Here is a 144,179-nt window from a genome sequence, read left to right on the forward strand (position 1 = left end):
TCATATAAATAAACAGTGGCGGAGCCAGGATTTATACATAAGGGGGCAGCTTATACGTAAGGCTAGGCCCAATTGAGTTTGGCTTATTAAGGAGTTTGGCCCAACTCAACAGGGGCAGCTGCCTCCCGCATGCTTCATGTAGCTTTGTGACTGTAAATAAATAAGGGTCACTTATATTTGCACCCCATGTTTTTATAATTGCACTAAGTCATCTTGTCTTTTATTATTTAACCCGCTGTCAAAGTTATTACTAGTCCCAAAAAACAGTCACAAGCCAATTGATAGAGAAAAGAGAAGTGAGTTAGTGTAATTATGAAAACATGGTAGTGGTAATATCAATTGCCTAAATAAATAATGATATAGTGTAGAATCACGTAATTTAAGGGATTTATAGCTTCAATGATGCAGAAGAAAAGATAAGGGTGATGGATGTTCTTGGAAAAATATAAGTTCGGATTATGTTATATGGGAGGGACAATATTTCAACTCCCATGAACACACGGCATAGAAGCTTAATAAACTCTATGTACTTTGGCCCAATTAATCTCTATGAGGCCCATGACATGAATGTTCAATCGCTGCCATTTATGTACATTATTGATTCACCCACCATGAGGCCCATGACATGAATGTTCAACCGCTGTACATTGACTCCATCGGATGGGAGAAGATGTGGAAAAGTCGCGTACTCACAAAAGACTCATAGTCCTCCCCAAAAAACTTATAGGCTCTTTTGGGAACAAATCGGCAAATCGCATCCATCGATGCTGTTCGTACACTTTTGTTTTAATATGGGCCGCCCGATCAGTTGATAGGTAGTTGAGAAGAGTAACAACCCAAGAGATGAGTGCGACTATCGAGAAAACAGTTTCATTTACTTAGTATCACACTTCATGATTAGAGGAATGCTAAATTGAAGGGTGTCCTTACAAACACAGGCAGCAAGTGCGCCCCCAATGGATCCACGTCACTGAAGTGGAATAATTATTCCATCGTGTTTATAATAGCACTGAAAATGTAAGCGTAAAACAATAAATAGAATTGATCACAGTCATTGATCCCAAAGATAGCTTAATGATTCTGCACTTATAATTATAAGAAGAATGTTAAACTGAAGGGCACCCAAGAAAAAATACCTACAAGAGTGCTCCCATTGGTCCAACTTGCCGAGGTGCATTTTATTGAGTTTTTTTATGATGCCCGATTGTGAGATTTTCAAGGGTAGGGTGTCAAAACCCTGCACACACGATTTTTCATCTAAGTGGGAAGTCAAAAAGGTGGTTTGACCAGATGGAAAATCAAGTGGGCATGGTTTTGACACCCTGCCCTTGAAAATCTCACCGTCGGGCATCATATAAAAACTCCATTTTATTATTCATTTAATTTAACATTTTTGTTTGCCATTATAGATGCACCATGCATGGACTCCGCCCGTAATGGTTTCATCATATTCAGTGAGCATTTCTCTTTAATCTTTATCCATTGCACTAGCATCTATTAAGAATTTGGGTTGAATGTCCTTAATTTTGTTAAATAAAAGGCATAAGGTCCCAAGAAAGAAATTGGGTTGTCCTTTTCTTCTCAATTGCCTGAAATCCAATCCAGGAGACTGAAGTCAATTGCCCTTGGTATGTTGGTTATTTACTTTACAAATTGAAACGCCCATCTGTTCAACACACATCACACACCAACTCACACACATCATTCACTTAATTAGACCTGGTAATCAACACAAAATAGAACTAGTCAGATTAGTTGCATGGGACTGATGAGGCATTATCATCCAAGTGCGTCCCATATAATCTCCATGGAAAAAAAAAGCAGGCATAGAGGGACGAAAAACACATCAACAACAATAAGAAGATGAGGAAAAACACACTCCAACTTAATACATTGAGGACCCACTCCCACATTAGTCGTCTTTTCTTATGTCCTCCCACCGGACATTCCAAAGGTGATATGTACATTGGCGACTCACATTGCAAGTAGCTAGTTTTTTTTTAGAATTTTTTCCATTAGAATTTTTTTTTTTTTTTGGAAAACAGGGCCTTTAGGGTATGCTATTGTGCTTCGCCCCCACTCCACTGTTTCAAGAAGGAATGCCACGTGTTCAAGATCCTAACCCTCCATCTAATCTAGATTAGGTCATCCAACTATATGGAACCCTAGATTGTTTCCATAGGATGATCCTAACCCTCTGATCTATAGAGGGATTGATCGGATGGTTAGAATCATCCTATGGAGACGATCTATGGGATATAGCCTATTTACATTGTAGCCCAACAAATGAATGGTTTGGATTAGTCCTATGAAGTGGGTTTCATTGTACTTTTTGACAAATATGGGACGTTGAGGGGCACTCTGAGTATAAATAATAGAAAATTTCTATTATTTGTCATCACAAAATAATAGAAAGGGATTTGCTAGGGTCCATTGCATGAAGGCATTTTTGTAGCTGGTTGTTGCATGTGAGAGCAGCCACGTAGGCTCACTGGTTCACTTTTCACTAGATTTTGTCTTATTAAATTCATATGAGGTGCAAAAATAATAGAAAAGAGAAGAAAAAGATTGAAAGGAGAGCCAAAAAAAGGAGGTTAGTTTGGTAATTGTGCAAGAGGCAAGGAGATGGAGATGAGAACGAGGGAGGATAAAGAAAAGACAAGGAATCCCGTCAGATCTGCAGACCTCCATGGAATGGCGTCCCGATCTTTCAACCACTTGTCCCAAAAATTAAACGGCTAGGATCATACATGTGTCCTCAATCTCTTCACGGTAAAACACAGCGTGAGCTAATAAGATAAGTTTATGTGGTGAATGATCAAGAAGAAGAAAAGACTACGGTTCTTACACGCTTATTCTTACACGCTTAGAAAAGACTACGGTTCTTACACGGCATAGAAGGACAGACGACTTTTTCACTATAAATCTACATCCACCATGACCGAAAAAACTCAAACACCACCAACAACAATGGCCTTGAAGAAATCTCTCTCCCTCTTCTCTTTACTTTTCTGCTTTCTCATGCTTTCTTGCCATTCAACAACGGCAAATTCAGTAGAAGCAGAGGCTCTCCTCGGCTGGAAAGCTAACCTCCTTAACCAAGCTCCTCTCAATTCATGGTCGCTTCACAATGCCACCAATAAAAGCCCATGCAATTGGAGGGGAATAGCATGTAACCACGAAGGAAGTGTCACTCAAATAAACCTAACAGGTGTAGGTTTACAAGGTAAGCTCTATAACTTCAAATTCTCTTCCTTTCCAAAACTTGCCAATCTTGATCTTAGCAACAACACACTCTCTGGAACAATTCCTTCCACATTAGGAAACTTGTCTAACATTGTCACGTTGTACCTCTACAACAATAATCTCTCTGGCAGCATCCCTGAAGAAATAGGATATTTGAAAAATATGGCTGATCTGGAAATGTCCGATAACATTCTAACAAGTTCCATTCCTTCAACAATAGTAAACTTGACCAACCTTGTCACGCTATACCTCTACAACAATAATCTCTCTGGCCCCATCCCTGAAAAAATAGGATATTTGAAAAATATGGCTGATCTGGGAATGTCCGATAACATTCTAACAGGTTCCATTCCTTCCGCAATAGGAAACTTGACCAACCTTGTCACGTTGTACCTCTACAACAATAATCTCTCTGGCACCATCCCTGAAGAAATAGGATATTTGAAAAATATGGCTGATCTGGAAATGTCCGATAACATTCTAACAGGTTCCATTCCTTCAACAATAGTAAACTTGACCAACCTTGTCACGTTGTACCTCAACAACAATAATCTCTTTGGCTCCATCCCTGAAGAAATAGGATATTTGAAAAATATGGCTGATCTGGGAATGTCCGATAACATTCTAACAGGTTCCATTCCTTCCGCAATAGGAAACTTGACCAACCTTGTCACGTTGAACCTCTACAACAATAAGTTTTCTGGTCCCATCCCTAAAGAAATAGGAAATTTGAAAAATATGGTTGAGTTGAGCATGTACTCTAACATTCTAACATGTTCCATTCCTTCCGCGATAGGAAACTTGACCAACCTTGTCACGCTGTATCTCTACAACAATAATCTCTCTGGCCCCATCCCTGAAGAAATAGGATATTTGAAAAATATGGCTGATCTGGGAATGTCCGATAACATTCTAACAGGTTCCATTCCTTCCGCAATAGGAAACTTGACCAACGTTACTCATTTGTACCTCGGTAAAAGTAGCCTCTCAGGCCCCATCCCTGTAGAAATAGGATATTTGAAAAATATGGCTGTTATGGAAATGTCCTATAACATTCTAACAGGTTCCATTCCTTCCGCAATAGGAAACTTAACCAACCTTGTCACGCTGTACCTCAACAACAATAATCTCTCTGGCCCCATTCCTGAAGAAATAAGATATTTGAAAAATATGGCTAATATGGCAATGTCCGATAACATTCTAATAGGTTCCATTCCTTCCACATTAGGAAACTTGACCAACCTTGTCACGATGTACCTCAACAGCAATAAGCTCTCTGGCCCCATCCCTGAAGAAATAGGATATTTGAAAAATATAATTGATCTGGAAATGTCCAATAATTGTCTTAATGGTGCAATTCCGCCCTCTTTGGGCAATCTTAAAAAGCTAGCCTTTTTTAACTCTATCTTACAATCAACTTTCGGGTCCCATCCCAAAAAGCTGGAGAAACTGGACGTCCTTAACCAGCCTTACTATCGAAGGAAACCAGCTCTCTGGAAATATGTCCGAAGACTTTGGAGTTTGTCCAAATCTAACATACATTGACTTGAGCTGCAACCATTTGTCTGGTGAACTCTCTCCAAGTTGGGGCAAGTGTAAAAATTTGACATCTTTAAAGCTCTCGGGGAACTTGATAACTGGTAAAATACCACTAGAGTTTGGACAGTTGATTCAACTAGAACTACTAGACCTTTCTTCAAACCTTTTGATTGGAGAGATTCCAAAGGATTTGGGGAGCTTGACAGCTTTATATAGCATGAGTTTAAATGGTAACCAACTTTCTGGTCAGATACCATCAGAAATGGGAAAGCTGTCCAATTTGGAGATCCTGGACCTATCAGCAAACAAACTTAGTGGATCAATACCAGAACAACTAGAAGATTGCTCGAAATTGCATTCTTTGAACTTAAGCAGAAATCATTTGAATGGAAGCATTCCATTTCAAGTTGGAAATCTAGCAGAGCTGCAAATTATGCTAGATCTTAGTTTTAACATGCTTACAGAAGAAATATCGCCCCAACTGCAAAAATTACACATGCTGGAAATCTTAAATCTCTCCCACAACAAGCTTTCTGGGTCAATTCCATCTTCTCTAGAAAATATGCTCAGCTTGACATCGATTGATTTATCATACAATAATTTGGTGGGTAGCCTTCCTAACAGCAAAGCCTTCCAACAAGGGACATTTCTCGGCAACAAAGGTTTATGCGGCAAAGCGCAAGGTTTGCAACCATGCAATTCCAAGCCAATAAACAATGGTGAAACAAAAAAGAGACACAACGTTATCATATTGATCATTCTTCCTCTTTTGAGCGCACTATTCCTTCTACTTCTAGTTTTTGGCATTTTTTCCTTTTTTTGCCTCAGAACAAGAAATGCAGAGGGACAAAGAAATGAAAGGAATAAAGACCTATTTTCGATATGGAATTGGGATGGGTGTATTTCTTATGAAGATATCATCGATGCAACAGAGGATTTTGATGACAGATACTGCATTGGGGAAGGCGGATATGGGAGAGTTTACAAAGCATATCTGCCAACAGGGCAAACAGTAGCTGTAAAAAAACTTCACAAATTGGAAGATGGCGAGCAAATTGATCAGAGAAGTTTTAGAAATGAGGTACGTGCATTAACAAAAATCCGTCACCGCAATGTTGTCAAGCTTTACGGGTTTTGCTCCCATCGTCGATGTATGTTTCTCATTTATGAGTACATAGAAAGAGGAAATTTGGCTAATATACTAAGCAGTGACGAAGGGGCGATGGAGTTGGATTGGGTGAAGAGGGTTAATATTATTAAAGCTGTGGCACATTCTTTATCATACATGCACCATGATTGCGACCCGCCAATAGTTCATCGAGATATCTCAAGCAAAAATGTTTTATTGGATTCAGAATTTGAGGCTCACGTATCTGATTTTGGTACTGCTAGAATTCTAATGCCGGATTCATCCAACTGGACAGAACTTGCAGGCACTCGTGGATATGTTGCTCCAGGTTAGTTCCTCCTATATTGTGCCTACTTTATTGTTGCGGTATAATTGTTTAGAAAATTGTCTTATTTATTGTTATGTCATTTGGCTCACATACGGAAGGACAAAATGTTTGCCAAGAAATTTTATGTCATTTGACTTCTTTTTCTTTTCTTTTCTTTTTTTTTGGCAGAGCTTGCTTACACAATGAGAGTGACGGAGAAATGCGATGTTTATAGCTTTGGGGTTTTAGCACTTGAAGTGATAATGGGAAGGCACCTTGGAGATATCATCTCTTCCTTGTTAACATCATCATCTGAAGTTGGCCAAAATCTACGGCTAAAGGATGTGTTAGACCCACGGCTCCCAAATCCTGAAGACCAAGTTGGAAATGAAGTTGTTCTGGCAGTGTCAATGGCACTCGCGTGCATAAATGCAAATCCACAAACTCGGCCACCCATGCAACACATCTCTGGAAAGTTCTCTGCTCGAACTCCATCTTTTCCAAAGCCATTCCGCACAATCGAAATGTCTCAACTGATGGAATTTCAAGTGTAAATGGGTTGGGTCTCTTCACCTACTCAGTTATATTGTATAGGTCAGTATTTCATATAGTTGATCAAAATAAGGGACGGACTAGGCTGATTGTCACCGCCGAGATCAAGTCTTGGGTCCCACTTGGAGACATGGTTTTGTACCTTCTGGTCCTATTGCTGTGTAAAATAACATGCTACATAGGCTTAAGATTGTTTTATAGAATTGATTTTTGAGGTAGAACCTACATATGTGAAGGCCCAACAAATGAATGGCTTGGATCATCAAACCATATGAGCTCCGATGTATTTAAAAAAAAAAACACCATTACATGCGATCACATATAAAATCTATACAATCTAGAGAAATTTACATTTATGGTATATTTGAAAATTTTATTTATAGGATATTTAATTAAAGAATTTACATTTATAAGGTTTTATATGGCCCTCATGTAGGTGGAAATATATGTGCCCTCATGCGGACACTGAGCTCCAGTGTATCTTCTTCACGTGGGAAGGATTCAACGAGCCTAATTGCAACCTACACTGGAGCTGGCTCTCCCTGTTAACTTACCAACTTCTCCAATAGCTCAAGCTGTTGAAGAAAGGCAGTATTTAATCTTTTATACTTTAACACTCCCCCTCACGTGTGGCCCCACTTTCTAGGGTTGGCCTACACGTGGCACATGTGGCCCCACTTTTGGATTTAACCATTGCATGTGGATTTTGCTATCAAGGAGATTTGAACCCAGGCATTTGCTTTGATACCATGTTAACTTACCAACTTCTCCAATAGCTCAAGCTGTTGAAGAAAGGCAGTATTTAATCTTTTATACTTTAACACTCCCATGTAAAGAAAAGGCTGGAATTTATCATTTCCCTTCATAAAAGCATGTACACTGGAGCTGACATGCCAGTTAAACTTTTGGCTAAATCATAATCTTTGATGACTAATTGGAATATATATCTTATAGATTATAGTTTTTACACTTAAAATCACTTTAGCACAACAGCCCATCCACAACACTTAAAATCAGTTCTTACATTACCACACGGTCACAACACATTTACACGTGCATTATCAAGAAAAAGTCTGGTGGGCAGCCTCCATCATATCGGACATCCGCCAGGCTATATGCTGAAAGAGCGGGCCATGTAACATAGGAGGGACTGAGGTGGACCTTCCCTCCTCTAGCAAGGGCTTAATTTTGGAGTTTTAATGGGATCCAGTGCATTTGTGCGGGTGTGATTGCACCTACTTCTTCCTTGGGTTAAAACCACAGGAGATGGAACACTGTGGTTAAAACCACAGTGCCTACATGGATGTCACGGAAGCTGCGGAGGGCGTAGATTTGGATCATGATGGTTGACGATTCGGAACGGAGGAAGGGATCCGAAACTCGGAATATGAATTTTTCATTCCATGTGGGGTCAGTGTGGGTCTACACGGGCGGAGAGTTTTCGGTCAGGGTGGAGCCATGCGACGGCGTACGTGCGCATGGCACGGGTGACCGGGGAGAGTTCTTTGGCAGAGATGATGCTGACTTCGAGGAGCTGGATGGGAATGAGAGGTTCAGACATGGTGTGGCTAGGTGGGTTGGGGTGGGGCCCCTCCCCTGTGGGCCCAACAATGAGGAGAGAGGAAGAGAACGGAGAGAGAGGTGGAGGGAGTAAAGGTGGTTTTAGTGGAGGGGGGTTATGGTTTTAACCGTGGTTAGGTTTTGAATGACAGGTGGGGTTTGTCTAATCTGGTGGCTGTATTACAGCTAGCTTTGTAAGAACATTAAACTAACCAGCCGTTAATAAATTACAAGAAAATATCAAAAAATACGTGCTAAATAGCCTTCCAACTGTGACATGGACTCAAGCTTAAGACTTTAATTATCTGTTTCTCATCAAGTTCAATACTTTTTTATTTACATTGAAAGAAAACTAGTCTTTATGGGTAAAAAGTAATGGAGCCCACATGTATACTAATCTCTAATCAAATAGTTAGGATACGATGAATGGTCCAATAACCAAAAACCAATTGAGCCCATCTATAGTAACAAGTCGAGTGCTACTATTGGCTCCACATAAAGTGCATAACGACCACTAAATAATTGCTCCACATACATACTAATCAATAATCTACTAGTAGTAATTAGAATGGCATAACAAAATCAACCCTAATATACTGGTTTCATGTGACTTGTGAACTGCGAACCTGAACCGGGTCTTAGCAAACTGATCAACCAGGTATCATAGTTCCTTTTTTTTTGTTAAGATACATTTTGTTTCTGAGACAAACCTCACATTTTTTATTCCATACAAGAACAGAAAATCTAAGGACCAAAAGCACTCTTATGGTGATATACTTCTGTTCATTACCAAGAATGAAGTCAAAAACTTCCTTGGCACCAAGACTATATGCAAGAACATTAATAAACAACAAAATAGATGAGAAAAAAAAAGAATAAAAAACCAAAAACAAGGATTCACATCCCAAAAAACAGGGGTGCTACTTGTCTAAACCAGCTTGTTAGGAATTAACAACACAGCAGAATAATGATGCAAAGACAAACAAAAGATTCATACACAGAACACACAGATTTACGTGGTTCACCCAACCAGTTTGGTTTGGGCTACGTCCGCGGCAGAGCGACAAGCCAACGAATCCACTATTCTGAAGAAGAGATTACAAACCCTCACACCTCTCTAGGGCATCTCCTGATATCACATCGTTTTTATATGGCGTTCTGAGACGCGTTACAATAAAGAGAAAAAATCGTAATTAATGAAAGTACGAAACAACCCCCAATTTGCCATTTCAAAAAAAAACGAAACAACCCCCAGTATAAAAATACCCTAAAAAATTCGGGTAGGAGGCTACCACCCCCGAACCCCCGCCTTCAAGCAGGGGGGGCTCCCACCCCCCGGCCCGCTCAGTGCCGAACGAGACCGCCGCAGTCGGGGGTAGAGTGTACAATACTTTCCAGATTAGACTGGGATCAGGCTTCACCAATAACAATCTCCCACTTGAAGACTGATATTTGCACTTCCACTGAATCGCTTCACTCCTCATGACTTATCACTCTCACATCCATCAATCATACATGAAGATCAATCAAAGTTGAGCAAAGGCCCAACTTTTCCCTGTCAATCACTTTTGTCAACATATATGCAGGATTTTTGCTGCCATCAATCTTATTAAAATTCAGTTGTCCATCCTCCAAAACTGACCGAATGAAGTGGTACCTCAACTGAATATGCTTAGTCCTCGAATGAAATGCTCAGTTCCTCACTGGTTGAATAGCACTTTGACTGTCACTCCACAGTATGTTGTTCTCTTGCTTTCTACCCAACTCTTTCATAAATCTCTGAAGCCAAATCATTTATTTGCTAGCCTCAGTAATAGCAACATATTCTGCTTCTGTTGATGAGAAAGCAACCGCTGCAGTCGGGGTAGAGTGTACAGTACTTTCCAGATTAGACTGAGATCAGGCTTCACTAGTAAAACAGCTAACCAGCCAAATGAGACTCCGCAAAATTATGGATAAATATTTCCTGAAAACAATAAAAATGTACTAATTGAGAAAGTACTGCACCTCAAAACTAGAGCTCTCCCTCAAGATATCAACTAAGAATCTAAGGCTTCGGATGGGTTCAGACCATTCCATGAAAATTGGTTCCCCAAGACACCCCTCTCTTGACGCAGACCCCGCTGGTGGAAACCATTTCCCCTTGGCTTGTTACTGTAGTCCCTGTCGTTGCCGTCTTGTCCGCTTCCCCGTCCAAAAGTTCGGGCACCAAAGCGGCCCCTAGGAGCCTCTGTTTGATAACCACCCCTGCCTCGACCCCTTCCTCCTGTCCAAACATTTTGAGTGCGGCAGATTTATGGAATCAGAGATGGGCAATGTGTCTCAAATAGTACATTTGTGAAAAATAAAGAGCACTTTTAGTAATTTCCCAGAGGCCGGAGTAACAAAAACAGACCATGTTAGAAAAAGGACTTTTTAAGTGCCCAAGACCCGGAAGGTATATAATAAATTCCAGAAAGGGGTTGGTATTACCTTGAACTAATTATCTAGCACATGTGGAGTGTCGCCTAAATTTCATAGGTTATGCACATACTTGAGAATGATTTTCATGTGGGAAAAAAATAACAAATCTAATGCCCGACCCAGGAAGATGCCCTCATTTCAAATATCCGCCCATGTAACTAAAATAGTCCGTAATCAGCTAGATGAGAAAATGACTTCGAAGAGTGCTATGGTCAGCTGATACAGGATTAGCACGAATACAGAAAAGCTACTTGCACAGTTGAAATTTGACATGGGTTTGTGTTGTATTTTTGAAATAGAAAGAACAAAACTTGGAAAATCCATGGCTAAGCTAAGAAAAGTTACCTGAAACAAGGTAAAATGTATCAAGAAAAGTATCCATTCAGGACGATTAAACCAAAAAAGCTTATTACTAGGTTCTATAACCGGAGCCTCTGTAATTACAGTGCACATACTTGAGAATGATTTTCACTAGACATATGTCGTGTTTTTTTCCACAAGTTTGTTGTTGGATATACAGTATGCATCACTAGAAAGATCTAATTCAGTATGTGGTCAACGATGGGAATAAAATAATTAATTACAAAAGTAAAAAAAGGGAATGAACAGTTTCAAGACCAGGTATGAAAACTTTCTACGTACCTGGTATAGCTTAGGCATATAGAGAAGTTTTGGACAAATCTCATATTTTGAAACAAGTGGACCACGAATTATATTTTCTAACAAAAAGGGGATCTAAAACATGTTGGAAATTTGTTTCCATTTAGGTGGCCCATAATTGATGCACCTAAGATTTGGGAAATCTTAGACTTTTGTAAAGTGGGTTTTTGGCTACTAAAGATAACTCTCATTAAGAATCCTAAATTAGAAAGAGTGTTAGTGTAATTGGGAAACCAAATCATTCCCTCAAGCATATATACGTGTGTTGCTTATTGGGAGCAATGCATACTTATAAATAGCACCCTCAACTTCATTAAAACTAATTAAAAATTCCCTCAAGCATATATACCATATATACGTGTGTTTCTTCTTATGTTTTCATAGGAAAGGAAAAAAAAAAGAGCAAACAAACAAACAAATTAAAAGAACTAAAATGCATGCCAATCAATAACACCCTCAATTTCATTAAACTATAAAAATGCCTTGCATCTTTTCATTATGGATCTCCTTTATTTTAATAGGAGAAAAGAAATTCCAAGAAAGAAACAAACACATTAAAATATTAATTTCTCTATATAATTTTATAACAAACATTACTACTATGTTATAACCATAGTTAGCAAAACGTGATAGGTCAAAAATAAGGTACGGGTAAATTTCGGGTTTAATACGGCATTGGTTCAAGAAAGCATAGTAAAAAAAAAGAAAAAAACAAACATTATCAAGGGTGTGAATCATCCTAGAGGGGGTGCAAATTTATCATCTCCCAAGATTTTTCCTTTTTCCAATTTGAAATAAACAATTTATTCTGACAAATTCGCCCCACTTTACTTGACTCTACGGGTTGTGGACTTACAACTAATTTGGAATAAACAATTTACTCTCTCTCTCTCTCTCTCTCTCTCTCTCTCTCTCTCTCTCTCTCTCTCGTCATCAAGAGTCATCTCCTTCCTTTTCGCTCTTATTAGAAATTAAGGTTTCTTGTTCATACTTTGCTTGATTTTCTCCCTCGGATTTCCAAAAAAAAAAAAAAACAGAAGAAAAAAAGAAGAAGAAGGTTCTTTTGCCCTTGAACCTCTTCTTCCTCTTCTTTGTATTTTAGTCTTGTGTAGTCATCACACAAGCTGGCTCCTTTGAAATCCCGTTCTCCCTTTCTCTGCAGATGGCATTTGGGGTGGAGGAGAAAACAAGAACGGCAGAAAAATAGTTTGAGAAGCAGACAGAGTTGACTAGAGAGATATTATTACTTAACAGAAATCCGTCACCGAAATGTTGTCAAGCTTTACGGGTTTTGTTCCGGACGATGCATGTTTCTCATCTATGAGTATATGGAAAGAGGAAATTTGGCTAATATACTAAGCAGTGAGGAAGGGGCAATGGAGCTCGATTGGGTGAAGAGGATTAATATTATTAAAGCTGTGGCAAATTCTGTATCATACATGCACCATGATTGCGACCCGCCAATAGTTCATCTAGATATCTCTTGCAAAAACGTTTTATTGGATTCAGAATTTGAGGATCATGTATCTGATTTTGGTACTGCTAGACTTCTGATGCCCAATTCATCCAATGGGAAAGAACTTGCAGGCACTTGTGGATATGTTGCTCCAGTTTAGTTCCTCATATATGGTGCCTACTTTATTGTTGCAGTATAATTGCTTTGAAAATTGCTCCTTATTTGGTTTTTATGTTATTTGGTTCACCCACCTAAGGTCAAAATGTTTTAGACCATTGTTGTGCTTGGCCCTACCTTAGCCAAGCACACCCATGGTGAGTCCTAAGACCTTGTTTGTTTTGGATTTTGAGAGCCGATTGTGTGTTCAAGACTGTCCAAGACTGATTCTTGGACTCACAATTAAACGTATATCTGAGTCCAATATTCCGTTCTGGGCTCACAATCTGTTCCCAAAATCCAAAACAAACCGGGTCTAACTCTTGCACAACCAAAACAAAACAAAAAAAAAAAACCATTTGGTTGCCGGAATTTTTTCGGTTCTTGGGATTTTGCGGAACAAAAAACTTCTTGGGATATTGCGGAAAAAAACTCCCTGGAAGAATCCCGGTAAAATAAAAATCCCATGTTTGGTTGACCGGACTATGGTGGGGAAAAAAAAATGCTTTGTTTGGTTGCTTGAACTGTTGGGAAGAAAAAAAATTCTTCCCAAAACTTATTTTTGGTTCCTGGGAGTATTTTTTTTTCTTTTCAGGGTAGCGTTTCGTGCGGGGTTATTTTAGTTCCTGGGATTATTTTGGGCCCAGCAACCAAACGTGGGTTTTCTGCAGAAATTCCACAAAAGTCCCAAGAATAAAAAACATTCCGGCAACCAAACGGGGAATTGGTGGAAATTTTTCTCTAAGTCATTTTAAGCAAGAGAATGAGTTGCTAGCCTCTCTTGTCATGGTCTGCTCATGTACTGCTTTCATTGACCTTAAGCAAGGATGTATTTGTTAATGTGAGAAAGGTTAAGGGGCTGTTCGGATCTAGGATAAACACTGTGGAAAAAACTTCCCTAAAATTTGACCTTTCCAAATTGCACCTAGCCTCTCTTGTCATGGCAGTGTCAGTGGCACTCGGGTGCACAAATGCAAATCCACAAACTCGGCCAACGATGCAACACATCTCTCGAAAGTTCTCAGCTCGAATTCCACCATTTTCAAAGCCATTCTACACAATTGAATTGTCACAACTGATGGAATTTCAAGTATAAATGGCTTGAGACTCTTTGCTTACTCCGTTGTATTGTATATATAGGTCAGTGTTTCATGTAGTTGATAGAAATAAGTGACGGACTAGGATGATGGTCACCGTCAAGATCAATTCTTGGGTCCCACACTCGGACATATATTTTTAATTTAGACCGTTGATCTTAATTTGTAGACCATCATGAGGCAACCCACATGGTTTTGGACCTTCATGTCTTATTGCTCAATTGAAAGATGAGTAAGATAACATGCTACAATAATTCCTCCAAGATTTTGTGTTTCTCTATTGTCCAAAAGACAAAAAAACAAGAAAAATTCTGTCATATTTGTGTTAGTTATGTTTTAGTTACGAAAACCCTTCTATAATTAGGGACTTGCTAGGGAATTTCTCGGGAAGCCATTTTGTGGCTCACTGTTTGGAGGGAATAGCCACCCAGTAGCACATTTTGTCTTATTCATTTAATTCGTCTGAGGTGGATTTTCTTTCTTGCAAAAGTGAACCGCCAAATGGCTTCCTAAGAATTGCCTAGCAAGTCCCTTTATAATTTATGGAAAACGCTACACAGGGTGCATCATGCAAAACCAGACATGAATTGGGCTGAAACGTAAGATCAAATTCTACCTATGTCGTCTGGATCCCGGTGATCCTAAATTGCAAACATAAAAGATTGAAAGTGAAGGGCACTTCTCTGTGGTGTGCAACTTGGGTCGATTTTAGAAATTTGGGTTTAGCTTTTACCATAAAATTGGGTCAGATTCGGGTTGATTTTAATTCATTTTTTTAGCAAAAGCTCAACCTGACCCAGGTTGAGCCCCAAAAGGGATAGTATTGTCCGATCAAAGTGAGTTCAACAGTAATGAGCTGGACATTGGTCGGCCCAGTACTCCAACGATCAAGGAGTGTGGTCAAATGGGTTGTGTCCCTTCCCCCAACGGTCAAGAGCCAAGGGGGTGCGATCCGCACCATAGATAGTTGATCTAACGATGACGAGGTTGGAGAGAGGTTTTACTCAAACCAACAGTCACCTCTAAGATCGATCAGGACCGTTCAATATCAAATGGGTGCGATCTAATGGTCAGATTTCAAACTTCTGGAAAGGTTTCCTATAGAGGTGTTTTTCACACAGAAAAGACACCAGGTGGTCTATAAAATGTGCAGAATTCGGTCATTTCATAACAGAAACGAATTAGCAATTCTGACAGACTTTAAACTCTCTTCTACACTCCTATCTGATCCCCAAGTATTTCTACATACTATTTTTCCTTTTATTTACTGTTCTAGATACTGTTCTTCTGCAGAAACAGTATCTAGAAATTTCTTTAATGCTTGAAATTTCGGAAGGGTATTTCGGGTTTGATTCCGCTAGTGCGAGGCGTCATCAAACATTAGTAGGGCTTCCCTACTAGGCTTCATTGTATCTTGGAAGCAATTCGTGGATCCCCTTTGCACACTACTGGTGGGGGCGAATCTTGTCTTAAGGAAAGTGATATCACGCCTTGAAGCAACAGTTTCTGTTTTCTATCACCAACAGTACCCTCAAATTCTTCAACATAAAGAAACTTCAAAAATTGGAAGATGGTGACCAAATTGATCAGAAAAGTTTCATAAATGAGGTACGTGAGTTAGCAGAAATCCGTCATCGTAACACTGTCAAGCTTTGCGGGTTTTGTTCCCATCGTCGATGTTTGTTTCTAGTTTATGAGTATATGGAAAGAAGAAATTTGGTTAATATCCTAAGCAGTGAGGAAGGGGCAATGGAGTTGGATTAGGTGAAGAGGGCAAATATTATTAAAGCTGTGGCACATTCTTTATCATACCTGCACCATGATTGTGACCCGCCAATAGTTCATCCAGATATCTCTAGCAAAAATGTTTTATTGGATTGGCTCATGTCTCTGATTTTGGTACTGCTAGACTTCTAATGCCCGATTTATCCAATTGGACAGAACTTGCAGGCACTCATGGATATGTTGCTCCAAGTTAGTTCCTCATATATTGTTCCTTCTTTATTATTGAAACATAGTTGTTTAGGAAATTACTTCTTATTTGGTTTTTATGCTATTGGGCTCACTCAACGAAGGACAGAATGTTTCAGACCATTGATGTGATTGGCGCCATATTAGAGATACAATATCCTGAGGCTCTATTTGTTGTGGATTTTGAGAGCCAATTGAGAGTCCAAAAAGGGTTATTCGGCTTAAAAGTAAACATATATTTGAGTCCAATAATCAGTTTTAGGCTCACAATCCTTTTTCAAAATCCAAAACAATCTGGGCTGAATTCTTGCACAACCAAAGCATAAAAGAACCATAAAATTGGTTGAAAATTTTCTTTTAAGTCCTTTTAAGCAAATGACTAGTGACTAGTAATTATCCAAAATTTTGGGTATTTCTTACTTGGAGACTTCAGTAATGGGAGGGCATTTTAGTAAATTTAATAACTTTTAAAATGTTTGATGAGGATATGAAGTACCATAATTTCTAGTGTTTTTATTTGGAATTTTTCAGCAAAATATTAGCCTATTTCTTTAAAATTTTGTACCTTTTGTCGGGAGTCGGCCATCTCCTGGCACATTTTCGCCGGATGAGGAGTTGCTAGCCAGCACTAACCTGATCCAAGGTCCCTACGAGCAACAAAAGTAAAACCCACGTCCAAACCTCTCTTGTCATAATGGTTTGCTCTTGTACTAGTTTCAATGCACCTTAAAGCAAGGATGCATTTGTCATGTTCAGAAGGTTAAGGGGCTGCTAGGTTCTATGATAAACAATATGGAAAAAACTTTCCGGAAAAATCGACTTTCCTAATGCTTGGATAACACATTTTCCAATAGAAATTGTTCTCCATTGACTCCATTTCTGTCGAGGTATGGCGTGCAACATATCTTAAGAAGGGCATAAAATTCATTTTAGGCCCATTTTTACATAGAAAGAAACAGAGTGATATTAAAAAAATTGCCCATTTTTTTGAGGCAAATTTTTTCCTGCTAGACCATGGAACTCTTTTCTCGATGGAATGCTTTTTCATGAAAATCTTTTTTTCCATAGAAACTTCATCCATGATAATGTTTGATGGCAGTGCTTGCCTACACAATGAGAGTGACCGAGAAATGCGATGTATATAGCTTTGGGGTTTTGGCACTTGAAGTCATAATGGGACCAAGTTGGAAATGAAGTTGTTCTGGCAGTGTCAATGGCACTCGCGTGCATAAATGCAAATCCTCAAATTCGGCCAACCATGCAACACATCTCTGGAAAGTTCTCTGCTCGAACGCCATCTTTTCCAAAGCCATTCCACACAATCGAATTGTCTCAACTGATGGAATTTCAGGTATAAATGAGTTGAGGCTCTTCATGTACTCAATTATATTGTATATTTAGGTGAGTGTTTCATGCAGTTGATAGAAATAAGAGACAAATTAGGCTGATAGTAACCGTGGATGTTTAATTGAGAAAGTTGTAGACCATCATGAGGCAACCCACATAGTTGTGGACCTTCAGGTCTCATTGCTCTGTATAAGATAACATGCTACAAAGTTGTGGACCTTCAGGTCTCATTGCTCTGTATAAGAAAAGTTGATGGAATTCAATTTCTTGGTCTTGTTTGGCTACAATGAATTTTTTTTCATGATAAACTAGCATCTCCAAGTGATAATGTACATGGTATGTAGAGGATGATATATAGAGTAATCATGTAGAAGGAAAGTAATGATCTAGAAGAAAAGTAATGAGGGGGCCCTCCAAATAGACTAATAGTTGGAAGTAAATAATATATTTGCCCCTTTTCATATGCAAATCACTGATATGCCAATCAATATTGATATTTTCTACATTGGCTATTTCATGAGATTGTAAAAAACTCAATCAGACAAGAGGTTATTTAATATGACACAACAATGATTTGTGTAGATATCCCAAGAATGGTTGAAATCTACTTAGAAAATGACCGAACAACAAAGAAAAAACCAAAATCAAATGGAGACTATCGAAAATTATAACAAGGATGCAACTCAGGAGAGGTTCAATCAGTGTCTAGAGGATGAAGATCAAGGTTTTCATAATCAGGAGTACAATATGCATCTCAAAGTAGAGAAGGAATGAGAAGATCTAACTAATAGAGTGGAATCCTACGAAGGAGATAATACTGAGGAAAATTAAGTCAACTAAGATCTTGTAGACATCTTTTTCTTGATGGTCAATCAAATTAATAAAATGCTGAAGATTTTAACAAGCACAATCATAATGATGACCTTAAAAGATCAGAAAAGAAAAGGGACGCTTTCTATGATGATCATGTAATAAAAGATAATGGATATAGGGTTTTGAGTCGGATCTTACTGACATTTCTAAAATCTCTAGACATAGGAATACAGGGTGCTTAAAAGTTAAAATAATAGGTACATCATAGGTTGTGAAAGCAATATTTTATGACAGCATAGGTTGTGACAGAACAAAGTCTGAGATCAAGTTTCCTCCAAGCATGAGGGGTTGTTGCGGGAGAATCATCATCCACGTGCAATATTTAAAAAAAAAACAGAGAAAGTGTGCTTATAATTTGACGAAGTATCTCAATTTTTAGGTAGGAGATTTTATAAATAGTTTTAAGCAGGTGTAATTTGGCTTTGTATTAAACTTCTCTTAAGTGAACGAAAGTGGGGGTCTATCGCTTTAGTTTTGTGAAAGGTTAAAAACTTAAAATAAATGAAAAACGGCAAGGCCTCTTTATTGATAACTGGTACAATATGAGTTAGTGAGTTGGGAGTAATTTATTCATTTTTCTAAGGAAATTTGGTCAAACGGTACCTCAAAATATCTGAAATAGTGAGATGGACCCCTTGAATTTCAAACTTGTCAAAGGTTCCATTTTACTTTTCCTGACAAGGTTTCTGACCAAAATACCCTTCCACCCTCAAAATACACGTAGGCATCTATAAATAAGCGAATCTTCAATGGGTTTGAGGCCCTCTGAAATGTGTTACATGCTCCTCGTCTTTACATTTATTGGCCCTCTGAAAAGGTGCCACACGGTCCTTGTGGGTTTACATTTATCCTGGCACTTATCACACACAAAAAGCAAAAAGCAAAAGGTGTTACACGGTTTATTTTTATTTTTTTGAAATGAAATATATTATGTTATAATTCGTCAGTCTAGGTGATGTTTTTGCTTGTGGAAATTGTTCGGCTACTTTGATGTCATTGTTTTTGGTTGTGGATTTCTTTATCACATGAAATGCTTCTGTATTTATGGGTAGGGGTTTCCATGGACCCAAGACAGCACAACGGTCCATTTAATTTAAATACATTTGGGATCTGTATCATATCGGAAACTACTTTTGATATATAGGATCTAGAGAACTAAGATAAATCAGACTTTATTATCACGACACAAACCTCCAAGACCACCCACCCGGTCCTGAGTTTCCAAAACCCGGGACCGGTCGTATCTTCACACGGGGAAGGTACTCTTCAAATGAAAGAAAACAAAATGAGTGCAATAAGTTCATTAAAATAAGGGTTTTGCTAACGTGCCATAAGCGCACTCCTTAAGCATCATTTAATTGCCCTTGGGATCTTGAGTTTACACGTATACTTTGAGATCCCAAGGGCAATTGATGCTTAACGCGTTGGCAAACCCCTGAAAATAATTTTGACCGAATAAGAAGGGGGTACAAGACTGCTTCAAAGAGGATTTCAGTGCGGCGCAATTTTAAACACATAATAGAACGTTCTATTATGTGTTTAAAATTGCGAAAAATTGGAGAGATAACAAGTGTTAACAACCAACTCATGGCATTTTATAACCCTTCTTGTTGCCTAAAGACAGCAAAGAGAAATGTGCTTATCAAAATGGAAAGTGGGTGTAAATACCAACAGTACGGGGGTTGTAAATATCAGCATCTAGACAGAATACTAGGATGTCGTGGTAGTCATTATGTCTGCTAATTACATGGTTGAAGAGATCTTCAAATCCTCACGCTTTCATCTAATCTTCCTCTATATTTCAAATGATTATCTGATAGAATTCTTGGCTCTATTACTTATCCTTATTCTCGGAGAGAGAGAGAGAGAGATTAGGGTTGCATTTGGTAAGGGACCCACACAAAACAAAAGTGGGTTCTCATCATTTCAGTAGTGGAGAAGTTGTTTCACCCATGCGGTACCAGATAGATGGTGGCAGCTAATTCAGCTGTCCCATTCTTTTTCCATGATAGGTATTTCATCTATCACTACTAGTTTACTACTGTTGAAGGGTCCAATTTGGTAATCCACCAAGTAGGAAATTAGATAATAAATGGGCCCCATTAGTGGAAACATGTGGGACCCTCTTTTGTTCATATTTGGACCATTCACTTCATGTATGAGTCCCCTTGTTTCCAACAGTAAACCCTGTAGTATCAACTTTGCTCCTTCACATTATTCTTTTGTAACAACTGGATGAGAGTCCCTTGTAGAGCAAAAAGAAGAAGAAGATCCCAACCATGTAGATGTGGGTCCCACTCCCATTGCGGTTTCACTACATTATTTGTTTTAAGTGCGAGATATTTTTTCTATGGTTGTTTGATATGGTGGCGCACTACTAGACTAATGGTCCTTATCACCGTATATGTGACATGTATAGTACAATGATGATGAATCATGCCCGTAGTGACTTCTGAATCCACCATAATCACAATCATATTTTTGAAGAATCAACTACGAAATACCATTTGCAATGTGTGTGTGAGAGAGAGAGAGATATTCTAGTTTTTGGTAGGGATGCAACTCGAGCCGGGTTTTAACCGACCCGCATCGACCCGACCCGAAAATAGCCTGGGTTGGGTTCAGGTTTCATGGGTTTCGGGTCGAGCCGGGTTGAGCATTCAAAAGCCCGCATGAATCTCGGGTCGAGCCGGGTTTGAAGGGGCCCGACCCGACCCATGAGAAATTTAAAATTACATAAAACCCATGAGAAATTTAAAATTACACAAAAATCATCTCCATCTTACTATTCTGATGAGGAATTATCAAGTAGGTCCCATCTATGATCATTTAAGTCCTATGAAGTGGAGATGATTTTGGAAATCTACAGAGCTCACGTCATTCTCTTCATTGTTACATGATCATCATGTATCTTCTAAAAAACTCACTTCAGTCCTATTTGTTCGAAGATCAAATCCGTTCATTTGTCCCCAATTGTCACTTTTCTGCAAAGAAAAAACACCTGTCAACTAGCTTTGAGGGATGGTCCATTGCATGAAGCCATTTTGTGGCTGGTTGTTGCATATGAGAGCAGCCACGTAGGCTCACTGGCTAGGGTCCATTGCAAGAGGCAAGGAGATGTAGATGAGAACGAGGGAGGATAAAGAAAAGACAAGGAATCCCGTCAGATCAGTCGCTTTGTTGAGAGAAACTTGGAATTTAGGGAAGTGATGACTCAGCTCTCTATTTCTTGAAACGGAGCGAGAACATGCCGTATGTCAAGAATGGCGTCCCGTTCTTTCAACCACTTGTCCCAAAAATTAAACGGCTAGGATCATACATGTGTCCTCAAGCTCTTCACGGTAAAACACAGCGTGAGCTAATAAGATAAGTTTATGTGGTGAATGATCAAGAAGAAGAAAAGACTACGGTTCTTACACGCTTAGAAAAATACGAGTGGGGCCTTCCCCTCAACGCACCGCATAGAAGGACACATAACTTTTTCACTATAAATCTACATCCAACATGACCGAAAAAACTCAAACACCACCAACAACCATGGCCTTGAAGAAATCTCTCTCCCTCTTCTCTTTACTTTTCTGCTTTCTCATCCTTTCTTGCCGTTCAACAACGGCAAATTCAGTAGAAGCAGAGGCTCTCCTCGGCTGGAAAGCTAGCCTCCTTAACCAAGCTCCTCTCAATTCATGGTCGCTTCACAATGCCACCAATAAAAGCCCATGCAATTGGAGGGGAATAGCATGTAACCACGAAGGAAGTGTCACTCAAATAAACCTAACAAGTGTAGGTTTGCAAGGTAAGCTCTATAACTTCAAATTCTCTTCCTTTCCAAAACTCGCCCATCTTGATCTTAGCAACAACGCACTATCTGGAACAATTCCTTCCACATTAGGAAACTTGTCTAACCTTGTCACGCTGTACCTCTACAACAATAATCTCTCTGGCCCCATCCCTGAAGAAATAGGATATTTGAAAAATATGGCTGATCTGGAAATGTCCTCTAACATTCTAACAGGTTCCATTCCTTCCGCAATAGGAAATTTGACCAACCTTGTCACGCTATACCTCTACAACAATAATCTCTCTGGCCCCATCCCTGAAGAAATAGGATATTTGAAAAATATGGCTGATCTGGAAATGTCCTCTAACATTCTAACAGGTTCCATTCCTTCCGCAATAGGAAATTTGACCAACCTTGTCACGCTGTACCTCTACAACAATAATCTCTCTGGCACCATCCCTGAAGAAATAGGATATTTGAAAAATATGGCTAATCTAGAAATGTCCTATAACATTCTAACAGGTTCCATTCCTTCGACCTTAGGAAACTTGACCACCCTTGTCACGTTGTACCTCTACAACAATAATCTCTCTGGCCCCATCCCTGAAGAAATAGGATATTTGAAAAATATGGCTGATCTAGAAATGTCTGATAACATTCTAACAGGTTCCATTCCTTCCGCAATAGGAAACTTGACCAACCTTGTCACGCTGTACCTCTACAACAATAATCTCTCTGGCCCCATCCCTGAAGAAATAGGATATTTGAAAAATATGGCTGATCTGAAAATGTCCTCTAACATTCTAACAGGTTCCATTCCTTCTGCAATAGGAAACTTGACCAACCTTGTGAGGTTTTTCCTCCACCATAATAAGCTCTCTGGCACCATCCCTAAAGAAATAGGATATTTGAAAAATATGGCTGATATGGAAATGTCCCATAACATTCTAACGGGCTCCATTCCTTCCACAATAGGAAACTTGACCAACCTTGTCACGCTGTACCTCCATACCAATAATCTCTCTGGCCCCATCCCTGAAGAAATAGGATATTTGAAAAATATGGCTGATCTAGAAATGTCCTATAACATTCTAACGGGTTCCATTCCTTCCACATTAGGAAACTTGACCAACCTTACCCATTTGTACTTAGGTAACAATAATCTCTCTGCCCCCATCCCCAAAGAAATTGGAGATTTGAAAAATATGGTTGACTTGAGCATGTACTCTAACATTCTAACAGGTTCCATTCCTTCCGCAATAGGAAACTTGACCAACCTTGTCACGCTGTACCTCTACAACAATAATCTCTCTGGCCCCATCCCTGAAGAAATAGGATATTTGAAAAATATGGCTCATCTGGAAATGTCCTCTAACATTCTAACAGGTTCCATTCCTTCCACAATAGGAAACTTGACCAACCTTGTCACGTTGAACCTCTACAACAATAAGCTCTCTGGTCCCATCCCTAAAGAAATAGGAAATTTGAAAATTTTGGTTAAACTATACATGTCCTCCAACCTTCTAATAGGCCCAATTCCATTCTCTTTAGGTGATCTTGAAAGGCTAGCCTATCTATCTGTATCTAACAATCAACTTTCGGGTCCCATCCCCAAAAGCTGGAGAAACTGCTCGTCTTTAACTAGAGTTAGTCTCAATGGAAACCAGCTCACTGGAAATATGTCAGAAGTCTTTGGAGTTTGTCCAAATCTAACATACATTGATTTGAGCCACAACCGTTTGTCTGGTGAACTCTCTCCAAGTTGGGGCAAATGTCAGAATTTGACAAGTTTGAAGTTCTTTGGGAACTTGATAACTGGTAAAATACCACCAGAGTTTGGGTAGTTGATTCACCTAGCACTACTAGACCTTTCCTCAAACCTTTTGAGAGGAGAGATTCCAAAGGATTTAGGGAACTTGACAGCTTTATATAACATGAGTTTAAATGGTAACCAACTTTCTGGTCAGATACCATCAGAAATCGGAAAACTGTCCAATTTGGAGATCCTAGACCTATCAGCAAACAATCTAACTGGATCAATACCAGAACAACTACAAGATTGCTCAAAATTGTATACTTTGAACTTAAGCAGAAATCATTTGAATGGAAGCATTCCATTTCAAGTTGGCAATCTAGTAGAGCTACAAATAATGCTAGATCTTAGTTATAACATGCTTACAGGAGAAATATCACCCCAACTGCAAAAATTACACATGCTGGAAATCTTAAATCTCTCCCACAACAAGCTTTCTGGGTCAATTCCATCTTCTCTAGAAAATATGCTCAGCTTGACATCGATTGATTTATCATACAATAATTTGGTGGGTAGCCTTCCTAACAACAAAGCCTTCCAACAAGGGACATTTGTCGGCAACAAAGGTTTATGCGGCAAAGCCCAAGGTTTGCAACCATGCAATTCCACGCCAATAAACAATGGTGAACCAAAAAAGAGACACAACGTTATCATATTGATCATTCTTCCTCTTTTGAGCGCACTATTCCTTCTACTTCTAGTTTTTGGCATTTCTTCCTTTTTTTGCCACAGAACAAGAAATGCAGAGGGACAAAGAAATGAAAGGAATAAAGACCTATTTTCAATATGGAATTGGGATGGGTGTATTTCTTATGAAGATATCATTGATGCAACAGAGGATTTTGATGACAGATACTGCATTGGGGAAGGCGGATATGGGAGAGTTTACAAAGCATATCTACCAACAGGGCAAACAGTAGCTGTGAAAAAACTTCACAAATTGGAAGATGGCGAGCAAATTGATCAGAGAAGCTTTAGAAATGAGGTACGTGCATTAACAGAAATCCGTCACCGCAATGTTGTCAGGCTTTACGGGTTTTGCTCCCACCGTCGATGTATGTTTCTCATTTATGAGTATATAGAAAGAGGAAATTTGGCTAATATACTAAGCAGTGACGAAGGGGCGATGGAGTTGGATTGGGTGAAGAGGGTTAATATTATTAAAGGTGTGGCACATTCTTTATCATACATGCACCATGATTGCGACCCGCCAATAGTTCATCTAGATATCTCAAGCAAAAAATGTTTTATTGGATTCAGAATTTGAGGCTCACGTATCTGATTTTGGTACTGCTAGAATTCTAATGCCGGATTCATCCAACTGGACAGAACTTGCAGGCACTCGTGGATATGTTGCTCCAGGTTAGTTCCTCCTGTATTGTGCCTACTTTATTGTTGCGGTATAATTGTCTAGAAAATTGTGTCTTATTTTGTTGTTATGTCATTTGGCACACTTACGGAAGGACAAAAAGTTTTAGACCATTGATGTGATTGGCCCCACCCTAGAGATACAATATCCTAAGTCTCTGTTTGTTTTGGATTTTGAAAACTGTGTGGTAGTCAAAAATTGGACTCAAAATTAAACGTACATTCCGTTTTTGGTCTCACAATCGGTTCTGGAAGTCCAAAATAAACAAGGCCTAAATGTTTGCCAAGATAAAATTGTTTCATGTTATTGTTTTTCCATAGAAATGTTTGCCAAGATCCAAACGTGTATTTTCGTCGTTTGGATAAAGAAACAGAACTACCGAAAACAATCATTCTGGTACGCTGTAATCTCACATGCCTAAGTTAGGTTTTCCCACCATTTGACCGGTCTCTCTCTCTCTCTCTCTCTCAGTCTCTCCACACACACACAACACGAACAGTTGGTGGGCCCAACAGAAACCGTTGGTGGAATGGTGGGCCCATTGCTGTAATCTCACATGCCTAATTTAAGACAGCTTTAAATTTTTGAAATTGTAAAAAGACTGGTTGTTGGGCCATTAGCCTAAGTTAATAATCTCTATAACTATTATTAATTAATATTCGCCAAATATTTGTCCTACCCCAACGTATTTATATATTAATAAAAAATTACATAAAACATGTAGGATTAACTACCAAATTAAAGAACCTGTTTTGAACGAATACAAACTTTTTGTAGGCCTTCTTTTTTATTTTCCCAAAAAATAAAATACTTTGAATGCGTAGAAAAGTGTTTTAATAACATGCGTGTTATTAAATACAATTAAGAGAATTTTAATTGTATTTTCCCAAAAAAATAAAATACAATTTTGTTTAACCTAGAAATTTTATGTCATTTGACTTCTTTTTCTTTTCTTTTCTTTTTTTTTTGTCTGGCAGAGCTTGCTTACACAATGAGAGTGACGGAGAAATGCGATGTATATAGCTTTGAGGTTTTAGCACTTGAAGTGATAATGGGAAGGCACCCTGGAGATATCATCTCCTCCTTGTTAACATCATCATCTGAAGTTGGCCAAAATCTACGGCTAAAGGATGTGTTAGACCCACAGCTCCCAAATCCCAAAGACCAAGTTGGAAATGAAGTTGTTCTGGCAGTGTCAATGACACTCGCGTGCATAAATGCAAATCCACAAACTCGGCCACCTATGCAACACATCTCTGGAAAGTTCTCTGCTTTTACTCCATCTTTCCCAAAGCCATTCCACACAATCGAAATGTCTCAACTGATGGAATTTCAAGTGTAAATGGGTTGGGTCTCTTCACCTACTCAGTTATATTGTATAGGTCAGTGTTTCTCATCAAGTTCAATAATTTTTTATTTACATTGAAAGAAAACTAGTCTTTATGGGTAAAAAGTAATGGAGCCGACATGTATGTTAGGGGTAAAATCGGTATATCCGGCACTGAACCTCAAACCCCTTCTCCATAATCTGGCACCGAACGTCGAACCCCTTCTCCATTATCCGGCACCGAACGTCGAACCCCTTCCCCATTACTCAACTGGGTCAACACAATCCCTGCAACAACGCTCGGTAATGAACTTCGATTGGACCTCCTTGATACTTCTCCCTTGAACGGTACCGAGCTACCCAGGGAACCAAACGCGATCGCGGAGATCTCGCCTCCAAACGGGAATTCCAGACGGCCGATACGCGTAAGGCGCGACTTTCGAATTTGAAACGTCCCGCCTAAATCACCATCCCCGATATTCGCCCATAATCATCGAAAACCGTATCTCCACGTGTTTATTCACCAGCTATCAAGCTCCACGTGGATTGAATCAAAGATAGGATTGATGTCTCCACGATCTTATTCTCCCACCATCACGCCCCACGTAGGCGAAATCAAAGGCACGATTGATATCTCCAAGATCGTGGATCTCCACCTCTATAAAAAGGGGACTACGCACTCAAGCAAAGGGACTCACCCTCTCTTCTTCTCGGGTCCGGTAACCTGACTAAGCTCTCTCCCATTCTCCGTCTATTGTCTGTGATTGCATGTTTCTCACTTGAGTGTCGAAGTGGCCGTCCGGAGCCACAACTTCGGGCCCGCTGACGCTTTTTCTGTGATCGCAGGATTATAAGTTCTGCGAAGTTAGTTCGTGCAGTCAGATTTTGGGCGTCATCAGATTGGCGCCATCCGTGGGACCGACATGCCAAAGTCAAAAGCTACCTCCCAACTCAATGATGGAATGGTTACGAGAAGCCAAGCCGGCCAACGAGACCACGAACCGCTAGAAGAGATGGAGGAGATGGTTACCTTCAGCGACACTCCAGTGACAATGATCGCCTTCATTCAACTCACGCAGCAAATTGGAAGTGTTGCGATCGCTCTACAACAAGTACTCCAAAGGATCCCTCTCCAACCGGTGGCACCACCTCCACCCGTGAATGCGCCGGACGAGAGACTTCGTCCCGTCGAGATTCCAGAAGGACAAGGATCCTCAGAAGGGCAAAATCCTCGGAGTCAGAGACCCCCTCATCACCAACAAGGGTCTGCTTCCATCACCAACCCACCACCCGACCATCGCCGTGTTGTTCGGTATCGAAGGGGCGACAACTCAAGAATGGAACCAACAAACCTTACCCATCGAAATGAGGGCCAGGTACCTCAGCAAATAAGGAGCCCAACGAAGACTGTCCAGGCAGGAGAAAACCCGGCCGCTATGGCAGTACTCCAGTGTCAGATAAGAGAACTTCAACAGCAAATGAAGACACCGTGTGATCCGGACCTCTTGGCAGAATGGGATAGCGAGATTGCTTCTCCGTTCACTCTGAGAGTCACCAACGCCGTCGTTACCACAAACTCGGACATGCCTCGGTTAGATCTCTACGACGGGTCATCGGACCCTCTTGAGTTTCTACGCACCTATCGCCGCGCGATGGTGATCAGAAATGCTTCCGATCCGACGATGTGCAAAGCCTTTTCCGCCTACCTGAAGAAAGATGCTAGCACTTGGTTCAGTCGATTGCGACCCAACTCCATCGATTCGTTCCACGAACTAGGAAATGAGTCTGTCGCTTACTTCATCAACAGTCGGCTCCGAAAGAAACCAGCTGACGCTCTCCTAACTCTACGACAGGGAAAGGATGAAACTCTGCGGAGATTTATCGGTCGGTTCCGAATGGAACTCCACCAAAATAACGAACCGAACTTCGATATGGTTCGCGCAGCGCTCCGCCATGCCATCCGAGATAGAGACATGAAAGTCGCGTTAAATGTGAACCCTCCCCGCGATATCCCAGACCTCATGGCTACGGCGGACAGGTACATCAATATGAGGAATCATTTGCCATGGAAAGGGAATTGGAAACCACTTGGGGTGCCGAAAAGCGAAAAGACAACTCTAGAACACCATCAAGTCATAAACAAGCAAGACACAGTGACCGTCAAAACCGTTGCGCACCAAATCCCCAGTTTAATAGGGTCGACTACACCCCCCAAACAACACTATCTCGAATATCCTGTACGAAATCCGTGGCAAAGAACCCATAAACTGGCCCAAAAAAATGAGAAACTCGGGAAAAGGTAAGGCCTCCAACTAGTACTGTCGTTTTCACCAAGACTATGGGCACACCACCGATAATTGTTACCACCTGAAGAATGAAATTGAAAGGCTCGCCGGACTGGGAAAGATCGACTGTCATCTCCAGAACCCCCCGAGGAGCCACCAGCGACCCCGATCCGAAGTTCATCGGCCTGACGAGCGTCATCGCTCACCGAACCACCAAGCAGAGACCAGTCGACACAGAGAGCAAGATCAGGAGGAAGCACCAAAAGTCATCAGAAATATCGACACCATTTATGGAGGCCCAGCGTCTAGAGGACCAACTGACGAAGGACGTGCCCTTTATGCAGGACAAGTCAACTCCATAAAAAATCCCGTAAAAAAGCCAAAGACTGGACCAAGTACCAATGCACCTATCACCTTCACCGAAGCAGATTCCGGAACCATAGATCGACATCATGATGACGCCGTGGTAGTTCGACTTAACATCGCCAACTGTAGCATGGGACGAATCTTGGTAGACACAGCGAGCTCAGTCAATGTCCTCCATCAGAACGCCTTCACTGAAATGGGCATCAACAATGATAGGGTGAAGCCTGTTAATTGGTCCATCTTCGGATTCTCCGGAGGGAAGTCAAGGTACGTGGCAAAATCAAACTCCCTGTAACATTCGGTACCCATCCGAACCAGCGGACCATCATGCAAACCTTCGTGATAGTTCATGTCTCTTCCTCCTACAATGGAATTATTGGGAGGCCAGCTTTAAACAAATTGGGGGTAGTGGTCTCCACTGCCCATTTGAAAATAAAGTTTCCTACCAAACTCGGCGTCGGGGAGGTTATCGGAGACCAAGAGAAAGCCCGCGAATGCTACGCCGCCCTGTTGAAAAAGAAAAAGGCCGCCAAAGAAACCTTCTCCATTGGCGGTACTGACCCACAAGTTGAAGTAAAGCAAGGAGAACCAGTTGAGGAACTCACGAAAATTCCTCTGTTCACCAGTACTGAAGATCAAACCGTCCAAATAGGTTCTCTCCTGTCAGGAAAGCTTAGAACCGAACTTGTCGATTTCTTAAAAACTAACTCGGATGTCTTCGCCTAGTCCGCCTCCGACATGCAGGGGATCCCCTCGGACGTTGCGGTCCATAAAACTAAATGTGGACCCAAGCTCCAAGCCAATCAAACAGAAAAAATGAAGCTTCGCCGCCGAAAGACAAAAGCACATCAGAGAAGAAATAGATAAGCTTCTAGACGCCAAGTTCGTCAGAGAGATTCGTTACCCGGAGTGGCTCGCCAACGTAGTAATGGTTAAGAAATCCAATGGCAAGTAGCGAATCTGCATTGATTGCACATACCTCAACAAAGCATGCCCCAAAGATTGTTACCCGCTACCGAGGATCGATCACCTCATCGACTCCACCGCTGGGCATGAGATGCTGAGTTTCATGGATGCCTTTTTCGGATACAACCAGATTCAGATGTACGGTCCCAATATTCCAAAAACCTCATTCGTCACCGACCAAGGATTGTTTTGTTACGAAGTCATGCCATTCGGCCTCAAGAACGCAGACACCACATATCAGCGACTGGTCAACAAAATATTTGCCGAGCAAATCGGGAGGAACATGGAAGTATACGTTGATGACATGCTCGTCAAAAGCGTCAAAGTGCCGGACCATATCGCCAATCTTGAAGAAGCATTCACTGGACTCCGACGAAACCGAATGAAGCTGAACCCCGCCAAATGCGCTTTCGGGGTTACCTCAGAAAAAGTTCCTAGGCTTCATGGTGTGGGACCCGATCCCGCGAGAGGGGTGGGGCGCGAGCCGCCGCGCTCTCTCTCTTGGTCTCTCGTACCCACGCGATTGGCGTGTGCATTTTAATGTTGATTTGAATTAATCTTTCCTGTGAACTTGGGATCACTAAGGCAATCCGAATTCCACACGAAAGAGGCTGACAGAGTCGCCACCTAGATGTGGGATCTAGGACCCGTAATTAACCAGAAATCTAGACTCGCTACCTGGTTACGAGAATGGAAGGTATGGGGAGTTATCCACCACATGCACCATTCTTGCCCGATAATCGGTCTTCGATTCCAAAAGCTAACTCTTTTAAATTTATTTTAAATGGCTCATTCAACTCTATGTTAATGTGCGAACTAAGTGACATGCATCCTATGATCTAATTTCAATGTGAATCCTAAATGTGTATCTTGATTTATTAATTTGTCTGGATTCAATCTAAGTGAAAGTTCTCCTAAAATTCTAATTTCATGGAAAGTCCTAAGTGATTTGATTAAGCATTTACAAGAAAATTAATATACAAAACACCACAATTTGTTTGTGGTGCCGACTCGCGGGTGGTATGCCATCAGACATCCAAGCTGCCTACGTACCCAAGCCTCACTGGGATCAGAGTCGACGTAGTTCGGTGCACCTAAGCTAAGTTACATATGCCTAACTCAACTAAGACACCGACCTAGACGGGATTGACTGTTTCAACAGTTTTAGGAGAAGTTATTTAATTCAAGTTGAAGATTTTATTATCTTAGGATTTCATCTAAGATGCTATATGATTCTCATCTAAATGCAAATGGTCCCTTAGACTAATGCAGGTTTGCCTTACATCCTAGTTTACTAGGCTTGTCCTAGGGAAAGATTGGGTGACTAGTGTAACTAGACCTATGGCACGGTTGCTATACATAGCAAGCGTCCGTGATGAGGCTGGACTCCTAACTCTAGGACTCCCTAAAACTTAGGACACAACACGACACGACACCATTGTTCCTAAATTGGGCTCTAAGGGTTCTTACGACGGAAACCATAATCCAATGGTTCCGAGAGACACGAGATGAATCGAGATGATGAATAGTGTGAGGGAATGGGAAAGATAGAGAAAGGTGCGACTGAACTTGGGAGTGCCAAATTGCCTACGTACCCCGTGATGGGGATCAAGCCACACGTAGTTCCACTGGGGAGGTTACTTGGATTTTGGAAAACAGAATTGGTATTTGGATCAGGAATCGGGTTTGTATTTGAGCATTGGACTTGAGATTCAGAAACATTGATTTATCAATGGGATTTTGGAATTGGGAATTTGCATCAAAGAATTGAGCATATAGGAATCATCAAGGGTTTGAATTTTGGGAATTCAAAATGGGCGGGCTTATGAGATTCGGCCAAATGGATTCAGACATGCGACTCGGATTGTGTTGGGATATTACTTGGTTGGATTGGGTTAATGGTTAGGGTCAAGTGAGTCGGGTCTAAGTTAGGAGCAAACCCGAGACTAGCCATGGTCTAACTAGGAGGAAGCAGGGTACAAACCAGGGTGCGGACCAGGGTGCACCAGGGTGCGAACCAGCAGGGAACCAGGGTGCGAACCAGCAGGGGAACCAGGGTGCAACCAGCAGGGAACCTGGGTGCAACCAGCAGCGAACCTGGGTGCGAACCAGCAGGGAACCAGGGTGCGAACCAGCAGGGGAACCAGGGTGCAACCAGGAGGGAACCTGGGTGCAACCAGCAGCGAACCTGGGTGCAACCAGGGTCTAACCAGAGTGCGAACCAGCAGGGAACCAGGGTGCGAACCAATATCGAACCAGGGTGCGAACCAGTAGGGAACCAGGGTGCAACCAGCAGGGAACCAGGGTGCAACCAGTAGGGAACCAGGGTGCAACCAGCAGGGGAACCAGGGTGCGAATCAGTAGGGAACCAGGGTGCAACCAGCATCGAACCTGGGTGCAACCAGCAGCGAACCTGGGTGCAACCAGGGTCTAACCAGAGGCTAACCAGGGGGAAAACGGACCCTACATGCTTCCTAACATGGTTTTTCTTTTAAAGTAAAAGATATGCATGAAAACAGACCCTACATAGAATTGAAATAAATGCCTACCTCTTTGGAAACCCACTTTGTGTTTGATTTTTCTTTGATGTTAATTCCTTGAAGATGATTCCTTGCTTGATAATGACTGCTTTTGATATATATCACCCAACGTATAAAATCACCCGATCCGGCAAGGATGGCCGAACCCTTGAAGAGATGAGGGAGAGGGATGAATTTTCTAAGAGAGGGGTTCTTTTTCTTCTTTTCTTGGATGGTGGGATGAGAGGGTATTTATAGGAGAATGGGATAGGAGGTTAGGTGAGGTTAGGTGGTTTTGGATGGTTAGGATGAGAGGATGAGGTTAGGTAAGGTTAGGTGGGGTTAGGTAAGGTTAGGTGAGGTTAGGTGAGGTTTGGATGGTTAGGATGAGAGGAGAGGTTAGGTGAGGTTAGGTGAGGTTTGGATGGTTAGGATGAGAGGAGAGGTTAGGTGGTTTTGGATGGTTAGACCCAGGTCAAGATCTGCCATTGATCTAACGATTTACGGAAATCGGGTCTCGGAATGGAATCAGGGTCCGGGCTATGAAGTGACCCTAGCTTATTTTGTCCCGATTGATGATCCGTAAAGTCAGATCAAGATATTAATGACCTAAAACATATAAATCAATGATAGAGGGGGTTCTCACATGGATTTAACACACTAATTTATTTGTTGATTAAAACAAAACAAAATGGGGTGTCTACAGATGCCCCTCTTTGGTAGAGATGACGTAGTCATTGAATACCAAAGTTAAAAATGACAGAACCATTTTGCGTAGCTTTAATCGACAAAGGACTCTCTAGACACAACGCACCTTAACATAATGCAAAACCTTAGATGAAACCCTAGAACTTGAATAATAAAAAAAACTCGATGCGGCGCCGTTCACAAACGGGCAATTAGAGAATGAGATATCATTTTCGAATGGATTCTGAAGGGAAAGGACAAAGATCGCTCTCAAACAGTTTTTAGAAGGAGATGAGACGCCGCTCACAAGCGGGTTCAACGAGGATAAGAAGCATTCCCAAATGGACTTGGATAATGAGGCACCGTTCACAAACGGCCTCAAGGAGGATAGAAAACCATTCACAGATGGACTCGAGAAATGAGGCACCGTTCACAAACGGGCTCAAGGAGAAGACAAGACCATTCACAAATGGACTCGAGAAATGAGGCACCGTTCACAAACGGGCTCAAGGAGAAGACAAGACCATTCACAAATGGACTCGAGAAATGAGGCACCGTTCACAAACGGGCTCAAGGAGGACGATACCATTCACAAATGGATTCGAGAAAAGAGGCATCATTCACAAACGGACTCAAGGATAAGACAAGACCATTCACAAATGGACTCGAGAAATGGGGCACCATTCACAAACGGGCTCAAGGAGAAGACGAGACCATTCACAAATGGACTCGAGAAATGAGGCACCGTTCACAAACGGGCTCAAGGAGAAGACGAGACCATTCACAAATGGATTCGAGAAATGAGGCACCGTTCACAAACGGGTTCAAGGAGAAGACGAGACCATTCACAAATGGACTCGAGAAATGAGGCACCTTTCACAAGAGGGCTCAAAGAGGATATGAGACCATTCACAAATGGACTCAGAAAATGAGACATCGTTCACAAACGGGTTCAAGGAGAAGACGAGACCATTCACCAATGGACTAGAGAAATGAGGCACCATTCACAAACGGGCTCAAGGAGGACATGAGACCATTCACAAATGGACTCAAAAAATGAGACACCGTTCACAAACGGGTTCAAGAAGAAGACGAGACCATCCCCAAATGGCCTCGAGAAAAGAGGCACTGTTCACAAACGGGCTCAAAGAGGGCATGAGATTTTTCATGAACTTGAATTTGACGTAAGATTGGATTTGTTTGAATCGGGGATTGGTTTTGATGAATTTTTTATTTTTGGGAAATGAGGTACCGTCCGCAAACGGGCTCAAGGAGAAGACGAGACCATTCACAAATGGCCTCGAGAAAAGAGGCACCGTTCACAAACGGGCTCAAAGAGGACATGAGACCATTCACAAATGGACTCAGAGAATGAGAAACCTGTTCACAAACGGGTTCAAGGAGAAGACGAGACCATCCCCAAATGGCCTCGAGAAAAGAGGCACCGTTCACAAACGGGCTCAAAGAGGGCATGAGATTTTTCATGAACTTGAATTTGACGTAAGATTGGATTTGTTTGAATCGGGGATTGGTTTTGATGAATTTTTTATTTTTGGGAAATGAGGTACCGTCCGCAAACGGGCTCAAGGAGAAGACGAGACCATTCACAAACGGCCTCGAGAAATGAGGCACCTTTCACAGAAGGGCTCAAAGAGGACATGAGATTTTTCATGAACTTGAATTTGACGTAAGATTGGATTTGTTTGAATCGGGGATTGGATTTGATGAATTTTTATTTTTGGGAAATGAGGTACCGTCCGCAAACGGGCTCAAGGAGAAGACGAGACCATTCACAAATGGGCTCGAGAAATGAGGCACCGTTCACAAACGGGCTCGACGACACAAGATAGCTTTGATTGATGAATTCAACAATGAAAAATTTAGAGATTTTTATGAATTTGAATTTGACGTAGGATTGGATTTTTTGAATTGGGGATTGGATTTGATGAATTTTTGATTTTTTGAGAAATGAAGCACCGTCCACAAACGGGCTCAAGGAGGACATGAGACCATTCATAAATGAACTCAGAAAATGAGGCACCGTTCACAAATGGGCTCAAGGAGAAGACGAAACCATTCACAAATGGACTCGAGAGATGAGGCACCGTTCACAAACGGGCTCAAGGAGAAGACGAGGCCATTTGCAAATGGGCTCGAGAAAAGAGGTACCGTTCACAAACGGGCTCGAAGAATTTAGAGATTTTCTATGAACTTGAATTTGACGTAAGATTGGATTTGATGAATTTTTTATTTTTTTTGAACTCAATGAAATCGGGGATATTATGGATCGTGCCCGACAAAGATGTTGGAAACTAGGACTTTGACGAATGATGAAACGGCAAACCTTTGGAACGAAGAACCATTACTAGCAAGAATGGATTAGGAACATTTTTATGAAACTTCAACAAGATTTTTCTCAAAGAGACTGCTGGTCTTGTCTTCTGGGGATTTTGATAACTGAAACCTTGAACAAGACATTTGAGATTGGTAATTTAGAACAACGACTCTCTTGGATATTAACATGGAAAAGCGGGATCTGCTTCTTGACAGGTGTTTAGATAAACATTTCTTGACCAGGATAACTAACCGGAAGGGAATTATGAATTTGAATGGTTCATCTTTCTGAGAAATTGGCTCAACCACCATTGCATCTGAGGTTCTTCCAAGCTTAAGGTGCCTTCCTGGGGTATGATCTTTTTACGGAAGCTGGGCTTTCTGATGTTTCTACTTCTGAATTTTTCTGAGCTGATCTTCTTTGAAATGAAGTTGTTTGACTAAATTCTCGAGCTCTTTCAGGTATAATTGCAGGGAGCTGCCTAGGCCTGGCCTCCTTCACCAAGACAGTTACATCATTTGGACATAGGAACGACAATTGACTCTTTCTAAAGAGAAAACTTAGATGAAAGGCACTACTCAAAGGATTGAGCAGCCCTGAAGGAGTGAACTTAGAATAATAAAGATTGACTGACTATACTGACAAACATAGTGATGCTTCTGACTTAGTTAATGTTTTGTTTGGTAAGTCTATCCTTTCAAGGAATAGTTTTTCAATTGGTAAACACCGGACTTCTTCCTCGAAACAGTAATGCCTCAAGAATTTAATTACGACCCCTAAGATTGCTTAGCTTCAATGCCCCCAGTTTTGAGGATATCACTTGAATTTGCTTGAACTTCAGTTGATCTTCAGTCTTGATATCGGCTGTTGCCTTCTTATACTGATTCTCTTACCGTGACCAAGTCACCTCTTCAGGGTTTTTAACTTGGCGGACCGCGCTAGCCTTAACTTTTGCCTGAACCACCTTTCTAGGTTTTCGATCCAGCAGGCTATCCCCTTAGCTTTTGCCTAAGCCGCCCTTTCGGGTTTTCAACTTAGCAGGGGAATGATCTTAAATTTTGCCTAGACCGCCCTTTCAGGTTTTCAGTCTAGAAGATCTTCAAACTCCGTTATTTTTCTTATTCATCATCATTTCATTTTTTTATTGTATCTCAGGACCTAGCTCATTAGTTCTGAACACCAGAAGGACTTTTATAGGTAGGATAGGGCTTTTCAAAGAATGGCTTAAGGCTCAACAAAGATTTCGACCGAACCTGTGAACAGGTCGCCTACATATCCCAAGGTAGGAATCAGGTCGTGTGTAGTTCAGGGCGAATGCCCCTAGTTTGAAGATAAATTGTTTGATTTTTTTTTTCCTTTTTTCTTTTCTTTCTGGAACAATTAACTTCTCTTCTTTTGGAACTTGTCCCTCTCTTTTTTTTTTTTTGAAAGGATTGAATTTCTTTTCCTTTTTGAATCGACCGAACTCGGTTCAACCGAGTTGCCTACGTACCCCAGTATAGGGATCAGGTCTCGCGTAGTTCGGGGAATGCCCCAAGTTTGATGGGTTTTCAAGAAAATTTGATTTAGGCTCGAAGGGTTTGCAAATCGGTATTCTTTTGACATTGGGTTTTGATTTTGGGATTTAATCGGCCAAAGGAGGCCTTTCGATGTTCAGATTGGGAATCGATCTAGGTTACTAGAGTCCCTCTGGTACTGATTATTTTTTTTTTTTATTATTTTTCTCTTTTGTTTTTTTTTTTTCGCGGAGTTTGACGGCATTTCCAGGTAAGAGATAATGGATCTTCTTCTTTCAAGATTCTAATACGTGCTTTTGACTTTCATAGAGCGAAACTTGTTCTTTGACATCCTCCATCTATGGATTCGTACTCTCGATATCTGATGATCACTTTTCATTGTTTGCTCTTGAACTTTTCATCTTGAATTTGTTGGCTTTATGTTATGAATTTGAGAACCAAGGTCATTGATTAGAAATATGAAAGTTGTTTCCACTCTATGCCCCTTGTATAGCATATATCTTCTCACTTTCTTCATTTTCTTTGAGCTTTCCATCTATGTCTTGCCCCTAGTATCGGTTGTAGCTTTTCTAGACAATCTTCTTATTCTTGAAATAATTTTATCAATTCTTCACACTCTTTAGAGGGTAATGTATTTTCAATCGGCATTCACTGAATCAAAGTTTCAGTGCCAGTGTTTATCATTTCAATTTCATCTTTGAAAGGTTGGGATTGGCGCTCCTCCTCTCGTTCAAGTAATTGCTGTGACTCAAGTGGAGTTTCGTCAATTTTGTCCTCATTTGAGGAGGGAGTCTTATTTTAAGATCAGAAGCACACTTAAGAACAGACACAAGTGAACTTTTTGGAACTGACTGAAATTTTATTTAAAGAAAAGCTATTACATCAGACGACCTATCCTGAACATGCTCAGGATTCACAACTCTAAATAAGAAAGGGAAACAGAAGATAACTTGCCTGGACTAGGCATTGACCTTTAACTGTAAGACCGGACTCAACAATTATACTGACCATGATGACTGACTCAACATAAAATAGTAAGTGACTAAAACTTTAACTGCTGCAACTGTTTGGCGTTGAAGGCTCGGCGAAGGCTGGTTCGTTCTGAACATCATCATGGCTGATACTTTCAATTTTGGACAATGATGACTGATTCGCATAGGGAAATGCCCCTAGCTCAAGGATTCTGAGAGTGAACTCTGAAGGACTTAGCAAAATAATCTTGAAAAAGGTAGCCCCTAGAGGAGGAACAGACCAGGGGTACAAGCAAGATTGGATTATCTGGACCAGGCATGATCAGATCATGAGAACGCATAATCGAAAGATTGTGAGATTCTGCATCTGCCAGTTAGGGGATGGCATGAAGATACGATCGAATCGTATGACAGAAGAACGAAAGGCGCACGATCAAAAGGTTAGATGAGATAGCATAAGATTGCTTTCAACGGATAGATCATGAATGACTAATCCTATGAGATCTTTGGAAATGATGGGATTTATATCCTAACCCAAAGGGAATTTTTTTTTTTTTCACATTTTATCAGTGTTACCTGAAGGCATCAACCTTAATCCTAATCTATCGGAGTGGAGAGAGAATCTCGACTCATGACTTTGTTCGTGTATATAAGGACCGATCGTGACCATTGGAAGATGGACCACGGCCTAATCTAGACACCAATGGGTAGGATATCCTAAACTAGGCTCACACACGTGATGCACATGTGTTCGTATACTACATGCATGTGTAGGTTAATCTAGGGGTAAGGCCAAGAGTTCCCTTAGCGCGAATCCCTGCTCGATATACTGTACCAGTGTCCGGCGTATCAGTACGTAAACAAGAGATCCGTTTACGTACCATAAAGGTACCAGGCTAAGGGTGGAATGCTTCTCTAGCACAGAGGCACCAGGTGATGAAATCCCAGTCAACCATGCTAGATAACACTCCGGGTTCCTAAAATAGGACGTGTGTGCACGTGAGATGCAAGAGTTTAGATGCAAGTGATGTAAGTGTGTGCAATAAGTTCGCGCGATCTATGATGCCTTCAGGTTTTGTTAGATTAAGTTTGAGTAAAATGTGATGAGAAAATAAAACAAGACAAACTAATCTGACAAGTATACAAGAGATAGAGTTCTTATGAGCCAGTTAAATTAAATTCAAATGAATTATCTTTTGGAATTTTAATGAAGTTAGGTGATCCCCAGCAGAGTCGCCAGACTGTGGGACCCGATCCCGCGAGAGGGGTGGGGCGCGAGCCGCCGCGCTCTCTCTCTTGGTCTCTCGTACCCACGCGATTGGCGTGTGCATTTTAATGTTGATTTGAATTAATCTTTCCTGTGAACTTGGGATCACTAAGGCAATCCGAATTCCACACGAAAGAGGCTGACAGAGTCGCCACCTAGATGTGGGATCTAGGACCCGTAATTAACCAGAAATCTAGACTCGCTACCTGGTTACGAGAATGGAAGGTATGGGGAGTTATCCACCACATGCACCATTCTTGCCCGATAATCGGTCTTCGATTCCAAAAGCTAACTCTTTTAAATTTATTTTAAATGGCTCATTCAACTCTATGTTAATGTGCGAACTAAGTGACATGCATCCTATGATCTAATTTCAATGTGAATCCTAAATGTGTATCTTGATTTATTAATTTGTCTGGATTCAATCTAAGTGAAAGTTCTCCTAAAATTCTAATTTCATGGAAAGTCCTAAGTGATTTGATTAAGCATTTACAAGAAAATTAATATACAAAACACCACAATTTGTTTGTGGTGCCGACTCGCGGGTGGTATGCCATCAGACATCCAAGCTGCCTACGTACCCAAGCCTCACTGGGATCAGAGTCGACGTAGTTCGGTGCACCTAAGCTAAGTTACATATGCCTAACTCAACTAAGACACCGACCTAGACGGGATTGACTGTTTCAACAGTTTTAGGAGAAGTTATTTAATTCAAGTTGAAGATTTTATTATCTTAGGATTTCATCTAAGATGCTATATGATTCTCATCTAAATGCAAATGGTCCCTTAGACTAATGCAGGTTTGCCTTACATCCTAGTTTACTAGGCTTGTCCTAGGGAAAGATTGGGTGACTAGTGTAACTAGACCTATGGCACGGTTGCTATACATAGCAAGCGTCCGTGATGAGGCTGGACTCCTAACTCTAGGACTCCCTAAAACTTAGGACACAACACGACACGACACCATTGTTCCTAAATTGGGCTCTAAGGGTTCTTACGACGGAAACCATAATCCAATGGTTCCGAGAGACACGAGATGAATCGAGATGATGAATAGTGTGAGGGAATGGGAAAGATAGAGAAAGGTGCGACTGAACTTGGGAGTGCCAAATTGCCTACGTACCCCGTGATGGGGATCAAGCCACACGTAGTTCCACTGGGGAGGTTACTTGGATTTTGGAAAACAGAATTGGTATTTGGATCAGGAATCGGGTTTGTATTTGAGCATTGGACTTGAGATTCAGAAACATTGATTTATCAATGGGATTTTGGAATTGGGAATTTGCATCAAAGAATTGAGCATATAGGAATCATCAAGGGTTTGAATTTTGGGAATTCAAAATGGGCGGGCTTATGAGATTCGGCCAAATGGATTCAGACATGCGACTCGGATTGTGTTGGGATATTACTTGGTTGGATTGGGTTAATGGTTAGGGTCAAGTGAGTCGGGTCTAAGTTAGGAGCAAACCCGAGACTAGCCATGGTCTAACTAGGAGGAAGCAGGGTACAAACCAGGGTGCGGACCAGGGTGCACCAGGGTGCGAACCAGCAGGGAACCAGGGTGCGAACCAGCAGGGGAACCAGGGTGCAACCAGCAGGGAACCTGGGTGCAACCAGCAGCGAACCTGGGTGCGAACCAGCAGGGAACCAGGGTGCGAACCAGCAGGGGAACCAGGGTGCAACCAGGAGGGAACCTGGGTGCAACCAGCAGCGAACCTGGGTGCAACCAGGGTCTAACCAGAGTGCGAACCAGCAGGGAACCAGGGTGCGAACCAATATCGAACCAGGGTGCGAACCAATATCGAACCAGGGTGCGAACCAGTAGGGAACCAGGGTGCAACCAGCAGGGAACCAGGGTGCAACCAGTAGGGAACCAGGGTGCAACCAGCAGGGGAACCAGGGTGCGAATCAGTAGGGAACCAGGGTGCAACCAGCATCGAACCTGGGTGCAACCAGCAGCGAACCTGGGTGCAACCAGGGTCTAACCAGAGGCTAACCAGGGGGAAAACGGACCCTACATGCTTCCTAACATGGTTTTTCTTTTAAAGTAAAAGATATGCATGAAAACAGACCCTACATAGAATTGAAATAAATGCCTACCTCTTTGGAAACCCACTTTGTGTTTGATTTTTCTTTGATGTTAATTCCTTGAAGATGATTCCTTGCTTGATAATGACTGCTTTTGATATATATCACCCAACGTATAAAATCACTCGATCCGGCAAGGATGGCCGAACCCTTGAAGAGATGAGGGAGAGGGATGAATTTTCTAAGAGAGGGGTTCTTTTTCTTCTTTTCTTGGATGGTGGGATGAGAGGGTATTTATAGGAGAATGGGATAGGAGGTTAGGTGAGGTTAGGTGGTTTTGGATGGTTAGGATGAGAGGATGAGGTTAGGTAAGGTTAGGTGGGGTTAGGTAAGGTTAGGTGAGGTTAGGTGAGGTTTGGATGGTTAGGATGAGAGGAGAGGTTAGGTGAGGTTAGGTGAGGTTTGGATGGTTAGGATGAGAGGAGAGGTTAGGTGGTTTTGGATGGTTAGACCCAGGTCAAGATCTGCCATTGATCTAACGATTTACGGAAATCGGGTCTCGGAATGGAATCAGGGTCCGGGCTATGAAGTGACCCTAGCTTATTTTGTCCCGATTGATGATCCGTAAAGTCAGATCAAGATATTAATGACCTAAAACATATAAATCAATGATAGAGGGGGTTCTCACATGGATTTAACACACTAATTTATTTGTTGATTAAAACAAAACAAAATGGGGTGTCTACACATGGTTAGTCAACGAGGAATCGAAGCCAATCCCGAAAAAATCAAGGCGCTTTTAGAAATGACGGCACCCAAAGAAGTCAAAGATGTGCAGAGGCTCACTGGTAGAATTGCAGCCCTCAGCAGATTTATGTCCAAATCTGCTGAGAGATGTCTACCCTTCTTCAAGACCTCCGAACTGTGAAAGATTTCCAATGGACAGAAGAGTGTCAAGCTGCCTTTGATCAGCTAAAAGCATACCTCCAAGAGCTTCCCCTGCTCTCCAAACCAGTACCGGGGGAAAGCTTATACTTGTACCTAGCAGTTGGATCTTCCGCAGTAAGTTCGGTACTCGTTCGGCAGGAAGGAATAATGGAGCAACCTATTTACTATGTTAGTAGAGTGCTCAATGACGCCGAAGTTAGATATCAAGAAATTGAAATTTTCGCCTTCGCTGTCGTTATATCAGCAAGAAAACTCCGTCCGTATTTCCAAGCTCATCCTATCACCATACTCACCGACCAACCTCTCCGGAAGATATTGTAGAAGCCCGACACCTCTGGACGTCTGATTAATTGGGCGGTCGAATTGGGTGAATTTGACATCCAAATAATACCCCGTCCAGCGATCAAATCTCAGTCCCTGACAGATTTTATCGTAGAATGTACGGTGCCAAAGGAGGAGTCAGAAGAGTCAAACCTCACAGCCGAAGAATCGACCCCGAACCAGCAAAATCAGAATCCACTTTGGATGTTATATGTGGACGGCTCCTCTAATGCTGGGGGCAGTGGTGCCGGCCTAGTCATAACATGGCCGGACAATTTTATTGCTAAACACGCTCTGCGCCTAGATTTCAAAGCATCTAATAACGAGGCGGAGTATGAAGCCCTGATCGCGGGAATAGCTCTCCCTGCCGAATTACAAGTCAACCGAATCAGGGTCCACAGTGATTTGCAGTTGGTAGTCAACCAGGTGAATGGCTTTAGCGAGGCTAAAGAGGAGCAGATGATCAAATACCTAGAAAAGGTAAGAAGAGAAATCTCCATCATTGAAGAATTTCAAATAGTACAAATCCCCCGAACCTTGAATGCCCGTGCCGATGCTCTTTCCAAGATGGCCTCCTCCGGAATGTTCGAATAGGAAAACATCTACACCGAGATCCTCCCTCAGCCTAGCGTTGAAAGAGAAGAAGTCTTACAACTCAACGAGGAACCTAGCTCGATGGACCCCTTAATACAATATTTGAAAGACGGTATCATGTCTCCGGACAGGAAAGAAGCTCGACGCCTAGCAGCAAGGGCCGCCCATTATATTCTCGACGGACAAAAACTATATAAACGCTCCTTTTCTTGGCCCTTGCTGAAATGCCTCCAACCTTCCGCCGCGGAGCTCGCCATGAGAGAAGTCCATGAAGGAATCTGTGGCGACCACTCGGGCGAGAAGGTATTGGCTCACAAGATCCTCCGCCGAGGCTTTTTCTGGTGGACCCTCCAGCAAGACACTTCTGATTTTGTCAGAAAGTGCGAACAATGCCAGAAGTTCGCTACTGTGCCCCGTCTCCCCGCAGTTCCCTACAAGCCCATTTCCAATCCAGTCCCGTTTGCAATGTGGGGAATGGATTTGTTAGGACCTTTTCCTAACTCAACCAGGGGACACCGAATGATGTATGTCGCCATCGACTATTTCACCAAATGGGTCGAAGCCAAGGCAGTAAAGAAGATTACTTCCAAAGAAAAGGAAAACTTCTTTTATCACGATGTCATATGCAGGTTCGGCATTCCATGGATCCTCGTGACCGACAATGGAACCCAATTTGCAAGCCGAAGGTTCAAAGACTTTTGCGGAAAACTCGCTATCGATCAACGATTCACCTCAGTGGGTCATCCGCAAGCTAATGGACAGGTAGAAGTACCTAATCGAACTCTTCTGCAAGGGTTAAAGAAACGTGTTGAGAACACCCGAGGCTCGTGGGCAGAAGAACTACCAAATCTCCTTTGGGCCTATCGAACTACTCCCAGAACCGCGACGGGAGAGTCGTCATTCAGCCTCGCCTTTGGAGTAGATGCGGTGATACCCGTTGAGATTGGAGCCCATTCCCCGAGACTCGAAGCATACAATGAAAGGACCAATCCCAACCACCTAAGGAGCAGCATCGACCTCATTGAAGAAACTAGAGAAAAGGCTCGAGTCAGGGTAGCCGTGTACCAGCACAGGGTCGCCTGATACTACAATTCCAAAATAAAGGAAAGAGCGGTGAGGACGAGCGATTTGGTACTACGGCAGTCCGAAGTCTCCAACCCTCGCAATTCCAGAAAGTTGGCTCCCACTTGGGAAGGACCCTACCCTGTTTCACGCACCCTCCAGCCAGGTTCATACCAATTGGAAGACTTGGGGCGCAACCCTATCCCCCGCACTTGGCACCTTTCGAATTTGAAGAAATTCTACCCATAGGCAAAAATGTAACTCAATTCTATCTTTTCATTTACTTTCAATAAATCTGCGTGTTTGTTCTTTGTCTTTGTGATATTACAGACATGTAAACAAATCCCACAAAGTGATGAAGTCTCCTTTGCGATTATTTATCTCCGAAAACGGTTGCTCCCTAAGCATTTAACAAATCTCCACGTCGAACGAGCTACGAACGAAAGATGTGACCCATAAACCGACGCCCCAAGAGGTCTACTTAAAAGGTGTGACCCATAAACCGACGCCCCAAGAGGCTCGGTAGAGCGTCCATCTACTTAAAAGGTGTGACCCATAAACCGAAGCCCCAAGAGGCTCAGTAGAGCGTCCATCTACTTAAAAGGTGTGACCCATAAACCGACGCCCCAAGAGGCTCGGTAGAGCGTCCATCTACTTAAAAGGTGTGACCCATAAACCGACACCCCAAGAAGCTCGGTGAGCATCTATCTACTTAAAAGGTATGACCCATAAAACGATGCCCTAGGAGGCTCGGTAAAAAGCCTATCTACTTCAAGAGAAAGTTAAGCGTTCTACGAGGATCGACAAAAAAAAATCATCACCGCCAATGAAAGGTAAAAATGTTTTAAGTGCATCTCCAAGAAAAGTAGGAGTATCTTAAAGTACATCACCAAAGTCACTTCGAAGGACAAACCCCTTCCATCCACAACCAAATAAAGTTAAGTTTTCTACAAAACCAGATCATAAGAGGGAAAGATAAAATTTTCAAGGGACATGTCCCTGAGTTTCCTTCTCCAAAACTTCCTCGGTAGAAGGCACCGCAATACCAGGGACCGATGATTCTATTCCAAGAGACGTAACCGCCAGATTTGCCTCATTGACTTCGGTCGCCTCGGAATCCTCTCCCTGGAAAAGCTCAGTCCCCGGTGGTCCCTCAAGTCTTTCGATGGGAAAAGTAGAATCTATGGCCTTGATTTGGTTTCGACAGTCAACGAAACCTTTCGCCTCAAACTCCAGAACGTGAAGCACCATATCTGTTTGATACTCCTGAGATTGGCGGAATTCGGAGATCGCCCGGGACCGAACTTCTTCCTCTCGCTCAGCGACCTCGTCCCTCACCCTCTCCAGTTCAGCACAAATCTCCTTTTCACAAACAAGTTCGTCTTTGATCTTTTGGAGCTCAGCCTCGGCATTTGCCCGAACGTTCGCCAGGGAATCCCCAAACACCTTCTTGTCATTCGCACGAGCCTCCACTTGATTCTTCATCTCCTTGGAAGCGTGAGCATAAAGAGAGTGATACCTTTCCATGTGCCACGAGGCATGAGAACAAATATCTGACAGCTACAAGCAGAAAGAGAAAAAAGTAAATATTTGCAGGAACCGAAGGATACTTGGAAAAGTAAAACTAAAATACGCACCTTCTTTGCCACAGCGACCATGTCCCGGCCTACGGCGGAGTGCGAACTTCTCTCCAACCCTACCAAGTCTCTCGGTAGAACACTCGTCATCACCATTTCCACAGCCACCCTCGGATTGCGAAAGGTGGAATCTTCAATACCCACTTTCTAGCAAGGGTCGAAATAAGACCCCTGTTGGGTAGCCTGATCTTTCGGAAGAGTCCCGGCTTGAAATAAGCCTGGGTTCCCTCGCAACCTTCAACGGGCAAAAACTCCTCGCTCACAACTTGGTCTTTACTTTACCCTCCTCTTCGATCGACTTACCCTTTTTTCTAGGGCTCTTCTCCAATATTTCTGCCTGCCGCTTGCTAAGCACGGATTTCTCCGGAGATGTGGCACCAGTGGTCCCCGCAGACAGGGCCGAGGTTTTGCCGGCCTTGGCTGCCTGGCGCTTCATGGCTCTGTCTTGTTTTTGCCGAGCCACTTCCTCGGCCTTCAATCTCCTCGCCTCCTCCATTGCTGAGGCGGAAATATTAGCGCCCGAACCTTGTGCCGCCATTTCTGCGATAAAATCAGAAATTCAGTCACAACACAATAGAAGGAAAGCGAGCAGAAATACAAAAAGGAAGATCGGAGAAGGGAATCACCAGACCGAATCTCGTTAGCACTTGTTTCGTATTCCTCCCCTTTGCTCCGAGCCTCGTCCTCTGAGTCTAACACGACGTTGCTCAGACCGAATTTCACCAATACATGTTCGGATTTGAAATCCCGAACGTTGAACCTCTCCTTCCCTACATTCACACCCCTACCCACGACGTCGTTGAAAATTAACTGACTCAAGGTCTGCAGAGAAAACTGCAACCCCATCTTCTCCCCGTTGGGCTTTCTCCAATCAAAGGGGAATCTCCATCCGGTTGTTTGAGGCGGTTTTATGAAAAAGAACTCATTCTTTCATCGTTTAATGGAAGAGGGAGCTCTGCCCATGATCATCAGTGTCTGCCGCTGGGACACGTCTACCCACTCCCCTTTCATCTTTATGAGGAAACACTTCCTGATAACATCCAGTGATAGTGGGGCCCTCACCATTTTACTTTTCGCTATATACGCCAGAAGACCCCTCCACCCATTTGGAAAAATCTGGGATGGTGCCAGACCAAAAAAATAAAAAAAGTCTATCAGAATTGGGTGGAGTGGGAAGCGAACCCCCGCTTCAATAACCTCCTTATAGAAGGTCGTCTCTCCCTTCACACTACTACTAAACGCCCGTTCATCAAGGCTGGGAAGCCGGATCTCATAATCGTCCGGAATGTGATACTTCTCCCACAGATGATCAAGGTCCGAAGGTTGAAGGATACCTACCGAACTCATGGCAACTTCAGGACGATATGCTACACTATGAGGCAACCTAGGCTTATGAAATTCCACAGATTCCTGAGCCACAACTCTAGTCTGGACGTCCATCGGCGCCGATCGTGAATTGCTCCTATCCTCTCTTAAAGCGGCAATTACTAGTGCGTCACTCGGTATCGGCTCCGCCGCACCTGGACGTTCAACTGGAAGAATCGCACCCACCTCCTTTCTTAGCCGTGGAGCTATCCTCTTCAATGATCCTTCGCTCTTTGCGACCGTTGTGACACCGCCAACCTTTTTGGTCTTAGTCATGGGCCTCATCTCCGACAGCCACCCCAAAGCGCTCCTCCCCTCTGTCTCCGACGGTTGTCCCAACACGCTCTCCACTTCTGTCTCCGATGAAACTTGGGGAGAAGGAGATGTTCCCTCCATCCCCACGGGCTCAATCGACGGGTTTTGGGAATCCGTATTCTCCGACATTATTACTCTAAAAGAAACGAAATGAAAAGTTTGGGTTGAGAAACGCACCGATGAGATTGGAGGGAGGAAACCGTGAAACTCGCCGGGGAAGACGAACCAGCACCTTGAAAGAAAAGGGAAATCAAGCCGAGGGAACTTGGCGCCCTCTAAACCTCCGGTTAACGCAAAAGAACGAAGCTAAATGGGAAATTCTAACGGAAAAAGGGAAGCAGACCATCGGAAAAAGGATTTCGCCGGAGCAATGGATGAAAAGAGAGGGGGAGATAATCGTATAAAAAAGAAAAATGAGCGGGCTTTTATAGGTCTACGCGCGGGAAAACTCAAAAAGTCATGTCACTCTGACATTATGCGACACGTGGCGCCCCTTAACACTCACACAGTTACCCAAATCATTAATGCGCCGTTTTGTCATCATTGTTCGAAGCGCCAAACCACTGTTTCCTGAAAAGCCACAACTATTACACGTGTCCCCTCGAAACGCCCCTCAGAAGGAATACTCCGGTACCGAGTGTCGCTTAATAAAGTCATACAATACACTCAAACTACGTTATGTCTGCAGCAAGGTTAGAATATGCCCGGGGCCGAATGTTCTCATTTGTATCATGAATGTGAGCCCAACCAAAACGACGTTCCTTTGCATAATAATGCGTAAGTCGCGATGCTCGATTCCAACTGTCATTGATACTAAGTTCACAATTTATCTACAAGCTACTCGCGACATTGAATGTAAACAATGCAAAAAGACATGGAAAATGACAAAAATCCTTTCATTCACAAATGAAGAAACCTTTACAAAAGGTGGGCTTCTAGGCCAGATGCAAGGAAAAGAAAATACATTCGAAACCGTGCTAAACTACGACTAGCGGAATAAGACAGGAAGGAATTGAGAACAGTCGACACCCGGAGCTTCAGTATCATGCGTCTGGTAAACTGCCAAAACGCTACCGGACGTTGGACCTCAGCATCGCCACGGCACCCACTTGGCACGATCCTCTTTGCCCCAGAAGGAGGCTTCAAAATCGACCGTGCCACGGTCGTAGCCGAAGGTCTCATCATTCGCCCGGGTCTTCTTCCGGATCTTCCTCCGGATCTTCTTCAGAGTCCTTCCCCGACGAATTCACCTCCAGACGAGGCTCAAGACCGGGCGACGCGGAGCCGGCCCTCGTGCTACTTTCGGTCGCACCTTGCAGCATCACTCTCAGGGCCTCGTTCTCCATCTCCAACTTCCCGACTTCGGCCCTCGGCCGAAGAACCTCCAAGCCTTGCTGGAGAAGTTGATCTGCCCACCTCTGTCCCCTCTCCATAGTATGCTTCAGGGACCGCCTATAATTGGCGACGAAGTGGGGTACCTCGCCAGGAACGAGGAAATCCCTAGGAGCGGAGGAACCCGAGTATTCTGGGATCTCCACCTTCCGCTTCTTCTGGCTTTGGGGGACGCGACTCACCCCCTCAGCTCCGGCCGATGAGGAAGCCACCGCCACCGGAGTTACCGTTTCCGGCGGACTAGGCTCCACCGCCGGCGACCTCTCAACCTTTGTGACCTCCTAGTTCTGCAGGCCACTGGTTCCCTAGCGACGGGAGGATCTTCTCCATCCCCATCCGAAAGCAATTCCATTTCCACCGCCGGGGCCATTGCCCCTAGTTGATCGTCGCCGACGGCCTCTTGAGACATCTTTTGACAGACAAGCTGCGAAGGGAGAGAGAAGAAAAAGTAACATATGACAGACACCTCTCCCCCTCACCCCCCCTTTTTTATAGGGTCGCCCGGCGAGAAAATCGAGCGGGATTTAATGTCCCGCAGATTTTCGAAATCTCCCATAAAGCGGGAAATAAGGGCCCGACCCGTTTTCCAAAAAAAAACCGTGTGGGAAATAGACGGGAGTTAAATGTTTTCGCCGTTTTCCAAGAAAAACCCTTAAGGATGGATAACGCATCTATTAAAGGACACGACATTGAATCCGCCCGCCGATTCCCTAGAAAGACGCTTCGACTCCATCACCTCCAGAAGGTCGGCACCGGCCCACCCTTTGAAAATTTAACTACTTCCTTGACCCTTACAAAGGGACAAGAAAGTAGGGGGCAGTATGTTAGGGGTAAAATCGGTATATCCGGCACTGAACCTCAAACCCCTTCTCCATTATCCGGCACCGAACGTCGAACCCCTTCCCCATTACTCAACTGGGTCAACACAATCCTTGCAACAACGCTCGGTAATGAACTTCGATTGAACCTCCTTGATACTTCTCCCTTGGACGGTACCGAGCTACCTAGGGAACCAAACGCGATCGCGGAGATCTCGCCTCCAAACGGGAACTCCGGACGGCCGATACGCGTAAGGCGCGACTTTCGAATTTGAAACGTCCCGCCTAAATCACCATCCCCGATATTCGCCCATAATCATCGCAAACCGTATCTCCACGTGTTTATTCGCCAGCTATCAAGCTCCACGTGGATTGAATCAAGGATAGGATCGATGTCTCCACGATCTTATTCTCCCACCATCATGCCCCACGTAGGCGAAATCAAAGGCACGATTGATATCTCCAAGATCGTGGATCTCCACCTCTATAAAAAGGGGACTACGCACTCAAGCAAAGGGACTCACCCTCTCTTCTTCTCGGGTCCAGTAACCTAACTAAGCTCTCTCCCATTCCCCGTCTATTGTCTGTGATTACCCGTTTCTGACTTGAATGTCGAAGTGGCCGTCCGGAGCCACAACTCTGGGCCCGCTGACGCTTTTTCTGTGATCGCATGATTATAAGTTTTGCGAAGTTAGTTCGTGCAGTCAGATTTTGGGCGTCATGATATACTAATCTCTAATCTAATAGTTGGGATAAGATGAATGGTCCAATAACCAAAAACAAATTGACCCCATCTATAGTAACAAGTCGAGTGCTACTATTGGCTCCACATAAAGTGCATAATGACCAATAAATAATTGCTCCACATACATACTAATCAATAATCTACTAGTAGTAATTAGAATGTGACTTGTGAACTGCGAACCTGAACCGGGTCTTAGCAAACTGATCAACCAGGTAGCATAGTTCAGTTTTTTTTTTTTTTTTGTTAATATCCATTTTGTTTCTGAGACAAACCTCACATTTTTTATTCCATACAAGAACAGAAAATTTAAGGACCAAAAGCACTCTTATGGTGATATACTTTTGTTCATTACCAAGAACCAAGTCAAAAACTTCCTTGGCACCAAGACTATATGCAAGAACCCTAATATAAAAAACCAAAAACAAGGATTCACACCCCAAAAAACAGGGGTGCTACCTGTCTAAACCAGCAAACCAATCATATGAGACTCCGCAAAATTATGAACAAATATTTCCTGAAAACAATAAAAATGTACTAAATGAGAAAGTACTGCACCTCAAAACTGGAGCTCTCCCTCAAGATATCAACAAAGAATCTGAGGCTTCGGATGGGTTCAGACCATTCCTTGCAAATTGGTTCCCCAAGATACCCCTCTCTTGCCGAAGACCCCGCTGGTGGAAACCACTTCCCCTTGGCTTGTTACTATAGTCCCTGTCGATGCCGTCTTGTCTGCTTCCCCGCCCAAAAGTTCGGGCACCAAAGCGGCCCCTAGGAGCCTCTATATGATAACCCTCGGCCCCTTCCTCCTGTCCAAACATTTTGAGTGCGGTAGATTTATGGAATCAGAGAAGGGCAATGTATCTCAAATAGTACATTTGTGAAAAATAAAGAGCAGTTTTAGTAACTTCACAGAGGCCAGAGGAATAAAAACAAACCATGTTAGAAAAACTAGTGCTACTCCAATCATGTTAAACCATGGAAATTGATTGCTAAGTATTTTACCATTTTGTTGACATTTCCAAAGCGCATCAGTAATGCCAAAAAACAAACCAAGTGCCCAGCTAGCTAGGAAATTGCTCATTTCAAGTGCCCAGCAATGTATATTATAATACATTCCAAAAAGGACTTTTTAAGTGCCCAAACCCAAGAAGGTATATAATAAATTCCAGAAAGGGGTTGGTATTACCTTGAATTAATTATCTAACACATGTGGAGTGTCGCCTAAATTTCATAGGTCATGCACATACTTAAGAATGATTTTCATGTGGGGAAAAAAAAAAGAACAAATCTATTGCCCAACTAGGAAAATTACACATGCTGGAAATCTTAAATGTTTCCCACAATAAGCTTACAGGCTCAATTCCATCTTCTCTAGAAGATATGAGCATCTTCACATTTGTTAATTTATCATACAATAATTTGGTGGGTGACTTCCTAACGGCAAAGCCTTCCAAGAAGAGACTTTTGTTGGCAACAAAGGTTTATGCAGCAATGCGCAGGGTTTGGAACCGTGCAAGTCCTGTCACTAAATATTGATTGTTCTTTCTCTTTTGAGCACACTATTTCTTCTACTTCTAGTTTTTGGAATTTCATTAAATTTTTGCCACGGAACGAGAAATGCAGAGGAAGAGAGAAATGAAATGAAGAGATTGGTGTATTTCATATGAAGATATCATCGATGCAATAGAGGACTTTGATGAAAAACACTGCATTGGGGGGGGGGGGGGGGGGAGGATATGGGGGAGTTTACAAAGCAGCTTTGCCAACAGGGCAAGTAGTGGCTGTAAAGAAACCTCACAAATTAGAAGATAGAGAGCATTTTGACCAGAGAAGTTTCATAAATGAGGTAAGGACATTAACAGAAATCCATCACCGTAACATTGTCAAGCTTTACGGGTTTTGTTCTCATCCTCGATGTATGTTTCTTGTTTATGAGAATATGGAAAGAGGAAATTTGGCTAATATCCTAAGCAGCGAGGAAGGGGCAATGGAGTTGCATTGGGTTAAGAGGGTGAATATTATTAAAGTTGTGGCCCATTCTTTATCATACATGCACCATGATTGCGTCCAGCCCATACTTCATCGAGATATCTCTAGCAAAAATATTTTATTGGATTCAGAATTTGAGGCTCATGTCTCTGATTTTGGTACTAAATCTAAAGAACGGTTTGGATCATCCTATGGTGAGGGCCATACCATACTTTTGATAAAGTGAGGAGTGCAATCATCAAAATACAGTGGTGCTGATAAATTTTCCCTAAAAACAAAATTTCTACATTTTCTTGGAAAAAATCATTCTTGCTAGACCAGGGAAGTCTTTTTTTCCGATGTAAAGAGTCACTATTCACACCCCTTAAATGGTTTTTATTGTAGATGCATATATATTGTTTGGAAGTATTCAAAGTGGCCCTAAGTTTTTAAACAATTAAGAGAATTGTTTAACATAGAAATTTGGGATTTATTGAGCAATTTCATGGAAAGCTATTTCGTTGCTGGCTTTTGCATGATAGAACAGCCACTTGAGATGAATTAAATAAATAAGACAAAATCTGCCAAAAAGTCAACATGTGTGGCAGTTCTTAAGTGCAAAAGCCAATCACTTCAACCAATTATCCCTTACCCAAGACTCACAAAGTCTTAAAATTCATAGTAGGTATAGAGGAATTTGATAGGCAATTTCACTGAAAGCCATTCCACGGCTCACTTTTGCAGGAAAGAAAAGCCACCTCAGATGAATTAAATTAATAAGACAAAACCTGCTAAAAAGTGAGCCTGTGTGAGTGTGATGTTCTCTCATGCAAAATTGAGTCGCAAAATGGCTTTCTGTTAAGTTGCCTATTAAATCCCTATGTCTAGATGGTAAATACTTTATATATGCCACTTACATTTTGAGGTCATATTCATCCATTTACATGCTTTGTTATTTGAGCGTCCCTTTCTCTCTCACCCAGGCTAGTGTCACGGGGTCAAATTGCTCCTCCACAAAGCAACCCGCGTGATGGCACTAAGTCTTCACAACTTAGTCTGCCAAACCCTCCCTCTAGTACACAATGAGGCTCTCTCAAGAAATGGGACAGCACACACAAAGGAAAAATCAGCACACAAAATGCATAGAAAAGCATACACAAGGGACACCAATTTTTAATGTGTTTCGGCCAATCAATGCCTACTCCACGAGCAACTCCTTTGCCATCATCTTTCTCAAACTCTTACTCTTGGCCAAAGCCATTACAAGGAAGCTTTTCTCTCACAATACACACAAAAACCCATTTCCTAGGTGCTGGCCACTTGCCACATGCTTCTTGACTTATCATTGCCCGCCAATCCATTGCCCACCAGCCACCTACCCAGTCAGTGCCCACGGATCCAGTGCCCACCAATCCTTGCCCGTGCAAGCTATGAATAGCCCATGCCTATGCTCTATCCCATGCCAAAGCCTCGGTCTCATGGCCTTCTTCCCACTTTGTTTCCTATTGGCCTAACTCCCTAGGCCCATCTTGGCTATTGGCAAGGGTGCAAGGTGCCACTACAAGCCAATGCCTATGCCATTGGTTTTAGGGTCTAACAGCTAGTTACTTTACATTTGCTCTATCATGTTCAAATACTGATTCTGAAGTGCGAATTTATAGGTAATGGATTAAAATACTCTCGGATGTGAATGGGTATTATAAATAGCACCCTCAACTTCAATTAACTAAAACTAATAAAATAGCTTCTTTTCAAATTGTATGTGCCTGCACATTCAACACACATCACACGCTAACTCACACATACCATTCACTTAATTTAGACCAGCTAATCAACACCAATCAGAAATAGTCATTTTAGTTGCATTGGACTGATGAGAAATTATCATCTAAGTGGGTCCTACTCCTGTCTATGATCATTCAAGTCGGCAACTTTTAGGCCAAACCTGTTAGAACATGTGAAATCTCACCGTTGGATTAGATTTAGATCTCACCGTCGGATCATTGTTGTGTTAGATTAGGCAAGCATATTAGAAGAGGTACCGTAGAGAAAAAAAGGTAACTCTAGAGAGATTAGGAAAGTATATTTGATTAAAATTGTTTCCTTTCATAATTGTCAAGGATTTCATTCTATGATTATCCTTTGAGTGCTCTATATAAGCACAATTTGGGATTGATTATAATTAAGTAAGATTACTAGAAATCTTCTCATATTTTGTCAATACCCTTGATCTCTGTGGAAACAAAGCAGGGATAGAGGGAAGAAAAACACATCAACAACAACACGAAGACAAGGAAAAACACACCACAACTTAATATATTAGGACCCGCTCCCACATAAGTCGTCTCTTCTTATCTCCTCCCACCGGACACGCCAAAGCCAATCATTTCTATGTACATTGGCCCAATCACTATGAAGACCCGCTCCCACATAAGTCGTCTTGGATTAATTATAATTAAGTAAGATTACTAGAAATCTTCTCATATTTTGTCAATACCCTTGATCTCTGTGGAAACAAAGCAGGGATAGAGGGAAGAAAAACACATCAACAACAACAACACGAAGACAAGGAAAAACACAACACAACTTAATATATTAGGACCCGCTCCCACATAAGTCATCTCTTCTTATCTCCTCCCACCGGACGCCAATAATTTCTATGTACATTGGCCCAATCACTATGAAGCCCATGTCATGAATTTTCAATTGCCGCCATTCTTGTACGGTCATGTAGGGTCAATATCCAACAGGCTACTTGCCAATAAGGTTGGAAGTTGGCCACAAAGAAGACTGATATGTGATTTTTGTCATTGATTAAAAAAATGGTTCTTACACGCTTAGAAAAGACTACGGTTCTTACACGGCATAGAAGGACAGACGACTTTTTCACTATAAATCTACATCCAACATGACCGAAAAAACTCAAACACCACCAACAACCATGGCCTTGGAGAAATCTCTCTCCCTCTTCTCTTTAGTTTTCTGCTTTCTGAAGCTTTCTTGCCGTTCAACAACGGCAAATTCAGTAGAAGCAGAGGCTCTCCTCGGCTGGAAAGCTAGCCTCCTTAACCAAGCTCCTCTCAATTCATGGTCGCTTCACAATGCCACCAATAAAAGCCCATGCAATTGGAGGGGAATAGCATGTAACCACGAAGGAAGTGTCACTCAAATAAACCTAACAAGTGTAGGTTTGCAAGCTAAGCTCTATAACTTCAAATTCTCTTCCTTTCCCAAACTTGCCAATCTTGATCTTGGCAACAACGCACTCTTCAGAACAATTCCTTCCGCAATAGGAAACTTGACCAACCTTGTCACGTTGTACCACTACAACAATAATCTCTCTGGCCCCATCCCAAAAGAAATAGGAAATTTGAAAAATATGGTTGAACTAGACATGTCCTCTAACATTCTAACAGGTTCCATTCCTTCGACCTTAGGAAACTTGACCAACCTTATCACGTTGTACCTTCACAACAATAAACTCTCTGGCCCCATCCCTGTAGAAATAGGATATTTGAAAAATATGGCTGATCTGGAAATGTCCTCTAACATTCTAACAGGTTCCATTCCTTCCACAATAGGAAACTTGACCAACCTTGTCACGTTGTACCTTCACAGCAATAAGCTCTCTGGCCCCATCCCAAAAGAAATAGGAAATTTGAAAAATATGGCTGATCTGCGAATCTCCTATAACATTCTAACAGGTTCCATTCCTTCAACAATAGTAAACTTGACCAACCTTGTCACGTTGTACCTCAACAACAATAATCTCTCTGGCCCCATCCCTGAAGAAATAGGATATTTGAAAAATATGGCTGATCTAGGAATGGCCAATAACATTCTAACAGGTTCCATTCCTTCCGCAATAGGAAACTTGACCAACCTTGTCACGTTGTACCTCTACAACAATAAGCTCTCTGGCCCCATCCCTGAAGAAATCGGATATTTGAAAAATATGGCTGATCTGAGAATCTCCTATAACATTCTAACAGGTTCCATTCCTTCAGCAATAGTAAACTTGACCAACCTTGTCACGTTGTACCTCAACAACAATAATCTCTCTGGCCCCATCCCTGAAGAAATAGGATATTTGAAAAATATGGCTGATCTAGGAATGGCTTATAACATTCTAACAGGTTCCATTCCTTCCGCAATAGGAAACTTGACCAACCTTGTCACGTTGTACCTCTACAACAATAAGCTCTCTGGCCCCATCCCTGAAGAAATAGGATATTTGAAAAATATGACTGATCTAAAAATGTCCGATAACATTCTAACAGGTTCCATTCCTTCCACATTAGGAAACTTGACCAACCTTGTCACGTTGTACCTCTACAACAATAAGCTCTCTGGCCCCATCTCTGAAGAAATAGGATATTTGAAAAATATGGCTGATCTAAAAATGTCCGATAACATTCTAACAGGTTTCATTCCTTCCATATTAGGAAACTTGACGAACCTTGTCACGTTGTACCTCTACAACAATAATCTCTCCGGCCCCATCCCTGAAGAAATAGGATATTTGAAAAATATAGCTACCATGGCAATGTCCGATAACCTTCTTAATGGTGCAATTCCGACCTCTTTGGGTGAACTTAAAATGCTAGCCTTTCTAAGCCTATCTCACAATCAACTTTCGGGTCCCATCCCAAAAATCTGGACAAACTGCACGTCCTTAACCAGTGTTTATATCGAAGGGAACCAGCTCTCCGGAAATATGTCTGAAGACTTTGGAGTTTGTCCAAATCTAACATATATTAACTTGAGCCACAACCGTTTGTCTGGTGAACTCTCTCCAAGTTGGGCCAAGTGTAAAAGTTTGACAAGTTTAAAGCTCTCGGGGAACTTGATAACTGGTATAATACCACTAGAGTTTGGACAGTTGATTCGACTAGAACTACTAGACCTTTCTTCAAACCTTTTGGTGGGAGAGATTCCAAAGGATTTGGGGAGCTTGACAGCTTTATATAACATGAGTTTAAATGGTAACCAACTTTCTGGTCGGATACCATCAGAAATGGGAAAACTATCCAATTTGGAGATCCTGGACCTATCAGCAAACAAACTGAGTGGATCGATACCATAACAACTAGAAGATCGCTCGAAATTGCATTCTTTGAACTTAATCAGAAATCATTTGAATGGAAGCATTCCGTTTCAAATTGGCAATCTAGCAGAGCTGCAAATTATGCTAGATCTTAGTTTTAACATGCTTACAGGAGAAATATCGCCCCAACTGCAAAAATTACACATGCTGGAAATCTTAAATCTCTCCCACAACAAGCTTTCTGGGTCAATTCCATCTCCTCTAGAAAATATGCTCAGCTTGACATCGATTGATTTATCATACAATAATTTGGTGGGTAGCCTTCCTAACAGCAAAGCCTTCCAACAAGGGACATTTCTCGGCAACAAAGGTTTATGCTGCAAAGCGCAAGGTTTGCAACCATGCAATTCCAAGCCAATAAACAGTGTTGAACCAAAAAAGAGACACAACGTTATCATATTGAACATTCTTCCTCTTTTGAGCGCACTATTCCTTCTACTTCTAGTTTTTGGCATTTCTTCCTTTTTTTGCCTCAGAACAAGAAATGCAGAGGGACAAAGAAATGAAAGGAATAAAGACTTATTTTCGATATGGAATTGGGGTGGGTGTATTTCTTATGAAAATATCATCGATGCAACAGAGGAGTTTATGACAGATACTGCATTGGGGAAGGCGGATATGGGAGAGTTTACAAAGCATATCTGCCAACAGGGCAAACAGTAGCTGTAAAAAAACTTCACAAATTGGAAGATGGTGAGTAAATTGATCAGAGAAGTTTCAGAAATGAGGTACGTGCATTAACAGAAATCCGTCACCGCAATGTTGTCAAGCTTTACGGGTTTTGCTTCCATCGTCGATGTATGTTTCTCATTTATGAGTACATAGAAAGAGGAAATTTGGCTAATATACTAAGCAGTGACGAAGGTGCGATGGAGTTGGATTGGGTGAAGAGGGTTAATATTATTAAAGCTGTGGCACATTCTTTATCATACATGCACCATGATTGCGACCCGCCAATAGTTCATCAAGATATCTCAAGCAAAAATGTTTTATTGGATTCAGAATTTGAGGCTCACGTATCTGATTTTGGTACTGCTAGAATTCTAATGCCGGATTCATCCAACTGGACATAACTTGCAGGCACTCGTGGATATGTTGCTCCAGGTTAGTTCCTCCTATATTGTGCCTACTTTATTGTTGCGGTATAATTGTTTAGAAAATTGTCTTATTTATTGTTATGTCATTTGGCTCACCTACGGAAGGACAAAATGTTTGCCAAGAAATTTTATGTCATTTGACTTCTTTTTCTTTTCTTTTCTTTTTTTTTTGGCAGAGCTTGCTTACACAATGAGAGTGACGGAGAAATGCGATGTATATAGCTTTGGGGTTTTAGCACTTGAAGTGATAATGGGAAGGCACCCTGGAGATATCATCTCTTCCTTGTTAACATCATCATCTGAAGTTGGCCAAAATCTACGGCTAAAGGATGTGTTAGACCCACGGCTCCCAAATCCCGAAGACCAAGTTGGAAATGAAGTTTTTCTGGCAGTGTCAATGGCACTCGCGTGCGTAAATGCAAATCCACAAACTCGGCCACCCATGCAACACATCTCTGGAAAGTTCTCTGCTCGAACTCCATCTTTTCCAAAGCCATTCCACACAATCGAAATGACTCAACTGATGGAATTTCAAGTGTAAATGGGTTGGGTCTCTTCACCTACTCAGTTATATTGTATAGGTCAGTATTTCATATAGTTGATCAAAATAAGGGACGGACTAGGTTGATTGTCACCGTCGAGATCAAGTCTTGGGTCCCACTTGGAGACATGCATGTTTAATTTAGACCATTGATCTTTGTAGACCATCATGAGGCAACCAACATGGTTTTGTACCTTCTGGTCCTATTGCTCATTTGAATGATGTGTAAAATAACACGATTCATAGGCTTAAGATTGTTTTATAGAATTGATTTTTGAGGTAGAACCTACGTATGTGAAGGCCCAACAAATGAACGGCTTGGATCATCAAACCATACGAGCTCCGATGTATTTTTTGTTTTTTTTTTTAAATTACACTTACATGCGATCACATATAAAATCTATACAATCTAGAGAAATTTACATTTATGGTATATTTGAAATTTATATTTATAGGATATTTAATTAAAGAATTTACATTTATAAGGTTTTATATGTGCCCTCATGTAGGTGGAAATATATGTGCCCTCATGCGGACACTGGAGCCAGCTCCAGTGTATCTATGATTGGAGAGAGGCTAATCTTCTTCACGTGGGAAGGATTCAACTAGGGGTGTAAATGGATATTCGGAAATTCGATTACCGTCCGCATCCGAATCCGTTTAAAGCGAATACTATCTGAATCTGTTTCAAGCGGATATTATCCGAATCCGTTTATGAGATATCCGGCTCTTAGCGGATGCGAATCTAGTAAATGGTATATCGGATCCGTTTAACATCCGAATCCGAGAAGTAAATCCTTTTTATTTATTATTAATAATATCATTAATATTTATTTTTAGTAATGACACACTATCTTTTGTTTCTATAAGGAAAGTGAATATTCTTTTTAGAAAAATAAAAATAAAAACAAAAATAGCTCAAACCCATTCCATCAAAATAACCCAAACCCATTCCATTATATACAAAAAAAAAAAAAAAAGCCAAAGACCACTACCAACACTATCATCCATCCCCATCGCCTCCCTCTCTCTCTCTGCCTTTGTTTTAAAAGGAAGAAGAGGATCTCATATATTTTAGGGTTTGAGAGTTAATTTTGTGAAGAGAATGTAGAGGTCTAGTTTTAGGGTTTGGAAAATTTATTCGAGTAAGTAGGAGAAAAAAGATAAAGTGATGCAATAAAATGTTCGAATTTACCGGATAAACAGATACGGATAATATCCGAATTCGAACAATATCCGACGGATACGAATTCAATAATAGATATTAAATATCCGTCGAATCCGAATCCGAATCCGAATTCGGATAGTGTATACTGTAATCGAATTCGGATATAGCCATATCCGCTCCGAATTCGATCCGTTTACACCCCTAGATTCAACGGGCCTAATTGCTTTCCCATGTAAAGAAAAGGCTGGAATTTATCATTTCCCTTCATAAAAACATGTACACTGGAGCTGACATACCAGTTTAACAGATTAGAAAAAATTTAATCTGTTAAACTTTTGGCTAAATCATAATCTTTGATGACTAATTGGAATATATATCTTATAGCGCAACAGCCCATCCACAACACTTAAAATCAGTTCTTACATTACCACACGGTCACAACACATTTACACGTGCATTATCAAGAAAAAGTCCGGTGGGCAGCCTCCATCATAAATAGTTGGGATAAGATGAATGGTCCAATAACCAAAAACCAATTGAGCCCATCTATATAGTAAGAAGTCGAGTGCTACTATTGGCTCCACATCAAGTGCATACTGACCAATAAATAATTACTCCACATACATACTAATCAATAATCTACTAGTAGTAATTAGAATGGCATAACAAAATCAACCCTAATATACTGGTTTCATGTGACTTGTGAACTGCGAACCTGAACTGGGTCTTAGCAAACTGATCAACCAGGTAGCATAGTTCCTTTTTTTTTTTGTTAAGATACATTTTGTTTCTGAGACAAACCTCACATTTTTTATTCCATACAAGAACAGAAAATCTAAGGACCAAAAACACTCTTATGGTGATATACTTCTATTCATTACCAAGAACGAAGTCAAAAACTTCCTTGGCACCAAGACTATATGCAAGAACGCTAATAAACAACAAAATAGATGAGAAAAAATAAAAATAAAAAACCAAAAACAAGGATTCACATCCCAAAAAACAGGGGTGCTACCTGTCTAAACCAGCTTGTTAGGAATTAACAACCCAGCAGAATAACGATGCAAAGACAAACGAAAGATTCATACACAGAACACACAGATTTACGTGGTTCACCCAACCAGTTTGGTTTGGGCTACGTCCACGGTAGAGCAACAAGCCAACGAATCCACTATTCTGAAGAAGAGATTACAAACCCTCACACCTCTCTAGGGCGTCTCCTGATATCACATCCTTTTTATATGGCGTTCTGAGACGCGTTACAATAAAGAGAAAATATCGTAATTCATGAAAGTACGAAACAACCCCCAGTATAAAAATACCCTAAAAAATTCAAGTCGGGGGCTACCACCCCCGCCTTCAAGCAGGGGGGCTCCCACCCCCCTGCAACCCCCCAGCCTGCTCAACGCCGAACGAGACCGCCGCAGTCGGGGGTAGAGTGTACAATACTTTCCAGATTAGACTGGGATCAGGCTTCACCAATAACAATCTCCCACTTGAAGACTGATATCTGCACTTCCACTGAATCGCTTCACTCCTCATGACTTATCACTCTCACATCCATCAATCATACATGAAGATCAATCAAAGCTGAGCAAAGGCCCAACTTTTCCCTGTCAATCACTTTTGTCAACATATATGCAGGATTTTTGCTACCATCAATCTTGTCAAAATTCAGTTGTCCATCCTCCAAAACTGACCGAATGAAGTGGTACCTCAGCTAAATATGTTTAGTCCTCGAATGAAATGCTGAGTTCCTCGCTGGTTGAATAGCACTTTGACTGTCACTCCACAGTTTGTTGTTCTCTTGCTTTCTACCCAACTCTTTCATAAATCTCTGAAGCCAAATCATCTCTTTGCTAGCCTCAGTAATAGCAACATATTCTGCTTCTGTTGATGAGAAAGCAACCGCCGCAGTCGGGGTAGAGTGTACAGTACTTTCCAGATTAGACTGAGATCAGGCTTCACCAATAAAACAGCTAACCAGCCAAATGAGACTCCGCAAAATTATGAATAAATATTTCCTGAAAACAATAAAAATGTACTAAATGAGAAAGTACTGCACCTCAAAACTAGAGCTCTCCCTCAAGATATCAACTAAGAATCTAAGGCTTCGGATGGGTTCAAACCATTCCATGAAAATTGGTTCCCCAAGACACCCCTCTCTTGACGCAGACCCTGCTGGTGGAAACCATTTCCCCTTGGTTTGTTACTGTAGTCCATGTCGCTGCCGTCTTGTCCGCTTCCCCGTCCAAAAGTTCAGGCACCAAAGCGGCCCCTAGGAGCCTCTGTCTGATAAGCACCCCTGCCTCGGCCCCTTCCTCCTGTCCAAACATTTTGAGTGCGGCAAATTTATGGAATCAGAGATGGGCAATGTGTCTCAAATAGTACCTTTGTGAAAAATAAAGAGCACTTTTAGTAATTTCCCAGAGGCCAGAGGAACAAAAACAGACCATGTTAGAAAAACTAGTGCTACTCCAATCATGTTAAACCATGGAAATTGATTGCTAAATATTTTGCCATTTTGTCGACATTTCCAAAGCGCATCAGTAATGACAAAAAAACAAACCAAGTGCCCAGCTAGCTAGGAAATTGCTCATTTCAAGTGCCCAGCAATGTATATTATAATACATTCCAAAAAGGACTTTTTAAGTGCCCAAGCCCTGGAAGGTATATAATAAATTCCAGAAAGGGGTTGGTATTACCTTGAACTAATTATCTAGCACATGTGGAGTGTCGCCTAAATTTCATAGGTCATGCACATACTTGAGAATGATTTTCATGTGGGAAAAAAAGAACAAATCTATTGCCCGACCCAGGAAGATGCCCTCATTTCAAATATCCGCCCATGTAAGATTTGTTGTATGACTATAAGCTCCTAAAATAGTCCGTAATCAGCTAGATGAGAAAATGACTTCGAAGAGTGCTATGGTCAGCTGATACAGGATTAGTACGAATACAGAAAAGCTACTTGCACAGTTGAAATTTGACATGGGTTTGTGTTGTATTTTTGAAATAGAAAGAACAAAACTTGGAAAATCCATGGCTAAGCTAAGAAAAGTTACCTGAAACAAGGTAAAATGTATCAAGAAAAGTATCCATTCAGGACGATTAAACCAAAAAAGCTTATTACTAGGTTCTATAACTGGAACCTCTGTAATTACAGTGCACATACTTGAGAATGATTTTCACTAGACATATGTCGTGTTATTTTCCACAAGTTTGTTGTTGGATATACAGTATACTTCACTAGAAAGATCTAATTCAGTATGTTGTCAACGATGGGAATAACAGAATTAATTACAGAAGTAAAAAAGAGAATGAACAGTTTCAAGACCAGGTATGAAAACTTTCTACGTACCTGGATAGCTTAGGCATATAGAGAAGTTTTGGACAAATCTCATATTTTGAAACAAGTGGACCACGAATTATTTTTTCTAACAAAAAGGGCATCTAAAACATGTTGGAAATTTGTTTCCATTTAGGTGGCCCATAATTGATGCACCTAAGATTTGGGAAATCTTAGACTTTTGTAAAGTGGGTTTTTGGCTACTAAAGATAACTCTCATTAAGAATCCTAAATTAGAAAGAGTGTTAGTGTAATTGGGAAACCAAATCATTCCCTCAAGCATATATACGTTTGTTGCTTATTGGGAGCAACCATTCTATTCATTCAGAAATTTGGGTTTAGGGTTTTCTCTGTCTGGTCTCGGATCTACCAAGGAACGGCCCATGATTCCATTGATCAGAGCATAAGGCTTGGATAGCTCTGAAGACTACGTCAGAACCGAGTCTGTCGTGTTCGTTGTGGAGCGTCTTCAACCGTTAGATCTCGTGCATCATCAATCGCTTCTATCTGATCATCATGGCGGAGGTAATGATCCTTTTCCACATAAGGTTAATTAAATTTCTAACAAAACAGGCTCATACAATGCATTATTTTTCTTAAAAATTGAAGTCACCTATGCTCCATATGTAGGTTATACAGAAATGTAGAATGATCTACTATACGAGATTGAGAAGAAACACAATTCCAACCCCACCAAAGTGCAGCTTTCCTGTATTCCGTGACATATAAGAAAGCTAATGAGGTTCAAATTAAAATTATCAAATCATACTTTTTACTCAAAGTATGCCGAAAATCAATAAACATAAAAGTAAGTGATTTGCTAGGGACCATTGCAGAAGGCATTTCACAGATGGTCTGTCGCATGTCAGACCAACCACCTCGTGAATGATGACAAAATCTGCTGAAAAGTGAGCCTATGTGGCTGGTCTGACATGCGACAAATCTTCTGTGAAATGCCTTTTGCGATGGTCCCTAGCAAATCCCTAAAAGTAAACATAACAACATGGTCGAAATTTTCTATATCGCTCTGTTTTTGGGACTATTGGAATTTTTATCACAAGATTCATAGGCAAATCACTGGTATGCCAATCAATATTGATATTTTCGACATTGGCTATTTCATGAGATTGTAAAAAACTCAATTGGACAAGAGGTTATTTAATATGACACAACAATGATTTGTGTAGATATCCCAAGAATGGTTGAAATCTACTTAGAAAATGACCGAACAACAAACAAAAAACCAAAATCAAATGGAGACTATCGAAAATTATAACAAGGATGCAACTCAGGAGAGGTTCAATCAGTGTCTAGAGGATGAAGATCAAGGTTTTCATAATCATGAGTACAATATGCATCTCAAAGTAGAGAAGGAATCAGAAGATCTAACTAATAGAGTGGAAGCATACGAAAGGGATAATATAGATGAAAATGAAGTCAACTAAGATCTTGTAGACATCTTTTTCTTGATGGTCAATCAAATTAATAAAATCTGGCTGAAGATTTAACAAGCACAATCATAATGATGCCCTTAAAAGATCTAAAAATAAAAAGGAAGCTTGCTATGATGATCATGTAATAAAAGATAATGGATATAGGTTTTGAGTTGGATCTTCCTGACATTTCTAAAATCTCTAGACATAGGAATACAGGGTGCTTAAAAGTTAAAACAATAGGTACATCATAGGTTGTGAAAGCAATATTTTATGACAGCATAGGTTGTGACAGAACAAAGTCGAGATCAAGTTTCCTCCAAGCACGAGGGTTTGTTGCGGGAGAATCATCATCCGCGTGCAATATTAAAAAAAAAAAAAAAACAGAGAAAGTGTGCTTATAATTTTGACGAAGTGTATCTGAATTTTTAGGTAGGAGATTTTATAAATAGTTTTAAGCAGGTGTAATTTGGCTTTGTATTAAACTTCTCTTAAGTGAACGAAAGTGGGGGTCTATCGCTTTAGTTTTGTGAAGGGTTAAAAACTTAAAATAACTGAAAAACGGCAAGGCCTCTATATTGATAACTGGTACACTATGAGTTAGTGAGTTGGGAGTAATTTATTCATTTTTCATGCGAAAAATAGGGGTGGCTATCCCTTATCCATTTTGGTCCTCTGAAAAGGTGTTACACGGGTCCTTGTGGGTTTAACATTAACATGTGTATAACATACACTTTAATCTCATTCCAGCAAAAAAAAAAAAAAGGGATTACATGATGCAAGCCTATATTGACTCCAGCTGAAAATAGCTCTTGACCTCCTCTCTCAGTTTGGAATGACATCATGCAAGCCTATATTGACTCCAGCTGAAATGATTTGTAAGCAGAGTGCAAATGAAGGAGACAGAATAATCGATTTCTATAAAGGATTTACATTTATATATAAGGTATTCAATAAGTAAAGGTGGCAGTTCTCTCCCGAAAAGAATGTGCCGCGAAATGGATTTTTGTGAAATTGGCTAGACATTCATACAAAAAGAAATTTTTTTGACAAAAAAGCCTTGCCTTGAGTTAAGTCACTTAAAACATTTTTTTCTTTTTTTAAGAAAGATTTGTTTACAAGTGATTTTATATGACTCTCCTATATGCAGAGGATGGCTTTTTACGAAATTGAGCCGCGAAATGGCTTCCCACGAAATTGCCTAACACATCTCTTTTAAAATAAAGTATGTATCTATCAATTCCATTTTTCATGCGAAAAATAGGGGTGGCTATCCCTTATCCAAAGATAAGCAAAAGTTTTAAAATTTATATTTTGAGGCCATATTTCCCTCACTTTGCCCTTTAACATTCAACTATCTAAGGAAGAATTTCAATGTAGGATGAGAATGCATACTTATAAATAGCACCCTCAACTTCATTAAAACTTATTAAAATAGCTTACATCTTTTCAAAATTGATTTCTTCTTCTGTTTTCATAGGAAAGGAAAAAAAAAAGCAAACAAATAAACAAATTAAAAGAACTAAAATGCATGCCAATCAATAACACCCTCAATTTCATTACACTATAAAAATGCCTTGCATCTTTTCATTATGGATCTCCTTTATTTTAATAGGAGAAAAGAAATTCCAAGAAAGAAACAAACACATTAAAATGTTAATTTCTCTATATAATTTTATAACAAACATTACTACTATGTTATAACCATAGTTAGCAAAACGTGATAGGTCAAAAATACGGTACGGGAAAATACTTACAACCAATTTGGAATAAACAATTTACTCTCTCTCTCTCTCTCTCTCTCTCTCTCTCTCTCTCTCTCGTCGTCAAGAGTCATCTCCTTCCTTTTCGCTCTTATTAGAAATTAAGGTTTCTTGTTCATACTTTGCTTGATTTTCTCCCTCGGATTTCCAAAAAAAAAAAAACGAAGAAAAAAATAAGAAGAAGGTTCTTTTGCCCCTGAACCTCTTCTTCCTCTTCTTTGTATTTTAGTCTTGTGTAGTCATCACACAAGCTGGCTCCTTTGAAATCCCGTTCTCCATTTCTCTGCAGATGGCATTTGGAGTGGAGAAAACAAGAACGGCAGAAAAATAGTTTGAGAAGCAGGCAGAGTTGGCTAGAGAGATATTATTACTTAACAGAAATCCGTCACCGAAATGTTGTCAAGCTTTACAGGTTTTGTTCCGGACGATGCATGTTTCTCATCTATGAGTATATGGAAAGAGGAAATTTGGCTAATATACTAAGCAGTGAGGAAGGTGCAATGGAGCTCGATTGGGTGAAGAGGGTTAATATTATTAAAGCTGTGGCAAATTCTGTATCATACATGCACCATGATTGCGACCCGCCAATAGTTCATCTAGATATCTCTTGCAAAAATGTTTTATTGGATTCAGAATTTGAGGCTCATGTATCTGATTTTGGTACTGCTAGACTTCTGATGCCCAATTCATCCAATGGGAAAGAACTTGCAGGCACTTGTAGATATGTTGCTCCAGGTTAGTTCCTCATATATCGTGCCTACTTTATTGTTGCAGTATAATTGCTTTGAAAATTGCTCCTTATTTGGTTTTTATGTTATTTGGTTCACCCACCTAAGGTCAAAATGTTTTAGACCATTGTTGTGCTTGGCCCTACCTTAGCCAAGCACACCAATGGAGAGTCCTAAGACCTTGTTTGTTTTGGATTTTGAGAGCCGATTGTGTGTTCAAGACTGTCCAAGACTGATTCTTGGACTCACAATTAAACGTATATCTGAATCCAATATTCCGTTTTGGGCTCCCAATCTGTTCCCAAAATCCAAAACAAACCGGGTCTAATTCTTGCACAACCAAAACAAAACAAAAAAAAACCATTTGGTTGCCGGAATTTTTTCGGTTCTTGGGATTTTGCGGAACAAAAAACTTCTTGGGATATTGGGGAAAAAAACTCCCTGGAAGTATCCCGGTAAAATAAAAATCCCATGTTTGATTGACCGGACTATGGTGGGAAAAAAAATGCTTTGTTTGGTTGCTTGAACTGTTGGGAAGAAAAAAAATTCTCCCCAAAACTTATTTTTGGTTCCTGGGTGTATTTTTTTTTTTTTTCAGGGTAGCGTTTCGTGTGGGGTTATTTTGGTTCCTTGGATTATTTTGGGCCCAGCAACCAAACGTGGGTTTCCTGCGGAAATTCCACAAAAGTCCCAAGAATAAAAAACATTCCGGCAACCAAACGGAGAATGAGTTGCTAACCTCTCTTGTCATGGTCTGCTCATGTACTACTTTCATTGCACCTTAAGCAGGGATGCATTTGTTAATGTGAGAAAGGTTCGGGGCTGTTCGGATCTAGGATAAACACTCTGGAAAAAACTTCCCTAAAATTTGACCTTTCCAATGCTCGGATACCTCATTTACCATACAATCTTTTTTCCATAGGCTGCATTTCTTTTGAGATGTGAAACGAATTTTAAGCCCATTTTTCCACATTAAAATGGGCATAAATAATGTTTTACACTCATTTACATAGAAATAAACAGAGCCATATTAAAAAAATCACCATTTTCTTGGAAAAAATCATTCTTGCTACAACATAGAAGTCTTTTTTCGATGGAATACTATTTTCATTAAATAATTTTTCCATATAAACTATTTGGTCATCCATTTCGTCAAAATCCAAGTCAATTCTGCCCCACAGTTCGACACTATCATTAATTGCATACAATAAAATCCACTTTCTTCGTCTAAACCACCCAATGAATAATCATCACATTCCAAGAAATCATCACAACCTTTGCTTAAAATCCATTTCCTCTCTCTAAACCACCGCATTCCACATTTTCATCAATTGCATACAATAAAATCAATTTACTCTCTCCAAACCACAGTTCCACACTTTCATCAAATGCATACAATAAAATCCATTTTCTTTGTCTAAACCACACCAAAAATAATCTATCACATTCCAAGAAATCATCGCAATCACTGCATTCCAAGAGACAGCGTCTCTCGGGAATTGCATCAAACTGTTTCCGAGCACTCTAGCCCCAGCGCTCTGTATTTCGCCCCACTTTGCATAAACACTAATCATAACATTCCAAGAAATAAATTCTTTTTTCGGCATTCTGTCAAACAGCCAATGTGCAGTTCCCAATTCAAACCTAATATGCTTTACCTACAATGATTTAGAAGAAATTTAAATAGATGAGTACTTTCTCCCTGACCATGCCCCTGATATGGGCTCAAATTCCACATTAATCACGATCTTCAGCAATGTGAACGACAGGAATGTAAATTCATCAGAAAAAGACAACAATGCATGAAGGCGAATTCTCTGCATGCTATCTCCAACGGAGATAAAACAGAACGAAAAAGGCAATGCCTCTCTAACAAACTGGAATCCTAAGTTCCCAACAAAACCATCAATACAAGATATCAAACCAAGAGATCCATCAATCTAAAACAAAGGAAGATAAACAAAAAGGAAAAACGGAAAAGCTTGCCGGAGAGGAAGCTTAAATCAGAGGTGGGCATCGTCCGATAAATGCAGATGAGCCCCAAAACGAACCCAAGAAGGACAGTGGAGGAAAAGAACAAACTTCAACCGACACGAAGCATCGTTTCGATGGCAGGTGTTGCTTGACGACAAGAGAGCAACAGGTGCAAAGAGGCTACGGTGATTTTTGGACGGATCTTCAGGGGTAAGGAATGAGATGAAAAGACAAAAATACCACAGGTAGCTGGGATGGTCTTTATGGAATAAACGATCTTTATGAAATAATAGAGAATCTAAGGGCCAGTGGAAGTAACACCTGGCGGATACAATAGGCATTTTTAAGGAAGACACAGACGAAATTTCACTGGTTTTTGCTTTTAGAATAGTAAAGGATTTGGTTCACTCACCTAAGGTCAAAATGTTTTAGACCATTGTTGTGCTTGGCCCTACCTTAGCCAAGCACACCAATGGTGAGTCCTAAGACCTTGTTTGTTTTGGATTTTGAGAGCCGATTGTGTGTTCAAGACTGTCCAAGACTGATTCTTGGACTCACAATTAAACGTATATCTGAATCCAATATTCCGTTTTGGGCTCACAATCTGTTCACAAAATCCAAAACAAACCGGGTCTAATTCTTGCACAACCAAAACAAAACAAAAAAAAACCATTTGGTTGCCGGAATTTTTTCGGTTCTTGGGATTTTGCGGAACAAAAAACTTCTTGGGATATTGGGAAAAAAACTCCCTGGAAGTATCCCGGGTTTGTTTGGTTGCTTGAACTGTTGGGAAGAAAAAAAATTCTTCCCAAAACTTATTTTTGGTTCCTGTGATTATTTTGGTTCCTGGGAGTTTTTCTTTTTTTCCAGGGTGGGGTTTCGTGCGGGGTTATTTTGGTTCCTGGGATTATTTTGGGCCCAGCAACCAAACGTGGGTTTCCTGCGGAAATTCCACAAAAGTCCCAAGAATAAAAAACATTCCGGCAACCAAACGGAGCTAGCTGTTCGGATCTAGGATATACCCTGTGGAAAAAACTTCCCTAAAATTTGACCTTTCCAATGCTCGGATACCTCATTTACCATACAATCTTTTTTCCATAGGCTGCATTTGTTTTGAAGTAACATGGGTGTGAAACGAATTTTAAGCCCATTTTTCCACATTAAAATGGGCATAAATTATGTTTTACACTCTTTTACATAGAAATAAACAGAGCCATATTAAAAAAATCACCATTTTCTTGGAAAAAATCATTCTTGCTACAACATAGAAGTCTTTTTTCGATGGAATACTATTCAACATAAATGGCTTGAGACTCTTCGCTTACTCCGTTGTATTGTATATATAGGTCAGTGTTTCATGTAGTTGATAGAAATAAGTGACGGACTGGGATGATGGTCACCGTCAAGATCAAGTCTTGGGTCCAACACTGGGACATATATGTTTAATTTAGACCGTTGATCTTAATTTGTAGACCATCATGAGGCAACCCACATAGTTATGTTTTAGTTACGAAAACCCTTCTATAATTAGGGACTTGCTAGGGAATTTCTCGGGAAGCCATTTTGTGGCTCACTTTTTGGAGGGAATAGCCACCCAGTAGCACATTTTGTCTTATTCATTTAATTCGTCTGAGGTGGATTTTCTTTCTTGAAAAAGTGAACCGCCAAATGGCTTCCTAAGAATTGCCTAGCAAGTCCCTTTATTTTTTTTTGAAAAGGGCAACAGAATATATATATATATATATATGTAAAAACAGAACCGAGGTGGTCCTGAAGGAACAAAGATAATACAAAGATAGCAGTGCAATAATTCAAGGAGGTAGATGGTCAAAGCACTCAAACGCGGCCCGAAAGGCTCCTTTCTTGGCAAGGGTGTCTGCTTCCGCATTGGCTGATCTCCTGACATGGAAAACGCTATATTGGGTGCATCATGGAAAACGCCAAATGGCTTCCTAAGAATTGCCTAGCAAGTCCCTTTATAATTTATGGAAAACGCTACACAGGGTGCATCATGCAAAACCAGACATGAATTGGGCTGAAACGTAAGATCAAATTCTACATATGTCGTCTTGATCCGGTGATCCTAAATTGGGCTCAAACCAACAGTCTCATCTAAGATCAATCAGAACCGTTCAATATCAAATGGGTGCGATCTGATGGTCAGATTTCAAACTTTTGGAAAGGTTTTTCACACAGAAAAGACACCAGGTGGTCTATAAAATGTGCAGAATTCGGTCATTTCATAACATAAACGAATTAGCAATTCTGACAGACTTTAAACTCTCTTCTACACTCCTATCTGATCCCTAAGTATTTCTACATACTATTTTTCCTTTTATTTACTGTTCTAGATATTGTTCTTCTGCAGAAACAATATCTAGAAATTTTTCTAAGGCTTGAAATTTCGGAAGGGCATTTCGGGTTTGATTCCGCTAGTGCGAGGCGTCATCAAACATTAGTAGGGCTTCCCTACTAGGCTTCATTGTATCTTGGAGGCAATTCGCGGATCCCCTTTGCACACTAATGGTGGGGGCGAATCTTGTCTTAAGGAAAGTGATATCACGCCTTTAAGCAACAGTTTCTGTTTTCTATCACCAACAGTACCCTCAAATTCTTCAACATAAAGAAACTTCAAAAATTGGAAGATGGTGACCAAATTGATCAGAAAAGTTTCATAAATGAGGTACGCGCGTTAGCAGAAATCCGTCATCGTAACATTGTCAAGCTTCACGGGTTCTGTTCCCATCGTCGATGTATGTTTCTAGTTTATGAGTATATGGAAAGAGGAAATTTGGCTAATATCCTAAGCAGTGAGGAAGGGGCAATGAAGTTGGATTAGGTGAAGAGGGCAAACATTATTAAAGCTGTGGCACATTCTTTATCATACATGCACCATGATTGTGACCAGCCAATAGTTCATCCAGATATCTCTAGCAAAAATGTTTTATTGGATTCAGAATTTGAGGCTCATGTATCTCTGATTTTGGTACTGCAAGACTTCTTATTTGTTAGAAGATCAAAACCATTCATTTGTTGGGCCCCAATGTAAATATGCATTGCTCCAAAGTCATCTCCATCTTACTAGGGCTGCAACTGGGTCGGGCGGGTCGGGTTTTGGAGAACCCAACCCTACCCGAGAAATATCTCGGGTCGGGCCGGGTCGGGTTTTTTTCCGGAAAACCCACGATTCCCAAACCCGGCCCTACCCATGATAAATCTCGGGTCGGTTCGGGTCGGGTCGGGTTTTTTCACGTTGACGCAAATTTTTAAGGAAAATTCTTGTTTGGCAAGGCAACTCAACTCATAGAAGCAGAAATTACACTCACATTACACTTGAATCAAATAATGATGTAATTACACTCACATCACACTTGAATCAAACAATGCTGTAATCAAACAATGTTGTAATTACAATCAAACAATGCTGAATCAAACACTTGAATCAACTCAACTCATAGAAGCAGAAATTACACTCACATACAGTAACAGTGGGTGCGTGGGTTTTCACTTTTAACTTTGGGATAATTACATTTACACCTCCTCTAGTTTCTGACACATCCACTTCCACCCCTATAGTTTAAAACGTGACAAATACACCCCTGTAGTTTCAATTTGTTTAAGGTTTGCCCCCTCAGCTGAAGGTTCGTCCATAGATTGAAGGGTTAGGATGATCCGATGGAGCTGATTTTTTGGGCACACCATATCTATGTCAGGACCCATCAAATGAACGCTTTGGATCATCCAAATAATGTGGGCCCCTACCCGAATCCAAACACTACCAAAAAATCATCCAAATAATGTGGGCCCACATTGTTTGGATGATCCAAAGCGTTCATTTGATGGGTCCTGACATAGATAGGGTGTGCCAAAAAAATCAGCTCCATCAGATCATCCTAACCCTTCAATCTATGGACGAACCTTCAGCTGAGAGGGCCTACCTTAAACAAATTGAAACTACAAGGGTGTATTTGTCATGTTTTAAACTATAGGGGTGGAAGTGGATGTGTCAGAAAGTAGAGGGGGTGTAAATGTAATTATCCCTTTAACTTTTAACTAACAATAGAAAAAAATGTACATACTATAACTTATGTAACTCGGGTCGGGTCGGGTCGGGCCCCTTCAAACCCGGCTCGACCCGAGATTCATGCGGGTTTTTGAATGCTGAACCCGGCTCGACCCGAAACCCATGAAACCTGAACCCGACCCAGGCTATTTTCGGGTCGGGTCGATGCGGGTCGGGTAAAACCCGGCTCGAGTTGCAGCCCTACATCTTACTATTCTGATGAGGAATTATCAAGTAGGTCCCATCTATGATCATTTAAGTCGTCAACCTTGGGGCCATGCCCTTTATCTCCGCAGAAACAAAACAGCATAGAGGGAAGAAAAAAAAAATCTTCTTATCTCCTCACCCCCACGACAAAGGCAATAATATGCCCAGTCACTCTGTGGCCCATCGGATCACTAAACAACAGTTTGACCTCAAATCTTTAAGTAATCACACTTCTTTCCTCTTTCAATTGTCACTCTTCTCCAAAGAAAAAACACCTGTCAACTAGCTAGTTTTTTGTCCATTTCCTCCATTGGGCCTTAGAAAAGTCATGTGGTTTGTAAATAAATGAAACAAGAGCCATTCGTTTGTAAGATATGAGTCCTCGATCACTCTTCCTTGTAGACCACGGCAGAAAGAAAGTAATCATGTATGAGTGAGGTGGCCCCACAAATTAGACTAATAGTATAATTCCAAATCCTCACCCAAGAAAATACAAACAGGGCTCCTACTCTTCACTCCTTGGGTCTCTGCTCATCTATCAAGGCCCCACTGACAGAGCTCGCGTCATTCTCTTCATTGTTACATTACATTATAGAAATCTACAGAGACATAGCCTAGGCCAAAATATTAAACGGCTAGGATCATACAACAGGGCTTGTGCCTGAAAAATCATTTCCATAGGTTGATCCTAACCCTCCGATCTGATTGTTAGATGGTTGATCCTAACCCTCTATAGATCGGAGGGTTAGGATCAACCTATGGAAATAAAACACTGCGAACCAAACCTATTCAATTTTTACTAAAGGGGCCTTCAATTTATGATAACATCCCTCAAGCGCAGAAAGCATTTCACGGATGGTCTCTTGCATCTGAGGGCTGCGATCTTGTGAATGAAGACAAAATCTGCTGCAAAGTGAGCCTATGTGGCTGCTCTCACATGCAACAGACCATCCGCCAAATGCCTTTTTCGATGGACGCTATAAAAATTCTAACCTTTTCAAATCTTGCTAAGTTGCTTTTATGCAAAGGAAAAAAAACACTTTGCAAGTTACTCACTTTTGCTTATTAGGTCAGTGTATTTGATAGAAATAAGAGATAAACTAGGCTGATAGCCACCTCCAGATCAAGTCTTGTGTCCCACTCGGGGACATGTATGTCAACTGTTGGATCAGTCTGCTGTTGGATGTTAATTGTAAAATATAAGTTCGGATTATGTTATACGGGAGGGACTTGATAGGCAATTTCGCGGAAGTTTTTGCATTTGCATACGGGAAGCCGGGAACAGCCGGCGGCCGCATGTTCACTTCTCGGAAGATTTTGTCTCATGCATTAATGTATCTGATGATGTGGCTGTTCTCACATGCAAAAGCCAGCCGCGAAATGGCTTTCCGCTAAATGGCCTAGCAAGTCCCTATACGGGAATAGATGTCAAAGTTTATCTCAACTCCCATCAACCCACGGCATAGAAGGAGACAATATTTCAACTCCCATGAACACACGGCATAGAAGCTTAATAAAATCTATGTACTTTGGCCCAATTAATCTCCATGACATGAATGTTCAACCGCTGCCATTTATGTACATTGACTCCATCGGATGGGAGAAGATGTGGAAAAGTCGCGTACTCACAAAAGACTCATAGTCCTCCCCCAAACTTATAGGCTCTTTTTGGGACAAATCGCATCCATCGATGCCGTTCGTACACTTTTGTTTTAATATGGGTCGCCCCATCGATGATAGGCAGTTGAGAAGAGTAACAACCCAAGAGATGAGTGCGACTATCGAGAAAACAATTTCATTTACTTGGTATCTGATGACTCACCCACCATGAGGCCAATAATCTACTTTGGTGGTTTTGGTGGTGAGGATCCAATGGAATACTTGATTATATATACAGAATTTTCTAAATTTTGTGATGTGTCGCCCTCGCCCAAAATCATCCAATCCACTTTTTGGTGAATGGCTGAGATTGAATAACCTATTTTTCAGTTAGATTAATCTTAGCCATTCACCAATAAGTGATGGGCTGATTATGATCATTTTTAGGGCCCAACAAATGCTAGATTAGGTCATCCAACTATATAGAACCCTAGATTGTTTCCATAGGATGATCCTAACCCTCTGATCTATAGAGGGATCGATCGGATGGTTAGAATCATCCTATGGAGACGATCTGTGGGATATAGCCTATTTACATTGTGGCCCAACAAATGAATGGTTTGGATTAGTCCTATGAAGTGGGTTTCACGGTACTTTTTAACAAATATGGGACGTTGAGGGGCACTCTGAGTATAAATAATAGAAAATTTCTATTATTTGTCTTCACAAAATAATAGAAAGGGATTTGCTAGGGTCCATTGCATGAAGGCATTTTGTGGCTGGTTGTTGCATCTGAGAGCAGCCACGTAGGCTCACTGTCGCTTTGTAGAGAGAAACTTGGAATTTAGGGAAGTGATGACTCAGCTCTGTATTTCTTGGAACGGAGCGAGACATGCCGTATGTCAAGAATCTCCTTTAGAACATATGCAGACCTCCATGGAATGGCGTCCCGATAATTCAACCACTTGTCCCAAACATTAAACGGCTAGGATCAACCTCTTCACGGTAAAATATTAAAATAATTAAAAAAAAACACGTTTTTTGGGTGAAATTTAGGGGAAAAACATTGAGGACCCACTCCCACATTATCAGATGATCCAAACAGTTGAGATCCGTAATGCTTATAATCGACGGCAAAGTATAGATTATCCAATGACTATGAATTTTAAGATATGTAAAACCTAGGCCCAACAATTAAACGGCTAGGATCACCCAATGATGTGGGCTCCACTGCATTTTTTTGCTGTACTTGCATTTACATGTCCTCGGTAACTTCTAAGGATTAAAAGGTCTTATTCCCCTCAACACACGGCATAGAAGGAGAGATGACTTTTTCACTATAAATGTACATCCAACATGTACAAAAAAACTCAAAAACCACCAACATCCATGGCCTTGGAGAAATCTCTATCCCGCTTCGCTCTACTTTTCTATTTTGTGATGCTTTCTTGCCATCCAACAACGGCAAATTCGGTAGAAGCAGAGGCACTCCTCATCTGGAAAACCAGCCTCTTGAACCAAGCTCCTCTCAATTCATGGTCTCTTCACAATACAACCAATAAAAGCCCATGCAATTGGAGGGGGATAGCATGCAACCATGAAGGAAGAGTCACACAAATAAACCTAACAGATGTAGGTTTACGAGGTAAGCTCTATAACTTCAAATTCTCTTCCTTTCCAAAACTCGCCAATCTTGATCTTAGCAACAACGAGCTCTTCGGAACAATTCCTTCAACTTTAGGAAACTTGTCCAACCTTGCCATGTTGTACCTCCACCATAATAAGCTCTCTGGCCCCATCCCTGAAGAAATAGGATATTTGAAAAATATGGTTCAACTAGTCATCTCCTATAACATTCTAGTAGGTTCCATTCCTTTAACAATAGGAAACTTGACCAACCTTACCCATTTGTACATCGGTAACAATAGTCTCTCTGGCCCCATCCCTAAAGAAATTGGAGATTTGAAAAATATTGTTGAACTTGACATGTCCTCTAACATTCTAACAGGTTCCGTTCCTTCCACATTAGGTAACTTGACTAAGCTTTCCATCTTGCACATCTTCAGCAATAAGCTCTCTGGTCACATCCCTAAAGAAATAGGAGATTTGAAAATTTTGGTTAACCTGCAAATGTACTCTAACATTCTAACAGGTTCCATTCCTTCTACTTTAGCTAATCTTAAGAAGCTAAATGTTCTATGCCTATTTGAAAATCACCTTTCTGGTTCACTTCCTCATGAAGTATCAAGTCTAATAAATTTGCACAGACTCGACTTGGGGGACAACAACCTCTCAGGATATTTGCCGCAACAAATTTGTCAAGGTGGATCACTTAAATATTTTACGATCTACAACAATCAATTTACAGGACCCATCCCAAAAAGCTTGAGAAATTGCACGGCGCTAATCAGAGTTCGGCTTGAGGGAAACCAACTCACAGGTAATATGTCTGAAGACTTTGGAGTTTATCCAAATCTCACATACATTGATTTGAGCTACAACCAGTTGTCTGGTGAACTCTCTCCAAGTTGGGCCGAGTGTCAAATGTTGACAAGTTTAAAGATCTCAGGGAACTTGATTGCTGGAAAAATACCACCAGAGTTTGGAAATTTCATTCAACTAAGAGTACTCAAGCTTTCCTCTAACCATTTGGTAGGAGAGATTCCGAAGGAATTTGGGAGCTTGACATCTTTATTTGACCTGATTTTAAATAGTAACCAACTTTCTGGTCGGGTACCACTAGAAATTGGAAAGCTGTCCAATTTGGAGATCCTTGACCTATCAGAAAACAATCTGAGTGGATCAATACCAGAACAACTAGGAGACTGCTCAAAATTGCAATATTTGAAATTGAATAGAAATCATTTGAATGGAAGCATTCAATTTCAAATCGGCAATCTAGCATACCTACAAGATGTACTAGATCTTAGCTATAACTTGCTTACAGGAGAAATATCGCCCCAACTGGGAAAATTACACATGTTGGAAATCTTAAATATTTCCCACAATAAGCTTATTGGTACAATTCCATCTTCTCTAGCAGGTATGGTCAGCTTGACATCCATTGATTTATCATACAATAATTTGGTTGGTAGTCTTCCTAACAGCAACCCTTTCCAACAAGGGACATTTGCTGGCAACAAGGGTTTATGCGGCAAAGCTCAAGGTTTGCAACCATGCAATTCCACGCCAATAAACAATGGTGAACCAAAAAAGAGACACAACGTTATCATATTGATCATTTTTCCTCTTTTGAGCGCACTATTCTTTCTACTTCTAGTTTTTGGCATTTCTTCCTTTTTTTGCCTTAGAACAAGAACTGCAGAGGGACAAAGAAATGAAAGGAATAAAGACCTATTTTCGATATGGAATTGGGATGGGTGTATTTCTTATGAAGATATCATTGATGCAACAGAGGATTTTGATGACAGATACTGCATTGGGGAAGGCGGATATGGGAGAGTTTACAAAGCATATCTGCCAACAGGGCAAACAGTAGCTGTAAAAAAACTTCACAAATTGGAAGATGGCGAGCAAATTGATCAGAGAAGTTTCAGAAATGAGGTACGTGCATTAACAGAAATCCGTCACCGCAATGTTGTCAAGCTTTACGGGTTTTGCTCCCATCGTCGATGTATGTTTCTCATTTATGAGTACATAGAAAGAGGAAATTTGGCTAATATACTAAGCAGTGACGAAGGGGCGATGGAGTTGGATTGGGTGAAGAGGGTTAATATTATTATAGCTGTGGCACATTCTTTATCATACATGCACCATGATTGCGACCCGCCAATAGTTCATCGAGATATCTCAAGCAAAAATGTTTTATTGGATTCAGAATTTGAGGCTCATGTATCTGATTTTGGTACTGCTAGAATTCTAATGCCGGATTCATCCAACTGGACAGAACTTGCAGGCACTCGTGGATATGTTGCTCCAGGTTAGTTCCTCCTATACTGTGCCTACTTTATTGTTGCGGTATAATTGTCTAGAAAATTGTGTCTTATTTTATTGTTATATCATTTGGCACACCTACGGAAGGACAAAATGTTTTAGACCATTGATGTGATTAGCCCCATATACTAAGTCTCTGTTTGTTTTGGATTTTGAAAACTGTGTGGTAGTCAAAAACTGATTATTGGACTCAAAATTAAACTAACATTTAAGTCCAATATTCAGTTTTTGTCTCACAATCGGTTCTCAAAAGTCCAAAATAAACAAGGCCTATTTCTTGCTCAACCAAAACAAAAAACTACGTTAAAATCAGAGGAAATTTTTCTTTATGTCACTCTGAGCAAGTGACTGGTGACTACTAATTATCCAAAATTTTGGGTATTCCTTACAAGGAGACTTTACACAACATGATTTTTGTAAATTTTCCAACTTCAAAATGGTAGATTAGGATATGGATTAGCTTAATTTCTAGTGTTTAGATTTAGAATTTTTTGACAAAGTATTAGCCTTTTTTTTTTTTATTGTACCTCGATTGTGCCTAATGGGTCACATTTCATCTGCCATCTCTGAGCATATTTTGGCCAGATGATAAGTTGCTAGCCAGCACTGACCTGATCCAACGGTTAGGGGAGAATCAAAGTAAAACTCATGTACAAACATCTCTCGTCAGGGTCTGCCAATGTACGGTTTCAATGTGCCTTAGCAAATGTTAAGGGGCATGAAACAAATTTTACCTCCTTTTCCCCACTTAAAAATGGGCATAAAATTCGTCTATTTTTGATGAAATACTTGTTTCATGTTATACAATTAAGAGAATTTTCTCTCTTTTTTGAATGGTAAGAGCATTGTTTAACCTAGAAATTTTATGTCATTGCTTACACAATGAGAGTGACGGAGAAATGCGATGTATATAGCTTTGGGGTTTTAGCACTTGAAGTCATAATGGGAAGGCACCCTGCAGATATCATCTCCTCCTTGTTAACATCATCATTTGAAGTTGGGCAAAATCTACGGCTAAAGGATGTGTTAGACCCACGGCTCCCAAATCCCGAAGACCAAGTTGGAAATGAAGTTTTTCTGGCAGTGTCAATGGCACTCACGTGCGTAAATGCAAATCCACAAACTCGGCCACCCATGCAACACATCTCTGGAAAGTTCTCTCGAACTCCATCTTTTCCAAAGCCATTCCACACAATCGAAATGTCTCAACTGATGGAATTTCAAGTGTAAATGGGTTGGGTCTGTTCACCTACTCAGTTATATTGTATAGGTCAGTATTTCATATAGTTGATCAAAATAAGCGAAGGACTAGGCTGATTGTCACCGTCGAGATCAAGTCTTGGGTCCCACTTGGAGACATGTATGTTTCATTTAGACCATTGATCTTTGTAGACCATCATGAGGCAACCCACATGGTTTTGTACCTTCTGGTCCTATTGCTCATTTGAAAGATGTGTAAAATAACATGCTACATAGGATGATTCTAAAAAAAAAACCTCTACAGATTGGAGAGTTAAGATCATTTTATAGAATTGATTTTTGAGGTAGAACCTATATATGTGAAGGCCCAACAAATGAACGGCTTGGATCATCAAACAATACGAGCTCCGATGTATTTCTTTTAAAAAAAAAAAATTACACTTACATGCGATCACATATAAAATCTATACAATCTAGAGAAATTTACATTTATGGCATATTTGAAATTTACATTTATAGGATATTTAATTAAAGAATTTACATTTATAAGGTTTTATATGTGTCCTCATGTAGGTGGAAATATATGTGCCCACATATAAAATATTTCCGCCTACATGGGGACCCATGTTCTTCTCCCTATAAAATATTTCCTCCTGCTTGGGACAGCCAACTTCAGTGTATCTATGATTGGAGAGAGGCTAATCTTCTTCACGTGAGAAGGATTCAACGGCCTGATTGCAACGTAAAGATAAGTAGAATTAACAGATTTATTAGAAAAAATTTAAACTGTTAAACTTTTTTTAAAAATAAATATAAATTTATTGGGTTACCCGCGGGTTAACCCAACACGCGCAGGTTGGGTCCGGCTACCTGGAAAACCTACCTGTAGAATCGCGGGTATTTTTTACCCGTACCCGCGGGTTACCCGTTTGCCAGGTCTAGAGAGAGGAAGAGGAGAACGGAGAGAGAGGGTGGGGGATAATGGTTAAATGGGTGGAGGGAGTAAAGGTGGTTTTAGAGGAGGGCGGTTATGGTTTTAACCGTGATTAGGTTTTGAATGACAGGTGGGGCTTGTCTAATTTGGTGGGTGTATTACAGCTAGCTTTGTAAGACTATTAAACTAACTAGCCGTTAATAATTTACATGAAAACATTAAAAATACGTGCTTTTATGACTAAATAGCCTTCCATCTCTGACATGGGCTAATGCTTGAGACTTTAATTATCTGTTTCTTATCAAGTTCAATAATTTTTTTATTTACATTGAAAGAAAACTAGTATTTATGGGTAAAAAGTAATGGAGCCCACAGGTATAGTTGGGATCATAGTTTTAAACTTCGACTGAAATCCAAATTCCGAATTTTGCCACCGAATTTCGGATTTCGGTCAACACCGACACCGAAACGGCCGAAACTCACCAAATTTCAGAAATTTCGGCAATTTCAGTGAAATTTGGAAAAAAATATTAATTTTTTATTCCTTTAGTGAATTTCAGCTGAAATTACCGAAATTTCGGCTCAAAAAAAACATTTCATGCGCCTTTACCGAATTTCGGGGATTTCGTCAAAAATTTCGGTTTTGGTTACCCCTGAAATTTTGGCTTAAACCGAAATTTAAAACCTCCGTTGGGATAAGATGAATGGTCCAATAACCAAAATCCAATTGAGCCCGTCTATAGTAACGAGTCGCATGCTACTATTGGCTCCAAATAAAGTGCATAATGACCAATAAATAATGGCTCCACATATGTACTAAACAATAATCTACTAGTAGTAATTAGAATGGCATAACAAAATCAACCCTAATATACTGGTTTCATACCTTTTCAAAAAAAATATACTGGTTTCATGTGACTTGTGAACTACGAACCTGAACAGGGTCTTAGCAAACTGATCAACAAGGTAACATGGTTCTTTTTTTGTTTGTTACTATCCCATTTGTTTCTGAGACAAACCTCACATTTTTTATTTCATACAAGAACAGAAAATTTAAGGACCAAAAGCACTCTTTTGGTGAAATAACTCAACTCAACTCAACAAAGCCTTTGTCCCAAACTAGTTGGGTCGGCTAAAAATTCATGAAGAAGGTAAAAGGAATCTACCCGGCTCTAATCCTAGTTCTAGTTGGTTTTGGTGATATACTTATGTTAATTCCTAGTTTTGGCACCAAGACTATATGCAAGAACCCTAATAAACAACAAAATAGAGGAGAAAAAATAACAATAAAAAACCAAAAACAAGGATTCACACCCCAAGAAACAGGGGTGCTACCTGTCTAAACCAGCTAACCAGTCAAATGAGACTCCGCAAAATTATGAATAAATATTTCCTGAAAACAATAACAATGTACTAAATGAGAAAGTACTGCACCTCAAAACTAGAGCTCTCCCTCAAGATATCAACTAAGAATCTGAGGCTTCGGATGGGTTCAGACCATTCCTTGAAAATTGGTTCCCCAAGATGCCCCTCTCTTGCTGCAGACCACGCTGGTGGAAACCATTTCCCCTTGGCTTGTTACCGTAGTCCCTGTCGCTACCGTCTTGTCCGCTTCCCCGCCCAAAAGTTCGGGCACCTAAGCGGCCCCTAGGAGTCTCTATCTGATAACCACCCCTGCCTCGGCCCCTTCCTCTTGTCCAAACATTTTGAGTGCGGCAGATTTATTGAATCAGAGATGGGCAATATATCTGAAATAGTAAAAATAAAGAGCAGTTTTAGTAATTTCCCAGAGGCCAGAGGAATAAAAACAGACCATGTTAGAAAAACTAGTGCTACTCCAATCATGTTAAACCATGGAAATTGATTGCTAAGTATTTTACCATTTTGTCGACATTTCCAAAGCGCATCAGTAATGCCAAAAAACAAACCAAGTGCCCAGCTAGCTAGGAAATTGCTCATTTCAAGTGCCCAGCAATGTATATTATAATACATTCCAAAAAGGACTTTTTAAGTGCCCAAACCGAGGAAGGTATATAATAAATTCCAGAAAGGGGTTGGTATTACCTTGAATTAATTATCTAACACATGTGGAGTGTCGCCTAAATTTCATAGGTCATGCACATACTTAAGAATGATTTTCATGTGAGAAAAAAAAAAGAACAAATCTATTGCCCAACTAGGAAAAAAAGATCTTAGTTCTAACTTGCTTAGAGGAAAAATATCGCCCCAACTAGGAAAATTACACACGCTGGAAATCTTAAATGTTTCCCACAATAAGCTTACAGGCTCAATTCCATCTTCTCTAGAAGATACGAGCAGCTTGACATTTGTTAATTTATCATACAATAATTTGGTGGGTGACTTCCTAACGGCAAAGCGTTCCAAGAGGAGACTTTTGTTGGCAACAAAGGTTTATGCGGCAATGCGCAGGGTTTGGAACCGTGCAAGTCCTGTCACTAAATATTGAAAGTTCTTTCTCTTTTGAGCACACTATTCCTTCTACTTCTAGTTTTTGGAATTTCATTAAATTTTTGCCACAGAACGAGAAATGCAGAGGAAGAGAGAAATGAAACGAAGAGATCGGTGTATTTCATATGAAGATATCATCGATGCAACAGAGGACTCCTTTCTTTAGTGTGTTAGTTAGGAGTTCGCCTTTAGAGTTGCTGTCATTCATCCTCGTTTGAGACTAACTCAGTCTTATTAGAGCCTTCAGTGCTAGGGATCTTAGATCGTTTTCATTTTTCTTGGGGCACCAGTTACTTGTTGTGGATCATCTCTTTGAGGCGTTAGTTGCTTGTTCGGGGTTTCCTCTTTTGGATTTAGGGCTTTGCCCTAGTTTGTGGTTGCGCTTGCGTGTTCCCTTTAAGATTGAAAACATTTAAATGTTCAGAGCATTGGAATATTTAAAAATCCGAAAACATTAGAAATTTAAAACATAAAAAACATTTGAAAAATTTTAAAAATATCAAAAACATTTGATGAAAAACACTGCATTGGGGAGGGAGGATATGGGGGAGTTTACAAAGCAGCTTTGCCAACGGGGCAAGTAGTGGCTGTAAAGAAACCTCACAAATTAGAAGATAGTGAGCATATTGACCATAGAAGTTTCATAAATGAGGTAAGGGCATTAACAGAAATCCGTCACCGCAACATCGTCAGGCTTTACGGGTTTTGTTCTCATCCTGGATGTATGTTTCTTGTTTATGAGAATATGGAAAGAGGAAATTTCGCTAATATCCTAAGCAGCGAGGAAGGGGCAATGGAGTTGCATTGGGTTAAGAGGGTGCATATTATTAAAGTTGTGGCCCATTCTTTATCATACATGCACCATGTTTGCGTCCAGCCGATACTTCATCGAGATATCTCTAGCAAAAATATTTTATTGGATTCAGAATTTGAGGCTCATGTCTCTGATTTTGGTACTAAATCTAAAGGACGGTTTGGATCATCCTATGGTGAGGGCCATACCATACTTTTGATAAAGTGAGGAGTGCAATCATCAAAATACAGTGGTGCTGACAACATTTCCCTAAAAACAAAATTTCTACATTTTCTTGGAAAAAATCATTCTTGCTAGACCAGGGAAGTCTTTTTTTTCCGATGGAATATTTTTTTCATGGCCCCTAAGAGGATTACTACTTTAAAAATCATTCTTGCTAGACCAGGGAAGTTTATATGGAAGTCTTCTATATAAACTTTTACCTAGATCCAAATGGCCCGTAAGAGGATTACTACTTTAAGAATACAAACTGTTTGTATGCGTTCTCTTTCCTTTTCACTAAAATAAAATACTTTGAATGAATTAAATTTTCCTCACTACATTGGTTCCTATAGTATTCCCTTAAATGGTTTTTATTGTAGATGCATATATATTGTTTGGAAGTATTCAAAGTGGCCCTAAGTTTTTAAACAATTAAGAGAATTGTTTAACATAGAAATTTGGGATTTATTGGGCAATTTCATGGAAAGTCCACTTGAGATGAATTAAATAAATAAGACAAAATCTGCCAAAAAGTCAACATGTGTGGCAGTTCTCAAGTGCAAAAGCCAACCTCGAAATGGCTTTCGGCGAAATTTCCTACCAAGAAATTTTATGTTTTTTGATTTTTTGATTTTTTTGGCAGAGCTTGCTTACACAGTAAGAGTGACCGAGAAATGCGATGTATATAGCTTTGGGGTTTTAACACTTGAAGTTATAATGGGAAGGCACCCTGGAGATATCGTCTCCTCCTTGTTATCATCATCATCCGAAGGTAGCCAACATCTACGGCTAAAGGATGTGTTGGACCCACGGCTCCCAAATCCCGAAGACCAAGATGGAAATGAAGCTGTTCTGGCAGTATCAATGACTGCAGAGGGGCTGATGTACTTCACGTCAGAAGGATTCAATGGATTTGATTGCCACGTACACTGCAGTTTGGTGTCACGTGTGATGAAAAAGGGTGCATTTATCATTTCCCTTCTATATATGGGTCAGTTTTAATAAGAGACGAACTAGGCAGATAGTCACCGTCTAGATCAAGTCTTGGGTCCCACTTGGGGACATGCATGTTTAATTTAGACTGTTGATCATTGTAGACCATCATGAGGTGGTTGTTCTCTCCTTAAAAAAGTTGAGCGATGAAATATTTGCTTTCTGTGAAATTGTCTAGCAAGTACCCTATAGTTATTTAATTAAGGAAAGTAATTAAAATTTCTTATTCTAATTAGGAATTAATTGAGAAGGTCAATGGAATTCAATATCTCCTGAGGTTTTGTTATTTTAGGGGGAAAAAAAGCAAATCGGAGAATTGCATTTGGCAAATTGGACCATTTGTCCAATTTTCCTACTTGATGTCACGTGAAAAACATGGGTTGCCATCCCTTACCCAAGACTCACAGAGTCTTAAAATTCATAGTATGTATAGAGGAATTTGATAGGCAATTTCACGGAAAGCCATTCCACGGCTCACTTTTGCGGGAGAGAACAGCCACCTCAGATGAATTAAATTAATAAGACAAAACCTGCTAATAAGTGAGCCTGTGTGAGCGTGATGTTCGCTCATGAAAAAGTGACTTTCGAAATGGCTTTCTATTAAGTTGCCTATTAAATCCCTATGTCTAGATGGTAAATACTTTATATATGCCGCTTACATTTTGATGTCATATTCATCCATTTACATGCTTTGTTATTTGAGCGTCCTTTTTCTCTCTCACCCGGGCTAGTGTGAGGGGGTCAAATTGCTCCTCCACAAAGCAACCCGTGATGGCACTAAGTCTTCACAACTTAGTCAGCCAAACCCTCCCTCAAGTACACAATGAGGCTCTCTCAAGAAATGGGACAGCGCACACAAAGGAAAAATCAGCACACAAAATGCATACAAAAGCATACACAAGGGACACCAATATTTAACGTGGTTCTTCCAATCAATGCTTACCCCACGAGCAACTCCATTGCCATCATCTTTCTCAAACTCTTACTCTAGGCCAAAGCCATTACAAGGAAGCTTTTCTCTCACAATACGCTTGGGCATTTTTGCCTCATATAGAGTAGTTTTGGCAACCAACTCAAGGCCATTGGCCAATTTACATAGTGCCTAAAGGCTATTGGCCAATGTACAACACTTTCAACAATCCATGTGCATGCACTTACAAATCATGAGCCAACACTTGGCGAAACCAACCAAAACCGTCCAGCCATGTTGTCCATTCAAAATGCATTGGTTTGCCTCCAAAATCCGCATGTGCAACAACACTTTGCCCATTGCCTTGCTGCCATGTATGCATTCCAGTGCCAAAACTGCCCAACTGTTGCCTTCCTTGTTTTCAAACATTTGTAACCGCCCAACTGTTGCATTCCAGTCTAAGCATGCCAGTAGTACATTTTGAACCATTTGTAACCGCTGCCTCCATGTGCAAAGCTTGGGCACTACACCCAAGTGCTGGCCACTTGCCACATGCTTATTGGCTTATCGTTGCCCGCCAATCCAGTGCCCACCAGCCACCGACCCAGCCAGTGCCCACCGATCTAGTGCCCACCAATGCTTGCCCGTGCAAGCTATGCATAGCCCATCCCATGCCAAAGCTTTGGTCCCATGGCCTTCTTTCCACTTTGTTTCCTATTGGCCTAACTCCCTAGGCCCATCTTGGCTATTGGCAAGGGTGCAAGGTGCCACCATAAGCCAATGCCTATGCCATTGGTTTTAGGGTCCAACAGTCAATACTTTACATTTGCCTTAGAAAAGTCATATGGTTTGGAAATAAATAAAACGAGAGCAATGAGTGAGGGGACCCCTCCAAATAGACTATAGTTAGAGGGAAATTATATATTCACCATTTTTACTTAATCAGGGCAGCCTCCTCTAATGTAAAAGGGTAGTTGTAAATACGCTAGAGGGGCTGTCCCAAGTAAGAAAAGGGGTATAATATATCACCTACCTAGTTAAATATGTCGGTTGCTTCAATAAGATGTGTCGATTATAAGTTAGTACTATTTGATTGGTACATTCATTTATGATTCCAATCCTCAGCCAAGTAAATACATGGCTCCTGCTCTTGACACGACTGTGCGCATCGTGTGATTTGAGAGCCTCTGATTCCATCCTTCAATGCTTCTGATTCTCCACTTTTGAGAGTGCTTTAGCCGCGTGGAGCTAAAGATTCGCCAAAAATGGGTAGAACGAGTTGGGTTCGGTGAATGCCCTTCTCCTGTGTTTGGGTCATTGTCCTCACTAGAAAAAGCATACGAGCAAGTGATGATTCTGATTCTGTTTCTTGATTTTGATAATGACATTCTAATTCTAATTCTTACTTAATACTTGCTTAGTTTGCCTTCATCTCTTACATAACTCTTATAAGAGTGATGTAATCTTATGAGAGTGATGTAAGAGATGAAGTTAGACTAGCCCAGTATTAATAATAATAAAGAGCAATACATGTGTTAATATCATTGATTAACTAAGTACTAATAACAAAAGGGAAGTGATATGTCCGCCCCTTTTGAACACCAGGAATACCCCTGTCAGTGTTTGTGGCAATCGAGGGCATTGAATTCCCCTCTTTAGTCATTGATGCAGCGACAGGGGAGGGGGTGTTCCTGGTGATCAAAAGGGACGGATATATCATTTCCCTAACGAAATTTAAATAGATTTGCTAGTCAATTTCACATAAAGGCCCACCGAGAGATTTAACGTGACTCTGTTCATTGTTACATTACATAACCTTTTCAAACCTTCCTTAGTTGCAATGTTTAAAAAAAAACACTTTGCAAGTTACTTACTTTTGCTCACCCTTTTGCTTACCCCTTTTCTGGGGTAGGCAAAAGCAATAGGTCAGTGTATTTGATAGAAATAAGAGATAAACTAGGCTGATAGCCACCTCCAGATCAAGTCTTGTGTCCCACATGGGGACATGTATGTTTACTGTTTTTTTTTATGGATGGCATGTATGTTTAATGTATGCCGTTGATCTTTGTAGACCATCGTGAGGCAACCCACATGGTTTTGGAGCTTTTGGTCCCATTGCTCATTTGACAGATGTGTAAAATAACATGCTACAATATTATATAAACATCATCTGCATAGGTTAAAGTATTTTGATATATTGTTATATGGTGCCGACCCTCAAGTACCTTGATAGCGGTACCACCCTTGATATTTGATCCAACAGCAGTCAACTGTTGGATCAGTCTGCTGTTGGATCAAATATCAAGGGCAGTACTATCACAAGGGACTTCAAGGTTTGGGCACCATATAATTTCTCCTATAATCGAAACAATTAGTTTTTGGACCCGAAAATCATTTGCATAGGATGATTCTAATCCTTTAATCTGTAGAGGGACCGTATAGATCAGAGGGTTAAGATAATGTGATGGAAAGGATTTTTGAAGCAGGCTCAACAAATGAACGGTTTGATCATCAAACCATATGAGCTCCAATGTATTGTTTTTTCAAAAACTATTTGCATATACTCAACTCAATTCAACTCAACAAAGCCTTTGTCCCAAACTAGTTGGGGTCGGCGAAAATGAATCCTTTAGAAAAAATTTGTGAAGAAGGTAAAAGGAATCTATCGGGCTCTAATCCTGGTTCTAGTTGGGTTGTTCTACGTGGATCATTTTCTTCCATTCTATCATATCTAAGGTCATGTTCTCTGTTATGTTCCTAGCTATCAAGTCTTTCCTCACTGTTTCTCACCAAGTTGTTTTCGGTCTGCCCCTACCTCTTTTTACTCCATCAATTTGGCACGAGTCGTGTCTTCTCACCGGAGCATCCACATGCCTACATTGGATATGTCCAAACCATCTTAACATGCGCTCTCTCATCTTCTCCTCAATTGGTGCCACCCCCACCTTTTTATGAATGTCTTCATTTTTAATTCTATCTAACTTTGTGTGGCTGCACATCCATCTAAATACAATATAAATTTAATTTTATTTAGAGATATTAAATAACTTATATTTTAATGCACTTGTTGTACTGTTACAGTGTTACCCCATAAAGAATAGGGGTGCAACTTGGGTCGGGCTCAACCCAAACCCGACGGATTCAACCCGATTTTGTCTCAGGTTGGGTGGGCAAATCCTAATTTGGGTTGGGTTAGGGTTGGAAAAAGTAAAAAACGACTTAAATTCGGGTTAGGTTCGAGTTGTGGCAGGAAGAACCCAACCCAACCCGAAACCCAACTTTTGTGTGTCGTCTTCGGTATTATATGAAAACAAGGGAATGCGAAAAGGCAAGGTGCTCTCTTAGTTTTCAAAATTCAATATTTTTTTTAACTTTGAAATTTGGAAAATGACAAAAAAATGGACTTTTTCTCTGAAATATCGTGTCAGATGGGGTGTTTTCTAAATGACCACAGAAAGGTAAAGTTAACTACTTTTTTCCACTGAGGACAGAAAGCCCTTAAAGTCATTTCAACCACTTTTCACTTTTGCTTTACATTTTACACAGGGAAGTGATGTATCTGCCCCCTTTTTTACTTGGGACAGCCTCTAGTGTATTTATGAATTCACTTTTACACCAAGGGGGTTGTCTCAATTAAAAATAGGGGGCGGATATATCATTTCACTTTTACTTCACATTTTACACAGTGGAAGTGATATATTCACCTCTTTTTTACTCGAGACAACCCCCTCTAGTGTATTTATGAATACTCTTATACACTATACGGTGCTGTCCCAAGTAAAAATAGGGGGTGAATATATCATTTCACTTTAGCGTATTTATCTAGCTTGCACGTGCATAAGATAAAACAAGCCCTTGGTTCTACAATTTTCGAAGACCCTGCAAGTATAAGAAAAGCTTATATACCATTTCAGATTGTTTGAACCACTATGGAGACACTATGAACCATTATTTAGACACTATGATCCACCATTAGATACTCTAATCATTATGAACCACTAATTAGACCCTCTGAACTACTATGGACCACTAATTACACCCTCTAGACCACTATTTGACCCTCTGAACTACACCCTCTGAACCACTAACTACACCCTCTGAACCACTATTTGACCCTCTAAACTACTATGAACCACTAATTAGACCCTCTAAACCATATGAAACACTAATTAGACCATCTGAACCACTATTTTACCCTCTAAGCCACTTTGAACCACTAATTGGACCATCTGAACCACTATAAACCACTACTTACATCCTCTGAACCACTACCATTATTTTTAGTGGTTCAGAGAGTTAATTTGTGGTTCATAGTGCTTCAGAGGGTCTAATTAGTAGTTAAAAAGAGGTCCAGAGGGTGTAATTAGTGGTCCATAGTGGTTCATAGTGGTTAGAGTGTCTAATAGTGTTTCATAGAGTCTAAATAGTAGCTCATAGTGTCTCCATAGGTGTTCAAACTATCTTAACTGGTATATAAGCTTTTCTTATCCATGCAAGGTCTTCGAAAATGCAAGGGCTTGTTTTATCTTGTGGGCATGTAAGATAAATAAACTAAAGTGAAATGATATATTCACCCCCCATTTTTACTTGGGACAATACCCTATAGTGTATAAGAGAATTCATAAATACACTAGAGGGGGTTGTCCCGAGTAAAACGGGGGCGAATATATCATTTCTACTGTGTAAAATGTAAAGTAAAAGTGAAATGATATATTCATCCATATTTTTACTTGGGACAACCCCTTATAGTGTAAATCTGAATTCATAAATACACTAGAGGGGGCTGTCCCAAGTAAAAAAATGGGGCAGATACATCACTTCCTGTGAAAAATGTAAAACAAAAGTGAAAAGTGGTTGAAATCAAGGTTTTAAATTTCGGTTTCGATATCGATTTCGGACTCCCCGGAAATTGAAATTTCGGCCGAAATCCGGTGAAACAAAGAAAACAGTATTTTATTTGATATAAAATTTCGGCCGAAATTATCGAAATTCAACTGAAATCCGGTAATTTCGGTCGAAATTTTGGTAAAATATTAAAATAATTAAAAAAAAAACAGGTTTTTTGGGTGAAATTTCGAAAAAAACAAAATTTCGACCAAAATTCCGAAATTTCGGCAGAAACAAAATACCGTTTCGGGTAAGTGTGATTTCGGTGTCGGTCTCCACCGAAATTTTAAATTTCAGTCCGAAATTTTGGATTTCAGTCGAAATTTAAAACCATGGTTGAAATGACTTTAAGCGGCATTTCTGTCATCAACAGAAAAAAGTAGTTAACTTTACTTTTCTTTGGTCATTTAGAAAACATCCCCCTCTGACAAGATACTTCAGGGGAAAGGTCCATTTTTTGGGGAGTCGATTTATCGATTTATCTCTGAGATAGAGGAGAGAGAAAGACACATGGTGAGTCGATTTATCCATTTGGGGAGTCGATTTATCACTCCCCCATTTTGTTGTTCATTTTCCCTTCAATTTGAATTAAAGTTAATTTGCCTGGATTTGACCAACAGTTTCGGCAGCTGTCACTTCACCTGTCTCCAACCTTCCATTTTTTAATTCTAATTGATTCTCCCAAATCACTAAATCAATTACAATCAGACTGCAAATTTACTTTCCCTAATTTTTACATTATTTTATGGGAAGTGTTACCAGCACTACTATATTTTGATGACCTGACTCCTTACTTTATTAAAAAGTAAGATATGGCCTGCACCATAGGATGCTCCAAACTGTCCATTAGATGGACCACAGCCTAAATAGGTTGTGCCTCAAAAATCATTTCCATAAGATGGCCCAAACCATCCATTAGATGGACCACAGCCTAAATAGGTTGTACCCGAAAAATCATTTCCACAGGTTGAGCCTAACCCTCCGATCTATAGAGGGACTGAATCTTAGGGGGTTGATCCTAACCCTGTATAGATCAGATGGTTAGGATCAAACTATCGACATGATTTTTGGGGCACAACCTATTTAGGTTGTGGCCCATCTAATGGACGATATGGATCATCCTATGATGTGGGCCATACTGTACTTTTTTAATAAAGTAAGGAGTGCGATCATCAATATATGGTAGTGCGGATTACCCTTCCCTATCAATTATAACTGTACAGCAAATCTACTTTCCTCAATTTTAATATTATTTTATCTCTACTTTTACCTGCCAACAATTCGTTGGTTTTTGTCTATTCGACCTTTTCTCTGGTCTCGTCAGTCGTCACTACAACGGTGGGAGAAGACAAAACTCCCAACCCCTCCATTCCTCCATAGATAAAGAGAAGATGAAGAAAAAGTTCGGGCCACGAGGGGGAAGATCGTGGGTGATGGCAGGTACAAACTAGTTGAAACCAACCTTGCGAAAAATAAGATAAAAAAGGTAAGTTTTTTCCCTTTCCGTTTTTTTCTAATGGCTAAAATATACTGAATGTGTAGAACCGGGTTAGTCGGGTCGGGTTAGGGTTGAGTGACTTATGGTCGGGTTGGGTTGGGATTGAGGCTCGGGCTGGGTCGGGTTAGGGTTGACATTTTAGCCTCCTCACCTACTCAATTATTGTATAAATGGGTCAGTGTTAATAAGAGATGGACTGGCCGATAGTCACCGTCTAGATCAAGTGTTGGGTCCCACTTGGGGACATGTGTGTTTAATTTAATTAGACTGTTGATCATTGTAGACTATCATTAGATCAACTGTTGCCTTTCTTATTTGAACGTCCTTTTTCTTTAAAAAATATTTAGTGGGCGCTCGTCCGTGTGGGTTTCCTGATGATTATCGTCCGTGTGACTTTCCCTGCTCTTCTCAATTGCCTGATCCAATCCCATGGGGTTTAAGTAAATTGCCCATTGGATCGATACCAGAACAACTAGAAGATTGCTCGAAATTGTGTTATTTGAACTTAAGCAGAAATCATTTGAATGGAAGCATTCAATTTCAAGTTGGCAATCTAGCAAAGCTGCAAATTATGCTAGATCTTAGTTGTAACATGCTTACAGGAGAAATATCGCCCCAACCGCAAAAATTACACATGCTGGAAATCTTAAATCTCTCCCACAACAAGCTTTTTGGGTCAATTCCATCTTCTCTAGAAAATATGCTCAGCTTGACATCGATTGATTTATCACACAATAATTTGGTGGGTAGCCTTCCAACAAGGGACATTTGTCGGCAACAAAGGTTTATGCGGCAAAGCGCAAGGTTTGCAACCATGCAATTCCACGCCAGTAAACAATGGTGAACTAAAAAAGAGACAAAACGTTATCAAATTGATCCTTCTTCCTCGTTTGAGTGCACTGTTCCTTCTACTTCTAGTTTTTGGCATTTCTTTCATTTTTCTCCACAGAAGAAGAAATGCAGAGGAAGAGAGAAATGAAATGAATAAAGATCTATTTTCAATATGGAATTGGGATGGGTGTATTTGTTATAAAGATATCATCTATGCGACGGAGGATTTTGACGACAAATACTGCATTGGGGAAGGCGGAAATGGGATAGTTTACAAAGCATCTCTACCAACAGGGCAAGTAGTAGCTGTAAAAAAAACTTCACAAATTGGAAGATGGCGGTCAAATTGATCAGAGAAGTTTCAAAAATGAGGTACAAGCATTAACAGAGATCCGTCACCGCAACATTGTTAAGCTTTATGGGTTTTGTTCTCATCGCCAATGTATGTTTCTGGTTTATGAGTATATGGAAAAAGGAAATTTGGCTAATGTCCTAAGCAGTGAGGAAGGGGCAATGGAGTTGGGATGGGTAAAGAGGTTGAATATTATTAAAGCTGTGGCAAATTCTGTATCATACATGCACCATGATTGCGACCCGCCAATGGTTCATCAAGATATCTCTAGCAAAAATGTTTTATTGGACTCAGAATTTGAGGCTCGTGTATCTGATTTTGGTACTGCTAGACTTCTAATGTCTGATTCATCCAATTGGACAGAACTTGCAGGCACTCGTGGATATGTTGCTCCAGGTTAGTTCCTCATATATTGTTGCAGTATAATTGTTTAGAAAATTGTGCCTTATTTAGTTTTTATGTTATCGTGCTTACGCACCTAAGGTCAAAATATTTTAGACCATCCTACCTTAGAGATATGTATAACAACCTAAGGCCCTGATTGTTTTTGTTTTTGAGAACCGATTGTGTCCAAAACTAATTGTTGGACACAATTGATGTATATTTGACTCCAACAATCAGTTTTGGTAGGGGTGTCAACGGATCCACTTCGGGTCGGATCCACCTATGTCACAGTCACGATCTATTCAAATTCCTTATCGGTCGGGTCGGAGTCGGATTGTTCTTTGGATCCTACTTTCCACGTCATGATCACGATCCATTTTAATTCAGACCATCCATCGGAGTGTCCTATTATGTCCCACTAAGCTAAGTAAACAATTAATTTTTTTAAAAAGAGATAGAATGGCAGTCCACTTTCTTCAACTAAATTAAAAATTTATCAATGTTTAATCTATGTGTATAATAATGCTTGTAAACAATAAAACTAATCAAAATTACATACACAAATATAATGTATAACTATTATCAAAGAATATGATGCATAAAGAACAAAACGCCTCTCTCTTTTCCCTCGTGAAAGTACGAAATGAAACGTCTGAAATGAGTGAAATCGCATTCCCATCTAATTCATTAAGTGATAAGAGAGGTTTTGACCAAAATACCCTTAATAGAACGCTTAGCATTAACAAAATTTGGAGGGTATTTTTGTAAACCATTTCGGATCGTGACTATCCAATGGGCATCTGTGGCGTGTCCACACACAATCCAAAATTTTTCGGATCCCAGATTTGATGATCCGAAATATGCCCATGGATCCTATTCATATGTTTAGATCCCGTTCATTAACGTCTGGATTCAGACGATCCATCGGACCGTCTGGATCCATGGACACCCCTAAGTTTTGGGCTCACAATTTGTTCTCAAAATCCGAAAAAAAAAAAAAAAACAGGGCCTAACTCTTGCATAACCAAAGCAAAAAACCCACCCTAAAATTTGTTTAAATTTTTCTGTAAGTTACCTTAAGCAACTTACTAGTGACTGGTAATTGTCCAAAATTTTGAGTATTTCTTACTAGGAGACTTTTAGTCAGGGGGATTTTGATAAATTTTCCAAATTCAAAATGTTTGATTATAGACTAGGTTAATTTCTAGAGTTTAATTAGATTCGTAATCTTTCGACAAAATACTAGCCTAGTTCTTTTTATTTTTGTATGTCTATTGTACCTGATAGGCCACCTTTCGCCGGCATCTCCGGGTATTTTTTTTGCTAGCTAGCACTGACCTGATCCAATGGTCATACGAGGATGTATTTGTAGTGTGCAAAAAGTTAAGGGACAGTTAGGATCTAGGATAAACAATATGGAAAAAGCCTTCCGAATGTTTGGATAAATCATTTTCCAAATTTTTTTTTTTTTTTTTTGTGTGTTTGGCAGAGCTTGCTCACACAATGAGAGTGACCGAGAGATGCGATGTATATAGCTTTGGGGTTTTAGCACTTGAAGTGATAATGGGAAGGCACCCCGGAGATATCATCTCCTCCTTGTCATCATCATCTGAAGTTGGCCAAAATCTACGGCAAAAGGATTTGTTGGACCCACGGCTCCCAAATCCCGAAGACCAAGTTGGAAATGAAGTTGTTCTGGCAGTGATAGTGGCACTCGGGTGCATAAATGGAAATCCACAAACTCGGCCAACCATGCAGCTAGACCTGGCAAACGGGTGGGCCGGGCCGGGTCAACCCGCGGGTGATGCAGGTGCGGGTCACACGGGTCGGGTCAGGAAATGACCCGCATTTTTGCGGGTCAGAATTTACGTGACCCGCGGGTCACCCGCAAATTCAAACAGTGGTTTACTGGTTAAATTCAAACGATTTTTTTAATTTAGGAAAATGTTAAAACTTAAAAGTAGGGTATGGCCGGCACCGTGGGATGATCCAAACCGTCCATTAGATGGCCCACAGCCTAAATAGGTTGTGCCCCAAAAATCATTTCAATAGGTTGATCCCAACCCTCCGATCTATAGAGGGTGGATCAAGTGATCAACCAATAGTGCGTGCCTTTTTCAGTATCGAAAACAAAAGAAAGATAAAAAGGGCAGACATTGGGAGCGATGTTGAACTGAAAAATGTGGCCGATCTTCTCTGCGACCTTCTTTCCGGCATCGGAGGCGAGATGGAGCTTCTTCTGCTCCATTAGAGCGGCGGATTTTAGCTGACTTGTGCCTGCCATTTTCTAAGATGCGCGAGGGGTGCAGTTTCCTGGTTTCAGAGGAGGAAGAAGCATTTTTTATTTGTATTTATTAAGAGGGTGGGTGGGTCGCGTAGGTGAGGAAAATAAATTCTGAGTTAGTTACGAGTTTTTATGTGGTGTATGGTTTTTCCAAAAAAAAAAATTGTACGGCATTCTATATACGGTGATCCAACCCGTCCATTTTCTGGGCCACACGATAAACAGATCCTAACCGCTCTATTTATTGATACCACACACCATATACACCGTAACACCATATGTATATCAAAAGGGGCGGATATATCACTTCCCTTCCGAAAAAGCTCCCAGCAGCCTATTAAAATGGAAAAGACAATATGAGTTTGCCTCATTATCAAGATATGGGGTGGTGCCAATAATATCTCTCCACATTCTTTTTCGCGGGTGCCAGCGGGTTGACCTGACCCGACCCGTGTTTTTGCGGGTTGGGTCACCCGTGGGTTAGTTTTGACGGGTCACTAAAACTCAGACCCGTGCCCGCAAATTTGCGGGTGGGTTGGTCGACCCGCTGGCACGGGTCGAGTTTGCCAGGTCTACATGCAGCACATCTCTGGAAAGTTCTCTGCTCGAATGCCACCTTTCCAAAGCCATTCCACACAATTGAACTGTCTCAACTGATGGAATTTCGAGTATAAATGGGATGAGTCTCTTTGCCTACTCAGTTATATTGTATATGTACATGATTGTATTTCATATAGTTTGTAGAAATAAGAGACGGACTAGGTTGATAGTCACTGTCGAGATGAAGTCCCACATGGGGACATGTATGTTTAATTTAGACGTGATCTTTTTAGACCATCCTGAACCAACTCACATGGGTTTTTTGGACCTTCTGCTCCCATTGATCCTTTAACAAATGTGTAAAGTGACATGCTACAATATTATAAAAACATCATCTGCATAGGTGAAAGTAATTTGATAGTGTAGAATATGTTGTTCTATAATCCAAACCATTCATTATTGGAGCGCAAGTTGGATAGGACATGCCCCAAATATCATCTAAACTTGGCGTTGTGCTGCTACGTCGATGTTCGTTGTGCGTACCTTTAATGTGTCCCATTTTGCTTTGCTGGATCGTAGTTGCTCCCGCCATGGAGCCTCTATTGCTTATGATATGTGGATCTGTTCGCCGTGCTCTCATTCAAGGGGAGGCCATGTTTGATTACTCTCTTTGGTGTTCTACTTCAAGGGAGTTGCTCTTTTTTATGGCAATTGATGTCGATGCTGTTTATTGTGGCCGCTGCTGTCTTTTTTACTATGATGCTCTCATTATGTATTCACCACACCAGCTTGAGGAGTCTTGTACCAAGCTGGATGTGTGTATGGGCTTATTGTACTTTTAGTTGTTGTTGTGGTTCTTTGTAGCAAGCTGTAGCTTTATAGTATACCCTACACTTCAAATCCGAGATTAACAAGACTTAACTAATCGTAGCTTCCCTAAGCTACCACTAACCCATATTAACAAATGTAAAATGACTAGCACAATTCCAAAACAAAACACTAAGTCCCTAGGCCATTAACTCCCACAAAGGAGATTTCCAATGTGGTCAAGTCCGCATTCTAAGCTATCAATGTAGCAGTAAATTAGTTCTAAAAAAATAAATCATGTGGATAGGTGGTCAAGTGGTAAGCAGTCAAGCCTAGATTTCCAACAATATTGCTAAGTTATATATATTTTAGTGACTAAAAAACCTTCAATAATTAATTAATTGAGAAACGTTAGTAAAATAGGGTGATGAAAGAACACAAACAATTAAAAAAAAAATGTGGGTGGGAGATGGATTGATAGAAAAAATGGAAAACGAATTGAATTGATAGGTGAAGGCCAATAATACAGTGTGAAGAGACAAGGGCAGGTAGGCCATAAGGATAACGTAGGAGAAGCTTCTGAATGGGGGCTCACACGTAGATAGGGGTGGCAACGGGGCGGGTCGGGGGCGGATGTTGGGGTCCCCTTCCCCTTCCCCTCTGCGGGGAATTTTCCCCCTCCCCTTCCCCTTCCCCTTCCCCTCTGCGGGGATGGTGGGGAATCCCCCTCCCCTCCCCGCGGGGAATATCTAATCCCCTTCCCCTTCCCCTTCCCCTTCCCCTCCCCGCATCCTTCGGGGACAAAATCCCCGCCCCGCCCCCTCTTTGGAACCCAACCAAACCAGCAAACAGAGCTTCTTTCTTCTACGTCCATTACAGACAATATTGTGATGAATGCTATGATTCTATTCATGTGATCAACAAACAGATAGACAAAATCAGAAATGCATGGATGAGACAACAAACATAAATAACAACAGGACCTCATCTTTCAGCAATTTTCTGCATAAATTATGGAATGATAAATAGGAAATGAGCACCAGGATTACCTTCATTAACAGGCAGCCAATGTGCAAAAAGTAACTATTTCAGTAGTCACAATAAACTTTAAAAGTCCATAAGTGGGCGCTCACACACGCAAAATAATGTTCATTAGTTCATTCTGTATAGCATGTTAACCCTCAGATGAGCATGAGAAATGAGAATGGAGAAGAGAACAAAATCAACAAATGACTTATTTCTTTAACTGCAATTCAATCTAGTGCTAACATGAAACAAATTTCTAGTAGCTAAATTTTTCTTGTTGAAAATTAAAACCTGCAATCCAACCCTAAAATTCTGTTGGCACTACGATTTTTTGATAATTGCATACACTCAGCGTCTCAGGCTCTCAGCTTGTCTTTATTATTTCAACATCTGTGAAAAGGTTATTATAGTTCCCAAAATGCTCTCAGAAGCTAATTAAAAGGAAAAGACAAGCTAAGTTTATGTTTGGGGGAATCTTGTAGCCGATCCACAGAGTTTCTAGTAGTTTTCCTTTAAAAAAACACTTAAAAATTTATAAAAAATGGCATTGATTAGCGGGGCGGGGCGGGGCGGGGCGGGGACAACTCCATCCCCTTCCCCTTCCCCTCCCCGCACCGGAGAATTTTTATATTCCCCTTCCCCTTCCCCTTCCCCTTTCAAATCGGGGAATCCCCTCCCCAAACGGGGCGGGGCGGGGCGGATCCCCGCTTTTTCGGGTGAAATTGCCAGCCCTACACGTAGACCACCAAGAGTGTGAGGCACGCTAATAACTGTGAAATATGTTACTCGCTCCCCGTAGGCATCTATAAATAGGCGAATCTTCAATGGGTTTTGGGCCCTCTGAAATGTGTTACATGCTCCTCGTCTTTACATTCAATGTATTTTTTAAAAAAATATTTGCACCTATATGCAGACACATAAAAAACCTATATAATCTAGAGAAACTTACATTTATAGGGAGCGAAGGCAAGGAAATTTTGTCTGTCCAACGAAAGGTATGGTATGTGATGGAATAGGTCTTGACCTCCTTTCTCAGTTTCGAATGACATCATGCAAGCCTAAAAAGAAATTGGCTAGACATTCATACAAAAAGAAAAAAATAAAGTATGTATCTATCAATTCCTTTTTCATGCAAAAAATAGGGGTGGCTATCCCTTATCCAAAGATAAGCAAAAGTTTTAAAATTTATATTTTGAGGCCATATTTCCCTCACTTTGCCCTTTAACATTCAACTATCTAAGGAAGAATTTCAATGTAGGATGAGAATGCATACTTATAAATAGCACCCTCAATTTCATTAAAACTAATTAAAATAGCTTACATCTTTTCAAAATTTATTTCTTCTTCTGTTTTCATAGGAAAGGAAAAAAAAAGCAAACAAACAAACAAATTAAAAGAACTAAAATGCATGCCAATCAATAACACCCTCAATTTCATTAAACTATAAAAATGCCTTGCATCTTTTCATTATGGATCTCCTTTATTTTAATAGAAGAAAAGAAATTCCAAAAGTGTTAAAAGTCTGCCACAATCACATTATCAAGGGTGTGAATCATCCTAGAGGGGGTGTAAATTTATCATCTCCCAAGATTTTTCCTTTTTCCAATTTGGAATAAACAATTTATTCTGATAAATTCGCCCCACTGTACTTGACTCTACGGGTTGTGTACTTACAACCAATTTGGAATAAACAATTTACTCTCTCTCTCTCTCTCTCTCTCTCTCTCTCTCTCTCTCGTCATCAAGAGTCATCTCCTTCCTTTTCGCTCTTATTAGAAATTAAGGTTTCTTGTTCATACTTTGCTTGATTTTCTCCCTCGGATTTCCAAAAAAATAAAAATAAAAACGAAGAAAAAAAGAAGAAGCAGGTTCTTTTGCCCCTGAACCTCTTCTTCCTCTTCTTTGTATTTTAGTCTTGTGTAGTCATCACACAAGCTGGCTCCTTTGAAATCCCGTTCTCCCTTTCTCTGCAGATGGCATTTGGGGTGGAGGACAAAACAAGAACGGCATAAAAATAGTTTGAGAAGCAGACAGAGTTGACTAGAGAGATATTATTACTTAACAGAAATCCGTCACCGAAATGTTGTCAAGCTTTACGGGTTTTGTTCCGGACGATGCATGTTTCTCATCTATGAGTATATGGAAAGAGGAAATTTGGCTAATATACTAAGCAGTGAGGAAGGTGCAATGGAGCTCGATTGAGTGAAGAGGGTTAATATTATTAAAGCTGTGGCAAATTCTGTATCATCCATGCACCATGATTGCGACCCGCCAATAGTTCATCTAGATATCTCTTGCAAAAATGTTTTATTGGATTCAGAATTGAGGCTCATGTATCTGATTTTGGTACTGCTAGACTTCCGATGCCCATTCATCCAATGGGAAAGAACTTGCACGCACTTGTGGATATGTTGCTCCAGGTTAGTTCCTCATATATCGTGCCTACTTTATTGTTGCAGTATAATTGCTTTGAAAATTGCTCCTTATTTGGTTTTTATGTTATTTGGTTCACCGACCTAAGGTCAAAATGTTTTAGACCATTGTTGTGCTTGGCCCTACCTTAGCCAAGCACACCAATGGTGAGTCCTAAGACCTTGTTTGTTTTGGATTTTGAGAGCCGATTGTGTGTTCAAGACTGTCCAAGACTGATTCTTGGACTCACAATTAAATGTATATCTGAGTCCAATATTCCGTTTTGGGCTCACAATCTGTTCCCAAAATCCAAAACAAACTGGGTCTAATTCTTGCACAACCAAAACAAAACAAAAAAAAAACCATTTGGTTGCCGGAATTTTTTCGGTTCTTGGGATTTTGCGGAACAAAAAACTTCTTGGGATATTGGGGAAAAAAACTCCCTGGAAGTATCCCGGTAAAATAAAAATCCCATGTTTGGTTGACCGGACTATGGTGGGAAAAAAAAAATGCTTTGTTTGGTTGCTTGAACTGTTGGGAAGAAAAAAAATTCTTCCCAAAACTTTTTTTTGGTTCCTGGGAGTTTTTTTTTTTTTTTTTTCAGGGTAGCGTTTCGTGCGGGGTTATTTTGGTTCCTGGGATTATTTTGGGCCCAGCAACCAAACGTGGGTTTCCTGCGGAAATTCCACAAAAGTCCAAAGAATAAAAAACATTCCGGCAAGAGAATGAGTTGCTAGCCTCTCTTGTCATGGTCTGCTCATGTACTGCTTTCATTGCACCTTAAGCAGGGATGTATTTGTTAATGTGAGAAAGGTTAAGGGGCTGTTCGGATCTAGGATAAACACTGTGGAAAAAACTTCCCTAAAATTTGACCTTTCCAATGCTCGGATACCTCATTTACCATACAATCTTTTTTCCATAGGCTGCATTTCTTTTGACGTAACATGGGTGTGAAACGAATTTTAAGCCCATTTTTCCACATTAAAATGGGCATAAATTATGTTTTACACTCATTTACATAGAAATAAACAGAGCCATATTAAAAAAATCACCATTTTCTTGGAAAAAATCATTCTTGCTACAACATAGAAGTCTTTTTTCGATGGAATACTATTTTCATTAAATAATTTTTCCATATAAACTTTTACCTAGTTCCAAATGGCCCGTAGGAGTATTTTCACCCATGCACATGAAGAAAAAGAACTACCTAACGCACTCACTGCTTGTTTGGGGCACGTTGTAATGTCAAATGTCGTATTACCTATTAGGGTAAACCAGTGGTTCTTCCTTATATAGCCTATTTTAAGACTTCCTCACTAATGAACTGGACATCGGTCCGCCCAGTACTCCAACGGTCAAGAAATGTGGTCAAATGGGTTGTGTCCCTTCCCCCAACGGTCAAGAGCCAAGGGGGTGCGATCCGCACCATAGACAGTTGATCTAACGATGACAGGGTTGGAGAGAGGTTTTACTCAGACTAACAGTCACTTCTAAGATCGATCAGGACCGTTCAATATCAAATGAGTGCGATCTAATGGTCAGATTTCAAACTTCTTGAAAGGTTCCCTATAGAGGTGTTTTTCACACAGAAAAGATACCAAGTGGTCTATAAATTGTGCAGAATTCGGTCATTTCATAACAGAAACGAATTAGCAATTCTGACAGACTTTAAACTCTCTTCTACACTCCTATCTGATCCCCAAGTATTTCTACATACTATTTTTCCTTTTATTTACTGTTCTAGATACTGATCTTCTGCAGAAACAGTATCTAGAAATTTCTCTAAGGCTTGAAATTTCGGAAGGGCATTTCGGGTTTGATTCCGCTAGTGCGATGCGTCATCAAACATTAGTAGGGCTTCCCTACTAGGCTTCATTGTATTTTGGAGGCAATTCGCGGATCCCCTTTGCACACTACTGGTGGGGGCAAATCTTGTCTTAAGGAAAGTGATATCACGCCTTGAAGCAACAGTTCCTGTTTTCTATCCCCAGCAGTACCCTCAAATTCTTCAACATAAAGAAACTTCAAAAATTGGAAGATGGTGACCAAATTGATCAGAAAAGTTTCATAAATGAGGCACGCGCGTTAGCAGAAATCCGTCATCGTAACATTGTCAAGCTTCACGGGTTTTGTTCCCATCGTCGATATATGTTTCTAGTTTATGAGTATATGGAAAGAGGAAATTTGGCTAATATCCTAAGCAGTGAGGAAGGGGCACTGGAGTTGGATTGGGTGAAGAGGGCAAATATTATTAAAGCTGTGGCACATTCTTTATCATACATGCACCATGATTATGACCCGCCAATAGTTCATCCAGATATCTCTAGCAAAAATGTTTTATTGGATTCAGAATTTGAGGCTCATGTCTCTGATTTTGGTACTGCTAGACTTCTAATGCCCGATTCATCCAATTGGACAGAACTTGCAGGCACTCATGGATATGTTGCTCCAAGTTAGTTCCTCATAATTGTTCCTTCTTTATTATTGAAACATAGTTGTTTAGGAAATTACTTCTTATTTGGTTTTTATGCTATTGGGCTCACTCAACGAAGGACAGAATGTTTTAGACCATTGATGTGATTGGCGCCATATTAGAGATACAATATCCTAAGGCCCTATTTGTTTTGGATTTTGAGAGCCGATTGAGAGTCCAAAAAGGGTTATTCGGCTTAAAAGTAAACATATATTTGAGTCCAATGATCAGTTTTAGGCTCACAATCCGTTTTCAAAATCCAAAACAATCTGGGCTGAATTCTTGCACAACCAAAGCATAAAAGAACCATAAATTTGGTTGAAAATTTTCTTTTAAGTCCTTTTAAGCAAATGACTAGTGACTAGTAATTATCCAAAATTTTGGGTATTTCTTACTTGGAGACTTTAGTAATGGGAGGGCATTTTAGTAAATTTAACAACTTTTAAAATGTTTGATGAGGATATGAAGTACCATAATTTCTAGTGTTTTTATTTGGAATTTTTCAGCAAAATATTAGCCTATTTCTTTAAAATTTTGTACCTTTTGTCGGGAGTCGGCCATCTCCTGGCACATTTTCGGCCATCTCCTGGCACATTTTCGCCGGATGAGGAGTTGCTAGCCAGCACTAACCTGATCCAAGGTCCCTACGAGCAACAAAAGTAAAACCCACGTCCAAACCTCTCTAGTCATAATGGTTTGCTCTTGTACTAGTTTCAATGCACCTTAAAGCAAGGATGTATTTGTCATGTTCAGAAGGTTAAGGGGCTGCTAGGATAACACATATGTTATCCATTGAGATGAGGAGCAATATGGAAAAATCGACTTTCCTAATGCTTGGATAACACATTTTCCAATAGAAATTGTTCTCCATTGACTCCATTTCTGTCGAGGTATGGCGTGCAACATATCTTAAGAAGGGCATAAAATTCATTTTAGGCCCATTTTTACATAGAAAGAAACAGTGATATTAAAATAATTGCCCATTTTTTTGAGGAAAATTTTTTCCTGCTAGACCATGGAACTCTTTTCTCGATGGAATGCTTTTTCATGAAAATCTTTTTTTCCATAGAAACTTCATCCATGATAATGTTTGTTGGCAGAGCTTGCTTACACAATGAGAGTGACCGAGAAATGCGATGTATATAGCTTTGGGGTTTTGGCACTCGCGTACATAAATGCAAATCCTCAAATTCGGCCAACCATGCAACACATCTCTGGAAAGTTCTCTGCTCGAACGCCATCTTTTCCAAAGCCATTCCACACAATCGAATTGTCTCAACTGATGGAATTTCAGGTATAAATGAGTTGAGGCTCTTCACGTACTCAATTATATTGTATATCTACAGAGATGGGAAGTTTAGATCATCCAATGGAGATGAATTTTAGGACAAGTTATAACTGGGATGTGAGGAAATGGTCTGTCCTTGGGCCTTAGAAAAGTCATGTGGTTTGGAAATAAATGAAACAAGAGCCATTCGTTTGTAAGATATGAGTCCTCGATCACTCTTCCTTGTAGACCACGGCAGAAAGAAAGTAATCATGCATAGGAAAAGTATGAGTGAGGTGGCCCCACAAATTAGACTAATAGTATGATTCCAAATCTTCACCCAAGTACATACAAACAGGGCTCCTACTCTTCACTCCTTGGGTCTCTGCTCATCTATCAAGGCCCCACCGACAGAGCTCACGTCATTCTCTTCATTGTTACATTACATTATAGAAATCTACTGAGACATAGCCTAGGCCAAAAAATTAAACGGCCAGGATCATACAACAGGGCTTGTGACTGAAAAATCATTTCCATAGGTTGATCCTAACCCTCCGATCTGATTGTTAGATGGTTGATCCTAACCCTCTATAGATCGGAGGGTTAGGATCAAACTCTGGAAATAAAACACTGCGAACCAAACCTATTCAATTTTTACTAAAGGGGCCTTCAATTTATGATAACATCCCTCTAGCGCAGAAAGCATTTCACGGATGGTCTCTTGCATCTGAGGGATGCGACCTCGTGAATGAAGACAAAATCTGCTGCAAAGTGAGCCACTCGGGGACATGTATGTTTACTGTTTTTTTTGGATGGCATGTATGTTTAATGTATACCGTTGATCTTTGTAGACCATCGTGAGGCAACCCACATGGTTTTGGAGCTTTTGGTCCCATTGCTCATTTGACAGATGTGTAAAATAACATGCTACAATATTATATAAACATCATCTGCATAGGTTAAAGTATTTTGATATATTGTTATATGGTGCCGACCCTCAAGTACCTTGGTAGCAGTACCACCCTTGATATTTGATCCAACAGCAGTCAACTGTTGGATCAGTCTGCTGTTGGATGTTAATTGAAAAATATAAGTTCGGATTATGTTATACGGGAGGGACTTGATAGGCAATTTCGCGGAAGTTTTTGCATTTGCATACGGGAAGCCGGGAACAGCCGGCCGCATGTTCACTTCTCGGAAGATTTTGTCTCATGCATTTAATGTTCTCACATGCAAAAGCCAGCCGCGAAATGGCTCTCCGCTAAATGGCCTTGCAAGTCCCTATACGGGAATAGATGTCAAAGTTTATCTCAACTCCCATCAACCCACGGCATAGAAGGAGACAATATTTCAACTCCCATGAACACACGGGATAGAAGCTTAATAATATCTATGTACTTTGGCCCAATTAATCTCCATGACATGAATGTTCAACCGCTGCCATTTATGTACATTGACTCCATCGGATGGGAGAAGATGTGGAAAAGTCGCGCACTCACAAAAGACTCATAGTCCTCCCCCAAACTTATAGGCTCTTTTTGGGACAAATCGCATCCATCGATGCCGTTCGTACACTTTTGTTTTAATATGGGTCGCCCGATTAGATGATAGGTAGTTGAGAAGAGTCACAACCCAAGAGATGAGTGCGACTATCGAGAAAACAATTTCATTTACTTGGTATCTGATGACTCGCGCACACATTGCAAGTAGCTAGTTTTTTTTTTAGGCCAGTGATAAATCGACCCCCAAATATCTTGAATCGACTCCCCATGTGTCTTTCTCCGTTGCCTTAGAAAAACCATATGGTTTGGAAATAAATGAAACGAGAGCAATTCTTATGCAAGATATGCGCCCTCGATCTCTCTACCTTGGAGGCGTCACCCATGTAGAAGAAAAGTAATGAGTGAGAGGGCCTTCCAAATAGACTATAGTTACAGGGAAATGATATATTCACCCCTTTGTCTTAATCGGGACAGCCTCCTCTAATGTAAAAAGGGTAGTTGTAAATACACATGAGGGCTGTCTCAAGTAAGAAAAGGGGTCGAATATATTACCTACCTAGTTAAATATGTCGATTGTTTCAATAAGATGTGTTGATTATAAGTTAGCACTATTTGATTGGTACATTTATGATTCCAATCCTCAGCCAAGTAAATACAAGGCTCCTGCTCGACACGTCTGTGCTCATCTATCATGGCCCATCGAGAGATGTAAAGTGACTCTGTTCATTGTCACTATATTCATTGTTACATTACATAACCTTTTCAAACCTTGCTTAGTTGCTTTTATGCAAAGGAAAAAAAATAAAGGTTGGGTATACCCAAAACCGAACCGAACCGATCAAGAACCAAACCGAACCGAACCGATCAAGAACCAAACCGAACCGAACCGATCAAGTTCGGTTCTGGTTCGGTTTGGTACCAAAGTATATGGTTTGGTTATGGTTCCAAATTCTGAGAACCGATTGCACATGGCTCGGTTCTGAGTATACCCCGGAACCGAACCGAACCATGTCCACCCCTACATCCATTTGTGTGCATCACAAAATGTACATATCTTCTAAACCGTTCATTTGTTGGGCCCCAATGTAGATATGCATTGCTCCAAAATCATCTCCATCTTACTATTCTAACCCTCTAATATGTAGATAAACTACACCCATTAGAAAAGTAAATTAAATCTTTGCCAATAAAAATAAACAAACTACACCGTATAGAAAACTCTACCGAATGATAGGAAGGTTAGGATCATCCTACATAGAAAAATTTTGGGGTACGTGCTACTTAGGTTGGGCTGTTGGAGCTCAAAAACTGAATGGTTTACATTGGGCCCACCTTGTTGGAAGATCCAAACTGATCGTTTGTTGCAGAAACGCCTTTGAACTACGAAGTTTTTAACGTGTTTGTACACACGATTGGATTCTTACATTTGGAAATCCAATTAGCAAGTTTAGCTGAGTGTGAGTGATGAGGAATTATCAAGTAAGTAGGTCCCATTTATAATCATTTAAGTCGTCAACTTTGGGGCCATGCCCTTTATCTCCGCGGAAACAAAGCAGCATTGAGGGAAGAAAAAAAATATCAATAACCAAGAAGTTATTAACAAGTATGATAACTTCTATGCTCTCAAGCAAGCATGAAACGTATGCTTGCATATTCGTCCATAGGTCAAATCGGATATGTAATTATTGGAATAATTGTTGGAGACTCAAACGATGGATATGCAAGCATGATAACTTATATGTTGTTCTTTATCTCCATGAATCTAGGAACTTTTGCTCGTATTGTCTTATTTGGTCTACGTACCGGAACTGATAACATTCGAGATTATGCAGGATTATACACGAAAGATCCTTTTTTGGTTCTCTCTTCAGCCCTATGTCTCTTATCCCTAGGAGGTCTTCCTCCACTAGCAGATTTTTTCGGAAAACTCCATCTATTCTGGTGTGGATGGCAGGCAGGCCTATATTTCTTTGTTTTAATAGGACTCCTTACGAGGGTTGTTTCTATCCCTCATGATCGACCCCCCAGAAAAACCATCGGGACCCGAGGCACCCCCTCCGGAAAACAGCATCTTTCACTTCAAAGGAGGGATTTCCCAAAGGCGGGATTGCCAGCTTCTGACTTGCAACTGCAACTTCCCACGTTGCCGTAAGAGAGAAGTGGAAGTAAAAGCAGCTTTCCGAACTCGACTCTCCTTGCTTGGAAAAGGCCGGAAGACTACAGCTGCTTCCTAAGCGATTGAGTTTACCTTCTCATTGGAAGGTTCTGTTCAGCACTGCACCCCTACCGAATCCCGATTCAAAGTTTATGAAAAGACCGACATACACCGGGTAGAGGGACTGAAAGCAGATATGGATGGTTTTGCTTCTATTTATCTGGATTGTACGGGTCTTTACCCCTCTAAAGCGCATACGACTCACTCCTTCAAGGTCGTCCTAGAAGAAAAACGAAAGTCTGCCTTTAGCTTACTTGTTCACTTATGCAATTTCGTTCTAAAGCATTGTTGTCTATGTACTCAAGCCTAACCTGCCCTTAGGTTGTTTCTTCCTAGCTTGCGTACTATCTATGCTCTCATTGATATTTTTTTCTAACTCATTGATATTTTTTTCTAACTCATTCAAGCATATAAGTTATCATACTTGTTAATAACTTCTTGGTTTTGTGATAATTTGTAAAATACATATGCTTGGGACAAGAAAGATAAGTTACAATAAATCTGTGAATTATTATTTCGAATATTCGAAATAGAAAGTGACTTTTGGATAGTCAAAATAAACTGAGTTGTATTTTGATCCTTTAAGGTTGGGAAGGACTGGCTATCGGTTATTTGCAGGGATGTGAGGCGAGGCATAAGTAGAAATAGAGGTGGAGAATAAGTGAAGAGCATTCCATAGCTATCGGATATGGGCCGTGGAGCCCGGGAGGGAGTCTAAATTCTTTACATTCTAATTTGATTCCCTACTATTTTAATATGGGCTTCTAGGTGCCACACCTCTTTCTCCCCAGTAAATACGTCGATTTATGAAGGTTTTCACAGGTTCTAGTACAACAAGGTGAGGAGACACACTCCACACCTTAATACATTTAGGACCCATACCCAAATTAGTCATTTCTTTTTGGGAAATGTTATAGCACTACTGTATTTTGATGAGGGCACTCCTCACATTATTAAAAGTGCGGCATGCCCGCATCATAGGATGATCCAGACCGTCCATTAGATGGACCACAACCTAAATAGTTGTGCCTAAAAAATCATTTCCGTAGGTTGATCCTAACCCTCCGATCTGATTGTTAGATGGTTGATCCTAACCCTCTACTGATCAGAGGGTTAGGATCAACCTATGGAAATAAAACACTGCGAACCAAACCTATTCAATTTTTACTAAAGGGGCCTTCAATTTATGATAACATCCCTCTAGGCAGAAGGCATTTCGCGGATGGTCTCTTGCATATGAGGGCTGCCACCTCATGAATAAAGACAAAATCTGCTGAAAAGTGAGCCTATGTGGCTGCTCTCACATGCAACAGACCATCCGCCAAATGCCTTTTGTGATGGACGCTAGAAAGATTTCCAAGAAATTTTTTTCCATTAGAATTTTTTTTTTTTTGAAAACAGGGCCTTTAGGGTATGCTATTGTGCTTCGCCCCCACTCCACTGTTTCAAGAGGGAATGGCACCTGTTCAAGATCCTAACCCTCCATCTAATCTATCTCACAAGATTGAACATGTTCCGAAATTTCCGTTTATTGATAGTTTATCGACGAAATTTGGAAGATTGACATTCATTTTCTTCAAAAAAAAGCCAAGGATATTTTGGGATTTGTCCCCCTCGCACGAAAAGACACTCATTAGTCCCAAAATATCTGTAACACAAGATGATCCTAATCCAATTTGAGGAGATTTCTAAATTTTGTGATGTGTCCCCACGCCCAAAATCATCCAATCCACTTTTTGGTGAATGGCTGAGATTGAATAACCTATTTTTCAGTTAGATTAATCTTAGCCATTCACCAATAAGTGATGGGCTGATTATGATCATTTTTAGGGCCCAACAAATGCTAGATTAGGTCATCCAACTATATAGAACCCTAGATTGTTTCCATAGGATGATCCTAACCCTCTGATCTATAGAGGGATTGATCGGATGGTTAGAATCATCTTATGGAGACGATCTATGGGATAAAATAAGGGATTGTGCCCCAACAAATGAATGGTTTGGATTAGTCCTATGAAGTGGGTTTCACCGTACTTTTTGACAAATATGGGAAGTTGAGGGGCACTCTGAGTATAAATAATAGAAAATTTCTATTATTTGTCATCACAAAATAATAGAAAGGGATTTGCTAGGGTCCATTGCATGAAGGCATTTTGTGGCTGGTTGTTGCATGTGAGAGCAGCCACGTAGGTTCACTGACTCATAAATAATCTACTTTGGTGGTGTGGATCCAATGGAATACTTGATTTTATATACAGATTCCCATCTGGAATACTAGAATTGATCACAGTCATTGATTCCAAAGATAGCTTAATCGTTCTGTACTTATAATTATAAGAAGAATGTTAAACAGAAGGGCACCCCAGAAAAAATACCTACAAGAGTTCTCCCATTGGACCAACTTGCCGAGGAGCATTTTTTATTCATTTAATTTAACATTTTTGTGTGCCATAATAAATGTACTTGCATCTACATGTGTCATCAACCTCTTCACGGTAAAACACAGCGTGAGCTAATAAGATGAGTTTATGTGGTGATCGAATGATCAAGAAGAAGAAAAGACTACGCTTAGAAAAATACGAGTGGAGCAAGAATAGACGTGGTACACAATTATTCCCCTCAAGGCACGGCATAGAAGGACACACGACTTTTTCACTATAAATCTACATCCAACATGAGCCAAAAAAACTCAAACACCACCAACAACCATGGCCTTGAAGAAATCTCTCTCCCTCTTCTCTTTACTTTTCTGCTTTCTCATGCTTTCTTGCCGTTCAATAACGGCAAATTCAGTAGAAGCAGAGGCTCTCCTCGGCTGGAAAGCTAGCCTCCTTAACCAAGCTCCTCTCAATTCATGGTCGCTTCACAATGCCACCAATAAAAGCCCATGCAATTGGAGGGGAATAGCATGTAACCACGAAGGAAGTGTCACTCAAATAAACCTAACAAGTGTAGGTTTGCAAGGTAAGCTCTATAACTTCAAATTCTCTTCCTTTCCCAAACTTGCCAATCTTGATCTTAGCAACAATGCACTCTTCAGAACAATTCCTTCCGCAATAGGAAACTTGACCAACCTTGTCACGTTGTACCTCTACAACAATAATCTCTCTGGTCCCATCCCAAAAGAAATAGGAAATTTGAAAAATATAGTTGAACTAGACATGTCCTCTAACATTCTAATAGGTTCCATTCCTTCGACCTTAGGAAACTTGACCAATCTTTCCCTCTTGGACCTCTATAACAATAATCTCTCTGGCCCCATCCCTGAAGAAATAGGATATTTGAAAAATATGGCTCATGTGGGAATGTCCAATAACATTCTAACAGGTTCCATTCCTTCCGCAATAGGAAACTTGACCAGCCTTGTCACGTTGTCCCTCCACATCAATAAGCTCTCTGGCCCCATCCCAAAAGAAATAGGATATTTGAAAAATATGGCTAATATGGCAATGTCCGATAACATTCTAACAGGTTCCATTCCATCCGCAATAGGAAACTTGACCAACCTTGTCTGGTTGTACCTCTACACCAATAATCTCTCTGGCCCCATCCCTAAAGAAATAGGATATTTGAGAAATATGGGTAGTCTGGCAATGTCCTTTAACATTCTAACAGGTTCCATTCCTTCCGCAATAGGAAATTTGACCAACCTTGTCACGATGCACCTCTGCAGTAATAAGCTCTCTGGCCCCATCCCTGAAGAAATAGGAAATTTGAAAAATATGGTTAATCTGGACATGACCTATAACCTTCTTAATGGTGCAATTCCGCCCTCTTTGGGCGATCTTAAAAAGCTAGCCTTTCTAAGCCTATCTTACAATCAACTTTCGGGTCCCATCCCAAAAAGCTGGAGAAACTGGACGTCCTTAACCAGACTTACTATCAACGGAAACCAGCTCACTAGAAATATGTCTGAAGACTTTGGAGTTTGTCCAAATCTAACATACATTGACTTGAGCTGTAACCATTTGTCTGGTGAACTCTCTCCAAGTTGGGTCAAGTATAAAAATTTGACTGGTTTAAAGCTCTCGGGGAACTTGATAACTGGTAAAATACCACTAGAGTTTGGACAATTGATTCAACTAGCAGTATTCGACCTTTCTTCAAACCTTTTGGTCGGGGAGATTCCAAAGGAATTGGGGAGCTTGACAGCCTTATATAACATGAGTTTAAATGGTAACCAACTTTCTGGTCGGATACCATCAGAAATGGGAAAACTGTCCAATTTGGAGATCCTGGACCTATCAGCAAACAAACTAACTGGATCGATACCAGAACAACTAGAAGATTGCTTGAAATTATATTCTTTGAACTTAAGCAGAAATCATTTGAACGGAAGCATTCCATTTCAAATTGGCAATCTAGCAGAGCTGCAAATTATGCTAGATCTTAGTTTTAACATGCTTACAGGAGAAATAACGCCCCAACTGCAAAAATTACACATGCTGGAAATCTTAAATCTCTCCCACAACAAGCTTTTTGGGTCAATTCCATCTTCTCTAGAAAATATGCTCAGCTTGACATCGATTGATTTATCATACAATAATTTGGTGGGTAGCCTTCCTAACAACAAAGCCTTCCAACAAGGGACATTTGTCGGCAACAAAGGTTTATGCGGCAAAGCGCAAGGTGTGCAACCATGCAATTCCACGCCAATAAACAATGGTGAACCAAAAAAAAGACATAACGTTATCATATTGATCATTCTTCCTCTTTTGAGCGCACTAATCCTTCTACTTCTAGTTTTTGGCATTTCTTCCTTTTTTTGCCTGAGAACAAGAAATGCAGAGGGACAAAGAAATGAAAGGAATAAAGACCTATTTTCGATATGGAATTGGGATGGGTGTATTTCTTATGAAGATATCATCGATGCAACTGAGGAGTTTGATGACAGATACTGCATTGGGGAAGGCGGATATGGGAGAGTTTACAAAGCATATCTGCCAACAGGGCAAACAGTAGCTGTAAAAAAACTTCACAAATTGGAAGATGGCGAGCAAATTGATCAGAGAAGTTTTAGAAATGAGGTACGTGCATTAACAGAAATCCGTCACCGCAATGTTGTCAAGCTTTACGGGTTTTGCTCCCATCGTCGATGTATGTTTCTCATTTATGAGTACATAGAAAGAGGAAATTTGGCTAATATACTAAGCAGTGACGAAGGGGCGATGGAGTTGGATTGGGTGAAGAGGGTTAATATTATTAAAGCTGTGGCACATTCTTTATCATACATGCACCATGATTGCGACCCGCCAATAGTTCATCGAGATATCTCAAGCAAAAATGTCTTATTGGATTCAGAATTTGAGGCTCACGTATCTGATTTTGGTACTTCTAGAATTCTAATGCCGGATTCATCCAACTGGATAGAGCTTGCAGGCACTCGTGGATATGTTGCTCCAGGTTAGTTCCTCCTATATTGTGCCTACTTTATTGTTGCGGTATAATTGTTTAGAAAATTGTCTTATTTATTGTTATGTCATTTGGCTCACCTACGGAAGGACAAAATGTTTGCCAAGAAATTTTATGTCATTTGACTTCTTTTTCTTTTCTTTTCTTTTTTTTTTGGCAGAGCTTGCTTACACAATGAGAGTGACGGAGAAATGCGATGTATATAGCTTTGGGGTTTTAGCACTTGAAGTGATAATGGGAAGGCACCCCGGAGATATCATCTCTTCCTTGTTAACATCATCATCTGAAGTTGGCCAAAATCTACGGCTAAAGGATGTGTTAGAGCCACGGCTCCCAAATCCCGAAGACCAAGTTGGAAATGAAGTTTTTCTGGCAGTGTCAATGGCACTCGCGTGCGTAAATGCAAATCCACAAACTCGGCCACCCATGCAACACATCTCTGGAAAGTTCTCTGCTCGAACTCCATCTTTTCCAAAGCCATTCCACACAATCGAAATGTCTCAACTGATGGAATTTCAAGTGTAAATGGGTTGGGTCTGTTCACCTACTCAGTTATATTGTATAGGTCAGTATTTCATATAGTTGATCAAAATAAGGGACGGACTAGGCTGATTGTCACCGTCGAGATCAAGTCTTGGGTCCCACTTGGAGACATGTATGTTTCATTTAGACCATTGATCTTTGTAGACCATAATGAGGCAACCCACATGGTTTTGTACCTTCTGGTCCTATTGCTCATTTGAAAGATGTGTAAAATAACATGCTACATAGGATGATTCTAAAATAAAAACCTCTACAGATCGGAGGGTTAAGATCATTTTATAGAATTGATTTTTGAGGTAGAACCTATATATGTGAAGGCCCAACAAATGAACGGCTTGGATCATCAAACCATACGAGCTCCGATGTATTTTTTTTTTTTAAATTACACTTACATGCGATCACATATAAAACCTATACAATCTAGAGAAATTTACATTTATGGTATATTTGAAATTTACATTTATAGGATATTTAATTAAAGAATTTACATTTATAAGGTTTTATATGTGCCCTCATGTAGGTGGAAATATATGTGCCCGCATATAAAATATTTCCGCATACATGTGGACACATGTTCTTCTCCCTATAAAATATTTCCTCCTACTTGGGACAGCCAACTCCAGTTGGAGAGGGGCTGATGTAGTACACGTGGGAAGGATTCAACGGGCCTGATTGCAACATACACTGGAGCTGGCTTTCCCATGTAAAGAAAATGCTCCAATTTATCATTTCCCTTCGTAAAAGCATGTATTTTTTGCATGATCGATTAAACTTTGAGCCTAGACTTACCAGTTTCTTACGTAGGAGAAGCTTCTTTTTGAATTTCCTAAGATTTATTGGAATTTTCTAGATTTTCAGATTATAATTGAAAAACTGAAATTTTCATATTTACATCCTTTCAAAACTTCCATCGAATTCCCCCAATAAGCTTTTAACCACTTGGAATTTCACAGATACCCTTGATCTCGATGGAAACAATGCAGGCATAGGGATGAAAAAATAAATCAATATGTAAAAAAGGGTTTTGCCACTCGTCAAAGAGCATTGGGAACATGAATTTACAGATGGTTGGATACTTTTTACACACGTTTGTAAATTTATGTAAATTCATGGTTCCAATGCTCCTTAAGGAGTATCCCTGGCACTCGTTAGCAAAACTCGTACAAAAATGAGGAGACACACCACAGCTTCATATAGAGGAACCACTCCCCAATTAGGGAAATGATAAATGCGCCCCTATTCATCACATGGGACACCCAACTGCAGTCCGCATGGCAATCAAATCCGTTGAGTCCTTCTCAAGTGAAGTACACCAGCCCCTCTACAGTCATTGATCGAGACTACCCCTCCCTCTAAGCCATGTGGCGTGGAGGGATATGTTGGGTTCCACTCTTGGTTCTTTGAAATTAAGCAGAAATCATTTGAATGGAAGCATTGCATTTCAAATTGGCAATCTAGCTGAGCTACAAAATATTTTAGATCTTAGCTGTAACTTGGTTACAGGAGAAATATCGCCCCAACTAGGAAAATTACACATGTTGGAAATCTTAAATATTTCGTACGATAAGCTTATCGGTTCAATTCCATCTTCTTTGGAAGATATGCTCAGCTTGACATTGATGAATTTATCATACAATAATTTGGTGCGTAGTCTTCCTAACAGCAAAGCCTTCCAACAAGGGACATTTGTCGGCAACAAAGGACTATGTGGCAAAGCGCAAGGTTTGCAATCGTACAATTCCCCACTGATAAAGAGAAATGCAGAGGGACAGAGAAACGAAATGAATAAAGATCTATTTTCGATATGGAATTGGGATGGGTGTATTTCTTATGAAGATATCATCAATACGATAGAGAACTTTGATGACAAATACTGCATTCGGGAGGGCGGATATGGGAGAGTTTACAAAGCATCCTTGCCAACAGGGCAAGTAGTAGGTGTAAAAAAGCTTCACAAATTAATTGGAAGATGGCAAGCAAATTGATCAGAGAAGTTTCATAAATGAGGTACGAGCATTAACAGAAATTCGTCACCGCAGCATTGTGAAGCTTTACGGGTTTTGTATCCATCGTCGATGTATGTTTCTGGTTTATGAGTATATGGAAAGTGGAATTTTGGCTAATATCCTAAACAGTGAAGAAGGGGCAATGGAGTTGGATTGGGTGAAGAGGGTGAATATTATTAAAGCTGTGGCACATTCTTCATCATACATGCAGCATGACTGCGACCCGCCAATAGTTCATCGAGATATCTCTAGCAAAAATGTTTTATTGGATTCAGAATTTGAGGCTCATGTCTCTGATTTTGGTACTGCTAGACTTCTAATGCCTTATTCATCAAATTGGACAGAACTTGCAGGCACTTACGGATATGTTGCTCCAGGTTAGTTCGTCACATATTGTGCCTAATTTATTGTCTTAATATAATTGTTTAGAAAATTACATCTTATTTGGTTTTTATGTTATTGGCTCACACCCACCTAAGGTCAAAATATTTTTATGTTATCCTAAGGCCCTGTTTGTCTTGGATTTTGAAAACCAATTGTGAATCCGAAACCGATTATTGGACTCACAATTAAACGTATATTTGAGTTCAATTGCAGTTTTGGGCTCACAATCGGTTCTCAAAATCCTTGACAAACAGGGCCTAAAACAAAAAACCACCTTAAAATTGGTGGAAAATTTACTTGACTAGTAAGTATCTAAAATTTTGAGTATTCTTACTAAGATTTTAGTCAAGGGGATTTTTGTAAATTTTCCAACTTTAAAATGTTTGATTAGGAAATGGATTTGCTTAATTTCTATTGTTTCGATGTGGAATTTTTCGAGAAATATTAGCCTATTTCTTTTTAATTTTTACGGAATGATGAGTTGCCAGCCAGCACTGACCTGATCCAACGGTCACACGAGCACCGAAGTAAAACCCACATCCAAACCTCTCTTGTCATGGTCTGCTCATGTCACATACTAGTTTCATTGCACCTTAAGCAAAAGGTTAAAGGCATGTAATTGTAATGTGCAGAAGGTTAAAAGGATGTTCGGATCCTGGAGATATCATTGTTTATGTGGATTTTTTTTGGCAGAGCTTGCTTACGCAATGAGAGTGACCGAGAAATGCGATGTATATAGCTTTGGGGTTTTAGCACTTGAAGTGATAATGGGAAGACACCCTGGAGATATCATCTCCTCCTTGTCATCATCATCATCTGAAGGTGACCAGAATCTACGGCTAAAGGATGTGTTGGACCCACGGCTCCCGAATCCCGAAGACCAAGTTGGAAATGAAGTAGTTTTGGCAGTGTCAATGGCACTTGCGTGCATAAATGTTGTAACACCCAGCCCCAATGCTTGAACTCGTTTTAACTTCTTGAAATGGGTGTCATTACCAAAAATCAATCTCGGGATTAATTGCTTAGAAATGAGTGTCGTTACCAAGTCGAGTTTAGGAATAATTACTTGGAAGTGGGTGTCTTTTTCTCAAATTGAAGCATAATGTTTAGGCAAGAGACATTGAAAATGGTAAAGGGTGCTATTATCATCAATGGAGTAAAGTCCATTTAAACACTTCTTTTTAAAAGGCTGCTCATTTTGGAAAGCACCATAAGATTGACCGAAAATAACACCTCCACTAAAGTTAAAATTGGCTTTGAATAGAATATCTCTTTAGTAGGTAGGATTTTTTTGGAAGCTCTATCATTTCAAGATTCAATCTTGGTAGGTTTCCTCCTATGGATTTTCAGCTAGTAGAGAATAAGGTAGCATCTACATATTCAAAAGGAAAATGACAGGTCAATAATTCCTTGTTAGAAATATTGCTTGCATAACAAAAGAAAAGGCATGTGAGCCTCATCGTTTTGGACAGTTCCTATGGGGGACATTTTGGGTTATCGTATCTATAGAAAGGAGCTGCTTCATAGGCTTATGGGAGGTCCTTGCTTCCATAGTTAGATGGGATTCCATTCTTATTAGAGGAAGAAAAGAAAGGTATTTTGTTTGTGAGAAGAGGTATGGGTTTGAAGGAAGAAAATTTGCTTCTTGTTTTTTCTTCTGTCTCTTGTTCTTATTAGCTATGGATTTGAAGGAGCAACAAATAGTCTATCTAAAGAAGAATACATGGAGGTGGAGAGACAATTCAAGATTCTAAACAAACCAGCAGTTAAGACTATTAAGGTATTTATATTTTCTTTGATCCTAAGCCTCTATTTGGTAGGAATACCTCCTATTGCATAGTGGGTCCTACATTCAGGTGATCCAAACCGTCCATCTGATAAGCGCTATTATGGGTCTGCTGTAATGGTCCAATGTGTATTTTTGCTCGTTGAACGTTGGAGGTTTTCTGCTTTCTCCCACCAAAAATATTTTGTTTGATTGATAGTGTATCAGGCGATTAGAGATCATCATAAGGCTTAAAAAAAATACAGGAGGTAGGGGCCTATACGTAGCAATGAGTATGTTGGCATTGCATCACAGAAGTGGCGGAGGGTAAGATCTAATGAAGGATATTTCCTCTTGTGGGTCCCTCCTCTGATTGATCCAAGGCGTCCATTTAATAGCCCTTACCCCAAACTTTGGGCCAAAATCTTGAACACAGTCACTTAAATCATTCATCTAATATGATTTATAAATATATAAGTGATATTTGTATGTTACATACAAAAATTGATGGGAGTCTGTACTATTTGCAGACAGAATTTGGACAAATCTTTGATTGTGTTGATACCAAAATAACAGCCACAAGTTTCAACTGGGTGCTTCGCTAAAGGAAATTCTTAGAGTGGCGCTTAAGGTAGGTGATCCTACCCTATGTCAGTGTATTATTAAATATTTACATTTAGCTAAGTTGAAAGCTGTCTAGTACAATTTCTGCATATCTACTCTCATTTGGAACTTGTTTTGGAGAAGATTCTCACTGACCGTTTTTTAGTATGTCATTCTAAATAGTTGAATGTCATTATGCATGGTATCCTTTAGTCTTGAAATGTTTTCATTCCTATACATAAAAAGCTTTACGAAGAACATGATTTTGAAAACTAGAATTCATGAAGCAACAATTTGAAAAGCACCTTGTTTACAATATGGTTTTCATAGATTCGAATTGTGGGGGTCCCCTATGGTTTGAAGCGTTTACAAAATTTATGGCACGGTATTGCAAACATTAAATTGCTTCTATCTATAATTGTATACAATCTTGGTATGGAATGGATTCCGCCAGTAAGGTTGATCTCTGGTGGGGATCTAGTGCCCAACCTGCCAGTGGGTGAGTACACTGGACGTGATCATGTAGACCGGTCAAATTTTATCTGCCCGTAAGATTGATCTCGGGCGGCCAGTAGGGAGTCCTCTGGCTATTGATATTGTGACATTGCGCGCTTTTGGACCTGTGAGTCCTGCGAACGAGTGGTCGCCTTGGGTTACGCTGCTTGCCAATAAGGTTGGAAATTGGCCACAGAGAAGACTGTTAAGTATTTAATTTCCAAGTGGAAAAATGCAAAAATCAAGTGTTTGAAAATATATATTCTTTGTCATTGATTTCAAAGTGGAAAACTGCATAACCGAGTGGTTGGAACTGTTTTTGTAAAAAACATGTATTTTTCTTATATAGCTTATGTAGAAATGATCTTCTTGATTCTTATCAATTTCTGCATTGCCTAAATTTTATGGCATGTTACTTCTTTTCCGCACCAGCTTTGTTTTCGTTTTCCTATTAGCTGGCTTGGATTTGGAAAACCGGCTGGGCTGTTAGCTCATTATGTGGTTTAACAATTTTCAGATACAGAGGAGCGATAGTAGACTTGCTGAGATCAGGCACTTTGATTGGAGCTTAGGAAATTTCTTGCTTTCTTTCATTATTCGAGTTAGAGACTTTTGTTACTTTATTAAGGTGATTGTCGTCTAATAAGAATTGTTTGGATTTAGACTTATGGACCTAATCTATATTTGTATTTCATTTGAGCTCTAATTGAGACTAAAATTTCCGCATTTATTAGTTACTCTGAATGTTGAGAATAGTTGATTGTAAAGGAGCCTTGCATGCTTGTGGGGGCGACCCTATGGGCGGCGGCGGCTGTCACATGCGCCTTACCTCGAATTCTGGGTTCGGAGCGTGACAAATGTAAATCCACAAACTCTGCCAATCATGCAACACGTCTCTCAAAAGTTCTCTGCTCGAATGCCACCTTTTCCAAAGCCATTCCACACAATTGAATTGTCTCAACTGATGGAATTTCAAGTATAAATGGGTTGAGTCTCTTCACCTTCTCAGTTACTGTCGAGATCAAGTCTTGGGTCCCACATGGGGGCATGTATGTTTAATGTTTTTTTTTTTAATGTCATGTATGTTTAATGTATACGGTTGTAGACCATCGTGAGGCAATCCACATGGTCTTGGAGCTTTTGGTCCCATTTCTCATTTGACAGATGTGTCAAATAACATGCTACAATATTATATAAACATCATCTGCATAGGTTAAAGTATTTTGATATACTGTTGTGTAATCGAAACCATTCATTTTTGACAGATGATTCTATTCCTCTAATCTGTAGAGGGACCGTAGGTTATAAAAAACTCTGTATATCGGACGGTTAAGATCATCTAATAGAAATGATTTTTGAGGGATTCCATAGTAACTAAGTCAAGGCCTGGCAAATGAACGGCTTGGATCATCGAACCATACGGGCTCCAATGTATTCTTTTAAAAAACATTTGCATGTATACTGATTAAAAACAATATAATTTAAATTTCTTTAAGAAAAAGGGATCCTAATAGTTTGCATAGGGAGCAATGAATCGCTCGCTTTCATCCCTCTCTGTCCGGTCTCTGAACTCAAGCCCACTTCCTCGCAACCTAGGCCTCCATGGTACAAATCCCGGTTGGAGGTTAAGTCCACCCTCTAACCATTGAAGCAAAACCAGAGTCCTTGCCCACGTTGCTAATGCTAACTTAACCAAGAGCTCCCCTGTCAGGGGCGGTGCCACATGAGAGGAAAGGGGGACAATTGCCCCCCTTAATGTTTTGGAAAAAAAAATATACCTTTATTTTTTAATATTTTTTTATACTTACCCCCTTTTTTTAAAAATATGCCCCCCTTTCCAATCATCCCTGAGATAGAAAATAAGTTTAAAATTTTAATTTTACCATTTTTAGCTCCCTTTTTTGTGCAAAATTTACTATAATTTTTGCCCCCTTGTGTAAAATTTCAGATAGAAATTTTTTCTATCTTAATTTTAAGATAGATAAAAAATTACTATAATTTTTGTTCCCCTTGTGCAAAATTTCTGGCATCGCCCCTGTCCCCCGTAAAGCCTTTGATTCGACTTTTGGAAATGCTACTTCGAAAAGAGTCCCCTTCCAGCAAATCCTTGATTCTCTTGAGTGATTGCTTGTTCTTCAAAGGAATGGTTTCATTTTTGTCATTTTCTAATCATTAAAAAGTATTATTCTCCTTCTCCAATACAAGTCATGAAGGTTCCATTGAATGTCTCCAATCTTCCATTTCAGTGTGGAAGACAAAGACCCGCGTCTGTCCCTCAACTTTGATAGGAGGGGGTGGCGTCGATGCAAACTCCCTACCGACGGCGACTGGAAAAGCTTTTCGGTGAGTGGGTGGTACTGTTTTGTTCCTCTCCGACCTAGGAGTCACCCCCTAAAATTTCAAGTTGATCTGATGGCTGAAGAGGGAGAACAGAGCTTTCAAAGTTCAGTGGCAGTTTCTGTAATTTTTTGAACCAGTAAATTTACAGAAAGTGCCACTCAACTTTGAAAGCTTCATTCTCCCTCTCTGGCCGTCGGATCGACTTTAAACTTTAGGGGGTGACTCATCAGTCAGAGAGGAAAAAAACTGTACCATCCACTCCCTCAGCATTGGGTAAGCTCAGATTCTAGGAAAAAAAATTTATGGTAGCCAAGACTATATGCAAGAACACTAATAAACAACAAAATAGATGAGAAAAAATAAGAATAAAAAACCAAAAACAAGGATTCACATCCCAAAAAATAGGGGTGCTACCTGTCTAAACCAGCTTATTAGGAATTAACAACGTAGCAGAATAACGATGCAAAGACAAACGAGAGATTCATACACAGAGCACACAGATTTACGTGGTTCACCCAACCAGTTTGGTTTGGCCTACGTCCACGGCAAAGCGACAAGCCAACGAATCCACTATTCTGAAGAAGAGATTACAAACCCTCACACCTCTCTAGGGCGTCTCCTGATATCACATCCTTTTTATATAGCGTTCTGAGACGCGTTACAATAAAGAGAAAAAATCGTAATTCATGAAAGTACGAAACTACCCCCAGTATAAAAATACCCTAAAAAATTCAGGTCGGGGGCTACCACCCCCGAACCCCCGCCTTCAAGCAGGGGGGCTCCCACCCCCTTGCAACTCCCCGGCTCGCTCAGCGCCGAACGAGACCGCCGCAGTCGGGGGTAGAGTGTACAATACTTTCCAGATTAGACTGGGATCAGGCTTCACCAATAACAATCTCCCACTTGAAGACTGATATCTGCACTTCCACTGAATCGCTTCACTCCTCATCACTTATCACTCTCACATCCATCAATCATACATGAAGATCAATCAAAGTTGAGCAAAGGCCCAAATTAGTGTTGCAACTTGGGTTGGGTTTTACCCGCGTCAACCCAATCCGACCCGAGATTTCTTCTAAACAACAGTTTGACCTCAAATCTGTGGCCCATCGGATGGATGCTACTGATCGCTAAACAACAGTTTGACCTCAAATCTTTAAGTAATCACACTTCTTTCCTCTTTCAATTGTCACTTTTCTGCAAAGAAAAAACACCTGTCAACTAGCTAGTTTTTTGTCCATTTTCTCCATTGGGCCTTAGAAAAGTCATGTGGTTTGGAAATAAATGAAACAAGAGCCATTCGTTTGTAAGATATGAGTCCTCGATCACTCTTCCTTGTAGACCACGGCAGAAAGAAAGTAATCATGCATTGGAAAAGTATGAGTGAGGTGGCCCCACAAATTAGACTAATAGTATGATTCCAAATCCTCACCCAAGTAAATACAAACGGGGCTCCTACTCTTCACTCCTTGGGTCTCTGCTCATCTATCAAGGCCCCACCGACAGAGCTCACGTCATTCTCTTCATTGTTACATTACATTATAGAAATCTACAGAGACATAGCCTGGGCCAAAAAATTAAACGGATAGGATCATACAACAGGGCTTGTGCCTGAAAAATCATTTCCATAGGTTGATCCTAACCCTCTATAGATCGGAGGGTTAGGATCAACCTATGTAAATAAAACACTGCGAACCAAACCTATTCAATTTTTACTAAAGGGGCCTTCAATTTATAATAACATCCCTCTAGCGCAGAAGGCATTTCGCGGATGGTCTCTTGCATATGAGGGCTGCCACCTCGTGAATGAAGACAAAATCTGCTGCAAAGTGAGCCTATGTGGCTGCTCTCACATGCAACAGACCATCCGCCAAATGCCTTTTGCGATGGATGCTAGAAAAATTTCCAAGATATTTTTTTCCATTAGAAATTTTTTTTTTTTTTTTTTTTTGAAAACAGGGCCTTTAGGGTATGCTTCGCCCCCACTCCACTGTTTCAAGAGGGAATGGCACATGTTCAAGATCCTAACCCTCCATCTAATCTATCTCACAAGATTGAACAAGGCCAAAAATCTTCTGTGTTAGATGGATTGTTCTTTGAAAGTTACAAAATTTCCACTAGTGGGTCAATATCTCTAAGATAGAGACCTGGGTTTGGTAGCTCTGGCCACTAGCTGGGAATAAAGGGGTTGAACTTTGGACCAAGTCTACCTACCTGTGAAATTTCAAGTTCTATTTGTAAGAGCATTCATAATGTCTGACTATTGATGACTAGTTCAACTTGAGAAAATAACCACTCATATCTTTGTGCTTCTCTACCAAACAATCCAGTCATTTTCTCTTTGAAATACTGAAAGAGCTCTTTCCAAAGAGATGAGATATTGCCCCATGCATTTTCTGTTGTCGCCCTCTTTATGCTTATGATACGTTTTCAAGAAAAAGACGGGCATTACCATAAAATAAATGGGTGTCACTCTCTCTAGTCGATTAATCATTTTTTTATGGGAAGTGATAAATTCGCCCCCTTTTCTTCCTATGTGGCTGCTCTCACATGCAACAGACCATCTGCCAAATGCCTTTTTGCTATGGACGCTAGCAAATCCCCCATCATATATCATTTCCCTCAAATTGTGGAAAGAAAATTTTTTCCATTAGAATTTTTTTTTTTTTTTTTTAAACAGGGCCTTTAGGGTATGCTATTGTTCTTCGCCCCCACTCCACTCTTTCAAGAAGGAATGCCACGTGTTCAAGATCCTAACCCTCCATCTAATCTATCTCACAGGATTGAACATGGCCAACAATCTTCCCTGTTAGATGATCCGAAATTTCCGTTTATTGATAGTTTATCATCAAAATTTGGAAGATTGACATTCATTTTCTTCTAAAAAAAGCCAAGGATATTTTGGGATTTGTCATAGGTGCACCATGGCACGAAAAGACACTCATTAGTCCCAAAATATCTATACCATAAGATGATCCTAACCGTCAGATCAGTCGCTTTGTTGAGAGAAACTTGGAATTTAGGGAAGTGATGACTCAGCTCTCTATTTCTTGGAACGGAGCGAGACATGCCGTATGTCAAGAATCTCCTTTAGAACATCTGCAGACCTCCATGGAATGGCGTCCCGATCTTTCAACCACTTGTCCCAAACATTAAACGGCTAGGATCATACATGTGTCCTCAACCTCTTCACGGTAAAACACAGCGTGAGCTAATAAGATAAGTTTATGTGGTGAATGATCAAGAAGAAGAAAAGACTACGGTTCTTACACGCTTAGAAAAATACGAGTGGGGCCACATTAATTGTCTGCTACAAGAACAAATGTGCTACACAACTATTCCCCTCAACGCACCCCATAGAAGGACACACGACTTTTTCACTATAAATCTACATCCAACATGAGCGAAAAAACTCAAACACCACCAACAACCATGGCATTGGAGAAATCTCTCTCCCTCTTCTCTTTACTTTTCTACTTTCTGATGCTTTCTTGCCGTTCAACAATGGCAAATTCAGTAGAAGCAGAGGCTCTCCTCGGCTGGAAAGCTAGCCTCCTTAACCAAGCTCCTCTCAATTCATGGTCACTTCACAATGCCACCAATAAAATCCCATGCAATTGGAGGGGAATAGCATGTAACCACGAAGGAAGTGTCACTCAAATAAACCTAACAGGTGTAGCTTTGCAAGGTAAGCTCTATAACTTCAAATTCTCTTCCTTTCCAAAACTCACCTATCTTGATCTTAGCAACAATGCACTCTTCGGACCAATTCCTTCCACATTAGGAAACTTGTCCAACCTTGTCATGTTGTACCTCTACAACAATAAACTCTCTGGCCCCATCCCCGAACAAATAGGATATTTGAAAAATATGGCTGATCTGAGAATCTCCTATAACATTCTAACAGGTTCCATTCCTTCAACAATAGGAAACTTGACCAACGTTACTCATTTGTACCTCGGTAAAAATAGCCTCTCAGGCCCCATCCCTAAAGAAATAGGATATTTGAAAAATATGGCTGATATGGAAATGTCCTATAACATTCTAACAGGTTCCATTCCTTCCGCAATAGGAAACTTGACCAACCTTGTCACACTGTACCTCAACAACAATAATCTCTTTGGCCCCATCCTTGAAGAAATAGGATATTTGAAAAATATGGCTGATATGGCAATGTACGATAACATTCTAACAGGTTCCATTCCTTCCGCAATAGGAAACTTGTCTAACCTTGTCACGTTGTACCTCTACAACAATAATATCTCTGGCACCATCCCTGAAGAAATAGGATATTTGAAAAATATGGCTGATCTAGAAATGTCCGATAACATTCTAATAGGTTCCATTCCTTCCGCAATAGGAAACTTGACCAACCTTGTCACGTTGTACCTTTACAACAATAAGCTCTCTGGCCCCATCCCTGTAGAAATAGGATATTTGAAAAATATGGCTGATCTAGAAATGTCTGATAACATTCTAACAGGTTCCATTCCTTTCACAATAGGAAACTTGACCAACCTTGTATGGTTGAACCTCTACAACAATAAGCTCTCTGGTCCCATCCCTAAAGAAATAGGAAATTTGAAAAATGTGACTCATCTCGAAATGGCCTATAACCTTCTTAATGGCACAATTCCGGCCTCTTTGGGTGAACTTAAAACACTAGCCATTCTAAGTCTATCTCACAATCAATTTTCGGGTCCCATCCCAAAAATCTGGACAAACTACACGTCCTTAACCAGTGTTTATATCGAAGGAAACCAGCTCTCTGGAAATATGTCCGAAGACTTTGGAGTTTGTCCAAATCTAACATATATTAACTTGAGCCACAACTGTTTGTCTAGTGAACTCTCTCCAAGTTGGGGCAAGTGTAAAAGTTTGACAAGTTTAAAGTTCTCAAGGAACTGGATAGCTGGTAAAATACCACCGGAGTTTGGACAGTTGATTCAACTAGCACTATTCGACCTTTCTTCAAACCTTTTGGTCGGAGAGATTCCAAAGGAATTGGAGAGCTTGACAGCTTTATATAACATGAGTTTAAATGGTAACCAACTTTCTGGTCGGATACTATCAGAAATGGGAAAACTATCCAATTTGGAGATCCTGGACCTATCAGCAAACAAACTGAGTGGATCGATACCAGAACAACTAGAAGATTGCTCGAAATTGCATTCTTTGAACTTAAGCAGAAATCATTTGAATGGAAGCATTCCATTTCAAATAGGCAATCTAGCAGAGCTACAAATTATGCTAGATCTTAGTTGTAACTTGCTTACAGGAGAAATATCACCCCAACTAGGAAAATTACACATGTTGGAAATCTTAAATATTTCCTACAATATGCTAACTGGTTCAATTCCATCTTCTTTGGAAGATATGCTCAGCTTGACATTGATTGATTTATCATACAATAATTTGGTGGGTAGTCTTCCTAACAGCAAAGCCTTTCAACAAGGGACATTTGTGGGCAACATAGGACTATGCGGCAAAGCGCAAGGTTTGCAATCGTGCAATTCCCCACCGATAAATAGTGGTGAAACAAAAAAGAGACACAAAGTTATCACATTGATCATTCTTTCTCTTTTGAGCCCTGTATTCCTTCTACTTTTAGTTTTTGGAATTATTTTCATTTTTCGCCACAGAACAAGAAATGCAGAGGAAGAGAGAAATGCAGAGGGACGGAGAAATGAAATGAATAAATATCTATTTTCGATATGGAATTGGGATGGGTGTATTTCTTATGAAGATATAATCGATGCGACAGAGGACTTTGATGACAAATATTGCATTGGGGAGGGCGGATATGGGAGAGTTTACAAAGCATCTTTGCCAACCGGGCAAGTAGTAGCTGTAAAAAAACTTCACAAATTGGAAGATGGCCAGCAAATTGATCAGAGAAGTTTCATAAATGAGGTACGGGCAATAACAGAAATTCGTCACCGCAACATTGTCAAGCTTTACGGGTTTTGTACCCATCATCGATGTATGTTTCTAGTTTATGAGTATATTGAAAGTGGAAATGTGGCTAATATCCTAAGCGGTGAGAAAGGGGCATTGGAGTTGGATTGGTTGAAGAGGGTGAATATTATTAAAGCCGTGGCCCATTCTTTGTCATACATGCACCATGATTGCGACCTCCCAATAGTTTATCGAGATATCTCTAGCAAAAATGTTTTATTGGATTCAGAATTTGAGGCTCATGTCTCTGATTTTGGTACTGCTAGACTTCTAATGCCTGATTCATCAAATTGGACAGAACTTGCAGGCACTTACGGATATGTTGCTCCAGGTTAGTTCCTCACATATTGTGCCTAATTTATTGTCTTAATATAATTGTTTAGAAAATTACATCTTATTTGGTTTTTATGTTATTGGCTCACACCCACCTAAGGTCAAAATATTTTTGAGACCCTTGATGTGATTGGCCCCACCTAAGAGATGCAATATCCTAAGGCCCGGTTTGTCTTGGATTTTGAAAACCAATTGTGAATCCAAAACCGATTATTGGACTCACAATTAAACGTATATTTGAGTTCAATTGTAGTTTTGGGCTCACAATCGGTTCTCAAAATCCATGACAAACAGGGCCTAATTATTCCACAACCAAAACAAAAAACCACCTTAAAATTGGTGGAAAATTTACTTGACTAGTAAGTATCTAAAATTTTGAGTAATCTTACTAAGAGACTTTAGTCAAGGGGATTTTTTGGCAGAGCTTGCTTTCACAATGAGAGTGACCGAGAAATGCGATGTATATAGCTTTGGGGTTTTAGCACTTGAAGTCATAATGGGAAGGCACCCTGGAGATATCATCTCCTCCTTGTCATCATCATCTGAAGTTGGCCAGAATCTACGGCTAAAGGATGTGTTGGACCCACGGCTCCCAAATCCCGAAGACCAAGTTGGAAATGAAGTTGTTCTCGCAGTATCAATGGCACTCTCGTGTATAAATGCAAATCCACAAACTCGGCCAACCATGCAACACATCTCTGGAAAGTTCTCTGCTCGAACGCCACCTTTTCCGAAGCCATTCCACACAATTGAATTGTCTCAACTGATGGAATTTCATGTGTAAATGGGTTGAGTCTCTACACCTACAAAGTAATATTGTATATAAAGGTCAGTGTTTCATATAGGAGGAATGATAGAAGTAAGTGCCGGATTGGGCTTATTCACCGTCGAGATCAAGTCTTGGGTCCCACATGGGGACATGTATGTTTAATTTAGACCATTGATCTTTGTAGACCATCATAAGGCAACCCACATGGTTTTGTACCTTCTGGTCCTATTGCTCATTGAAAGATGTGTAAAATAACATCCAACATAGGATGATTCTAATCCTCTATCTGTAGAGGGACAGTACTTTAACAAAACCCTATAGATCGGAGGGTTAAGATCATCTTATACAAATGATTTTTGAGGCATACCCTATCTAAGTGAAGTCCCAACAAATAAACGGCTTGGATCATCAAACCGTACGAGCTCTGATGTACTTTTTTTTTTTAATCCACCTACATACGGACACATATAAAACCTTTATAATCTAGAGAAATTTAATTGAGACCGACTAGAGACACTTTTCTCTATTTAATTAAAGAATTTACATTTATAAGGTTTTATATGTGTCCACATGTAGGTGGAAATATCTGTGCCCACATATAAAATATTTCCACCTACATGGGGACAAATGTTCTTCTACTCCCTATAAAATATTTCCACCTACTTGGGACAGCCCGCTCCAGTGTATCTATGATTGGAGAGTAGGGGTGGACACGGTTCAGGTCCAACCCGAAGAACCAAACGGTTCGGTTTGGTTCGGTTCAGCTCTGAAAATATGTGGTTTGGTTCTGGGTCTAAAAATTTGGGACCGTTGGTTTTCAGTTCAGTTCTAGGTTTGGGTCCTGGGACCCAAAACCGAACTGAAGATGAATGTAAATTTGTTGACTTTTGGAACCAAAATCTTGATCGGGTTCGGTTCTGGAACCCTGGACCCTGAACCCCGTGAACCGAACCCCAAACCCCAGAACCAAACCCGATCAAGATTGGTTCTGTTGACTTTCGAAAACCAACGGCTCCAAAAGTTAAACATATTGGGAACCAACCCGATCAAGATTGGTTTTGGCTCAGTTCGGTTCGGTTCCAAGGTTCAGTTTTGATTCCCAATATTTGAAACCAATAGGGATTGGTTCAGCTCTGAGTTTACCAGAGAACCGAACCAACCTGAACCATGTCCACCCCTACCAGAGAGGGGCTAATCTACTTCGCCTAGTAGAATTCAACGGACCTGATTGCAACGTACACCGGAGCTGGCTCTCCCAAATAAAGAAAAGTGGTGAATTTACCATTTTCCTTTATAAAAGCACGTATTTTTTGCACGATAGAGGTTTGAGCATAGACATACCAGTTACATATGTATGTTAAACTTATGGCTAAATCATAATCTTTGATGAATCATTGGAATATATCTTATAGATTAGTTTTTACACTTAAAATCACTTTAAAACAAAGGCGAATAAATTACTTTGAAAAGAACCGCGTTGCTCAATTCCATTCCCACAGGGTCAGAACACATTCGCAGATGCATTGTGATTTATGAAGCAAAAGTCCTGTGGGCCTCCATTGGACATCCGCCAGGCTATATGCTGAAAGAGCGGGGCCATGTAACATAGGAGGGACTGAGGTGGACCCTCCCTCTAGCGAGGGTACAACCCAAGCACGCTTAATTTCGGAGTTTAATTGGAATCCAGTGCATTTGTGCGGATATGATTGCACCTACTTCTTCCTTGGGTTTAAACCACAGGAGATGGAACACTCACATCCAAACGACTCACCGTAGCAAGAGAACAAACCCCCCTCCTCCCTCTGTGTTCCTCCGTCTGTGCCGATTCACCCACGATCGTATATCGGCAGAAGCACCGTCCGCCACCTCTCGAGCTTCAAAGTGTAGCAATGCGACGGCGAACGTGCGCACAGCACGGGTGACCGGGGAGAGATCTTTGGCAGAGATGATGTTGATTTCGAGGAGCTGGATGGGAATGAGAGGTTCAGACATTGTGGGGCTAGGTGGGTTCGGGTGGGGCCCCTCCCGTGGGCCCAACAGTGAGAAGAGAGGTAGAGGAGAACGGAGAGAGAGGCGGGGGGATAATGGTTAAATGGGTAGAGGGAGTAAATGTGGTTTTAGACGGGGGGTTATGGTTTTAACCGTGGTTAGGTTTTGAATGACAGGTGAGGTTTCTCTAATTTGGTGGGTTTATTACAGCTAGCTTTGTAAGAATATTAAACTAACTAGCCGTTAATAATTTACAAGAAAACATCAAAAAATACGTGCTTTTATGACTAAAATAGTCTTCCATCTGTGACATGGGCTCAAGCTTGAGACTTTAATTATCTGTTTCTCATCAACTTCAATAATTTTTTATTTACATTGAAAGAAAACTAGTCTTTATGGGTAAAAAGTAATGGAGCCCACATGTATACTAATCTCTAAACAAATAGTTGGGACAAGATGAATGGTCCAATAATCAAATAGCCCGGCCCTGCCCAATCGGGGCGGGCCAGGGCCAACACAATACCCTGTAGAGCGGGTAATGGGTTGAGGTTTTCTGGCCCTAACTCAGAGTCAGGACCGAGATAATGGGATCCAGGGTTGGGCTAGGGTTTTGAAAAACCCGACCCTGTTGCAGCCCTATGGCATCTATAGTAACAAGTCGAGTGCTACTATTGGCTCCACATAAAGTGCATAACGACCAATAAATAATTGCTCCACATACATACTAATCAATAATCTACTAGTACTAATTAGAATGGCATAACAAAATCAACCCTAATATACTGGTTTCATGTGACTTGTGAACTGCGAACCTGAACAGGGTCTTCGCAAACTGATCAACCAGGTAGCATAGTTCCTTTTTTTTTTGTTAATATCCATTTTTTTTCTCTAAATGAGGAGAAAGTACTGCACCTCAAAACTAGAGCTCTCCCTCAAGATATGAACTAAGAATCTGAGGCTTCGGATGGGTTCAGACCATTCCATGAAAATTGGTTCCCCAAGACACTCCTCTCTTGACGCAGACCCCGCTAGTGGAAACCATTTCCCCTTGGCTTGTTACTGTAGTCCCTGTCGCTGCCGTCTTGTCCGCTTCCCCGTCCAAAAGTTCGGGCACCAAAGCGGCCCCTAGGAGCCTCTGTCTGATAACCACCCCTGCCTCGGCCCCTTCCTCCTGTCCAAACATTTTGAGTGCGGCAGATTTATGGAATCAGAGATGGGCAATGTGTCTCAAATAGTACATTTGTGAAAAATAAAGAGCACTTTTAGTAATTTCCCAGAGGCCAGAGGAATAAAAACAGACCATGTTAGAAAAAGTAGTGCTACTCCAATCATGTTAAACCATGGAAATTGATTGCTAAGTATTTTGCCATTTCAACATTTCCAAAGCGCATCAGTAATGACAAAAAATAAACCAACTGCCCAGCTAGCTAGGAAATTGCTCATTTCAAGTGCCCAGCAATGTATATCATAATACCTTCCAAAGAGGACTTTTTAAGTGCCCAAACCCAGGAAGGTATATAATAAATTCCAGAAAGGGGTTGGTATTACCTTGAACTAATTATCTAGCACATGCGGAGTGTCGCCTAAATTTCATAGGTCATGCACGTACTTGAGAATGATTTTCATGTGGGGAAAAAAAAGAACAAATCTATTGCCCAACCCCAGGAAGATGCCCTCATTTCAAATATCCGCCCATGTAAGATTTGTTGTATGACTACAAGCTGCTAAAAAATAGTCCGTAATCAGCTTAGATGAGAAAATGACTTCGAAGAGTGCTAAGGTCAGCTGCTACAGGATTAGTACGAATACAGAAAAGCGACTTGCACTAGACATATGTCGTTTTATTTTCCACAATTTTGTTGTTGGATATACAGTATACATCACTAGAAAGATCTAATTCAGTATGTGGTCAACAATGGGAATAACAGAATTAATTACAGAAGTAAAACAAGGGAATGAACAGTTTCAAGACCAGGTATGAAAACTTTCTATGTACCTGTTATAGCTCAGGCATATAGAGAAGTTTTGTACAAATCTCACATTTTGAAACAAGTGCACCACGAATTATATTTTCAACAAAAAGGGGATCTAAAAGAGGCTCATACAATGAATTACTTTTCTTAAAAATTGAAGTCACGTATGCTCCATATGTAGGTTATACAAAAATGCAGAATGATCTACTATAAGAGATTAAGAAGAAGCACAAATCCAACCCCAGCAATGTGCACCTTTCCTGTATTCTGTGACATATAAGAATGCTAATGAGTTTCGAATTAAAATTATCAAATCATATTTTTTACTCAAAGTATGCCGAAAATTAATAAAAATAAATTTAAGGGATTTGCTAGGGACCATCGCAGAAGGCATTTTGCAGATGGTCTGTCGCGTGTCAGACGAGCCACCTCATGAATGATGACAAAATCTGCTGAAAAGTGAGCCTCTGTGGCTGGTCTAACATGCAACAGTCCTTCTGCGAAATGCCTTCTGCGATGGTCCCTAGTACATTCCTAAAAGTAAACATAACGTGGTTCAAATTTTCTCTATAGCTCTGTTTTTTGGGACTGTTGGAATTTTTATCACAAGATTCAGAGGCAAATCATTGATATGCCAATCAATATTGATATTTTCGACATTGGCTTTCATGAGATTGTAAAAAAACTCAATGGGACAAGAGGTTATTTAATATGACACAACAATGATTTGTGTAGATATCCAAAGAATGGTTGAAATCTAGTTAGAAAATGACCGAACAACAAACAAAAAACCAAAATCAAATGGAGACATTGAAAATTATAAAAAAAGATGCAACTCAGGAGAGGTTCAATCAGTCTCTAGAGGATGAAGATCAAGGTTTTCATAATCAGGAGGACAACAATATGCATCTGAAAGTAAGAGAAGGAATCAGAAGATCTAACTAATAGAATGGAAGCATACGAAGGAGATAATATAGATGAAAATGAAGTCAACTAAGATCTTGTAGACATCATTATCTTGATGGTCAATGTAATTAATAAAATCTGGCTGAAGATTTTAACAAGCCCAATCATAATGATAACCTTAAAATATCTGAAAAGAAAAAGGACGATTGCCATGACGATCATGTAATAAAAGATAATGGATATATGTTTTGAGTTGGATCTTACTGACATTTCTAAAATCTCTAGACATAGAATACAGGGTGCTTAAAATAATAGGTACATACTCTAAAGAAATTGGTTATTTGAAAAATAATGTTGAACTTGACATGTCCTCTAACATTCTAACAGGTTCCATTCCTTCCACATTAGTAAACTTGACTAAGCTTTCCATCTTGCACCTCTTCAGTAATAAGCTCTCTGGCCCCATCCCTAATGAAATTGGTGATTTGAAAAATATGGCTCAACTTTACATGTCCTCAAACATTCTAACAGGTTCCATTCCTTCCACATTAGGAAACTTGACTAAGCTTTCCATCTTGCACCTCTTTGGTAATAAGCTCTCTAGCCCCATCCCTAAAGAAATAGGAGATTTGAAAATCTTGATTGACCTACAATGTGCTCTAACATTCTAATAGGTTCCATTCCTTCTACTTTAGCTAATCTTAAAAAGCTAGTGGTTCTACACCTATATAAAAATCACCTTTCTGGTTCACATCCTCAAGAAATGTCAAGTCTAATAAATTTGGAAAGACTCGATTTGGGGGACAACAACCTCTCAGGATATTTGCCGCAGCAAATTTGCCAACGTGGATCACTTAAATCTCTTTGTATGCAAATTTGCCAACGTGGATATTTCCCATCGCTGATGCATGTTTCTGATTTATGAGTATATGGAAAGAGGAAATTTGGCTAGTATCCTAAGCAGTGAAGAAGGGGCAATGGAGATAGATTGGGTGAAGAGGGTGAATATTATAAAAGCTGTGGCACATTCTTTATCATACATGCATCATGATTGCGCTCCACCAATAGTTCATCGAGATATCTCTAGCAAAAATGTTTTATTTGATTCAGAATTTGAGGCTCATGTCTCTGATTTTGGTACTGCTAGACTTCTAATGCCTGATTCATCCAATTCAATTGGACAGAACTTGCGGGCACTCAGGATATGTTGCTCCAGGTTAGTTTCTCATATTTTGTTCCTGCTTTATTGTTGCAGCATAATTGTTTAGAAAATTACGTCTTATCTAGTTTTTATGTTATTGGGCTCACTCAATGAAGGACAGAATGTTTTGGACCATTGATGTGATTGACGCCACCTTAGAGATACAATATCGTAAGGACATGTTTGTTGTTGATTTTGAGAGCCGATTGTGAGTCTAAAAAGGATTATTGGACTTAAAATTAAACATATATTTGAGTCCAATAATCAGTTTGAGGCTCACAATCTGTTTTCAAAATCCAAAACAATCTGGGCCTAATTCTTGCACAACCAAAGCATAAAAGAACCTTAAAATTGGTGGAAATTTTTCATTGAAGTCGCTCTAAGCAATATCCAAAATTTTGTGTATTTCTTACTAGGAGACTTTAGTCAAAGGGAGGGGATTTTTAGTAAATTTTCCAACTTATAAAATTTTTGATTAGGATATGAAGTACCTTAATTTCTAGTGTTTTTATTTGTAATTTTTCTGCAAGATATTAGCCTATTTCTTTATAATTTTGAATCTCTATTGTGACCGATGGACCACCTTTTGTCGGGCCTCGACCATCTCCTGTCATATTTTCTTCCAAACTGTTTTTTTAGGTGGGCACGTCCAAACCTCTCTAGTCATGATGCACTTGGACCATTTATCTGATTCTTGCATCTTTAGTAGCAAAAATGATGAAGTCACTTCAACCAATTTCCCCACTTGATGTCACGCGAAAAACATGGGCTGCCATCCCTGAAAGTCTTAAAATTCATAGTAGGTATGGAGGAATTTCATAGGCAATTTCACTGAAAGCCATTCCACGGCTCACTTTTGCAGGAGAGAACAGCCACCTTAGATGAATTAAATTAATAAGACAAAATCTTCTAAAAAGTAAGCATATGTGAGTGCGATGTTCTCCCATGCAAAACTGAGTTCCGAAATGGCTTTATGATAAGTTGCCTATTAAATCCCTATGTCTAGATGCTTACATTTTGAGGTCATATTCATCCATTTACATGCTTTGTTCTCACCCGGGCTAGTGTCATGGGGTCAAATTGCTCCTCCACAAAGCAACCCGTGATGGCACTAAGTCTTCACAACTTGTCAGGGGGTCAAATTGCTCCTCCTACTTTCTTTCAGTATTCCAGCTTTGAGAATTTTATTACTTGATTAAGGTGATTGTCGTTGAATAAGTATTATTGGATTCAGATTTAAATAGACCTATTATATATGTATTTCATTTGAACTTTAATTGAGACTAAAACTTTCATATTTATTAGACGCTCTGAATGTTGTTAATAGTTGGTTGTGATGGAGCCTTGCATGCTTGTGGGGGTGATCCTGCGAGCGTGTAGCGACTGTCACTTGGCCGGACCCCGAATTCCGGGTTCGGGGCGTGACATCAATAATAACAAGAAGATGAGGGGAAAAACACCTCAACTTAATACATCAAAGACCCATCCCAAATTAATCGTCTCTTCTTATATCCTACAACCGGGCATGCCAAAATCAATAATATCAATCCACTTTGGCCCAATCACAATGAGGCCAATGGCATGAATGTTCAACCGCTGCCATTTTTGTACATTGACTCACTCCCCGTGAGGCCCATCGGCTGGGAGAAGATGTGGAAAAGTCGCGTACTCACAAAAGAGACTCGTAGTCCTCCGGTCCTCCCCCAAACGTATTGGCTCTTTTTGGAACAAATCGCATCCATCGATGCCGTTCGTACACTTTTGTTTTAATATGGGCCGCCCGATCAGATGATAGGTAGTTGAGAAGAGTAACAGCCCAAGAGATGAGTGTGACTATCGAGAAAACAGTTTCATTTACTTAGTATCACACTTCATGATTAGAGGAATGCTAAATTGAAGGGTTTCCTTGCAAACACCGGCAGCAAGTGCGCCCCCAATGGATCCACGTCACTGAAGTGGAATAATTATTCCATCGTGTTTATAATAGCACTGAAAAATGTAAACGTAAAACTAGGGCTGTGTATTCGGTTATAACCGAACCGATTTTGCCAAAAATAACCGAATCGAAAAATTTCGGTCATCTAAAAAAGGTAACCGAAACCGTAACCGAAATATACACTAACCGAACCGAAACCGAAACAAGAATTCGGTTGTTCGGTTACTTTGGTTATAACCGAAATGCATCCCCCACTGAATATGTAAAATCGATTAAATCTGTAAAAAAAACAGAGAGAAGAACTGCAGAAGGAGGAGAGGGTTTTTGGAGTCCTACCGGGAGCCGGAGAAGAGGAGGAGGAGGAGATCCCACCAGAGAAGAGGAGGTGGAGCCATGGAGGAGATGCCACCGGAGAAGGAAGAGGAGGAGATCCCACTGCCCGCCGGGGAAGGAGGAGTCATCGGAAGGAACTCAAAAGCGTTGTTTGGGCAAAAATAAAAGTGGAAAACCTCAAAACTCTAGAAAGCAAATGCCCAAAGAAAACTAGAAAATCTGAAAAGGGGGTGTTTTGAGTCTTTTGACTGTTTGTTTATCAAAATTACTAGAAAACCCCTTTAAGTCTTTTAAGTTTCCACCCTTAATACTTTGTCTTTTCCTGGGAATGATGTTTCCCTCCCCTTTAATACGAATTTGAAAATTTGAAATTGACAACATGGTTTTAATGAAAACCAGCCCATGGTTTTAAGGAAACCATGTGGTTTTGCTCAAAAGTAGTCAAAAAGCTATTGGTTTTAATGAAAACCAGCCCATGGTTTTAAGGAAACCATGTGATTTTAGTCAAAAGTAGTCAAAAGCTGTTGAAAGGCAATGATGAGTGATACATTTTTTAATTCACTAAAAAACAAATGAGCATAGGAAGGGAACAGATGGGGACAAATAAAATAGCATATGGCAATCCTCCCCATTCGGTTTTTCGGTTCTAACCGAATTATTTTAATAAAACCGACACCGAAACCGAGAACCGAAATTTATTAGTAATAGAAACCGAAACCGAACCGAATTACCATTTAACCGAACCGAAATAACCGACTGAATTCGGTTCGGTAGGTTATTTCGGTTATAACCATATAGTGAACAGCCCTACGTAAAACAATAAATAATCTACTTTGGTGGTGTGGATCCAATGGAATACTTGATTTTATATACAGATTCCCATCTGGAATACTAGAATTGATCACAGTCATTGATTCCAAAGATAGCTTAATCGTTCTGTACTTATAATTATAAGAAGAATGTTAAACAGAAGGGCACCCCAGAAAAATACCTACAAGAGTTCACCCATTGGACCATCTTGCCGAGGAGCATTTTTTATTCATTTAATTTAACATTTTTGTGGTGAATGATCAAGAAGAAGAAAAGACTACGGTTCATACACGCTTAGAAAAATACGGTTCTTACACGCTTAGAAAAGACTACGGTTCTTACACGGCATAGAAGGACAAACGACTTTTTCACTATAAATCTACATCCAACATGACCGAAAAATCTCAAACACCACCAACAACCATGGCCTTGGAGAAATCTCTCTCCCTCTTCTCTTTACTTTTTTTCTTTCTGTTGCTTTCTTGCCGTTCAACAACGGCAAATTCAGTAGAAGCAGAGGCTCTCCTCGGCTGGAAAACTAGCCTCCTTAACCAAGCTCCTCTCAATTCATGGTCACTTCACAATTCCACCAATAAAAGCCCATGCAATTGGAGGGGAATAGCATGTAACCACGAAGGAAGTGTCACTCAAATAAACCTAACAAGTGTAGGTTTGCAAGGTAAGCTCTATAACTTCAAATTCTCTTCCTTTCCCAAACTTGCCAATCTTGATCTTAGCAACAATGCACTCTTCAGAACAATTCCTTCCGCAATAGGAAACTTGACCAACCTTGTCACGTTGTACCTCTACAACAATAATCTCTCTGGCCCCATCCCAAAAGAAATAGGAAATTTGAAAAATATGGCTGATCTGAGAATCTCCTATAACATTCTAACAGGTTCCATTCCTTCAACAATAGTAAACTTGACCAACCTTGTCACGTTGTACCTCAACAACAATAATCTCTCTGGCCCCATCCCTGAAGAAATAGGATTTTTGAAAAATATGGTTGATCTAGAAATGTCTGATAACATTCTAACAGGTTCCATTCCTTCCACAGTAGGAAACTTGACCAACCTTGTCACGTTGTACCTCCACAAGAATAATCTCTCTGGCCCCATCCCTGAAGAAATAGGCAATTTGAAAAATATGGGTGATATGGCAATGTACGATAACATTCTAACAGGTTCCATTTCTTCCACAATAGGAAACTTGACCAACCTTGTCACGTTGTACCTTAACAACAATAAGCTCTCTGGCCCCATCCCAAAAGAAATAGGAAATTTGAAAAAAATGGTTGAACTAGGCATGTCCGATAACATTCTAACACGTTCCATTCCTTCTACCTTAGGAAACTTGACCAACCTTGTCACGTTGTACCTCTACAACAATAATCTCTCTGGCCCCATCCCTGAAGAAATAGGATATTTGAAAAATATGGCTGATCTAGAAATGTCCGATAACATTCTAACAGGTTCCATTCCTTCCACATTAGGAAACTTGACCAACCTTGTCACGTTGTACCTTAACAACAATAAGCTCTCTGGCCCCATCCCTGAAGAAATAGGAAATTTGAAAAATATGGCTGATCTGGATATGTCCAATAACATTCTAACATGTTCCATTCCTTCCACAGTAGGAAACTTGACCAACCTTGTCACGTTGTACCTCTACAAGAATAATCTCTCTGGCCCCATCCCTGAAGAAATAGGGAATTTGAAAAATATGGGTGGTATGGCAATGTACGATAACATTCTAACAGGTTCCATTCCTTCCACAATAGGAAACTTGACCAACCTTGTCACGTTGTACCTCTACAACAATAAGCTCTCTGGCCCCATCCCAAAAGAAATAGGAAATTTGAAAAAAATGGTTGAACTAGACATGTGCGATAACATTCTAACAGGTTCCATTCCTTCGACCTTAGGAAACTTGACCAACCTTGTCACGTTGCAACTCTTCAGCAATAATCTCTCGGGCCCCATCCCTGAAGAAATAGGAAATTTGAAAAATATGGGTGATATGGCAATGTACGATAACATTCTAACAAGTTCCATTCCTTCCACAATAGGAAACTTGACCAACCTTGTCACGTTGTACCTCTTCAGCAATAATCTCTCTGGCCCCATCCCTAAGGAAATAGGAAATTTGAAATTTTTGGGTGAACTATACATGAGCTCCAACCTTCTAATAGGTTCAATTCCATCCTCTTTGGGTGATCTTAAAAGGCTAGCCAATCTATCTCTATTCGACAATCAACTTTCGGGTCAGATCCCCAAAACCTGGAGAAACTGCACGTCATTAACCAGATTTTTTCTCCAAGGAAACCAGCTCACCGGAAATATGTCCGATGTCTTTGGAGTTTGTCCTAATCTAACATATATTGACTTGAGCCACAACCGTTTGTCTGGTGAACTCTCTCCAAGTTGGGGCAAGTGTAAAAGTTTGACAAGTTTAAAGTTCTCAGGGAACTTGATAGCTGGTAAAATACCACCGGAGTTTGGACAGTTGATTCAACTAGAACTATTCGACATTTCTTCAAACCTTTTGGTCGGAGAGATTCCAAAGGAATTGGGGAGCTTGACAACTTTATATAAGATGAGTTTAAATGGTAACCAACTTTCTGGTTGGATACCATCAGAAATGGGAAAACTGTCCAATTTGGAGATCCTGGACCTATCAGCAAACAAACTAACTGGATCGATACCAGAACAACTAGAAGATTGCTCGAAATTGCATTCTTTGAACTTAAGCAGAAATCATTTGAATGGAAGCATTCCATTTCAAATTGGCAATCTAGCAGAGCTGCAAATTATGCTAGATCTTAGTTTTAACATGCTCACAGGAGAAATATCGCCCCAACTGCAAAAATTACACATGCTGGAAATCTTAAATCTCTCCCACAACAAGCTTTCTGGGTCAATTCCATCTTCTCTAGAAAATATGCTCAGCTTGACATCGATTGATTTATCATACAATAATTTGGTGGGTAGCCTTCCTAACAACAAAGCCTTCCAACAAGGGACATTTGTCGGCAACAAAGGTTTATGCGGCAAAGCGCAAGGTTTGCAACCATGCAATTCCATGCCAATAAACAATGGTGAACCAAAAAAGAGACACAATGCTATCATATTGATCATTCTTCCTCTTTTGAGCGCACTATTCCTTCTACTTCTAGTTTTTGGCATTTCTTCCTTTTTTTGCCCCAGAACAAGAAATGCAGAGGGACAAAGAAATGAAAGGAACCTATTTTCGATATGGAATTGGGATGGGTGTATTTCTTATGAAGATATCATTGATGCAACAGAGGATTTTGATGACAGATACTGCATCGGGGAAGGCGGATATGGGAGAGTTTACAAAGCATATCTGCCAACAGGGCAAACAGTAGCTGTAAAAAAACTTCACAAATTGGAAGATGGCGAGCAAATTGATCAGAGAAGTTTTAGAAATGAGGTACGTGCATTAACAGAAATCCGTCACCGCAATGTTGTCAAGCTTTACGGGTTTTGCTCCCACCGTCGATGTATGTTTCTCATTTATGAGTATATAGAAAGAGGAAATTTGGCTAATATACTAAGCAGTGACGAAGGGGCGATGGAGTTGGATTGGGTGAAGAGGGTTAATATTATTAAAGCTGTGGCACATTCTTTATCATACATGCATCATGATTGCGACCCGCCAATAGTTCATCGAGATATCTCAAGCAAAAATGTTTTATTGGATTCAAAATTTGAGGCTCACGTATCTGATTTTGGTACTGCTAGAATTCTAATGCCGGATTCATCCAACTGGACAGAACTTGCAGGCACTCGTGGATATGTTGCTCCAGGTTAGTTCCTCCTATATTGTGCCTACTTTATTGTTGCAGTATAATTGTCTAGAAAATTGTGCCTTATTTTATTGTTATGTCATTTGGCACACCTATGGAAGGACAAAATGTTTTAGACCATTGATGTGATTGGCCCTATATCCTAAGTCTCTGTTTGTTTTGGATTTTGAAAACTGTGTGGTAGTCCAAAACTGATTATTGGACTCAAAATTAAACTTATATTTGAGTCCAATATTCAGTTTTTGGTCTCATAATCGGTTCTCAAAAGTCCAAAATAAACAAGGCCTATTTCTTGCTCAACCAAAACAAAAAATTACGTTAAAATCGGAGGAAATTTTTCTTTAAGTCACTCTGAGCAAGTGACTGGTGACTTCTAATTATCCAAAATTTTGGGTATTCCTTACAAGGAGACTTTACACAACATGATTTTTGTAAATTTTCCAACTTCAAAATGGTAGATTAGGATATGGATTAGCTTAATTTCTAGCGTTTAGATTTAGAATTTTTTGACAAATTATTAGCCTATTTTTTTTATTGTACCTCGATTGTGCCTAATGGGTCACATTTCATCTGCCATCTCTGAGCATATTTTGGCCAGATGATAATGATCCAACGGTTAGGCGAGAATCAAAGTAAAACTCATGTACAAACATCTCTCGTCAGGGTCTGCCAATGTACGGTTTCAATGTGCCTTAGCAAATGTTAAGGGGCGTGAAACAAATTTTACCTCCTTTTCCCCACTTAAAAATGGGCATAAAATTCGTTTTACGCTCATTTTACATGGAAGTCTCTTTTTGATGAAATACTTGTTTCATGTTATACAATTAAGAGAGTTTTCTCTCTTTTTTGAATGGTAAGAG

The 144,179-nt window shown here is 40.3% G+C and overlaps 4 protein-coding genes, 1 long non-coding RNA gene and 4 pseudogenes across 6 annotated transcripts in view; 7 read left to right on the forward strand and 2 right to left on the reverse strand.

Moving 5' to 3' along the window:
• The first annotated feature begins 2,971 nt into the window (after positions 1 to 2,971).
• On the forward strand, positions 2,972 to 7,035 carry LOC143890149 (uncharacterized; annotated as a pseudogene).
• Positions 7,036 to 17,034: 9,999 nt separating this feature from the next.
• On the reverse strand, positions 17,035 to 51,623 carry LOC143890152 (uncharacterized). Of its 2 annotated transcripts, none has more exons than XR_013255131.1 (2): positions 51,337 to 51,623; positions 17,035 to 17,472 (listed from the first exon to the last, which is right to left on the reverse strand). XR_013255131.1 is itself a non-coding variant. In XM_077394727.1 (2 exons), exon 2 carries the CDS (start codon positions 46,034 to 46,036, stop codon positions 45,494 to 45,496), a length of 543 nt encoding a protein of 180 aa, XP_077250842.1. In that variant the 5' UTR covers positions 46,037 to 46,069; positions 51,337 to 51,623; the 3' UTR covers positions 45,112 to 45,493. The 2 variants fall into 2 exon arrangements, 1 of the variants encoding a protein (XP_077250842.1); XM_077394727.1 differs by lacking the exon at positions 17,035 to 17,472 and adding an exon at positions 45,112 to 46,069.
• LOC143890153 (uncharacterized) lies at positions 21,873 to 26,658 on the forward strand (annotated as a pseudogene).
• Positions 51,624 to 55,690: 4,067 nt separating the features above from the next.
• On the forward strand, positions 55,691 to 81,391 carry LOC143891260 (uncharacterized; annotated as a pseudogene).
• A 31,048-nt stretch (positions 81,392 to 112,439) lies between these two features.
• Positions 112,440 to 115,668, forward strand: LOC143891261 (uncharacterized). The gene is made up of 3 exons (XM_077395881.1): positions 112,440 to 113,058; positions 113,203 to 115,134; positions 115,304 to 115,668. Exons 1-3 carry the CDS (start codon positions 112,440 to 112,442, stop codon positions 115,666 to 115,668), a joined length of 2,916 nt encoding a protein of 971 aa, XP_077251996.1.
• Positions 115,669 to 117,221: 1,553 nt separating this feature from the next.
• LOC143891262 (MDIS1-interacting receptor like kinase 2 pseudogene) lies at positions 117,222 to 119,038 on the forward strand (annotated as a pseudogene).
• A 13,974-nt stretch (positions 119,039 to 133,012) lies between these two features.
• On the reverse strand, positions 133,013 to 139,011 carry LOC143890155 (uncharacterized). The gene is made up of 2 exons (XR_013255132.1): positions 138,681 to 139,011; positions 133,013 to 133,499 (listed from the first exon to the last, which is right to left on the reverse strand). It is a non-coding gene; the product is annotated as an uncharacterized LOC143890155 (long non-coding RNA).
• LOC143890553 (uncharacterized) lies at positions 134,244 to 136,132 on the forward strand. The gene is given in 4 exon segments (XM_077395281.1): positions 134,244 to 134,303; positions 134,912 to 135,002; positions 135,493 to 135,837; positions 135,840 to 136,132. Coding segments are annotated over 4 exon segments (789 nt in total).
• An 899-nt stretch (positions 139,012 to 139,910) lies between the features above and the next one.
• LOC143890154 (uncharacterized) overlaps positions 139,911 to 144,179 on the forward strand; it is a 4,981-nt gene continuing 712 nt past the window's right edge. Inside the window, exon 1 of the mRNA XM_077394728.1 lies at positions 139,911 to 143,319. Coding sequence (XP_077250843.1) covers positions 139,911 to 143,319 — 3,409 coding nt within the window. The remainder of the gene's footprint in view (positions 143,320 to 144,179) is intronic.

Source organism: Tasmannia lanceolata, unplaced genomic scaffold (genome assembly GCF_043159265.1).
Source record: "Tasmannia lanceolata isolate RefF3 unplaced genomic scaffold, GAP_Taslan_0.1 ptg000013l, whole genome shotgun sequence".
Taxonomy (NCBI): domain Eukaryota; kingdom Viridiplantae; phylum Streptophyta; class Magnoliopsida; order Canellales; family Winteraceae; genus Tasmannia; species Tasmannia lanceolata.

Coding starts and splice junctions, on each gene's coding strand:
- LOC143890152 (XM_077394727.1), bottom strand. CDS start 46,036: ATGGAAAGGTATCACTCTCTTTATGCTCACGCTTCCAAGGAGATGAAG.
- LOC143891261 (XM_077395881.1), top strand. CDS start 112,440: ATGGCCTTGAAGAAATCTCTCTCCCTCTTCTCTTTACTTTTCTGCTTT. Junction 113,059..113,202: donor GTCCAATAACATTCTAACAG/GTTCCATTCCTT, acceptor ACATTCTAACAG/GTTCCATTCCATCCGCAATA. Junction 115,135..115,303: donor TCGTGGATATGTTGCTCCAG/GTTAGTTCCTCC, acceptor TTTTTTTGGCAG/AGCTTGCTTACACAATGAGA.